At 41.0% G+C, this 144,179-nt stretch overlaps 3 protein-coding genes, 1 long non-coding RNA gene and 1 other non-coding gene across 7 annotated transcripts; 4 read left to right on the forward strand and 1 right to left on the reverse strand.

The window, feature by feature from the left end:
- Positions 1-823: 823 nt before the first annotated feature.
- Positions 824-26,780, forward strand: LOC110882162. Its single transcript, XR_004869407.1, has 2 exons — positions 824-971; positions 26,669-26,780. It is a non-coding gene; the product is annotated as an uncharacterized LOC110882162 (long non-coding RNA).
- Positions 26,781-27,661: 881 nt separating this feature from the next.
- On the forward strand, positions 27,662-37,475 carry LOC110885399 (transcription elongation factor SPT6 homolog). The gene is made up of 16 exons (XM_022133086.2): positions 27,662-28,028; positions 28,141-28,191; positions 28,543-28,639; positions 28,712-28,793; positions 28,861-28,954; positions 29,041-29,131; positions 29,213-29,450; positions 29,538-29,732; positions 30,105-30,221; positions 30,735-31,118; positions 31,199-31,306; positions 31,934-32,692; positions 32,849-32,969; positions 33,225-34,405; positions 34,500-34,709; positions 34,800-37,475. The coding sequence occupies exons 1-16, from the start codon at positions 27,995-27,997 to the stop codon at positions 37,287-37,289; spliced, it is 6,252 nt and encodes a 2,083-aa protein (XP_021988778.1). The 5' UTR covers positions 27,662-27,994; the 3' UTR covers positions 37,290-37,475.
- A 2,446-nt stretch (positions 37,476-39,921) lies between these two features.
- Positions 39,922-43,539, forward strand: LOC110885400 (SNF1-related protein kinase catalytic subunit alpha KIN11). Of its 2 annotated transcripts, none has more exons than XM_022133087.2 (11): positions 39,922-40,134; positions 40,571-40,776; positions 40,882-41,066; positions 41,177-41,359; positions 41,441-41,572; positions 41,656-41,841; positions 42,131-42,220; positions 42,305-42,385; positions 42,646-42,726; positions 43,039-43,290; positions 43,362-43,539. In XM_022133087.2, the coding sequence occupies exons 2-11, from the start codon at positions 40,599-40,601 to the stop codon at positions 43,470-43,472; spliced, it is 1,479 nt and encodes a 492-aa protein (XP_021988779.1). In that variant the 5' UTR covers positions 39,922-40,134; positions 40,571-40,598; the 3' UTR covers positions 43,473-43,539. The 2 variants fall into 2 exon arrangements, with proteins under 2 accessions (XP_021988779.1, XP_035834466.1); XM_035978573.1 differs by having other exon boundaries at positions 39,927-40,134; positions 40,550-40,776; positions 43,362-43,533.
- Positions 43,540-45,793: 2,254 nt separating this feature from the next.
- Positions 45,794-52,848, reverse strand: LOC110885401 (protein kinase and PP2C-like domain-containing protein). 2 transcript variants are annotated; one of them, XR_004869408.1, is made up of 13 exons: positions 52,633-52,848; positions 52,454-52,571; positions 52,134-52,300; positions 51,850-51,917; positions 51,528-51,751; positions 51,070-51,121; positions 49,655-50,180; positions 49,452-49,521; positions 47,074-47,183; positions 46,964-47,006; positions 46,752-46,856; positions 46,563-46,658; positions 45,794-46,176 (listed from the first exon to the last, which is right to left on the reverse strand). XR_004869408.1 is itself a non-coding variant. In XM_022133088.2 (12 exons), exons 1-12 carry the CDS (start codon positions 52,745-52,747, stop codon positions 45,982-45,984), a joined length of 1,956 nt encoding a protein of 651 aa, XP_021988780.1. In that variant the 5' UTR covers positions 52,748-52,848; the 3' UTR covers positions 45,794-45,981. The 2 variants fall into 2 exon arrangements, 1 of the variants encoding a protein (XP_021988780.1); XM_022133088.2 differs by having other exon boundaries at positions 46,964-47,183.
- A 35,453-nt stretch (positions 52,849-88,301) lies between these two features.
- Positions 88,302-88,408, forward strand: LOC118483402. Its single transcript, XR_004870690.1, has one exon. It is a non-coding gene; the product is annotated as a small nucleolar RNA R71 (small nucleolar RNA).
- The last annotated feature ends 55,771 nt before the right edge of the window (positions 88,409-144,179 follow it).

The following is a 144,179-nucleotide window of genomic DNA, read 5'->3' on the forward strand; positions in this document are numbered from 1 at the left end:
TCGGAATGACTGCAAAAAGTTTAGGCCTGATAAAGTAGTGAAGACCTTATATGCTTAACACGACTGTTAGGTTTATGTTTGAGAGACTGATTGCTTTTTGTTTATGTTTTAGACATTGTATGTTTTTATGTTTGACATTGTATGCTTTTCGTTTATGTTTTAGACATTGTATGTTTTTATGTTTGACATTGTATGCTTTTGGTTGATCATTGTATCCTTTGGTTCATGCTTATACTTTTGGTTGTTTATAATTGTTAAAACAAGTTCATAATGGATTATAATAAGAAATTACTTCTCGTTATTCTTATGTACTTGTATGTCCGGTTTTCTTGGAAGAGAGGTTTAAAACGAGTGCGAGACCTCGCGTATGACGGGACATAAATACACGTTAGAGTTATTGATAGGAAATCCCAAACAATGCATTGTTCTTCTACGTATGTCTCGTGAATCATTTGTCCGACTATGTGCACATTTTAGAGTAAATTATTCGTTAGAGGATAGTAAACATGTATCGGTTGAGGAGAAGATGGCTATGTTTTTTATGATAATTGGTCGTAATCAACGATATGTAGTTATCAAGCGTAGATTTCAACACTCAAAGCAAACAATTCATAAATATTTTTATGAAGTGTTGGATAAAATGATGCTTTTTACCAAAGAAATGATAGTACCAACTTCTTTCAATCCTAATCCAAACATACCGGGACATAACAAGAGACTACGACGGGTTTTTAAAGGAGCGGTTGGTGCGCTAGATGGAACTTTAATACATGTTGTTGTCCCTATTAGTAAACAAGATTTATATAGAGGAAGAGGAAAAGGAGATTGTTATCAAAACATATTAGCAATTTGTGACTTCAACATGATTTTTACGTTCGTCGTGGCCGGCTGGGAAGGTGTAGCACATGATGCAAGAATATTATCAGAGGCATTATCAGATACAGATGCACCATTCCCGTTTCCACCACAAGGTATGTTTATGTTCTTTTAGATATTTATCACTTGGTTTACTTTTCTAAAATAATTGTATATCTTTTGTAACACCTCGAAAATTTGCGTTCAATAAATAACGACACGTGTCATGTACGACAAAAGCATTATAAACCCGGATTTAGTTAAAGATGTATGGCAGGATTTTTAAACATGTCGACATGTTAATTTATACCTCTGAACGACTTTATTATAAATCCCAAGACCCTATTATGAATAACAAACATCTAGTATACCTTTAAAACCGGTGATTACTAACAATAATGGATTCCTAAATTGCAAGAATGGATCCTATGAAATAATGCACGATAAACCTTCGTTTATATTTTCCATCATAATGCAAACCAATAATACAATGAGATAGGGTAGACACAACTGATCAAGCATGGGTTAAAGGCCTCCTACTGACAATTCCTAGCCCAAAAACATATTATACAAGTTACCTGTTCAAAGCTTGAAAGGTTAATTTTTTTGCTTTCTGGTAAAGGCTTACGGACCGTAAAGGTCCTGCCTTACGGTCCGTAAGGGGTGCCCAGCGACAGAAAGTTGGTTGTTGGCTGTTATATGTGACAACCCTCACTAAATCAGGTATCCGTACGGTTTAATTAATAATTAATTACTGCTTAATTACTGTGCTTGCTTGAAATTACTGATGAACTGCTACTTGATTTCTGATACTTGTATATTCCTGCATCATACTTTACATACCGTCACTACATTATTTACATACTGAACTCTAGTGACAAACATGATGCACAAAAGCACAGTAGCACTATGAACGGATAACCTATTGAACATGCTGATAAAGCCAGCATCAGGCAGATATTGCCTCTAAGGCCTGTATGAGCCAGAAATATTACACTACACCCATAGTGAGTGTAGGGATACAAGGGTTGTAGAACTGCGTCTCTAGGAATAAGATACAATGACAGGATGTGCCTAGGACATACGCTAAGCACAAAACTCAGCACTTTAATCAACAATTCAGCTTTTAGCTAACTAATAAAGTGCCAAAACATGAGAAAAATATTACTAGACACTTTCCAAAGTGTCGGGAATAAGTTGTGTCACTAAAAATGGTAATAACGACACTTAAAAGCTTTGTTAGGCGCTTTAACGGATTACTATCCAACCGAACAACCGGACTATACCCGGAATATGAAAATATTATCATTAACATTATTTGTCTTTTTCTGAGCCAGTTAGGGTCCCTGAATACCCTAACACCCGCCATAAAGCACGACACACAACTAACCGGGTTAAGCACTTAACTAACTTACTTAACCTAACTAATAACCAACTAATTAGTTAGATTTCAACCAAACTACCCCCCCCCCTTAGAAACCGTCCCCATCTAGGGGACATACTTTGTACAACTTGATTATTTTATTTTGGTGTGTTTAATATCTTTATGACATATAATCCAATGGATCTTAATCTCATATATGTCTATAAGTAATATGGTTTGCACTTAGAATCATTCACATTCCATTTTATCACACAAACTACCCTCTCCTCTCTCTCTCTCAAGGCTTCGGCCGAACACCCCCTTGTGCATCCATCCATTTTCGAGTTTCCTTCATCACATTCCAACATCACACAAGTGTCAAGGATCACGCATAAGGAGTCTTGGTGCACTCGGAGCTCGAAGGACCTCATTCTCTTGCTTTTATCCTCTCATTTTGCGCTTAGATTCTTCCCTAGCCTCGAGCTAGTGGTATGTTGCTTAAATCACCTACTCGAACTATTATGAAGTGGTTAATATGATGTGTAACGGTTAAAACTCGAAATCCTACAAGTTGATGCACTAAAGTCTACTAAAAACACTTAAAATGATGGTTAAAAGCTCATATGATGTGTAAATGTTGTAGTAATTGATTTGTATGGTTAGTTGGACCCGATCTATGTTGTGGTAGCTCGGATCATCATTTAACCCGGTTTGGTCATAATCATGGATCATGACATAAGGTTGTTTTGAATGAAACAAGGGTTAAAGGGTGAAACTCTACCACACACGAACCATGAACTTGTGTAAAAGCGTTTTTACTTGTAAAATAGTGTTTAAAACTAGTAGATCTACGGATCTACAAGTGGTATTTTCAAAGGACCGAGTGTCAAGAAAATCATATTTTCTAAAGATGGATCTTACACTAACAAGAATGATTTTTAACACACAAGTGTGTAAACACTTGTGTAACACAAAGATCCGACAAAATAACTATTTTTGTAAAATTTACAAGAAGATGTAAAGACGGACTTTCTATAAAAACGGGGTTTTTATGAAATCAGATTGATTTGTATAAAGATCCGCTAAAAGTAATGAGATTACTACATAGTTTTGGAAAAACTACAAGTTCATGAAACTTTTGCGAATTATATGTTTCTTAACTAGTTTGTTGATATATTGAATATTGTTTTGATTTAAAAAGGAGATTTTTGGATTGATTTGTAAAAGAAAATGATACGCTTGAAAGCGTGGCCACCTCCAGTTACAGAGGAAACTCTGGCGAAATTTTTCCAAAAACCTAACACTTAGAATTATTTTCACTACAAGTGTTAGAAATACTTTTCGACATGTTTTCAAAATATAAGTTTCGCCACGATTTTATTTACAAAATATCAGAGGTGGGATTTTCACAAAATTAAACATGATAAATATATATTTAGTAAATATATTTTTCACAACGCTACTTGTTAATTATTTTGTGAAGTATATAATATTATTTTTTTAGGGTAAAAATAATATTATCGAACGTTAACGAATCCAAAATAATACGAACGCTTTCACGATAAACATATAAGTTACACCGGTAATTATTATTACCACTTGATCGTTAAAACGTAACAACGCATTTTACGGAAATAATTATGAACGCGAATATTTGACAAAGTATTATTTTGGGAGAATTTTGTGAAGTAAAAATATAATATTTTTGAGAAAAATATTTATATTTTGGAGTTAGAAATAAATATATATTAAGTGAGACTTAATAATATATTTCGTACGCACATGTATTAAATCCCCCATCCTTGGGAAGGAAATAATTACCAAGTATGCACCAAATGTAAACACGAAATAGTTGTCTAACTATTTCCCAAAACCTTAACCCATAAAGCTAAGGCACGGCCGTCCGTCTAATAGAGTTAGAACTTGTAGGTCGTTGCACAGCTGCTTGACTTGGAGTATTACTTGGTAGAGACGCACCACTGTGAGTTCATGTCCCCCTTTTCTCTTAACTGTTTTCAGTTTTCTAAACTGCGGGGGTGAAATACATGTTACAATATTTATGAATACTTTATACATGGTATGGTTAGCGTAAGGAGGGTTACTATTTAGATCATGTGAATGGGTAGGCGGAAACTTGAGGTCATTAATCCTCAGGGTAGGACCGAGGGGCAGGAGCGGTAGATCTATTTGGGTGTAGCGAGCCCAGTCCCAGGCCCAGCATAACGGACCTCGGGATGACTTTGTACCCGGCGCATAAATCTGCTAGGTTTGAGCCTTCCTACTTGCATTTCACACATATCAATGGCCTTGCAAACCATTGGTGATCTCTTTTTCCTTATTTGCTACATACCAGGATTTTGATAAATACAAAGGTTTATTTACTCACTTACACATGAACTCGCTCAACATTATTGTTGATTTTTCAACTTACATGTATTTCAGGGAATTAAAGGATCTGGCATGGTATGGCACGTTTTCCCGCTGCACTAGTACGAGGTCATCCGGGTTTAGGGAATGTGACTCTTTCCTGGACAAGTCACAGTCCTTAAACTGTGTTTGTGTTATGTTGATGTTTATTGAACAATGTTTATGTTGTTAGGGTATGTTCCGTTAAAACAATGTTGTTGTTTTTGGATTTTTAAAACTTAATTGAAGGGATGATCTTGCATGGTTTTTATTCATATAGCTTTGTTATGGTTAAGCTATGGTATTCAGAAGTCACACCAAATTAACCACGCTTCCGCAAAGCCAGGGTGTGACAGCTTGGTATCAGAGCTCTGATCATAGCGAACTAGGATTCCTTCTCGAGTCTAGACTATGATCACTAGGGCTCTCACGTAAACGTTTTTACTGCATACCACTTAAGTCCAGATCCAAAACGTTTTTACAAACAAATGTTGAGCACATTTTATTTATTTATTTTTAGGCTCAGTCTTGGAGGCTGAGGCTCGGTCTTGGAGACCGAGGCTCGATCTAGGAGATCGAGGTAGATGGCTAGTGAGACTAGGAAGAGTAGGCTCAGTCTTGGAGGCTGAGGCTCGGTCTTGGAGGCCGAGGCTCGATCTAAGAGATCGAGGTAGATGGCTAGTGAGACTAGGGAGAATAGGCTCAGTCTTGGAGACTGAGGCTCGGTCTTGGAGGCCGAGGCTCGATCTAGGAGGTCGAGGTAGATGATAGAGCAGTCTTAGAGACTGGGAGGAAATTTGGCTAGTGGGACTAGGAGTGTCAGTCTAGAAGACTAGGAGGCTAGTGGGACTAGGAGAATTATGTGATTTCTTACTTGGTGATTAATGTGTTTATCTGATTATATGACTGATTCTTTGTGCATATTTTTGTTTATGATACAGACATATGGACTCGCCCGGTACAGGCGACTCAGACACCACAGGACCCAGACCTATAGTATCTGATGACCTAGCATCTTCAGAGTACGAGGTGCACACGTCAGACGTTTCTAGCACGGACGAGGACGACTTCCAGCCTTTCGCACTACCTGACGGGGCTGATGAGCTCGCCGATGGCCCTCTTGTTGAGTACCTACCGTTAGTGGAGATTCCTGCTCCCATACCCTTAGCTGTTTACCCTGCCTACGATTTACTTCTTGACGCCGAGGCTGGTGGCGATATTGAGCTGTATGACGATGATCTCCTAGAGGACGATGGGGAGGGCGAGGCCCTCATAGCCGACGGAGGACTATTACTGCTAGCAGATGCTCCAGCTGCGGAGTCACCTGCACACTCACCTGCTCCAGACTCCTTCGAGTCTATGGCCTCCGCACCTTCCTACACTCTGAGCGCACAGCACTTTTCACATGGTTCAGATCCTGACCAGGCATCCTCTGTTGCCCCTATACCTAGCGTTGCTTTCGACCATGAGGATGTGGAGGATTCCGATCCTATCTTTCCCCCGGGATTCGACCCGGATCAGGATATAGAGTTTATACCGATGGATCAGCCTATGGAGGATCCAGTCGACCCAGCTGACCCAGTGGATCCCATCGACCCCGAGTTTGACTTTGAGATGGCTTTTGATGATCCCGAGCCTGCCATCGCCCCTGAGCAGGCAGCCGCTCTAGACCCTGTGCTTGAGCATGACCCCGTTCATGTTGGCATGCCTATTGAGCTTGTGTTTGCTGACCTACCTGTAGATGATCACCCTGTGGATGCTCCATTGTTGGAGGGCGATAATGTCATTGTTGCTGATCATGTTGACCACCCACTTATTGCTGATGCACCCGTTCACCCTTTTGTTGCTCCCCTACCTGATCCCATTCCACTAGAGCCCGAGCATGCACTGTTCGCGACCCACATGGATCCACCAGATGAGCACGCACAGCACGGGTGGATTCCTGCTGATGATGATGTTCCACCTATTCCCCCTCACATCACTGATGCACGACACGTTGATTTCTCTTTTCCATTTCCTCAGTTTACACCTCCAGCGCGACCTGGAGAGGGTTCTTTGGCCCATCCCTTTGGGCATGTGCCGACGTCTGTTCTCTTCATGCCACAGTTTCCACCTGTTTTACCCCCTGTTTCTCCATATCGTGTGGCACCTTTTGATCCAGCCAGGGAGCCGTTTCTCTGGTCATCACCGCCTGTCATGCCACCGACTGACCCCTACCATCCCTTCCATGTGGGGCACACTATTGAGGACGTTTTGATGTCTTTTGTTTTTCAGCACGAGGCACACACACAGCGCATTCAGGAGCTCGAGAGAGCTCAGCCGCCGCCGTGTCAGTGCCAGGGTCAGACCCACTCTCCTTTGCAGCCTTCTCGACCTGTACCCCCAGATTATGCTGCACGCCTCTTTGCACTAGAGCAGCAGGTTGCTTCTTTCATTCGTACTCAGAGAGCCATGGAGGAGGACTGGCTCCAGTTGCGTCGTTTGTTTTACACTCACTTTCCCCCTCCTCCACCGCCATCCGTATAGAGCTCATCAGTACCGTTTGGGTAGACGTTGGTGAGAAGACCGCGATTGCTTTTGACTGCACAGCATTTTTGGAGACTACTTTCTGATTATGACTTTTGTTGATTTTGTACATGGGATGTAGTAACACTGATTTGATATAGTTTTTGGACAGGGGTGATGTAGCCCCTAGTTGATTGATGATTGTATGACACTGTGATGTACTGATACACTTACTATGTGGTCTCGATATATGGCAATCGCAGTATTCTCATCATATTTGATGCTTGATTGATTATTTATGTTTTGATGACATGGGATGTTGTGTGAATGATAATTGTGATAAGAGATGATATGTAAATGATATACTGATAACATGAGATGTTATGTACTATTACTATTATTATATACGTGCGTTTTATTATGGCCTGACCAACGTAAACACATCTTTAGAAGATGCCGCCGAGACGTCAAGAATCGCAAATGCCTACCAATCAGGCAGAACTCCAGCAAATCATCGCTGCTGCCATCGCACAATACGCCGCCTCTCAAGGAGGGATTAGTGGAAGCAATTCTGGCAACACTGGCAACAACAACAACCCACCTCATGGTAACACTAAGTCATTTAGACATACCATGACCTAATTGGATGTCTATAGCAAAGATGCTAATGCCGTTCACATGTTATACTGTACGTGCAGGGTGCACCTACAAGCAGTTTCTAGACTGCAAGCCGGTCAATTTTGATGGCACAGGAGGTGCTGTCGCCTTTGTTCGTTGGGCTGAGAAAACTGAATATGTTCTTCGCATGAGCAAATGCGCACTAGATCAGCAAGTCACCTATATCTCTGGGCTATTCTTGGATGGAGCCCTATCTTGGTGGAATTTGCAAGTACAAACACTTGGTGAAGCTGCTGCCTACGCGCTGACCTGGACAGAACTAAAGGAACTTATGCGCAAAAAGTACTGTTCCCGCGCTGAAATCCAAAGATTGGAGACAGAGTTCTGGCATTTAAAGATGGAAGGTCCAAAGATCGGAGAGTACGTTCAGAGGTTCCACGACTTATCACATGTGGTACCCTACATGGTCACTCCAGAGTTCAAAAGGATTGAACGTTTTATTTTGGGATTAGCTCCTCAAATCATAAGCATGGTGACCTCCTCCAAGCCTGCGACTATTACTGAGGCGATTGATTTGAGCGTGGCTCTCACAGAGGAGGCTATTCGCTGAACAAGTTCGATGATGCTGAGACTAAGAAGAAAGAGACTCATGTGGAGTCATCAGGAGGTAACAAGCGGAAGTTTTCGAACTTCAAGCAAGGCACTAGCGGTGTGGTTAAGAAAGGGGAATCAAGCACGCCAACTCAGGTTACAGCTGGTAGTGGGAAGAAAGGAAAAGGATACATGGGCGCCCAGCCCAAGTGTAATACCTGCCAGCGCCACCATTCTGGCCGTTGTGGTTTGAAAGTTTGTGAAGCTTATGGAAAGACTGGCCACTTGAAGGATTCTTGTTGGGCCATAGCTGGCCAGAGAGGCCAGGGAGGATTCGGAAACAGAAACACCAACCGGGGCGGAAATGGAAATCGCCCACAAGGGAACAATGGAGGTGATGGGAATAGAGTCAACAATGCTAATCAAGCGGGCGCTGTAAATCGTAACCAGAGGAACAATCAAGTTGGAAATGGTGGTGGAAATGGGCAAAGGCCCGGATGCTTCAACTGTGGTGATCTTGGGCATTACAAGAGGAACTGCCCGGAGTTAAACCAAGCCCGTGGTAGAGTGTTTAACATTGAAGCAAGGGAAGCACGCCAGGACCCCAATGTCGTTACTGGTATGTTCCCTGTAAACCAACGCTATGCATCCGTTTTATTTGATACTGGCGCCGATTATAGCTTCGTATCATTAGAGTTTAAGAATATGCTTGGTTTAGCCGCTAGTAAGTTAGATATTCCGTACTCGATCGAATTGGCTAATGGAAAGTTAGTAGAAGCCAATGAAGTTATCAGAGGTTGTGTGATCGAATTGGGAGAGCGTGAGTTTGCTCTGGATCTACTACCAGTCCAGTTGGGAAGCTTCGACGTGGTGGTAGGAATGGATTGGTTATCAGGCAACAAGGCTGAGATAGTTTGTCACGAAAAGGTAGTTCGTATCCCAACTGAAGATGGTGAGACCATTGTGGTTCACGGAGAGAAGCATGATACACCGTTAAGGATTATCAGCTGCCTCAAAGCGAGAAAATGTTTACAGAAGGGATGTGTTGCCTTTCTGGCACACATTGTGGATAAGAAAGCTGAAGAACCGAAGATCGAAGACATCCCTGTCGTGAGGGAATATCCAGAAGTCTTCCCAGAGGACTTGCCTGGATTGCCGCCTTAGAGGCAAGTAGAGTTTCACATCGACTTAGTTCCAGGTGCCGCGCCTGTGGCTAAGGCACCCTATAGACTTGCTCCGTCTGAGATGCAAGAACTGTCAACACAACTTCAGGAGTTGTTAGACAAGGGATTTATCCGACCAAGCTTCTCGCCTTGGGAGCTCCGGTCTTGTTTGTCAAGAAGAAGGACGGTAGTTTTCGTATGTGTATTGACTACCGGGAGTTGAACAAGTTGACGATCAAGAATAGATACCCTCTGCCAAGGATTGATGATCTATTCGACCAACTGCAAGGCTCAAGCTTTTATTCAAAGATCGATCTTCGATCTGGATACCATCAGTTAAGGATACAAGGGGAGAGTATCCCGAAGACAGCCTTCAGAACTCGATATGGACACTACGAGTTTCTAGTCATGCCGTTTGGGTTAACAAACGCACCTGCAGTGTTCATGGATTTGATGAATAGAGTTTGCAAGCCGTACTTGGATAAGTTCGTGATCGTGTTTATCGATGACATCTTGATTTATTCAAAGACGAAGGCTGAGCACGAACAGCATTTAAGAGCCATTTTGGAATTGCTGAAGAAGGAACAGCTGTATGCCAAGTTTTCCAAGTGCGAGTTTTGGCTACGAGAAGTACAATTCCTTGGGCACGTAGTGAATGGAGATGGAATTCATGTTGATCCCACCAAGATCGAAGCGATTAAGAATTGAGAAACGCCAAAGACGCCAACCGAGATTTGGCAATTCTTGGGTTTGGCTGGCTATTATCGAAGATTCATTGAGAATTTTTCAAAAATCGCTCAACCATTGACGCTCCTCACGCAAAAAGATAGGAAGTTTGATTGGGGAATCAAACAGGAAGAAGCGTTCCAGATATTGAATGATAAGCTATGCAATGCGCCAATCTTAGCACTACCGGAAGGTACGGAAGATTTTGTGGTATACTGCGACGCTTCACGTCAAGGATTGGGCTGTGTGTTGATGCAACGCCAAAAAGTTATTGCTTACGCATTGCGTCAATTGAAAGTACATGAGAAGAACTATACCACACATGATTTGGAGCTTGGCGCAGTGGTTTTGCATTAAAGATCTGGAGATACTACCTTTATGGTACGAAGTGCACAATCTTCACAGATCACAAGAGCCTACAGCACATATTCAACCAGAAGGAGTTGAATATGAGACAAAGACGATGGGTAGAGTTGTTGAATGATTACGACTGCGAGATTAAGTATCACTCAGGGAAGGCAAATGTGGTCGCCGATGCCCTAAGTCGAAAAGAGAGGATCAAGCCCATAAGGCTTTAGAAATGATAATTCGGACCGATCTTTCCTTGCGCATTCGTGCCGCGCAGAAAGAAGCTCTCAAGGAAAGAAACCTTGGAGAAGAATATCTCCGTGGGATGGAGAAGTTATTGGTACCAAACAAGGAAGGAACATTATGTTTTGAGAAAAGGATTTGGGTTCCTTTGTTTGGAGGTTTAAAGAAGGTTATTTTCGATGAAGCTCACAAATCGCGGTACTCTATCCACCCTGGAGCGGATAAGATGTACCAGGACCTTAAGGATTATTATTGGTGGCCTAGGATGAAAGGCGATGTGGCTGTTTATGTGAGCCAGTGTTTAACATGTGCTAAAGTGAAAGCGGAATACCAGAAGCCCTCGGGACTTTTGCAACAACCGGAAATTCCCAAGTGGAAGTGGGAACAAATCTCCATGGATTTTATTACGAAGTTGCCAAGAACGCCAAAAGGCCATGACACTATTTGGGTAATAGTGGATCGATTGACGAAGTCAGCACACTTTTTACCTATCAGAGAGAAGGATAATACGAGCAAGTTGGCCGAAATTTACATGAGAGAGATTGTTACACGCCATGGAGTACCTCTCTCAATCATCTCTGATAGAGACGGAAGGTTCGTCTCAAGGATTTGGCAATCCTTCCAAGAAGCTTTTGGCTCGCAATTGAATATGAGCACCGCGTTTCACCCGCAGACCGACGAGCAAAGCGAACGGACAATACAGACCTTGGAAGACATGCTGAGAGCATGTGTTATGGATTTGGGCGGTAGCTGGGATAAGCATTTGCCTTTGGTTGAATTTTCACACAACAACAGCTATCACGCCAGTATTGGTGCTGCACCATTCGAAGCTCTATATGGCCGCAGGTGCAGATCACCGCTTTGTTGGTCTGACGCAGGTGATAGACAGTTGGTTGGTCCTGATGTGGTCCAGGAAACCACAGACAAGATTGCACAGATCCGAGATCGCATCAGTGCGGCTCGTGACCGTCAGAAAGCCTACGCGGATCGAAAAAGGAAACCTCTGGAGTTTGAGGTAGGAGATATGGCTTTGTTGAAGGTATCACCCTGGAAGGGTGTGGCACGCTTCGGGAAGCGTGGGAAGTTGAATCCGCGGTATATTGGTCCGTTCAAAATTTTGGAAAGAATTGGGTTGGTAGCATACAAGCTGGACTTACCTGCCGAACTGAATGGTGTTCACGATACGTTCCACGTATCAAATTTAAGGAAGAGTCCAACGCAAGATACCGTTGTCATTCCTACCGACGAAGTTCATGTTGACGACACGCTCCACTTCGTTGAAGAACCTGTTGAGGTTACGGATTGGAAAGTGAACAAGACCCGCCGGAGCAGTGTCAAGCTCGTCAAGGTTCGTTGGAATGCCAGACATGGTCCTGAATACACCTGGGAACGTGAGGACCGGATGAAAGAGAAATACCCCCACTTATTTCCCAAGAACCCTGCGACTAGAAGCAGAACTTAAAATTTCGGGACGAAATTTTTCTAACGGGGGGAGAATGTGACAATCCTCACTAAGTCAGGTATCCGTACGGTTTAATTAATAATTAATTACTGCTTAATTACTGTGCTTGCTTGAAATTACTGATAAACTGCTACTTGATTTCTGATACTTGTATATTCCTGCATTATACTTTACATACCGTCACTACATTATTTACATACTGAACTCTAGTGACAAACATGATGCACAAAAGCACAGTAGCACTATGAACGGATAACCTATTGAACATGCTGATAAAGCCAGCATCAGGCAGATATTGCCTCTAAGGCCTGTATGAGCCAGAAATATTTCACTACACCCATAGTGAGTGTAGGGATACAAGGGTTGTAGAACTGCGTCTCTAGGAATAAGATACAATGACAGGATGTGCCTAGGACATACGCTAAGCACAAAACTCAGCACTTTAATCAACAATTCAGCTTTTAGCTAACTAATAAAGTGCCAAAACATGAGAAAAATATTACTAGACACTTTCCAAAGTGTCGGGAATAAGTTGTGTCACTAAAAATGGTAATAACGACACTTAAAAGCTTTGTTAAGCGCTTTAACGGATTACTATCCAACCGAACAACCGGACTATACCCGGAATATGAAAATATTGTCATTAACATTATTTGTCTTTTTCTGAGCCAGTTAGGGTCCCTGAATACCCTAACACCCGCCATAAAGCACGACACACAACTAACCGGGTTAAGCACTTAACTAACTTACTTAACCTAACTAATAACCAACTAATTAGTTAGATTTCAACAAAACTACCCCCCCCCCTTAGAAACCGTCCCCATCTAGGGGACATACTTTGTACAACTTGATTATTTTATTTTGGTGTGTTTAATATCTTTATGACATATAATCCAATGGATCTTAATCTCATATATGTCTATAAGTAATATGGTTTGCACTTAGAATCATTCACATTCCATTTTATCACACAAACTACCCTCTCCTCTCTCTCTCTCTCTCAAGGCTTCGGCCGAACACCCCCTTGTGCATCCATCCATTTTCGAGTTTCCTTCATCACATTCCAACATCACACAAGTGTCAAGGATCACGCATAAGGAGTCTTGGTGCACTCGGAGCTCGAAGGACCTCATTCTCTTGCTTTTATCCTCTCATTTTGCGCTTAGATTCTTCCCTAGCCTCGAGCTAGTGGTATGTTGCTTAAATCACCTACTCGAACTATTTTGAAGTGGTTAATATGATGTGTAACGGTTAAAACTCGAAATCCTACAAGTTGATGCACTAAAGTCTACTAAAAACACTTAAAATGATGGTTAAAAGCTCATATGATGTGTAAATGTTGTAGTAATTGATTTGTATGGTTAGTTGGACCCGATCTATGTTGTGGTAGCTCGGATCATCATTTAACCCGGTTTGGTCATAATCATGGATCATGACATAAGGTTGTTTTGAATGAAACAAGGGTTAAAGGGTGAAACTCTACCACACACGAACCATGAACTTGTGTAAAAGCGTTTTTACTTGTAAAATAGTGTTTAAAACTAGTAGATCTACGGATCTACAAGTGGTATTTTCAAAGGACCGAGTGTCAAGAAAATCATCTTTTCTAAAGATGGATCTTACACTAACAAGAATGATTTTTAACACACAAGTGTGTAAACACTTGTGTAACACAAAGATCCGACAAAATAACTATTTTTGTAAAATTTACAAGAAGATGTAAAGACGGACTTTCTATAAAAACGGGGTTTTTACGAAATCAGACCCTAAGCCTTCCTAATCGTGCATAGGATTTCAGTAAGTATGCTTAACCTTTCTTAGTTGAGTTTTTACTTAGTTTTAGCTTAAAAGTCAAACCGTCGTAATTAACGTTTGACTTAGCGATTAATCATTAATGGTCCAGTGATTAGTCGAATCAAAGGTAGTTATAAGTTGGTAATTAGGTGGGAATTAAACCCTTAAAAAGGCACCCTCTGATTCCCACTCTAACTAGATCAAATGTCGGGTCAAAGTTGTTTAGAAAAAGTTAACAGAATGCTAATTTTCGAATTAACGCATAATTAAAAATGTAGAAGGCATGTAACCTATTTTATCATTCATATAACTTGGTAATAAGTATAACAACTGGTCTAAGCTCGTTTGATCCGACAATTTCCTGTTTTGACCCGGTTCGGAACCGAAAGTCGCAAAACTTTGACTTTTGCTTTGACTTCAGTTCTGATCTATTTTATTAGAGTACAGAAATGCCTTAGGACTTTCTTAGGACCAGGTTACATGATAGTATAACCCTCTGTGACTGGTTCATTGATTGTCCGAGTCGTTTGCACATTTCCGTTAAATGCTTAAAAGTTGACCATAATGCCCTTTTGTCCATAAAACGAGAATTTTGAAAATGTGAGAGAGCAAAAATCTTTGTTACTGATTTATAAACATGTCCCTAAAGTTTCATAACAGTTCGAGGTCCAGAATAGGAGTTATGCTAAAGAGCGCAATTAAGGAACTTTTATTAATTAAACGGCGCACTTAGCATAAAGCCTATCTAAAACCCAATTTCGACACCAAACCTTTTACACATTGATGTAGTATAATATTTTGAGATTTTTAAAGATTTTTAATTATTTTTAACCTGCTCATAACCTAAGGTTATGGCATTGATTCGGTAAATACCGATTTTACCCTTTTCGGGCATAAAATGAGTTCTACATAGTATTTTGACACAAATCCAATTGCTACTGATTTTATATAATAAATAAAGTATTTTGAACTATGTAACCTGGTCAGAAAACTCAGATTTCCTGTTTAACCCGGAAATTGCTTAAAATGGCTTTTTATGCGTATTAAACACCTAGTATAGGTTTAAAACCATTTTTGTCATATAAAGACTTATTACCTACTGATGTAACTTGTTAAAGTAAGTGGTTTTACTGATCACTTCAGACCCGGACATCAGAATTATAAATAATCTCCTTTATAATCTTTAAAATGACCAAAATACCCCTTCGGGGCTTATATTAAGGTTAAACTTGTTTTGGGCATAATGGAAGGTATCCTACTGATACCACAACATATTTAGGGCATATTAACTTAGAAAACCTGTAAGTGTCTCTCATGGTTACCCGTTACGCTTTCTGCGCGTTCGGTTCGGTTAATGTAACTAGTTTACATAAATTAGCCGAAACGGGTCAAACCTTATCGTTTTTATCTCAAATTCCAGAAGGTGTTTAGTTTACCCATATTATACAAGTTTTTAAACTTCTCGGGACTAAAACACATTCTATTCCGGTCTTCGCCTAATCGTGCGTTCGAACCGTATCTTTCGTCAAAACTAACCGGTCTAAGTTTAGGCTTAATAAAAGACCCGTTATGATTCTAATAGGTTATTATAAACCGTCGTTCCAGAATAGGAGACCCGGTAAAAGCTATACGCACTTGCTATTTGTGATTGATACTTGCAAAGGTAAATACTTTTAACTTAATTTCCCCTATACGGGCTTGGGGTACGGTATATAAAATACCGCTTGGTCCGGCATTGAATCTTTAATCAAATAGAGATTAAATCATTGATATGCTCTGTTTTGAAATGTTTTGTTTGCTTAAAGCCTTTGGAGGGTTAATGACCATGTCCCGGATATCCTTGGCATCATCTTACGAGATGGCCACGACCTGAGCACGGGGTGTAGGCGTACACCCGTCAGTGCATAAATGAATAAATAATGTGGTGTGTCTATTGATCTTTAACCCGGTCTGCGGATCGGGCTACTGAACGCATAAGAAACATGTAATCCGTTTACAAGTATTATATTCAAATAATTATCCCAAGTTATAAAAGTTTGTGCCACGTGCATTTAAATCAATTTTATTAAACTTTTCAAACTAAGTCGGTTGGATGTATTTACCAGTATAAACTGACGTATTTTCCCAAAAAGGTTAAGTGCAGGTACTACGCGAACTAGGCTGGCTTTTCTCCTAGCGTCCACAATAAGTCTCGCAAGCATGGATGTCAAAACTGTTGAACAATGTTTCCTATTTTATTTTTGATCCCCCTGTGGATTATTTTCAACTGTTGTGATACTTGATGTTACAATTGTATTCGGTTGAAATATATCTATCTTTTGCTTCCGCTGTGCATTTAAATATTGTGTTGTTTGACTGTAATGTTACCAACTACGTCACGATAATCCCCCACCGGGCCCACCGGTGAATCGTGGAAATATCGGGGTGTGACAGGTTGGTATCAGAGCCAATGTTGAGTGAATTAAACACTAGCCTTATGTGTTTAATCTCAATGACACAATTGCACATACTCGAGTCTAGGCAAGAACTTAGGACGAATCCAAATTATTGCTTTAGTTTGTCCTTTATTGTTTGTTATTTATTTCAATTGTTTAATCAGGAAATATGCCATCGAGAATCAGAAGAGGAGGAAGAGGCAAAGGCCCAATCACTACCCACAACGATCACGAGGCCGGGCCTTCTCACCTGCGAACTCCTTCCACTACAATGAGTGCCGAACCTCAGAGAAACAAGAGGATCCTTTTTGAGCCCGCTAGACGGTCTATCTCGCACAGTTCAACACCTTCTTACCGTCACTCTTTTGGGCCGCACTCGGAAAACGAGCCCGATAACCCTCAACCTTCATACATACCTCTCCAGCGTTCCGTTTCGCACCGTTCCTTTGGTGACCCTACCCATGTCTTTCAGGGTCGGTTTAACCCGGCAAACTTTATCCAAGAACCAGTGGGTTTTAACCCATTGGGACCGGAGGACCATTTCTCAGAAGACAATGCAATGGACATGGACGAGGACACGGATGCCGTCGAGCCTGCAAGAGGTACCCCCAACTATCCCATCGAGATCTCTGATGGATCATCCTTCCATGGAACACCCTATCAGGGTCCAGACAGTTACCAAGCAAGGTTCAACCAGTATGAGTGGTACTTTACACCCTCTCACCATTTATCGCCTCATGAGCAGCAACAACAGCAGTAGCAGGATCCCTCCGAGGATTCGCGTTTCGTGCAGTCACGCCACCGCCGCCAGTTCATCAAGCACCTCCAGATCCTCCAAGGTGTAGGAGAACAGGCGCGCGGATATCCGCGCGAATAGGGGATTTTCACTTTAGCAACCCTCGACACTCCAGTGGCAGTTATTATCCGCCACTGCATGAAGACCCACAAAAGGGTGGACCTTCGAACCCAACTGCAGAGGTGAATTCTGCACCAGTTGCACCGCCACCGCCACCATTTGGTTATGATAACCCGATACCTACATACGCCGGTTCCACAACATACAACCCGTTTGAGCTGCCAGCTCACACTCACTGCAACTATATTGATGCCGACCCATACCTAGAAGCGGCGGCAAACTACAACGCCCTTCATCCCGAAGGACCTTATGGAACTCCTTGGGGAATGGGATACTCAACTCATGGGTATCCAGTACCTGCTAGACGTCCGGCTCAGCACCTATCGCAGCCGCCACGTTTTTCCCCACCGGAGCAGGAAGAAATCCTCCACCGTTTAAACAGGGTGGAACGAGATTTTGAAGAAGAGCGTAAGAACAACCGTGGTTTCCTCAAGGGCCTGGCAAGCTTGTTAAAAGGAAAGAAGAAGAGGGGTCATTAATCTCTATATGTATTATTGTAATTCCTATTTCAATCAAGTCCCTGCGTGGACATTTATATGTATATTTAGTCCCTGTGTGGACTTGTCTTTTAGTCCCTGCGTGGACCTATCTTTCAGTCCCTGTGAGGACATCTATCCTAGTATTGGTCCCTGCGTGGACTTGTTTTCTAATTTAACCTCTGTGTGGGTAATTCGTCTATTAAAAGTCCCGTTTAGGGCAATGTGTGAAATCCTTTTATGTTTAATGGAATGTTAAGTTTATAATTTTTCATCTTTGCCATTATATGCATAAATACGTTATATATGAAATAAATAATTCAAAATCATTCCTTTTAAAATAATTTGCCTACCAAATATTAAATAAGAATCTCAAGGGTATAACCTAGCTTACATGTCTTTATAAGACTTGGCCAAGATGGTAAAACCTGTTTAAAAGACTCAGATCCCTGTTAACCTCTGTAAATATGTTAACACTCCTCGCAGACGTGATTTGTTAAAAAAAATCACACACGTCATTCTTATATAAGGATTCTTCGAAAGATTCCTAAACCTAACTTAATGATATATAAATCATGGGTTTAAATCATCAATTAAGATGATCATATGTTAGTAGTATAGTGCCTACGGGCCATGCTCATTGTCACATAAGACAAAAGACAGTAGTAGTCTACGACTCCCTGTCAGAAAAAGGTAAGGAACTATGTTCAAACCTTAATGCTTTGATTCTCTGAAATCATGGCTTATAATTTAAAATGTCCCGGTGACATGGCCTATTGTGCTAATAATACTTTTACTGTTGTGTAATTAAGATATTATAAATAAAAATCCTAAATAAATGTGAGTAATAAATTAACCAAATATGGCTTATGTTTACCATGGTTAATGAATTGCCCAAAAGGGCAATTCCATAATAAACTCCCAAATAAATTTTTTGCCGATATCTTATGTAACAGTTCAAGATACAATGGCTGATTCGGATGAAATAAATAGTCACCCAAAGGAGAATCAGAATGATGCCCAGATTAATATAGCGGGTGCTGAACTGCAAGCGTTAATTGACAATGTTGTTGCAAAAGCCTTGGATAGGCAGTATAGCGAATCGAGCGGTACTCGGAGTAGGACCCTATCCGCACCGCATTCTAAGCCCAAGACTCATTCTGAGGCGCATATCAAGCCTCCCTCCAAGAAGGAAGAACCAAAGAAAGATGATGACGATCGTCACTCTTCAAACCATCATAGTGTCCCATCTCAAGGTATCGTGCTGAAACAAGGACCCCGTGATAAGGGTTGCTCCTACAAATACTTTATTTCATGCAAGCCCCGGGATTTTACTGGGGATAAAAGAGCAATAGACTGCATGACTTGGTTGGACGAGATGGACACCGTGGTTGATATCAGCGGGTGCTCTGAGAAGGATATGGTAAAGTTTGTGTCTCAATCGTTCAAAGGTGAGGCCTTAGCCTGGTGGAGATCATTGATTCAAGCTACGGGGAAAATTCCACTGTACAGTATGTCATGGGAACAATTTGTTGCCCTCATCCGAGAGAACTACTGCCCTCAGGATGAGGTAGAGAAGATTGAGTCGGATTTTCTGTCATTGGTCATGAAGAATCTGGATTGCCAAGCTTACCTTACGAGCTTTAATACAATGTCAAGGTTGGTTCCTTATCTGGTGACCTCGGAACCCAAAAGAATAGCTCGTTTCATCGGGGGTTTAGCCCCAGAGATAAAGGCAAGTGTAAAAGCCTCTCGGCCAGCTACTTTTAGGTCCGTAGCTGATATATCCCTATCTCTCACACTGGACACGGTCAGGCAGAGATCGCTGAGGAACACGGATGCCGAGAAAAGAAAGCATGATGATGACAATTCACGTTGATCAAATAAGAAGCACAGAGGAAACAATGACCACAGGAAGGGATTTAATTCAAAGAAGGATGGGCATCAATCTGGAGATAAGCCCAAGTGTAAGACTTGTCAGAAATACCACTTTGGGAAGTGCAGACTTGACTCAAAATCCCAGTCTCAGTCGAGACCTTGTGGGATTTGCAAATCCACGAAACATAAAACCCTAGAGTGCAAGAAGCTAAAAGACGCAACATGCTACAGTTGCAACGAAAAGGGGCACATCAAGACAAACTGCCCAAAGTTTGCAAAGAAAGCTGATGAAGGAAAAAAGACTAATGCTAGGGTCTTCAGAATGGATGCAAAGGAAGCTGTGTAGGACGATAACGTGATCACAGGTACCTTCCTTATAAATGATGTTTATGCGAGAGTACTATTTGATTCAGGAGCTGATAAATCTTTTGTAGACAATAAGTTTTGCAAATTCCTGAGTTTACCTGTTAAAACCTTAAGTGTGAAGTATGAGGTGGAATTAGCAGATGGCACCTTAGAAACCGCCTCAACCATATTAGATGGATGTTTCTTATCCATTAAGAACCACTCTTTTCCGTTGTCCCTACTTCCTTTGAAGTTAGCCGGTTTCGACATAGTTTTGGGTATGGACTGGTTATCTCATAACCAGGCCCAGATTGTCTGCAATAAGAAGCAAGTGGTGACCAAGACTCGGTCTGGTGAATCACTTACCATTCAGGGAGATACCCAGTATGGACTGCCTGAGCATGTGACTATGCTTAAGGCCTCTAGGTGTTTGAAGAAGGGTTGTGTCATCTACATGGCACAAGTGACTATTGATGAGCCAAAACCCAAGATTGAGGATATCCCCATCATTTATGAATACCCTGAAGTTTTTCCTGAAGAACTACCTGGTTTACCACAAGATAGACAAGTAGAATTCAGAATTGACATTATCCCTGGAGCAGCACCAGTAGCAAGAGCACCTTATAGGTTGGCACCAACAGAGATGAAAGAATTGAGAACACAACTGGATGAATTGCTAGCCAAAGGTTTCATTAGGCCTAGTTCGTCTCCTTGGGGAGCACCAATCTTATTTGTCAAGAAGAAGGATGGATCCATGCGTCTGTGCATCGACTACCGTGAGCTTAACAAGGTCACTATCAAGAATAGGTATCCATTACCCAGGATCGACGATCTGTTCGATCAACTTCAAGGGGCAAGCTACTTCTCTAAGATCGATCTGCGGTCAGGTTATCACCAACTGAAGGTTAGAGATGAAGACGTTCACAAGACTGCATTTAGGACCCGTATTGGTCACTACGAGTTCCTAGTGATGCCTTTCGGGCTCACTAATGCACCAGCGGCATTCATGGATCTCATGAACCGTGTCTGCAAACCATACTTGGACAAATTTGTTATCGTCTTCATTGACGACATTCTGATTTATTCAAAGAATCAGGCTGATCATGAGAAGCATCTTCGATGTATTCTTTCACTACTTCAACAGGAGAAGCTTTACGCCAAATTTTCGAAGTGTGAATTCTGGCTTCGAGAAGTCCAGTTCCTTGGACATATGGTTAGTGAGCGTGGTATCCAAGTGGATCCTGTCATGAATTGGCAAGAGCCTAAAACGCCCACAGAAATTCGCAGCTTCTTGGGATTGGCAGGATATTACAGGCGTTTTATTGAAAATTTTTCAAGGATTGCTGCACCCCTATCTTCTCTGACTAGGAAGAAAATTAAGTTCGACTGGGGACCGAAGCAACAAGAAGCCTTTGATATCCTTAAACAGAAGCTAAGCAATGCACCGGTGTTGACATTGCCTGATGGAATAGAAGAGTTTGTGGTATATTGTGATGCATCACACACCGGGATGGGATGTGTGCTTATGCAGAAAGGCAAGGTTATTGCCTATGCTTCTCAACAGTTAAAGGTGTATGAAAAGAATTACACCACCCACGACTTGGAGTTGGGTGCCGTTGTATTCGCACTGAAGCTATGGAGGCACTATTTATATGGCATCAAGTGTGTGATCTATTCTGATCACAAGAGCCTGCAGCATCTGTTCAACCAGAAGGATTTGAACATGAGGCAGCGACGATGGATGGAAACTCTAAATGATTATGATTGTGAGATAAGATACCATCCTGACAAGGCGAATGTAGTCGCCGATGCCTTAAGTCGAAAGGAAAGGGTGAAGCCTATAAGATTCAATGCCAAGAGCATTGAGATAAAGAATAGTTTGAATGAAAGGTTGTTAGCTGCACAGAAGGAAGCTGTGCTGGAAGCTAACTATCCTAATGAAAAGCTAGGAGTAACTGAAGAACAGCTATCCTATGGGAAGGACAGAATTCTAAGGTTAAATGGACGAATATGGGTTCCAGTTTATGGAGGACTTCGAGATGTTATTCTCTAGGAAGCCCACAGTTCCAAATACTCCGTTCATCCTGGAGCTGACAAGATGTACCAGGATTTGAAGGCAAACTTTTGGTGGATAGGCTTGAAGAATTCTATAGCTACCTATGTAGCCAAATGTTTGACATGTGCGCAAGTCAAAGCTGAACATCAGAAGCCGTCAGGTTTGCTACAACAGCCTGAACTTCCCAAATGGAAGTGGGAAATGGTGACGATAGATTTCATCACCAAGTTGCCAAAGACAAGGAAAGGAAATGATACGATATGGGTGGTAGTTGACAGACTGACTAAGTCAACATATTTCCTACCCATTAAGGAAACCTATAGCTCCGACATGTTAGCCCAATTGTACGTAGATAAGATTGTATCTTTACATGGCGTACCTGTATCTATTATCTCTGACAGAGATACTAGGTACACATCTCATTTTTGGAAAAGCTTCCAACAATCTTTGGGCACACGCTTAAATTTCAGTACAGCTTACCATCCTCAGACGGACGGGCAGAGTGAGCGTACTATCCAAACTTTAGAAGACATGCTTCGAGCATGTGTGATTGATTTAGGTGGTAGCTGGGATAATCACCTGCCATTGATCGAGTTCTCGTATAACAATAGCTACCATACCAGCATTAAAGTTGCGCCTTTTGAGGCCTTGTACGGTAGGAAGTGCAGAACGCCCGTTTGTTGGGCGGAAGTTGGAGATGTCCAACTGACAGGACCGGAAATAGTCTTTGAAACGACGGACAAGATTGTCCAGATTCGGGAACATCTGAAAGCTGCCAGGGATAGGCAGAAAAGCTACGCGGACTTAAAGTGTAAACCCCTGAAATTTGAGGTAGGGGATAAAGTGTTGCCTAAAGTATCACCCTGGAAGGGAGTGATGCGATTTGGAAAGAAAGGTAAGTTAAGCCCGAGATACATAGGACCATTCGAGGTCATCGAATGTGTCGGATCAGTTGCTTATAAGTTAAAGTTACCTGAAGAGCTCAGTGGTATTCACAATGTGTTCCACATCTGCAATCTGAAGAAGTGTTTCACTGATGAATCACTAGTCATACCACACACAGATGTGCACATAGAAGAGAGCTTGAAGTTTGTTGAAAAACCTGTGTCGATCGAGGATCGACAGGTTAAGAAGCTTCGAAGGAAGCATGTGCCTATTGTAAAGGTAAAATGGGATGCCCGTAGAGGTCCCGAGTATACGTGGGAGGTAGAGTCCACAATGAAAGAGAAATACCCTCAGTTGTTTCAGTAAATCTCGAGGTCGAGATTTCTTTTAAGGGGTTAAGAATGTAACACCTCGAAAATTTGCGTTCAATAAATAACGACACGTGTCATGTACGACAAAAGCATTATAAACCCGGATTTAGTTAAAGATGTATGGCAGGATTTTTAAACATGTCGACATGTTAATTTATACCTCTGAACGACTTTATTATAAATCCCAAGACCCTATTATGAATAACAAACATCTAGTATACCTTTAAAACCGGTGATTACTAACAATAATGGATCCTAAATTGCAAGAATGGATCCTATGAAATAATGCACGATAAACCTTCGTTTATATTTTCCATCATAATGCAAACCAATAATACAATGAGATAGGGTAGACACAACTGATCAAGCATGGGTTAAAGGCCTCCTACTGACAATTCCTGGCCCAAAAACATATTATACAAGTTACATGTTCAAAGCTTGAAAGGTTAAAATTTTTGCCATATGGTAAAGGCTTACGGACCGTAAAGGTCCTGCCTTACGGTCCGTAAGGGGTGCCCAGCGACAGAAAGTTGGCTGTTGGCTGTTATAAACATTTTTAACCGACTTAGTTAGTTATTTCACTCCATGGGCGACCCCTAAACAACCCCTAGGCCCTTAGGGACATCTGTGGATGATCCATGGCATTGTTAGGCTTGTGTGTCAATGATCTAGTGAGTTTTGAACACTATATAAAGGCCTCTTTTGCAACCATTTTGATCACACCTCACTTCTGCATTTCTGGAGCTTCCTGGAGCTTAAGAGCAGACCCTAAGCCTTCCTAATCGTGCATAGGACTTCAGTAAGTATGCTTAACCTTTCTTAGTTGAGTTTTTACTTAGTTTTAGCTTAAAAGTCAAACCGTCGTAATTAACGTTTGACTTAGCGATTAATCATTAATGGTCCAGTGATTAGTCGAATCAAAGGTAGTTATAAGTTGGTAATTAGGTGGGCATTAAACCCTTAAAAGGGCACCCTCTGATTCCCACTCTAACTAGATCAAATGTCGGGTCAAAGTTGTTTAGAAAAAGTCAACAGAATGCTAATTTTCGAATTAACGCATAATTAACAATGTAGAAGGCATGTAAGCTATTTTATCACTCATATAACTTGGTAATAAGTATAACAACTGGTCTAAGCTCGTTTGATCCGACAATTTCCTGTTTTGACCCGGTTCGGAACCGAAAGTCGCAAAACTTTGACTTTTGCTTTGACTTCAGTTCTGATCCATTTTATTAGAGTCTAGAAATGCCTTAGGACTTCATTAGGACCAGGTTACATGATAGTATAACTGTGACTCGTTCGTTGATTGTCCGAGTCGTTTGCACATTTCCGTTAAATGCTTAAAAGTTGACCATAATGCCCTTTTGTCCATAAAACGAGAATTTTGGAAATGTGAGAGAGCAAAAATCTTTGTTACTGATTTATAAACATGTCCCTTAAGTTTCATAACAGTTCGAGGTCCAGAATAGGAGTTATGCTAAATAGCGCAATTAAGGAACTTTTGTTAATTAAACGGCGCACTTAGCATAAAGCCTATCTAAAACCCAATTTCGACACCAAACCTTTTACACAATGATGTAGTATAATATTTTGAGATTTTTAAAGATTTTTAATTATTTTTAACCTGCTCATAACCTAAGATTATGGCATTGATTCGGTAAATACCGATTTTACCCTTTTTGGGCATAAAATGAGTTCTACATAGTATTTTGACACAAATCCAGTTGCTACTGATTTTATATAATAAATAAAGTATTTTGAACTATGTAACCTGGTCAGAAAACTTAGATTTTCTATTTAACCCGGAAATCGCTTAAAATGGCTTTTTACGCGTATTAAACACCTAGTATAGGTTTAAAACCATTTTTGTCATATAAAGACTTATTACCTACTGATGTAACTTGTTAAAGTAAGTGGTTTTACTGATCACTTCAGACCCGGACATCAGAATTATAAATAATCTCCTTTATAATCTTTAAAATGACCAAAATACCCCTTCGGGGCTTATATTAAGGTTAAACTCGTTTTGGGCATAATGGAAGGTATCCTACTAATACCACAACATATTTAGGGCATATTAACTTAGGAAACCTGTAAGTGACTCTCATGGTTACCCGTTACGCTTTCTGCGCGTTCGGTTCGGTTAATGTAACTAGTTTACATAAATTAGCCGAACGGGTCAAACCTTATCGTTTTTATCTCAAATTCCAGAAGGTGTTTAGTTTGCCCATATTATACAAGTTTTTAAACTTGTTGGGACTAAAACACATTCTATTCCGGTCTTCGCCTAATCGTGCGTTCGAACCGTATCTTTCGTCAAAACTAACCGGTCTAAGTTTAGGCTTAATAAAAGACCCGTTAGGATTCTAATAGGTTATTATAAACCGTCGTTCCAGAATAGGAGACCCGGTAAAAGCTACACGCACTTGCTATTTGTGATTGATACTTGCAAAGGTAAATACTTTTAACTTAATTTTCCATATACGGGCTTGGGGTACGGTATATAAAATACCGCTTGGTCCGGCATTGAATCTTTAATCAAATAGAGATTAAATCATTGATATGCTCTGTTTTGAAATGTTTTGTTTGCTTAAAGTCTTTGGGGGGTTAATGGCCATGTCCCGGATATCCTTGGCATCATCTTACGAGATGGCCACGACCTGAGCACGGGGTGTAGGCGTACACCCGTCAGTGCATAAATGAATAAATAATGTGGTGTGTCTATTGATCTTTAACCCGGTCTGCGGATCGGGCTACTGAACGCATAAGAAACATGTAATCCGTTTACAAGTATTATATTCAAATAATTATCCCAAGTTATAAAAGTTTGTGCCACGTGCATTCAAATCAATTTTATTAAACTTTTCAAACTGAGTCGATTGGATGTATTTACCAGTGTAAACTGACGTATTTTCCCAAAAAGGTTAAATGCAGGTACTACGCGAACTAGGCTGGCTTTTCTCCTAGCGTCCACAATAAGTCTCGCAAGCATGGATGTCAAAACTGTTGAACAATGTTTCCTATTTTATTTTTGATCCCCCTGTGGATTATTTTCAACTGTTGTGATACTTGATGTTACAATTATATTCGGTTGAAATATATCTATCTTTTGCTTCCGCTGTGCATTTAAATATTGTGTTGTTTGACTGTAATGTTACCAACTACGTCACGATAATCCCCCACCGGGCCCACCGGTGAATCGTGGAAATATCGGGGTGTGACATCTTTACAGACAAGTATTATCTTTGTGATGCCGCGTATGCACACATACGGGGATTTATGGCTCCATATCGTAATGTGAGGTATTGGCTAGGAGATTTTCGCCGAAGACGTGCATTGACTAATAAAGAGAAATTTAACCATGCTCATGCAAAACTTCGGAACGTAATTGAGCATGCTTTTGGTGTCTTGAAAGCAATATTCCCTATTTTGAAGAGGATGGCACTATTTCCATTGGTTATACAAATGAACATTACCATTGCATGTTTCGCGCTACATAATTTTATAAGGAAAGAGGGTTTGTGCGATGAATTGTTTACAGAATACGATCAACCCAATGTTTCGGTGCATAACAGGCAAGTGCACGTTAATGCTGATGAAGACGAGGTTGAAGCACAGTGTACTGCATCGGATCAAGAATATATGAATCAGTTACGAGATGAGATTGCTGAGTAGTTAATGCAAAGCACGGATACAATGCTTTAAAAAAATGTTATTGTCTTTTTTATGAATATTATTTAAGTATTGTATAACTATTATTTAAGTTTGAATGTTGAAAAACTCTTTTAAGTTTAATAAATCAGTTTATTTATATTTCAGTTTATTTCAGCAGTTTGCAGAAGTAAAAAAACAAATAGTCTTCTTCTTACAGACTGCAGACATTTGGTCCAGCACTTCTGCTACAAATGTCTGCAGATGTGGTCCGTAGACTGTAGACGTTTTACCTCAGAAAAAACAAACAGCACCTAAGCAAACAAATCCTACTTTCTGAACCGGAATCATGATGCCATTACCAATAATCAAAACCGTCAATTGATGATACATTTGGTTTAACCCATCAACCAAACACACCCTTTATGAATCCACATGTGATTAAGACAGGGACTAAAATGAAATTTTTTATAGAATCCACATGTGATTTAGACAAGTGCAGGGACTAAAATGAAAATTTGAACGATAGTACGCTAGTACAAGTTCCTTTCAAAACCTTCTCTTTCCATTTACCATGAAATTGCTGATGATGAAGCCACACTCACACTGATGATTTCTAGGGTTTTCGTGGTTTAACAAAGCACATCTCTTTCAAAAATCACCAATTGTTGCTTCAATGCACGATGCATTTCATCTTAACATAGTGTATAGATTAAATTACACTATAAATCACTCGTGATCTTCGTGAAATTGTGATCGCATTCTGTCTCTAGCTCTTCGAATCATCTCCTTTCAGTTCCAGTAGAAACCCTAGCGTTTGCGAGCTTAGGGTTTTTGAAAACCCTAATTTGACCCTACTTTTTAGGGTTTTTGCTTTTGTACGTCTGCTTTGTCACGCAATCGCACGATGGCGAGGAAGAAGAGAATGTCGAAACGAGAAGGTGCGTTTATTCTGATTTTCTTTTCATTTTACTGTAATTTTTAGGGTTTTTTATGTCTCATTTTGCCTCTGGACTTATCTCTATGTGTGTTTTTGTGTTTTGATGGTTGTAGTTGAAGCTGATGAGAGGGTAGAGGCTGAAGATGTTGACGATGAAGATCTCGGTATGTAATTTTTTTTGCATGATTTTGGACATTTGAGGTTTTTCTAGGGTTTAGTTGTTTATTATGTGTATCAGTATGATTTGTTTTAAGTTATGTGGCCTTTTGTTGTATGCATGTTTAATTAAAATATTTTATGCTCTTCATTTTGTTTGATTGTACTTAAGAGTTGCATGTATTGTGTTTTCTGATGCTTGTTACTCATGTGGGTATGGTTTATGGTGATGCTTTGTGTGATTTACTCTGGTTCCTTCATATTTTATGTTTTTGTCGCTATATAATGTAATTATGTTATTTTTGTTTGTTATGTTTTTCTTCAGGTTTTAATATGATTGTGTTTCTTGTTTTGATCAGATGAGTTTGAGGAGGACGGTTTTATAGTGAATGATCTTGATGACGATGAAGATGACACGACAGTCGTCAAGAATGGGAGTCGAAAGAAGAAGAAGAGGTAAGTTCTGTATATATTGTTAGTTACTGTTGCATTATTGCGTTTTAAACATTTGTTCTTCTAATTGTATAGAGGATCAAAGCAGCATTTTGCTCTTGATGAAGATGATTATGATCTACTTGAAGAAAACACTGGCCTTCGTCGCCCGAAACAGGTTAGTCTCTTGCTTCACTTGATTTTTTCTTTAGTTATGTCTGATATTTCGCTTTTGAATCTAATAGGAAAGTGGGAAATTCAATCGGTTGAAGAAAGCAAGGACTAATGCTGACGAAGGACCATCGGTGTTTCTTGACGATTTATTCGGGGTGGATGATGGTAGATCTTGAATACCCAAAACTTCTCATTTAATTGCAGTTAAATATATAACTTTATCATAATTTAAATTCTCCCACAATTTCTAGATCTCTCTTTAGACGAAAGTGACGAAGATGATGAAATGGCTGACTTCATCGTGGATGACGTTGAAGAAGATAAACATGGTGGCTCATCGAGGTAATGGTCTCACTGCTGAATAGTTATCGAAACGTTCTGTTTATTGTTTCACTATTGATGGTTTGGCATGTATTGCTGAAGGCCTAATGATTGCAAGAAAAAATCGAAACAGCCAGCAGAAGCTTCTTCTCGTGACATATTTGGTGATCTTGATGACCTTTGCAACTTGGGACCCACAAAGGTTAGCAAATTTGATGAAACCAGTGAATCAAAGGACGCGAAAGTTGAAGATGAGTTTGAACCAATCATTAATTCAGAGAAATACATGACAAAGAAAGATGATCATATTAAGAAGACAGATGCTCCTGAAAGAATGCAGGTTTCTGTGCTAATAACATACTTTCGCAAACACCCATTATATACATTTGATTTTGTTGATAGTTATTTAACTTATTATTGTACGTAGATATCTGAAGAAATCACTGGACCTCGACCAACAGATGGTATGAGCATAGACAGAGAGAGTAACTGGATTCTTAATCAACTTAAAATGGCCAAAGGAGGTGGTAATACACCTGAAGAAGGAAATGAAGTTGAGTTATCTATACTTAAGGAAGATGTTAAAAGGTTCTTGAAGCTTGTTCACGTTGAAAAATTAGATGTAAGTGTAAATTTGAACTCGAATAACAAACTGGAAGCTTCTATTAGAGGTTGCAATTTTGGCCCATGTACTCATGCGTGGTTCGTTTGGGTTATGTTCTCTAATGGGTCAAACGTTAAAAAAATAAAAGACTAGCTTAAAAGCAAACCGGTGGATCAGGTTTAGAGATGAAACCTTTCAAATCATTTCTGTAATCATATTTGGCACAAAGTATATAATATTTGGACGAAATGTCTTTTGGTTTGACCCCACCAAATCATGTGAAATTATCGGTTTTGACCCATTACTCATCCTGTCTGTTTTGACGTATAATTTCTATGTTTCTTTTTAAAATGAACGTGTGGAATTTGTATTTTATTTCATTTGTTTCAGGTGCCATTTATTGCTATATATAGGAAGGAGGAATGCCATAGCTTGTTTAAGGATCAAGAAACTGATTTGGAGAATCAATATTCTTCCGATGAAAAACCCACACTGAGATGGCATAAGGTATAATCGAAATTAAGTGAATCTGGGAAAGAGTTTAGAGTAAAATGCCATTTTAGTCCCTGTGGTTTGGCCAGTTTTGCGGCTTTCTCCAAAGGTTTGTTTTTCCGCATCTGGATCCAAAAGGTTTGAAATATTATCATTTTCTTCCGGCTCGTTAACTCCATCCATTTTTGTCTGTTAAGTCGGGGCTATTTTCGTCTTTTTTGTTAACTTTACAAGCATATAGCATAATGTACAAGTATTCAGAACCCTTTAAGTTAACGAAAAAAACGGAAATACCCCTGACTTAACGGAGAAAAATGGATGGAGTTAACGAGCTGGATGAAAATGGCAAGATTTTAAACCTTTTGGATCCAGATGCGGAAAAACAAACCTTTAAACGAAAGTCGCAAAACTGGCCAAACCTCAAGGACGAAAATGGCATTTTACTAGTAAGTGTAATTTTGTTGGTAATTTGTAAAAGAATGCACAAAGAAGGTTTGAACTGAGGTGGGATAATTATAATTTATGCAGGTAATTTGGAATATCTTGGATTTGGACAGAAAGTGGTCACTCTTTCAAAAACGGAAAAGTGCTCTACAGTTGTACTACAATAAGCGGTTTGATGAAGACAGAAACATTTACGATGAAACTCGTCTTCATTTGGATCAGAAGTTTTTCGAGTCAATTATCAAATTCTTAAACATGGCTGAAACAGAACGGGAAATCGATGACGTGGATGCTAAATTCAACCTTCATTTTCCGCCTGGTGAAGTTGATGTGGATGAAGGGGAATTCAAGAGGCCAAAGAGAAAATCACAGTATAACATTTGCAGTGAAGCTGGACTACGAGAAGTTGCTATCAAGTTTGGCTATAGCTCTGAGGAATTCGGATTACTGATTTCTCTTGAACAAATGGTTATTCATAAAATTTTCTACATCATTGGCTAATTGAATGATTGAATGTAGTATTGATTCTTATTTACTAATTTATGCAGAGAGATGAACCGCAGAATGCTGATGAAGCCCCTGAAGATGTGGCATCGAGGTTTACATGCCCGATGTTTGATAACCCGCAAGCTGTACTTGCAGGTGCTAGGCACATGGTATGATAGCTTTGAAACTCCTTGCCCCAAGTCCTTAAAGTTTACCCAAAGCGCCTATGTTTAGGCCTGTGAATGAACCGAATGTTCGTGAACTTGTTTGGCTGGGAAGTTCGTTTATTTAACAAACAGACAAACATGAACAAAGTTTTGTGTTCGTTTAGAAAAGACATGAACACGCATTTTGTTTGTTCATTTATGTTCGTGAACGTTCGTTTATATTTGTTCATTTACGTTCGTTTATGTTCATTTAAATTTACATAAGTAGTTATATTTATATAAATATAAACATAAAAGGTGCTTTCTAACTGCTATAATTAAGTTATATAGATGAAGTACTATATGTTCGTTTGTATTCGTTATTGTTTGGTCAAGTATGTTCATTTGTGTTTATTGATGTTTGTTCAAATATGTTCATTTCTGTTCGTTTATGTTTATTAAATTATTTTCGTTTAAGTTTGTTTATTTTCATTTCGTTCATGAACCGTTCGTTTAGGTTTTAAACAAACGAACACGAACATGCCCATTTTCTTATTGAACGAACATGAACAAAAAAATTGTTCAATTATATGTTTGTGTTCGATTATATGGTTTTGAATCTTATGATTGCTTTGTGGTTTCTTATTGTAGGCTTCGGTTGAAATTAGCAGTGAGCCATTGGTCAGAAAGCATGTTCGTGACTTCTTTATGGAAAATGCAACAATTTCAACAAGTCCCACTGCCGAAGGGAAGCTAGCCATTGATTCTCATCATCAATTTGCGGGAATCAGATGGTTAAAGGACAAACCACTGACAAAGTTTGATGACGCACAATGGCTTCTTATTCAAAAAGCCGAGCTTGATAATCTTGTCCAAGTTTCTTTAAAGCTTTCGACAACTTCCCATGATAAGTTAATTAGTGATGCTAATGACTATTACCTCAGTAATGGCACTAGTGAATCTGTTATGTTATGGAATGAACAACGGAAGCAGATTATAAAAGACGCATTTGATGGTTTTCTTCTACCTTGTATGGAGAAAGAAGCAAGATCCTTGTTAACAAGTAGAGCAAAAAGTTGGTTACAAATGGAATACGGAAGATTATTACGTGACAAAGTGTCGGTTGCACCGTACCTGAAGAAGGGTTTTGATTCACCTAGGGTTATGGCATGCTGTTGGGGCCCGGGTAGGCCCGCAACAACTTTTGTGATGTTGGATGCTTTTGGGGAAGTTGTTGATGTGTTGACTGCTGGTTCTTTGAGTATACGTGGTCAAAGTGTTAACGATCAGCAACGCAAGAAAAATGATCAACAACGAATATTGAAATTCATGTCGGATCATAAACCTAATGTTGTGGTTTTAGGAGCTGTGAGTGTGCCTTGTAGCCGGTTGAAGGAAGACATATATGAGGTTAGTTGTGTTTTCTAACATTGTGTTTGGATTAATATTTTTAAAATGATTGTGATATTGAATAATTTAAATCAGATGATCAATTTAGCTTTAAATGAGCAGTGTTTGGATGCCGTTTGAAGTTCTAATTTTATCATTCTTTTATCATTATCACAGATAGTTTGTAAGATGGATGGCAATGACGTGGATGGTCTAAGTGTTGTCTATGGTGACGAGTCTTTGCCCCGCTTGTATGAAAATTCACAAATATCATCCGAGCAGCTTCATTCTCGAACTGGCAAGTACTTCACTTGAAATTTCAATTAGACGTGGCAAAATGTACGGATCGGGCAAAATCTCTATTTGGGTTTGGTTGATTACTTGATTTACATTACTCATCAACAAAGTAATGTGTCAACACATGATTACAAAAATATATTACTTTATACTAGTGCTTTTTTTTACATATAATAATAAGGTGTCGAAATTGCCTACATCTAATGTTAATCTTCGATTGAATGTTATTGTATATCTGATTATATGGCCTTTTCAGGAATCGTCAAGCGGGCTGTTGCTCTTGGACGTTATCTTCAAAACCCGTTAGCAACGGCTGCAACTCTTTGCGGGCCCAGGAAGGAGATATTACTCTGGAAACTTAGTCCTTTACAGAGCTTTCTTACATCTGATGAGAAGTATAACATGGTTGAACAAGTAATGGTAGATATCACGAACCAAGTGGGCCTGGATGTAAATTTGGCTATAAGTCATGAATGGTTATTCGCTCCTCTGCAGTTCATTTCTGGTCTAGGGCCCATAAAAGCTGCTTCTTTACAAAGATCTTTAGTGAGATCCGGCTCTATATATTCGAGAAAGGACTTACTGAACCATAATCTTGGTAGAAAAGTGTTTATAAATGTTGTTGGTTTCTTACGCGTTCGGCGAAGTGGGAATGCTTCTAGTAGTAGTCAGTTGATTGATTTGTTAGATGATACTAGGATCCACCCAGAATCATATTCTATTGCACAAGAGTTAGCTAAAGATATATATCGTGCTGACGTAAACGATGATGTCATAATTGACGATGATGATGATATAACTGATGTGGCTCTGGTTCACTTGAGAGAAAATCCTAGCTTATTAAAGAGTCTGGAGGTTGAAACATATGCCAAGTCTAAGAAACTGGAAAACAAAAAAGACACGATTGCCCTTATAAAGCTGGAATTGATGCACGGTTTCCAAGATTGTCGAAGAGAGTATGTGGAACCGAGTCAAGATGAAGAGTTTTCCATGATCTCTGGGGAGACGGATAATTCACTTTCTGAAGGGAGGATTGTGCGGGTTACGGTTCGTCGGGTGCTACCTCAGAGGGCAATCTGTAGTCTTGAATCGGGGTTGAGCGGGATGTTATATAAAGAAGATTTAAGTGATGACTGTAATGACGACGATGAGCTGACTGAGAAGTTAAAGGAAGGTCAAATTTTGACTTGTAAAATTAAGTCAATTGTGAAAGATAGGTACCAGGTTACTCTTAGCTGCAAGGAAAGTCATATGAAGAGTAACTGGTCTTCCGAGATTGATAAACCCGTGGATCCTTATTACCATGAGGTTCGGGAAACTGTAGGGACTGGAAATGAAAAGCTTATTAAAGTCAAGGAGATATCAAAGAAACTTTTTAAGCCAAGAACTATTGTTCATCCTCACTTCAAGAATGTTACAATTGATGATGCAATAGAGGTGAGTTCATATTCAATCAGTTCTTTTACTCGTGCTGATTTATCTCTTTATAACTTTACTTTTTTGTGCTCATTAATTTTACTTATTTTCACAGTTGCTTTCTGGGAAAGAATCTGGTGCGAGTATCCTCCGTCCTAGTTCTCGTGGACCCTCGTATTTAACGTTGACGCTTAAAGTTTACAATGGAGTGTATGCTCACAAGGACATTCTAGAAGGTGACAAAGATCAGAAGGATATTACAAGTTTGCTTCGTCTTGGGAAGACTTTAAAAATTGGAGATGATGTATTTTCGGATCTTGACGCGGTCAGCTTTTTAACCATAGTTTGATTCTCATGTGTTTATGCAGTTTACATTTAATGATATATTTTTTTTTTTCAATTTTGAAATGCACAGGTGATTACTGGATATGTGAATCCATTGGTGGCTAATCTGAAAAAAATGTTGGGTTACAGAATGTTTAAGCATGGGACAAAAGCCGAAGTTGATGAGAGCTTAAGAAAGGAGAAATCCGAACACCCGATGAGAATTGTTTATTCTTTTGGTGTATCTCATGAACACCCAGGAGCGTTTATCTTAACATACATAAGGACTTCAAATGCACGTCATGAGTATATTGGATTGTATCCGAAAGGGTTCAGATTCCGAAAGCAGATGTTTGAGGAAATCGATAGATTAGTTGCTTATTTCCAGAAACACATCGATGATCCCCGTGAACCGATTCGCCCTGTTTCAACTGGTGGTTGGGGTGGCTCTGATGATCAAGATGGTGGTGGGCGTGGGCGGGGAAGAGGGCGTGGGCGGGGAAGAGGAAGAGGGCGTGGGCGGGGAAGAGGTGATTCTGAAAATGATAATCAGGATTCGGGTTTTGGAGGTGGTGGAGATGCTGGCGGTTGGGGCGGTGGTTCAAGTGGCGGAGGTGGCGGATGGAGTGGTGGTGATAGTGGCGGTTGGAGTGCTGGGGCAAGTAGTGGAGGTGGTAGCAGTTGGGGGCAGAAGAACGACGATGCTTCTGGTTCAGGTGAGGCCAAGGTGGATGCAGATAGTGGTGGGTGGGGTGGCGGAAATAAGAGTACTGAAGCAGGTGGTGGCGGTTGGGGGCAAAAGAAAAATGATGATGCTTCTGATTCGAAGGTGGATGCGGATGGTGGTGGGTGGGGTGGCGGAAAGAAGAGTACTGAAACAGGGGGGAGTGGTGGATGGTCTGGTGGTGGCGGTGGTGGTTGGGGGCAAAAGAATAACAATGATGCTGGTGATACGAAGGTGGATGCAGATAGTAGTGGGTGGGGTAGTGGAAAGAAGAGTACTGAAGCTGGAGGAAGTGGTGGATGGTCTGGCAGTGGCGGTTGGGGGCAAAAGAATAACGATGATGCTTCTGTTTCGAAGGCGGATGGAGATAGTGGTGGGTGGGGCAGTGGAAAGAAGAGTACTGAAGCTGGGGGGAGTGGTGGATGGTCTGGCGGTGGTGGTGGCGGTTGGGGGCAAAAAACTAATGATGATGCATCTGGTTCGAAGGTGGATGTAGATAGTGGTGGGTGGGGTGGTGGAAAGAAGAGTACTGAAGCAGGGGGGAGTGGTGGATGGTCTGGTGGTGGCGGTTGGGGGCAGAAGAATAGTGGTGCTTTCGGTTCAGGTGATGCCAACACGGAAACAGATAATGGTGGGTGGGGCAGCAAGAAGAGTAATGAAGCAGGTGGAAGTGGTGGTTGGGGTGGTTCCGACAATCAAGATGGTGGTGGTCGTGGCCGAGGCAGAGGAAGGGGGAGAGGTAGAGGACGTGGGCGAGGAACTGATTCTGACAATGATAATCAGGGTTCGGGTTACGGAGGCGGTGGTGGCAGTTGGGGTGGTGGCGGTGGATGGAGCAGTGGTGGGGGTGGCGGTGATGGTGGTGGGGGTTGGGGTGGTTCAGACAATCAAGATGGTGGTGGCCGTGGAAGAGGAAGGGGGAGAGGTAGAGGGCGTGGAAGGGGAAACGATTCTGATAATGATAATCAGGGTTCGGGTTACGGAGGTGGTGGTGGTGGTTGGGGTGGCGGCGGCGGTGACAGTGGTGGGGGTAGCCGCGGTGGCGGTTGGAGTGGTGGTGGGGGTTGGGGTGGTTCAGACAATCAAGATGGTGGTGGCCGTGGCCGAGGGAGAGGAAGGGGGCGAGGTAGAGGACGGGCAAATGATTCTGACAATGATAATCAGGATTCAGGTTACGGAGGCGGCAGTGGCGGTTGGAGTGGTGGTGGTGGCGGTTGGAGTAGTGGTGGCAATGGCAGCGATGGTGGTGGCGGTTGGAGCGGTGGTAGGGGTGGCCGCGGTGGCCGTGGTGGCCGTGGTGGAGGTGACCGCAGTGATGGTGGTGGCAGCAGCTGGGGTGGAGGCGGTGGAGGTGGCAGTTGGGGGCAGAAGAATACCGATGCTTCTGGTTCAGGTGATGCTAACATGGATGCAGGTAGTGGGTGGGGCAGCAAGAAAAGTAATGAAGCAGGAGGAAGTGGATGGTCTGGTGGTGGTGGTGCAAGTGGCGGAGGTGGTGGAAGTTGGGGGCAGAAGAATACCAATGCTTCTGGTTCAGGTGATGCTAACATGGATGCAGGTAGCGGGTGGGGCAGCAAGAAAAGTAATGAAGCAGGAGGAAGTGGATGGTCTGGTGGTGGTGCAAGTGGCGGAGGTGGTGGAAGTTGGGGGAAGAATACTGAAGCGGGAGGAAATGAAGGTGGTGGCGGTTGGGGACAGCTGAATAGCGGAACTTCTGGTTCTGGCGGTGCTGACAAAGATGCTGCTAATAGTGGGTGGGGAGGAGGCGGCAGCAGCAGCGGTGGTGGTTGGGGGCAGAAGGACAAGGATGGTAATAGTGGATGGGGTGGCAGCAAGAAAAGCTCTGGTGGTTGGTGATGGTAAATTGGTAATAAAGTAATGATGAAATATCCTTTTATATTTGTTGTTTTGAGCCATCTATGACTTTTAGGATGTATGTTTATTTTGGACCCTGTTTGCATGTCTTCTTCTATGCAAGACTTAACTCTTTAAAATTTTCAACCTAATATTTATCAACAAACAATTATATCAAGAATTTATGTATATTTCTATTTTATGTTTTTTTCAAAGTTTATGATTTTGACAATTTTCTGAGTATAGTTTACTTTGCTTATAGTTTAAAATGCAGTTTAGGCTGCTTACCCAATTGATAACCTTATTCACCAGATAACTAAACAACCATCGTATTAAGAATTTATGATTGATACTCGAAAAGGTAGCATGCAAGTTATGCATCAGATTCTCAATATGTGAGAGCTTCTATGCTATGCGATCAAGTAATACGACCTTTTTTGTGAACATATAGCACAAATTCATTCTTTAAGAATCAAACAAAAAAGTTCAGCTTCTTACACTAAAAGATTACAAGAGTCGTATACTGACATGTTAAACGGGCAGAAATCAACCTTTATGTTATACCCAAACTGCACTTTGTATCTTTCACCATGGAATCCGCAAAAACCAACCTTTATGTTCATGTTCATAGTGAAAGGTATCAAAACTAGTTTGGGTATAACATAAAGGTTGATTTATGCAATTTTGTCTTAAATATATTTTATAAATGCACAAGTAGAAGTATATGCATGTGAGGTATTTCTTAGTTTTATGACGTAGCTACACATATATATCACTTAGAAAAACGAATACATTTTTGAATTTGTCATGCGTCCGTGCCATCATAAACTTAAGACAAATTGGATTTTAATAATCCAAATCATGACTTATTTGTCGATAATAATCTAGTTATTCCGTCCACCCATAACTTTTACTTGTGTCGTCTCAAAACAAGTTACAACATTTTGTTGTATAAAAACCAATCAATTGTTCGTTAGAGTCATACATATATGCTTTTCTACAAGACTGCACTTGGCAACAAAGGTGAATGTTAAAATTGCTATTGGTATGGTCACATTAAAGTATAGATTATTAGACTAATGAGCTAATATATATGATTTAAGTACTTTTTTAAAGGGATTTGTTTTAGCTATTATAATATTAATAATATACACCAATACCATGTTTAATTTTTTAGTAATTTTATTTTTTCTCTAGTAACATTCGTTTGTTTGTTAACTTAAAAAAATTAAATATGGAGCCGTCTTTAATTTTTTTTCAACGTTCCAACATAAACTTCGTTGAAAGCGGAGTTGTATTCAAAACAACGTATATATTTTGTACCATAAACTATATCGAGTGGCAGTATCGTACCGGTACGGTGACGTACCGATAAGAACTGAACGTCAGTACCCATATCAGTATTATCGAAACCCGTATCAGTGTCCTTTTTTTAGGTTTTTCAATCGATGCAAAACAACTACTCTAGTTTTAGCAGGTGATCACTTTTATAGTTTGGATCAAAGTTGGTAGCATAACCCACCTTTATTTAATCTATACATATAATAAAGTAAACCAATATGTGACACGTGTCATTTATTGGAGGCATCTATTTTTTGGTTTTCCCGCCTTTTTTCATATTTATCTTCTAACAATTTATTTTTTAATTTGTAGATAATATTAAATAGAAAAATGTTTTAATAATTGTAAATAATATTAAATAGAAAAATGTTTATCTGATAACTATAACCATTTTATTGAAGTTTTAAAGGGTTTCACGCTTTTTTGCACCTGGTCTTTTATGTTTTAAATTCTAGGATTTGGCTAAAACACACTTTGCCATTAATCACATAATTTTTTTGGATTTATTAAAAATTCATGACTATATTATATATTTATAAGCTTGAATATATATGTCAAACTTAAAAATTATTCTTCAAAAATTCAGTAACATCTATACTCTATATATAGTAACACGTGTCATTTATTGAAGACACATATTTTTTAAGTTTTCCCGCTTTTCTTTCATATATATCTTCTAATAATTGTAAATAATACTAAATAGAAAAATGTTAATTGAATACAAAAAATATAGGATAACATCAAATGTATATCGATTACTTAAATGAGTATACACATGTATGAGATTCTTTTACTATTATTATTAGTTTCATTATTTATCAAATATATATAAGTGTGTCCGTCTTTGATTTGCATTTACAAGAAATATTTATTATATAGGATCGGCTCAACCATTTCAGAGGCCTAAAGTAAGTTTCAAAATCGGGGCCCTTCTTGCCTATTTTTTTTCTTATCCAAAAAGAATAAACGACGGTCGATCGGCCTAACGGAGATTCAAACCCGCCCCCTTAAGGTACACAGATGACATGCGCGCCAACTGGGCTACAATCTTTTAATAACAAGGCTCATACCCATATAGTATATTTTTTTTTAAATCTTGAGGCTCTATACATTTGGTGGCCTGAGGCCCAAGACTCAAAATACTTGGGCTTGGGCTGACCCTGTTATTATATAGTTTAAATTGTTCAACTTGTGTAATACACGGGGAACTAACCTAGTAATTATAATAAAATAAATCTATGGTACAGTATAATATAATATTTGCTTTGTTGAATTTTTATAAAAAAAAAAAATTGAGAAAGTTGGAGAGAGTAGCATGTCTGTGTACGTGTACATGTATGTGTGTGTGCATTCCATTCCATGACGCCCGCCAGTGGCTGATATTCCCATGGAGGTTTTTCATTTTTGATGCCGCTTTTGTCACCATCAACAATTTTTAGGTTATTCTTCCATCAATTCACACGTTTCTTCCTCTGCACGTAGCTTCATCGCCGGCTTCCGATCACCGGTAAAACAACCGCTCTACTCACCAGTAACGTTCACATAACCGTTATTCGTTCAGTAGTTTCAATTTCGTTCTCTTTTAAGTTTTCACAACTCGAATTTAGGAGATTATTTCTTATTAGGAGTTGAATATCTCAAATCGCCATTGCTTATTGTTGCTGTATGATTGATTTTGCTTATCCTAGGGTTAACTGAAAACGTTTACATAATTTTACATGCTTATATTTGCTGCTTTTTTGGAATTAAACTTGAACGATTGCTAATTTATGAAGATTAGTTGCCAATTTCACATGCATATTTGCAGTTGTATGATATGATTTTGCTTAACTAAGGGTAAACTGTATACATATACGTAATTTCACATCGTTATATGCATTTTTTTACAACTAGAGTAGAATGATTTCTAATTCTTTTTGAAGATGAGTTGTTCTGTTATGCAGAATTGTGGAAATAACCTATTTGATTAAAATGGATGAAACTGGTGGTAATGGAAGCTTACCGCCTTTATCGAACTATAGATTGGGGAAAACCCTTGGTTTTGGAGCATTTGGTAAAGTTAAAGTAGCACAGCATGTCTTGACTGGGATTAAAGTTGCCATTAAAATTCTTGATCGACAATCGATCAATGATTCGGATGGAGAAAGAGGTATTCTGATTGGTTTTTGCCCCTTGAGTTTATAATTTGCCTCTTGTTGTTTATGTAAGTGTCTTGATGGTTTGGATTTTTGTTTGTTTGTGATTGTTTTTTTAGTTAGAAGAGAGATTAAAATAATGAGGCTTCTTTCGCATCCGCATATTGTTCGGCTGTATGAAGTTATAGAGACGCAATCAACTATATATGTAGTCATGGAGTATATGAACTCAGGTGAACTGTTTGATTATATAACTGAAAATCGGAGACTTGAGGAGAATCATGCTCGCCATTTCTTTCAACAGGTTAGTAACATATGTTGCGTTATCAAGTATCTTTGATTCTTTATACTATTTATATGAAAGTTAGATCTACTAGATGAACGGTTTTTATATGATGTTGTCACTTTTTGTAGATTATTTCCGGTGTTGAGAGTTGCCACCTACACATGGTGGTTCACCGCGATCTTAAACCAGAAAACCTACTTCTTGACTCGAAAGGGAATGTTAAAGTAGCTGATTTTGGTCTTGCTAATGTTATGCGGGATGGCCATCTTCTAAAAACAAGCTGTGGTAGCCCAAATTATGCTTCTCCAGAGGTAAACCGTTTTAGTCTATGTGGCATAGTTGTACAGCTAGGATGCCACATCAGCCAACTAACACTTGTTTTTTTCATGTAGGTCATCTCAGGACATCTTTATGCTGGTCCTGAAGTTGATGTTTGGAGTTGTGGAGTTATTTTATTTGCTCTTCTCTCTAATGGTCTTCCTTTTGATGATGAGATAATGACTGTCTTACTTGCAAAGATTAAGGTTTGTTTGGTCTAATGGTCTTTGTGTTTTTGATATAGAAATAAAGCTAATATATTGACATGATATTTGTTACTTGGTATTAGAGTGGAATATACACATGTCCTACTTACTTTTCTCGAGGAGCACGCGACTTAATCAGACGGATGCTTACTGTTGATCCGGTCAACCGTATAACTATTCCTGAAATATACAGGCATCCATGGTTTCAAATAAATCTTCCACGATACATTGGAGACCACTCGATTAATACTTCCTGGAGTGCAAGAAAGGTATCAAAATGATCTAACTAACAGTTACCACATTCGGTTTGTCCTTTATCTCGAATGGGTTAAATAAAAAAATTAGTAAAAGTGGAACGGGTTAGATGGGTCGGACTGAGTCAAACTGGTTGAAAGTCACTCAAAGCCTAGTTATGATGTAAAGAACCTTCTAAATCATTTTATACAAAAATTTAGATTAATTAAGTAATATTTGTTCTGTAATAATAAGAATATGCAGAAATTGTTTATAAAAAGTTCAAAAAAGGGCACAAAAATGACTTGTTTTCTGCATTCCAAGGTTGATGTTAGCGTTCTAGAAGAAATGGATGTCTTGGGATTTAATGTTCAAGAAGTGATTGGATCTTTGAATAACTTGTGGCAAAATCAGGTGCTAAAACTTTCTCTCAACTGTTAATTTTAGTAAATATCTGAAGTGTAAGATTTTAAGACCCTCTTTTATTCTTCCTTTCAGGCAACAGTTTCATATTCTATACTATTGCATAGGCGCTTGAATAACCTTAGTTCCCACGAAGACAATCTTCTAGGATCCTTGGTAACTTGGACTCATTTCTTTTGCAAATACGCATTTTGGAACTGAACAATAATTTTTTCATGTTCAGACAGATAGATTTTGCTTCTTATTATTTGATTAAATAAGGGTCAAATGATTAGTTTGGATAGTCAGTTTCATACCAACCGCAACAAAACTTATTATCAAAGGGAAAATCAAACTATTTATTCGTTTCCTAAATAATCAAATTTGTTAGATATTTAAATTTAAACAACTGAATATCTTTATTTCTATTCTTTTAGCCAGTGGAAGGCACCGATCGGCGAGATATCTATGTAAGGCCAGTTTTTCCTGTTCAAGGCAAGTGGGTGCTTGGATTTAAGGTGATTCTCGTATTTATGCATTCTTGTACTTTCAACTAGAGATGGCATAATGGTTGGGTCGGATGTGTTAAAATAGTTGCGGGTCAAAATGGATAAATTATTGTACAGGGTAGAAAGGGTCTGTGGTTCAGTTGAGTTGAGTTGACCTGAATCACTTTTGTCCAAAAAGATTACATATTATGAACAATAAATGTGTCAAATATGATTGCAGAAACTATATATCGTTTCATTGATAATCTGACATGTTTATGGATTTAGCCATTTAAGCCCTTAAGATAAAACTTGTGATTATACATAGTTACGTCAATGCAGTCTTGTTCATCGCCACATGAAACTATGCGAGATGTTTTAACCGTCTTTAAGAGATTAAATGTACAATGGAAGAAGATCGGGCCCTACAACGTGAAATGTCTGTGGAAGCCAGCAGTTCAAAGGTTTTCTCTGCCAATGGGTATGAATGGAATAACTCTAAGAGACGACACCAATGGTGTGAATGCAGCACCACTCAAGACCTCAAAGAATGAATCATTTAGTTTGTGTGATGATGTCAAGTTTGAAATTCAGGTAAGTAGTACCAATGCTGCTATACTGAATATACGTTAGTGAATCTGACTAGTATAATTTGTTTGGATCAGCTTTACAAGGGCAGTGCAGAGACGTATGTTTTGGATTGGCAAAGAGTTTATGGGGCTCCGTTTCTTTTCATTGAAGTTTGTGCTGCATTTCGAGCATGTGTCATTGCATAACTTTGTTGTATAGATTTCTATAACATGTCCTTTCAAATTTTTTAAATAAAGCCTTACATAATTGAAAGTTGGTAGTGCATAATAATAATAATAACAATAACACTAGTAGTAGTAGTAGTGGTGGTGGTGGTAGTGGTAGTGGTAGAGCAGCGGCAGCGATGGCGGCGGCAGCGGGCAGCAGGAGGAGGAGCAGGAGCAGTGCTGCAGCAGCAGGAGCAGGAGCAGCAGCAGCAGTAGTAGCAGTAGCGTCCCAAACTTAATACTAAGTTGGTACCATCAACAGTCTGAACCTTGAGTAAAGTCTTACCAGTTAGGGTAAAAGATTAAAACACATGCAAGATAGGACGGTCGGTCATGTGTCACCAGGTCAGTCTAAACATTGAGTAAAGTCTTACCAGTTAGCCAAATACTAACAACGATACATGACAAGTTAATGTTGGTTGGGCCTAACAGTATTTCGCCCGCCCGCACAAGCAGTCCTTGGACAGTCCATACCATGTAGACCCGTCATTTGATGGCACTTATTACAGATTAGGACAATTGTAAAGACATGTATAATCTAGCTCATTTTGAGTAGTTAAGGCATTCATTTCAATATAACTTAACCATTATAGTCCGGTACTTTGAGTTTTGAGGTATAAAATTATCTTTTGTTTGGTTGTCTCTATGTTTTCCCAACTGGGTCAGTCAAGCCACCTATCCCTACTAAAATCAACATTTATATCTGTTTTATGATTGACTTTTGGTTGCTACATATGATTTTATAAATATGTTGCACATGGTATATATACTATTACCAGCGTTAACTATCCCTACTAAAATCAACATTTATATCTGTTTATGTGAATGAAATATAATTGTTATGCTTTGTTTTAAAGTTATGAAATTCAACATTTATTTATATATATTAACAGAAACTTGCCATGAATAGTGTTGAAAATTTATTATTATTATTATTATTATATTAAGTGATGAACGTTTAATAATTGTTATTAAAATCATAGATGATGAACATTTAGTATATTCAATTAGTAGTTGTAATTAAACTTTTTTTTCTTGGCTTTCTAATATAAGTTTTTTTTTTTTTTTTTTTTTCTAATTTTTTGAAAACGATTTTGTATTCAAATAGAATATTTCTTTCGTGTAGGTATTGTGATGAAGTGAACCAATTATGACCCAACAACATCTGTACATGTATGTGTATTATCGGAATCGGTATCGGTGTTTGGCTTTATGATTTTCGATTTATGTAAAACATGTGATGATATCCTTTTGGTCATTCCACGACTTTATTTTTTTGGTTTTTCTCTTTAGTTTGGTATAACGAGTTATGATACGAGCCGATACAAACTAAATTCGCGCCGCGTAGCGCGGAGGAATCCCACTAGTTAATATTATTGAATTCAGTTTTTTAATTATCATTGTGGGGATGATTTTATTTATTTTCAAGTAAAACAAAATGTCTAAGTGAGAACTATCAAATATGAGTGATTGGAGTAGTGCTTAAGTTGAAAAATAGCAAGATGAGGGACTGAAGATGTTAAGTTAAAAGGATTTGATCATTAGGGAGTTAATTACTGTTTTCGTCCATGTGATTTGTCAAAAATCACTATTTCAATCCATTAGTTTAAAAATTGCGATTTCAGTCCCTGTGGTTTCACTTTCGTAACCATTTCAGTCCCTGTGGTTTCACTTTCGTAACCATTTCAATCCATTATTCTGTTAAGTACAGGGACTGAGATGGTTACGAGGTGGACTGAAATGGTTACGAAAGTGAAACCACAGGGACTGAAATCGCAATTTTTAAACTAATGGACTGAAATAGTGATTTTTGACAAATCACATGGACGGAAACAGTAATTAACTCATCATTAGGTGATTTGTGAATGTAAAACTAAACTGCACCTTCTAAGCTAATGCCTAAATGCCTAATGATGTATGGAGGATTTGATACATTAGATTAATTTGATATATAGTAAAGATTGAAATTGCATGTGTATGATACTTGTCATAAGTGGTCAAAAGTGAGTTAAAATGAATATAACAAGTTTTTTATACAAATAAGAATGTTTCAAACACTAATAATTGGTTAAAACGAATTCTCAAAATATATGGCAAATACACAGTAGTTTTAACATGTTCAAAATACTTCCACAAAATCAAAATTTTGGTGTGGTAACAAATTCATTTGGTGCTTTTTGTAACATACTGGTTGGTTTGGGTTGGGTTGTATAAAATGATGATTTTTACAGAGATGGTGTTTAACATGACCAAACAGATAAACTACGACGAATTATTAGTTAAAGCGATAACTAGTCAAGTGTGGTGAAAGCTGGTCATAAGACCTCAAATTGATTAAAAACCACAACGTCGAGTCCCAACATAAATTTACAAGTAGAAATTGTTTACATGTACAAGCGTGGAGAATGAAAAACAATTCATAATAATTTCCACGCTTATAACAATAGAATAAATGTTTGCACAGTGCAAAAAACATTAAAACTTGGTGTTAGTAAATTCTCTCTGCAGTTGAAACGGGCCGAAGAAACACAACAATTACTGTTATATTATCGTTACTGCCACGCTCAGCAGCCTCCGTTGCCAATCTCTTGGAGCACATTCGTGGCTCTTTCACCGTGTCCTTGATTATGTTAACAACTTCAAGATTGCTTACAACGTCCCATAGTCCATCACTAGCCATCACCTGAGATATCAAAACCGACAGGTTAGGTAATGACTCAAAATGGATAAATTTTATCATGCAGGTGAAACGGGTCAAGTTGACTTGTATGCACCTTTTTACAAAAATATATCATGCTATATATGATTTAAAAATTATATTACTATAATATAATCTTTTTTCCCTTAATGACATTTAAGAAGTTGTATGCATTAACTATACACTTTCGACAACTTTCAATTCATTTGATAGTCTCCCTTTCAACTACTTTTTTTATATACACATCAACCAAACATGTGAAAAATACCAACTGTAACATTTTTCATAATTTTTTATTGGTTTTGGGTAAAACATTAAAATCATAACAGGTTGCAAATAATATAGTGAAAAGAGACTAAAAACCATCATACCAGATACTCATCATCATCCGAAAGTACAGTCTCGGTAACTTCTGGTTCTGCAGTTACCCACGGCTTCAGATCATCATCACCGATAGAACGTGTGACCTGTATGATCAAAAAAACATATCATTTCATTAATAATCTAATATTACTATTAACATGACACGTTTATAAGTAAATAAATGAAAGAAATGTCACCTGTAGGGCAGCAGGACCAACCCTCCACGTATCAAACTGCCATTTGACTTGACCACCAAGACCGGTAACGCGTTCTTTCTCATCAAGACAACTTGCAACATGGTCCTACCAAAGAAAAAAAAAAGAAACTAATAACCACATACACGTCAAGAAATACGTAGACCACTTCTTTTTATGGAATTTCTTATAGTAAATTTGGGTTAAATAACAACCTTACTAAGAGGATACGGGCAACCTGCCCGACATATGATCGCCCTGCAATCGCCAGCATTAGCAACATAAAGCCTATTTTGAACTATAAGAGCGGTAATTGCTGTACAACCAGGATGATAATCTTTCTGGATAAACGCCTTAGATTTACGCTGATTATGTAATTCCTTTCTGAATGCGACGTCTGTGTTGATGAATGCTTCTTTGAGTGCATCTGTGGGACTGTTATATAAATATAGATAAAAGGTCATTATGGTTGGGTTGACCCGCAACATATACTGTCCATTTTTGAAAAACTTGTAAATAATTAATGCATTAATTATGATTAGAAAAATAACATTATGGAACAACAATCCCGGTCTTATACAAAAATGGTTGGGAGGTTGTATGATAAAAATAGATAGGGCTGCAAACGAACCAAACGTTTGGCAGGAAGTTCGTTTGTGTTCGTTCGTTCATGAAACAAACGAACATGAACAAGAAATTTCGTCCTTTTAGTTAAATGAACGAACATGAACAAAGGCCCCATTTGTTCATTTATGTTTGCGAATGTTCCGTAACGTGTTCGATTGTGTTCGATGGTTCATTAGTGTTTTTGGTTTTATATTTTATTTAAATACTTCAAAATTCCGACGAATAAAATATTTAATAAGTGTTATTTTATATATCCTGCTCATGAACGCTTGTTTGTGTTCGTTTGTTTCCATTTGTGTTCATGAACATTAGTTTGTGCTCATTTGTGTTCATCAACGTTCGTTTTCGTTCGTTGCATAAAATTAACCAACGAACACGAACAAGTCCATCACCTTAACAAACGAACACGAACATAAAATCTCGTTCGGTAAGTGTTCATGAACAGTTCGTGAACACATATATTTCTTAACAAACGAACATGAACAAGGTCTTGTTCATGTTCGTTTGCAGCCCAAAAAGTTGATACGTGGTTAAAAACCGGCGTTCGTTATTGCGTAACTTTATGTTTTTACATAAGTTTCAATCTTGAATGGCCTACTTTTAATAAGATTTGTGTTTATGCAGGTTTAACGAAGTTTAAGGAGCTTTTCGGGAGCTTTACGGGTCACCGGGTCAAAAACCGGAGCACCGGGACGCGTTACGGATCAATCGGGAGTGCGAGGAGTGAAAAATGGAGAATTGGTGTTCAAGAGGCCGTCGGCGACGGGGTATAGCCCGTCCCGGACGGGCTCCAGATATCCTCGTGTGCCAGAATCACCCGTAACCAGACACATAGGTCGTCGGCCATAGTTGAGTTTTTGGGAGCCCGTCGGCGACGGGGTCAGACCCCGTCGGCGACGGGTTGGGGATTTCTGAAATGTGAAAAGATGGCTTTTCTTGGTGGAATTCGATTTTCATTGGGGGTTTTTGCATTGAATACGGGAGTTACACAAAAATTGAGTTTGAATGGGGTATCTTGGAGCCTAATTCTGGGATCATTCACCAACCATTCAACCCAACTTCATCTACACAACCCGAATTCATCAAGAATCGTGACTATCATCATCTTTCACAATCATCATCCACCAAACCCTAGTTCATCCAATCATCATTCCTTTCACCATCATCATCCACCAACACCCTAATCCTCATCCTTCTACCATTCCACAAGATTCAAGATGATTCAATTCGCATCCCAATCATTCGGTGATCAAGCTTCTTCAACCATGAGCGGCTAATCATCTCGGTTTCACCCCGGTGTAGGTAGTTGTTAATTTTAGGATTTCGAATTGTTCTTGTTCCAACTTAGTGACAATTTGTGTTTGATTTTTGAAACTTTTGATAATAGTGTTACATTTGTTACGAATTCGTAAATTGTCGAACGATGTTAAAAGTTATGACTTTGCGAGATGGTGATATGTAATTGTGCATTGTCATGGTTAGGATTTACTTGTGTTGATTACAAAGTGTATTTTTGTCCGTTCTTCGGGACGTTGATAGCTATTAGCACCTAAGTCACGGTACACTAAATCCGTTAATCAAATGCATTTGAGTTGAATTTAAAACTTGTAGAAATCCTAAGTTAGCAATTACCGAAACCGGGTGTGATTCCTTTTTCTCATTATTGTTCTAGTAATCAAGTTTTTCGTAATCGTTAATTATTAGTTGTTAATCAATCTAATCAATTCACTTAGTCTAAACTCACATCTTTCAATTAAACGAAAACTAAAAATTATTCTAGCAAGCTTCATAAAATGTGACATGCTTGATAATTCAATTGAATCCACACACAAACCACATACTCTTCGTGGTTCGACCCCTTGCTACCACTAACACATAGTTAAGGGTAATTTGGGCTTATGAATATTATCTTTGACCGGAGCGCGACACTCCGATCAAAAGTAAACCTTGACCTGTTCTCCCTTTTAGCTATCTTTTTTTATTTGATTCACTAGAGAAAAAGCAGAATCCAAATTGACCCGTTAGTAAGCAAGCAAACGGGTCGCCACACCTACTTGTAAACAAAAGCATACAAACCTGCTGGTGCAATCCAGAGTTTGCAATAGTCGTGGTAGAGCTCGAACAGAAAATTCTGCCGCTGCAGCACCTACAGGCACCCCAATGTTAAGGTTAAAATGACTTGTGTGTTAAGGTTAAAATGACTTGTTACACACACACACACACCATATATATAAAACAGTTTCTAATTTAATAGTTGAAACCATATTGTCTGTGTGTACCTCGATGACCGTCAAAGATTCCAAACATATGAATATCATTTTCATTCCACAAACGAGGCATAAGAAAATGTGTATCCTCCATAGTCTCCCTTCTTCCACACGTAGCAAAAGAACCCCAAGATAAAACCGGAACGTACAGTGAAGAATTTTTCAAATAATTACTCCAACTTTTCACATCAAAACCACTTTGACAAACAGTCTTCGATATATTCTCACCCTGAGAAAACCAGTTTACATTCTCTTTAAAGGGTTGAACCATTTTAGTGCTGTCATCGGTTGATTCAACGACGTCATTCTCTTCCAATGTGAAGCTCTTGTTATTTTCAGATATCAGATCAAGCTCTGTGACTATATCGTCAAATGAAGGTCGATTGTCGGTGTTGGCATCCCAGCATCTTTGAATCAGTGACAGTAATCTTGGTGGAGCACCGGATTCGGTTCCGGCAAGAGCAGGTCTGAGTTGTTCAGACACAACGGCTGCCGTAAGTTGCTGCTCAGTATAGTTCATTTCCAGCACGGTGTGAGCCTGCCAGTAGGGGATCTTGTTATTTAAAACGGCAAAGAAAAATGCAACAGTTTGCTAAAAAAGATATTTAAGGAACTTGCAATACCACATATATTTACTATTCTTAACTCTGCATATAATATGCCACTTATTGTTAGGGGTGTGCACGGTTTGGTTTGGTTCGGTTCAGTTTTCGGTTATTGTAAACAGTTCGGTTTTGGTTTTTTCGGTTTTAGCAACGGTTCGGTTTTTGGAACAAAATTACGCAAGATTCAAAAATAAAAAGTATAATCCAAGATTCAAGAATCTTTCTTAGATGTTTACATTTAAGTTATCAAATTTAAACTGTTTAAGTAATATTGTTCACATAAACCAAACCTTCTGATCCATTTTTATGTTTCTCCAAAGTTTTTATTAAGACAGTTTCGTTTACTTTGAAAATCATTTAATTTATATGTTAAATTTTGTTATTTCTTGTAGGCAATGGATAAATCATTTCAAAGATAGATAAACATGTTAATGTTTTTATAACAAACATTAAAAAATGATTTTTAGGTTATTCGGTTCGGTTTTCAAAAAATTGAAAACCTTAAATTTCAGTTCGTTTTTTTTTTTTCGGTTTTGGTTCAATTTTTCGGTTTTCTACTCACCCCTACTTATTCTACTCTTCATTTGAAGAAACACAAAGTCTACACTTGCAAGTTACATTCGACTGCCGATTTAATTCCAAAAAAAAAAAAAAAAAGAAAATCTCTTCTGAATAATAGAAACCACAAAACAGGAAACTGTATTATTTTCACATATGTTTGTTAATTAAAGTAAGCATTGCAATGAAGTGTGACAAGTTCGAAACATAGCAGGAACTGTCACATAAAATTACACAAAATTAGATAAATAGAAGATTACTAACCTGTGCTTCAGTGCGAAGATCGGTATATGGGACAACACCTGTGAAAAGTTCACTGTAATGGGTTAAGATTGAAGTTTCGTGTTTCTATTCATACATGATACATTACTTGATAGCTTCTTTATTTAAAATGGTTAACACACATTTAGTACACTTAGAAGTTTTCCTTTTTAGTACACATTTCCCTTACTACTAGAAAAATTTCTCATGTTACAAAAAAAGTAAACAACATATAATAAAATTAATTTCTAGTAATAAAGAATTCGATTGAAAGTAGAACAATACCGGTGATAAATCTTTCAAAAATAACTGTTTTGATAAATGAATGTTCCGCTAAACAATGGGCGAAGCTATAACTACTACAAAAAAAGACTTTATCTAACTAATTTCCATTATAGGGTTACGCTAATCTGTAAATATCATGCGATAAAAGGCAAGTCATATTGTCATGGGATTCTTACTTGATAGTAATTCCAAAACTGTATACGTCTGATTTTTCAGTATGAATTTCTTTCCTCAATACTTCAGGTGCCATGTAGATAATAGTACCTACCATATTCTTCTTATGAAAACCACCCGTTGGCTTGCCTGATGATCTCCAGTTCTCCAGTGTGACTTTTTGAAGATCGTATTTGTATTCAGACAAACCGAAATCTGCAAGATGTGGCCTCATGCTTTTGTCAAGCTGCATCAAAATGACAAGTTTTTATTTATTGAAAAATAAAATGGCTATTAGTAGAGTAATTATTAACAGTTTGAGATAATACAACTGTAATAACTTACAAGAACGTTGGCTGGCTTCACATCTCTATGCACAATTCCAATGTTATGAAGATACTGCAAAGCATTTGCTGCAAAACAGAGAGCACAAAGGGTGTAAGTGTAACTTAATTTTCATACTCCTACCAAAATGATATAATAATCAGATGCAATTGCCGAAACGCTAGAAAGAGTATATGGGTGACTTGAAATTGTAATAATCAGATAATCAAGCAGAAAACCCCCACCCAAGAAATCAATAACGATAACAAACAAACAAATGGTAAAATCACAAGTGTTAGCTTTACCTAGCTGTTTAGTGATCATAAGTGCTTGATCAACACTTGGACTCCACTGCTCAACATGTAACTTGTGCGAAAGATTTCCAAACTCATAGAACTCGAAAAAAAACATGTAGTTTGGCGGCCTCGCATGTGCCGCCACCAACGTTGCAATTCCTTCATGATCCAACTTGCTACAAGTTCCAAACCACACACACACAAAAAAAAGAAACATTTAATCAAACACTTGGTCTGCAACATGAATTCCCCTTCAAACCAAACTCAACAACATAGTATCAAATCATATTGAATTGTAAGCACATATTTTAATTGAAAAATCATCTAACCATAACAACTGCAATTCTTTATGAAACTTATTGATATCTTCAGAGGTGGATAAAACTGGCTTTTTAACAGCAACCCGTTTGCCGTCCAAAGTTGCATCATAAACAACACTCTCGGCTCCTGCAAATGTGAAATTGTTTGGATGTTGTGATGATTTTAATAAAGAAAAATATGCTGATACCTCTGGCAATTGGGAGCAAGATTGTGTAGGAAGAAGGGGGAAGATGCAGAGGGATTGAATCGCTGGTGCAGCAGCCTCTGATGCAAGTGTTGGGATGAATGATTTGTAACCCCATGATCTTGATTTTTTGGTTTGGGGTTTGTAGACTGAATAATAATAATAATAATAATAATAATGATTGATTGGTGTCTGTGTTTTATGTGCAGCAGGTGTTGGTGGGTGGGAATATCGTATCAGCTTCGTGTTTTTTTATTTACATTTTGGTTGGTGAAAATGTTGTGTTACTTATCATACATTTTTTTTAATTATAACAAACGGGTTTGTGCAAAAGTTCAACTAACAGGAAATAAAATATATAAAATATATGAGAAAGGATCTATACAAGACAAAATCCTAATACGAAGCATACGTGAGAAAGAGGAATTGACAACTTTTATTATTCAAGGGGTATGGTGCTAAATTCTGTGTCGACCAATCAGGTCACGCATGGGACCATACTCTTATCAGACTAATTTGGTAGCTTTCTCAACCTCGCGTCGGCTAATCAGATACAACCTAGGTCACGCGCAAGGTCAGGGCCAACACAGGACCAAATTTGACACTTGGCTCCTTGGATGAAAACCCTTACTGGATCTTGCGCCGGCTACACGGGATATCCCCGATGGTCGCGCGAAGGCAAGAAGCGTAGGTAATCCTAGAACAAGTACCAAAGGTACAAGTGGCAGAGCAGTGGACCAATGAGCGTCCAACAGGCTGTATCCGATCGTGCTCCACAATTAACAACCGTACAAGAGACAAAAAGCATGCGCCGACCAGTGCTCCACGATCTCCACTTAGCCGCTGATGACAAACCAGACAACAAGGACAACGGCCAGGACATGTGGATCCATTCAGCGTGCGCCAGCTACCCTCTCGCCTAGAAGCACCAACGGTCGTGGTAGAGGGGACAAAACAGATATTCCTTGTTGTCGACTGCAGGCCCAAGGCCCATCAGCCCATCTCCTTCCCACACCTCTCCGGCTATAAATAGTGAACCTCATCTACAGGTTTAAGGATCGCTTCCTTGCTTTCTCACTCTTAATCACACACTTTTATCCTCAACGCATATACTTATTCTCACGCCGGATGGTGGTTACGAGGCGAACTCCCCATTCTCCTCCTCGTAACGAGCTTAACGGTGTGCTTAGTGTTTTGTAAGATCATCACATCATAGCTTGGACGAGATAAAGAAGGTTAACCTTATTTGTCGAGGCACAAACCACAAACTAATCACCAGATTAGTTTGTTGTTTCTTCATTGGCGCCTACCGATTTTTTACAATCACTTTCATCTTCTTTTCTGAGCTGTTTTTTCTCTCGATCTATGGCTGATCAGGGAATCCCTTTTCCTCCTATCAGTGCACGCTCTCAATTAGGTACGGTGGAGGACATCTCGCACGTCCAAAACCTACCCAATGACGAGTATACCGAGGGAGAGGGCACAAACGTTGGGGCCATCCGCGCAAGTGGTATCCGTACCACCCGAACGGTGACCCCAACAAGTCACGTTGTTGATCCCTCAGCACCAGCGCTATCAGGAATATCTGCGCTGTTAGGCCTACCAGAGGGAGAAACTCTTGCCTCCTTGTATGCAAAGAGTCAGGCAACTTTGAATCTCATCTACGCGCAACTGAGCGCACAACAGGGGCTGCTTCAAGCTCAGGCGCAACCATCTCCATTGGTGACACCTGCACCAAGACAAGTGAATTACGTGACACCGCCTCAGGAGCGCGTACAAAGACAGCAGCATGAAAGACCCTCATCACCAAGAAGGCAGAGTGCGCTGACACGTGCGACACTTACGGTGAAACTGACAGTTATTATGAAACTCCCTCACATGTGCAACAAAAACGTCCATTGAGTAGCCGGCTCGGGACGCGCAACATCAACGATGAATGGGAGCGAAACACTGATGAGAATGACTCTACATACCAACAGGAGGTAAGCTCATCAGTTTTCGATCGTCTATAGAAGAATCACGAGTCCTACAAGGCAAGGCCGCGCATAACGTACAACGAAGAGGCAGAGCATGACTTCAGCCTTGTCTATAGGCCAGCAGCAGCAGCTGAACAATCCAAGTTCATCCGGAGCATCGCTTTGGCACTTCTGGAAAAAGCCAAACTTCCACAAACTGTGGGTAAGTTTAATGGCCTTATTGATTCGGATGATCATATTCAGCTCTTTACAAGCATAGGTGTAGTGGGTGGATGGACCATGCCCATGTGGTGCCATCTTTTTGTTCAAACACTTACAGAGGCAGCTCGCGCGTGGTTTGACAGCCTCCCCGCAAGTAGAATCAATTCGTGGATCGACTTTCAAGAGAAGTTCCTTGCCCACTTCAACCAACAAAGGCGATATAAGCATGATACTTTCGAGGTCATGAATGTTTGGCGACGCGATAACGAGGGTCTGGAAGATTTTATCACTCGTTTCAACAAAGAGTATTTAGAGATCGGTGGCGTGAGCGAAGACTTGATGCACGCTCACTTTAAAAAGGCAATTCGTTGTGATAGTCTGATCCGGACCATCACAGGCAGATACGGTATGCCCAAGGAGTGGGATAAATTAATGGCAGCAGCCAAGGTGGTTGCGCAAACAGAAGAATCATTGACTGGAGGCAGGTCCGGTCATTATTCTGATAATCACTACTCAAGAATCAACGCGCAAGATTCAAGTAGGCGCAACAAGAAGAACAAAAACCCTGGCTAGAAGTCAAACCAGGCCAGCGATTATGAGAAAAGTCCTAGCTACAAGGAGGATGCGCGCGCCACGATTGACAGAATTGGGTACCGTAAGGCGATAAAAAATGAGAATAGGGAGAAGCACCGGTCTCCGTTGAATAAGACACCTAAAGAGTTTTTTATGATGGAAAACCATGACTTCAAAGCTCCCAAACCCATGTCAAACATAAAAGGACAAGTCCCTAATTTGTACTGTGATTTCCACAAAGACACAGGTCATCTGATAGAGGATTGTATCAGTCTCCGCCAAGAGATAGAAAAGGCCCTCAAGAACGGCAAGCTTGGACACTTGGTGAAAAATCAGCGTAAGGAGACGCGCCAGATACAAAGGAATGATGATGGGGGTTAGAAGAAAATCCACCGTTTAGAGACTCACACGGTCGATGGACCAAGAACAACAAGTGTTTTTCCCGATGGTGCGCGTGGGGCCTCGCGCCACACGCCCTGTCGTCATCACTGGAATCATCGACCACTGTGAGACAGACTATGTCTTTATCGACCCTGGAAGCACAACTGACATCATCTATAAGCAATGTTTTGACCAGTTTGATCCTGAAGACAAGGCGCGCGTAGAACCAGTGGATTACCCGTTGTCCGGTTTCTGTAACGAAACTGTGACAACTCGTACTTTACCGTCTCGTACATTACGTGTAACCATTGAACTAGTGTGATTACGTGATTATATTGATTGATTGAATGTTAGATGTTACGTGATTTATTGTTATTGCATATGTTACTATTTGAGCCGATTAGTAAACCATTACAAAAACAACCCACTCGGTCAACATGGTGGACTCGAGACCCATGTGGGGTTTCGGCCCACACCTACTCTACGTATATATACACATACACATCTTAGGGTTTTAGTTTTACAATCCTTGCAACCACAAAGCAACACACACACAAGCTCTCTCTCTCTTTCAACCGGAACCGGAACCAAGACTTTAGGCAGCCGACTACCTCTCCATTTTCCTTGTCTCGGTTAGCATCAACCTCTTGTTTACGTGTTTATATGTTTTGTTAGTAACCGGATTTACATGATTATTGTTTATAATCGGATATATGAATGTTATGTTTTTATGTTTGCCATGCTAGATGACCCTATCATGTATGAATTAGGGAATTATGCTAGTCATATTGAATGCATAGTAATCGGAATCAAAGGCCACTGTTATCGTTATTGTTTTGATTTGAATACATGTTGATTAACCGGCTGTAATGTTGATAGGGATTCAGATTTAAGTTGCATGATAATGGGTAATTTTATCACATGAATCCGATCGTATAGATGTTCTTGACATGTTATGAACGTACATGAACCTGTTGATTTCTGAATTGATTTCGGTGTTTGATCTGTTTTCCGAAACTGCCTAATTGTTTGCTGATATTACGGAATGTTAGTTGAATTGAAATTGGAAACTGATAATTGATTATAAATGCGTATTTCATGAATTAAGGAAACTGTTACATCCTTGGTTGCGACTCAGATTGCGAGTCGGAACCCACAGTCTCGACTCGAGACCACACAGCAACATCAGCCGAAACCATGGTTGCGAGTCTTGTTGCGACTCGTAACCAGGGCATGACAAGTCGAGACCAAAGGTTGCGAGTCCTGTTACGACTCGTAACCGGACCTTGGCAAGTCGCAATCTCACACAACAGCACGAACCGAAACCACGGTTGCGAGTCCAGTTGCGACTCGAAACCGGACCGGGACAACTCGAGACTGGCCTTGTTGCGACTCGAGAACACCACAGTTACGAGTCCCGCTGCGACTCGGGATCTCCTCGTCGCGACTCGAGACGGACCAACTGATGTTGGACTTTTACTATTACAGGCCCAACTGATTTGGGCCGGGCATTTGGATATTTGTTTACTGTTTGTTTTGGACTGCTATTGGAATACGTGTACATTGCCATGATCAATACGTGTTAGTAACCTACGTGCTTCATACGAACCTGACTTGTATAATAACCATGATAGGACGTGGTTGACCATTTACTTGCTACCTGTGCTCTTTGTGTATCTGCCGAGCAAACCAAGGTGAGTTCACACAGCCAAGGCATGGGATTCCCGGGTTGGGAATTGGGTTGGATATGTTGGATATGGAATGATTACACGTACTTACGCATTCACTAGACTATAGACCATCGTCCTCAGGATAGTCAGGACACGTTACGTAAAGCTTGCGTAACCCAGTATTTGCCATTTGTCTCCCGGGTCGGGAGGACACGTTACGTAAAGCCTACGTAACCCAATACCATCTACTGGCTTCCGGGTCGGAAGGCCACGCTGCGTAAAGCCTACGTAGCCCCCACGCGTACCATGTCCCCGGGGAAGGGCACGTCACGTAAAGCCTACGTGACCCTGTACGTATTCCTGTTCTCGGTAAAGAAGAACACATGGTCGGAAGTTAGTCTAGTAAGTACCACTAATGAGAAACCCTCATTAGTAAGGATAAACGTGGGAAGCCCCCACCAGTAATATAAACACAAGGTTTGGGAAGCCCCCACCTTTAGTACACACTAGTATGGGAAGCCCCCACTAGTTAAACTTATGCACCATGTTATGAACTTACTTTCTGTGAACTCGCTCAACTAGTTTGTTGATTATTTGCTGCATGCCTTGCAGGACCTTAGGTATACTGGGAGCTTGCACAGGGAGGAGCAGGTCGTTGTGGGAATACGGATCGTGGATAAACAATTGAACGTATAACTATTTTTAGTTACATTACTATGTTTCCGCTATTTAAACGATGTTTGGTTTTGAAACATCAATCATGTCATGATGATTTACATTAATTACTTTCATTACTATTAAATGCTATGTTTGATATGATTGATGGCTTGATCCTGGTCATGTCACGCTCCCAAGCGGTGGTACTCCGCGTGTGGGATTTTGGGGGTGTGACAGATTGGTATCAGAGCCATTGGTTATAGAGAACTTGGTTTTAATATGGGAAAACGTTTTATTAAAACCAGACTATAACCAGAACAGTGCTCTCAACGATCCACAACGACGCTTCGCTCCACGTGCAAGACTCGACATCCTAGGTAATAAGGTTTATGTTTATTGCCTGTTTGCTAGAACTGTTTAGAACTTTGCTCGCATTACGCTTAGATACACATGATACCATAGCATGAGAATCCCTACGTGCTTACACTTTTCTGTCATCGCCCTATTCGCGCACCATTCCTACCTATGCTACTTGTTACCATGAAGATCATGTCTGGAAGAATCAACATGACTCAAGCCCAGCTAGAGGCTCTTGTTCAAGCTCAAGTTGCTGCGGCAGTTGCAGCAGCTCAAGCAGGTCAACCAGCGCAGCAAGTTTGCACCTTTAAGAACTTCATGGACTGTCGTCCAAACTCTTTCAGCGGCACAGAGGGGGCAGTGGGACTCCTCCATTGGTTTGAAAAGCTAGAATCAGTGTTCGAAATGTGCGAGTGCCCTGAGGCTCGCAAGGTCAAGTTTGCCACCGGCACTTTGGAAGGAATCGCGCTAACTTGGTGGAACGCCCAAGTTCAGATCTTAGGGTTGGTAGCTGCTAACGCCACCCCATGGAACGATTTTAAGGAACTCATCAAGCGTGAGTATTGTACACGTGAAGATATTCACAAGCTGGAAGACGAGCTGTATAACCTGAAAATGGTTGGGTCAGAGATTGAAACGTATACTAAACGGTCGAATGAGCTGGCCGTATTGTGTCCCACTATGGTGGACCCCCCATACAAGCGCATTGAGATGTATCTCAAGGGATTGGCGCCGGAAATTCAGAGCCACGTGACGTCGGCTAATCTCGACAACATCCAGGAAATTCAGCGCCTCGCTCACCGTATCACAGACCAGGCAGTGGATCAGAATAAACTGCCCAAGCGTGTTAATGCTACTGCTAACGTCACCACCTCAGTTACTCCTGCTACATCTGGTGACAGTAAAAGAAAGTGGGATGGAGATTCCAGCAGAGGCTCAGCATCCGTTCAGTCTCAAGCTCAGCAGCAGAAGATTGACCACTATCAGAGTCCCAGTCAGCAATCCTCTGGTGGTCACAGACAGAGGAGATATCAGGGAAGTCAACCTAAGTGCTACAATTGCCACAGACATCACAATGGCCCGTGTAACAAGGGTCGTTGCCAAAGGTGTCTTAAGATGGGTCACGAGGCCAAAGACTGTAGGAGTCCACGGCCTGCGAATCAGAATCAGCAGCCTCAGCAACCAGCTCCACAGAACCCACAGCAGCAACAGCAGCCACAGCGTGGAAACCGGGGATGTTTCCAATGTGGGGCTGAAGGTCATTTCAAACGCGACTGCCCTCAGTTGAACCAGAATCGCAACAATAATAACCAGGGCAACAGGAATAACAACAACGGCGGGAACAACAACAATAATGGCAACGAGGCTAGGGGACGCGCTTTTGTGCTAGGTCGAGGCGACGCAGTGAACGATCCCAATGTGGTTATGGGTAAGTTTCTTCTCGACAATATTTACGTTACTGTTTTGTTTGATTCGGGTGCGGATACAAGCTACATGTCTGTGAAAATGTGTCAACTGCTAAAACGTGCACCAACACTTTTACCCACCAAACACGTAGTAGAGTTAGCTAACGGTAAAAGTCTAGAAGCCACGCACGTAGTTCAGGGTTGTAATCTTATCCTAGCTGGCCAAGCCTTCTCTATTGATCTCATTCCCATAGTTTTGGGTAGCTTCGACGTTGTGATTGGGATGGATTGGTTATCCCAACACCAGGCAGAAATTTTATGCAGCGAGAAGATTATTCGCATTCCTCGTTCGGGTCAGGAACCTCTAGAAGTTCAAGGCGACAAGAGTGGTGCAGTGGTTGGCATCATCTCTTTCTTGAAGGCTCAGAAATGTTTACGAAAGGGGCACACTGCCATTCTGGCACTCGTTACAGACGCATCAACAAAGGAAAGGAAATTGGAGGATATACCAGTCGTACGTGACTTTCCTCAGGTGTTTCCTGAAGACTTACCTGGCTTACCGCCTCATCGTCAGGTCGAATTTCAGATCGAGCTCGCTCCAGGAGCAGCACCCATAGCTCGCGCACCGTATCGTTTAGCTCCATCGGAATTAGAGGAACTGTCAAAGCAGCTACAAGAACTCTTGGAAAAGGGTTTCATTCGTCCAAGCTTTTCGCCTTGGGGAGCTCCAGTACTTTTTGTGAAAAAGAAAGACGGTACGTTCAGGATGTGTATCGACTACCGTGAACTCAACAAGGTGACGGTGAAGAACCGTTATCCTCTTCCGCGCATCGACGACTTATTCGACCAGTTGCAAGGGTCGTGCTACTATTCGAAGATAGACTTGAGGTCAGGTTACCATCAGCTGAGAGTCCGGGATGAGGACGTCTCCAAGACTGCGTTCAGAACTCGTTATGGACACTACGAGTTTCTTGTCATGCCGTTTGGGTTAACGAACGCGCCTGCTGTATTTATGGATCTTATGAACAGGGTGTGCAAACCCTATCTTGACAAGTTCGTCATTGTTTTCATCGACGACATTCTGATTTACTCCAAGAGTCAGGAGGAACACGAGCAGCATCTTCGCCTTATTTTGGAACTTCTTCGGAAGGAACAGCTGTACGCCAAGCTTTCTAAATGCGACTTCTGGCTTCGTGAAGTCCACTTCTTAGGCCATGTGGTAAACAGGGATGGGATCCATGTCGATCCATCCAAGGTAGATTCGATCAGAAACTGGCCTGCACCGCGTACGCCGACAGAAATACGCCAATTCTTGGGTCTGGCAGGTTACTACAGACGGTTTATTAGAGACTTTTCGAAGATTGCTCAGCCGCTTACGCTACTGACACAGAAGGGTGTTACCTATCGCTGGGGAGAGCCCCAGGAGACTGCTTTTCAGCACCTAAAGGATAGACTTTACAGTGCACCTATCCTCTCTTTGCCAGAGGGCACAGATGACTTCGTGGTATATTGTGATGCATCCATTCGGGGACTTGGATGTGTATTAATGCAACGCGACAAGGTTATCGCTTACGCCTCTCGTCAACTCAAGGTTCATGAACGCAACTACACGACGCACGATTTAGAGCTGGGAGCTGTGGTTTTCGCACTTAAGATATGGCGACACTACCTGTACGGTACCAGGTGCACGATTTACACCGATCACAGAAGTCTCGAGCATATTCTTAAGCAGAAGGATTTGAACATGCGTCAACGAAGATGGGTTGAACTACTAAACGATTATGAATGCGCTATCAAGTACCATCCAGGCAAAGCCAATGTTGTGGCTGTCGAAAGGACACTCTACCACGGCGCGTGCGAGCGCTACAGCTTACGATTCAGTCTAGCCTTCCTGCACAGATACGAGATGCTCAGGCAGAAGCATTGAAGCCCGAAAACATCAAGGCTGAAGCCTTACGCGGCTCAAGGCAACGAATGGAACTAAAGGAAGACGGCGCCTACTATGTAACGGGGCGTATTTGGGTCCCACTTTATGGCGGTCTACGCGAACTTGTAATGGACGAAGCTCACAAGTCTCGCTACTCGGTACATCCAGGGTCGGATAAAATGTACCACGACATCAGCACTACTTATTGGTGGCCTAGTATGAAGGCCCACATCGCTACGTACGTTGGAAAATGCTTGACCTGTGCGAGAGTCAAGGTCGAATACCAGAAACCAGCTGGCCTACTTCAGCAGCCTAAGATACCGCAATGGAAATGGGAAGAAATTTCCATGGATTTCGTTACAGGCCTACCCAGATCCCAGCGTGGGAACGACACTATATGGGTGATCGTGGATCGACTCACCAAGTCTGCACACTTCCTACCTATAAAGGAAACGGATAAGTTCACCACTCTCGCAGACGTCTATCTTAAAGAAGTTGTTTCGAGGCACGGGGTGCCCACGTCCATCATTTCGGATCGCGATGCACGATTCACGTCAGAGCTATGGCAAACGATGCATAAATCCTTCGGCTCACGGTTAGACATGAGCACAGCATATCATCCTCAGACGGATGGGCAGTCTGAGCGTACGATCCAAACTCTAGAAGACATGCTTAGGGCATGCGTTATCGATTTCGGCAATGGCTGGGAAAAGCACCTCCCTTTGGTGGAGTTCTCGTATAATAATAGTTATCACACCAGCATTCAAGCCGCTCCATTCGAGGCATTGTACGGACGTAAATGCCGGTCACCTCTCTGTTGGGCAGAGGTGGGGGATAGTCAGATCACGGGTCCAGAGATTGTAGTGGACGCCACAGAAAAGATAGCACAGATACGACAACGCATGGCGGCAGCACGCGACCGTCAGAAAGCCTACGCGGACAAGCGTAGAAAGCCCTTGGAATTTCAGGTCGGGGACCGGGTTTTATTGAAAGTCTCACCCTGGAAGGGTGTGGTACGTTTTGGCAAACGGGGCAAACTAAATCCGCGGTACGTCGGACCATTCGAAATCATAGAAAAGATTGGCAAAGTAGCATACAAGTTAAACCTACCAGCTGAACTCGGGGCAGTTCACAATGTCTTTCATGTATCGAACTTAAAGAAGTGCCTATCAGATGAAAACCTCATCATTCCTTTTAAGGAACTCACTATCGACGAGCGGTTGCAGTTCGTCGAGGAACCAGTTGAAATCACGGACCGGGATGTGAAGGTCCTCAAAAGCAAGAGAATCCCTCTTGTTCGAGTTCGTTGGAACTCCAAACGTGGCCCAGAGTACACCTGGGAACGCGAAGACAGGATGACAGAAAAGTACCCCCAATTGTTCGAAACCAATGCTACCACCACTGAGGCTGAAGCTACTACTTCGGAATTTCGGGACGAAATTCCAGATCAACGGGGGGAGGATGTGACACCCCAGGAAAATCAGTGAACAATACAGTTTACCTAGCTTCCTCAGTGAGTGCATACCAAATTTCGGGACGAAATTTCCAATTAGTTGGGGATAATGTGACAACTCGTACTTTACCGTCTCGTACATTACGTGTAACCATTGAACTAGTGTGATTACGTGATTATATTGATTGATTGAATGTTAGATGTTACGTGATTTATTGTTATTGCATATGTTACTATTTGAGCCGATTAGTAAACCATTACAAAAACAACCCACTCGGTCAACATGGTGGACTCGAGACCCATGTGGGGTTTCGGCCCACACCTACTCTACGTATATATACACATACACATCTTAGGGTTTTAGTTTTACAATCCTTGCAACCACAAAGCAACACACACACAAGCTCTCTCTCTCTTTCAACCGGAACCGGAACCAAGACTTTAGGCAGCCGACTACCTCTCCATTTTCCTTGTCTCGGTTAGCATCAACCTCTTGTTTACGTGTTTATATGTTTTGTTAGTAACCGGATTTACATGATTATTGTTTATAATCGGATATATGAATGTTATGTTTTTATGTTTGCCATGCTAGATGACCCTATCATGTATGAATTAGGGAATTATGCTAGTCATATTGAATGCATAGTAATCGGAATCAAAGGCCACTGTTATCGTTATTGTTTTGATTTGAATACATGTTGATTAACCGGCTGTAATGTTGATAGGGATTCAGATTTAAGTTGCATGATAATGGGTAATTTTATCACATGAATCCGATCGTATAGATGTTCTTGACATGTTATGAACGTACATGAACCTGTTGATTTCTGAATTGATTTCGGTGTTTGATCTGTTTTCCGAAACTGCCTAATTGTTTGCTGATATTACGGAATGTTAGTTGAATTGAAATTGGAAACTGATAATTGATTATAAATGCGTATTTCATGAATTAAGGAAACTGTTACATCCTTGGTTGCGACTCAGATTGCGAGTCGGAACCCACAGTCTCGACTCGAGACCACACAGCAACATCAGCCGAAACCATGGTTGCGAGTCTTGTTGCGACTCGTAACCAGCGCATGACAAGTCGAGACCAAAGGTTGCGAGTCCTGTTACGACTCGTAACCGGACCTTGCCAAGTCGCAATCTCACACAACAGCACGAACCGAAACCACGGTTGCGAGTCCAGTTGCGACTCGAAACCGGACCGGGACAACTCGAGACTGGCCTTGTTGCGACTCGAGAACACCACAGTTACGAGTCCCGTTGCGACTCGGGATCTCCTCGTCGCGACTCGAGACGGACCAACTGATGTTGGACTTTTACTATTACAGGCCCAACTGATTTGGGCCGGGCATTTGGATATTTGTTTACTGTTTGTTTTGGACTGCTATTGGAATACGTGTACATTGCCATGATCAATACGTGTTAGTAACCTACGTGCTTCATACGAACCTGACTTGTATAATAACCATGATAGGACGTGGTTGACCATTTACTTGCTACCTGTGCTCTTTGTGTATCTGCCGAGCAAACCAAGGTGAGTTCACACAGCCAAGGCATGGGATTCCCGGGTTGGGAATTGGGTTGGATATGTTGGATATGGAATGATTACACGTACTTACGCATTCACTAGACTATAGACCATCGTCCTCAGGATAGTCAGGACACGTTACGTAAAGCCTGCGTAACCCAGTATTTGCCATTTGTCTCCCGGGTCGGGAGGACACGTTACGTAAAGCCTACGTAACCCAATACCATCTACTGGCTTCCGGGTCGGAAGGCCACGCTGCGTAAAGCCTACGTAGCCCCCACGCGTACCATGTCCTCGGGGAAGGGCACGTCACGTAAAGCCTACGTGACCCTGTACGTATTCCTGTTCTCGGTAAAGAAGAACACATGGTCGGAAGTTAGTCTAGTAAGTACCACTAATGAGAAACCCTCATTAGTAAGGATAAACGTGGGAAGCCCCCACCAGTAATATAAACACAAGGTTTGGGAAGCCCCCACCTTTAGTACACACTAGTATGGGAAGCCCCCACTAGTTAAACTTATGCACCATGTTATGAACTTACTTTCTGTGAACTCGCTCAACTAGTTTGTTGATTATTTGCTGCATGCCTTGCAGGACCTTAGGTATACTGGGAGCTTGCACAGGGAGGAGCAGGTCGTTGTGGGAATACGGATCGTGGATAAACAATTGAACGTATAACTATTTTTAGTTACATTACTATGCTTCCGCTATTTAAACGATGTTTGGTTTTGAAACATCAATCATGTCATGATGATTTACATTAATTACTTTCATTACTATTAAATGCTATGTTTGATATGATTGATGGCTTGATCCTGGTCATGTCACGCTCCCAAGCGGTGGTACTCCGCGTGTGGGATTTTGGGGGTGTGACAGAAACGGTATTCCCTCTAGGCCAAGTCAGCTTCCCAGTCAAGTTGTCCAATGCGAAGCATTCAAGAACAATTGATGTTAACTTCATGGTCATGTCGGTCAAGTCAAGACACGACGTCTTGATCGGTAGAGAAACTCAGGGTCAGATGAGCATGGTAACGTCCACCCCACACTCAGCAATTGGTTTCCTGATAGAAACAGGGGTGGCGATTATCTACTCGAAGAAAGAGGTTATGGCAGCTATTGAAGTTCGGCTGGGGAAGTGGATCTTGAACCGCAAGTACCCCGATCAAACCGTGACAATAGGTCCTGCGATATGAGAAACAATCCGATCGTTCTTAAAGCATGTGATCTTTCAAAATATGGATATTTTCGCCTGGACGCCATCAGACATGACTGGCGTCCCGCGCGAAATTATAGAGCACTGCTTGAATACCTTCCCGTCAGTTGAACCAAAAGGTGTAGAGAAAGCGCAGCCTTGGGTCTGAGAAGACCAAGGCAATGAACGAGCAAGTCTGCGAGTTGCTAAAAGCCAGTATCCTACGCTCGGTACGTTACTAAACCTGGGTCGCAAACCCGGTGATGGTCGAGAAGTCTACATGAGGGTGGCGCATGTGTGTTGATTATAAAGACCTTAACAAAGCCTGCCCAAAAGATTGCTATTCTCTTTCAGAGATAGACAAGAAGATAGATTCTCTCACACCATTCTGCTGGAAATGCTGGATTGTTATAAGGGCTACCACCAAGTCCAAATGGCCCTTAAAGACGAAGATAATACTGCCTTTCACATGGAGATAGGTATCTTTTGCTACACCAAGATGCCTTTCGGGCTCCGCAACGCTGGCGCAACTTACTAGCGCCTGATGGACAAAACCTTTGGAGACGACATCTGAAAGCACATCGAGGTATATATCGATGACTTAGTGATCAAAAGCCCGAAAGAAGATCAGATGCTGAAATATATTGAAAAGACTTTCAACTCCCTACGAAGTGTCAACATGAAGTCAACCCGAGCAAATGTTCATTTAGGATGGAGGAAGGCAAGTTCTTGGGGTTCATGGTCACCAAGGGGGGATTCAAGGTGAATCCAGAAAAAGTACAAGCGATAGAAAGGATGTCATCTCCGCACAACATCAATGAGATGCAATGATACACGTTAAATTATACATGTTTTAATCCCCCAAAATACTTCCGTTTTAAGCGTTTTTGACCGAAATTGTGATGTTTAGGTACCAAATCTGGTACTTTTACAATTTCAGGTCTTAAACGAAGTACAAAAGACAAATCTGATGAAAACGGGGAATTTCTTATGCAAATCTGATAAAAATAACAAAAGTCTGATGACTGCCAGATCACGCACTACCGTGCGGATCACATGCACTACCGTGCCAGATCTCCGACCCCGGAAGCACTGCCAGTCCGAGTGATGGTGTCGCTGTCGACCTCGGAATGCACTACCGTGCGATCAACCGCATGACCGTGCACCACCTGGACCATATTTTCTGATCACATTTCTGATGACCTCGCACTACTGTGCGATTAACCGCATGACCGTGCCAATCTGGTGACCGAGACAACTTGTCCACTAGTCCACTTGTCTGATCCCGAGATGGGGAAATGACATCACCCGACAAGTGCCAGTGCATGACCGTGCGAGCCAACTGCACGGCCGTGCGGATCGGAATTTTCCCTATAAATAGAACCATTCGCTACTAGTTACAATGTTGGGTTTTTCTCCATGTTTCTGGGCGATTTCTGGGTTCTGAAGCAGTCCTGATCAGACCAATTTGAAGCCTCAAGACCGAATGGAAGCATAACCAATCCAACCCATCAATTCCTTGCTTGTTTATGGTTCGATTCCTTGTTCTTATACATGTATTCTGATCATTATTCAAGTATTAAGCTGATATTTGTTTATGTTTAATGTAGTATTGTGTAATAGTAGTAATGAACTTGTTTCTTGAATAATCTTTATGTTGTAATCTTGTTTGTATGAATATGTAGTACTTTTTCATGTTTAAATCTTCATGATTATATAATGAATGTTTCATTGATGTTGAGTTCTTGATTATGTTTTATTGTCTTGGATAATGAATCCGTGGTTAGTGGGATGGTAACTATTTCTTGATTAATCACTTGTTTGTAAACTTGTTTACACCATGAGACTCGAGAGGGGTATTGGTTTTATCTAAGATATATCGGATTTTGATTGAGAATGCTTTCTTGCATGTAAGGGTATTAACGAATTATATGGTGTTGTTACATGTTCTTGACGCGGTTTATGATCTTTATTTAGTAGTTTTGGTCTGAAAGTGCTAACATGGTAGATTTTTGATCAAGACTTGTAAGATGAAATACTTTGTTATATAATCTACTTAAATGCTTATCCTCGTGCCTGTATTGTGACCATTGATGTGCGTAGTGTGTTATATGTTTTTATTAATATTTTAAGCCCTTTTTAACACTTTAGCCAAGTTTTAAATTTATAAAACACGATATTCTACTAACACTAAACACACATATGGGTAAGTGCACCCATCGTGTGCATAGTATAGCGTTGGTAAGATACCGAGGTCGTCCAAGGACACAAGAGCTTTTAGTACCAGTTTATCCTCAACATCTAATCAAATCAAAAATTTAGAAAAAGTTTTTAAATAAGAACTAAAAATGCTGAAAAATAAAATAAAATAAAAACAGATAGACAAGATGAATCACTTGGATCCGACTCGCCTTGAGTGTAACCTTTGACGATTTCCGCACTTTTGCACTTTTTAAGAGATTATCTTAGTTATAGTAGTAGGCCCCTCTTTTGAAGGTGACGTTACCCTCAACCCAGTAGTTTGAGTCAGCAAGGATACTGTAACACCCCGTGTTACCGAATGTCAAAGTCAAAGTCAAAGTCCAAGTCAAGTTTGACTTCTTTGACTAAAAATAGTCTATTCTATGTTTTATGTTTTGTATTATGTGGAGTAAGTGTTATTAATCAAAGTAATCGAACGAATCGAACACTTAATCGACGCGAAACGCTTTACGACTGTGAATAGTAGGAAGTAACAATGCGATAAAGTCAATCAATCAATAATCAAGCTAATCGAATCGTCAATCGAACTCGAAACTCGAACCATGCAAATTTGGTGTTATATTATGTGTATGTGTGCCTTACGTGTTACCTGTGCGTGTTTACTTTATGTTATGTGTGGTGATCAATCGAATCGCAACTCAAAACTCAATCGAACTCAATCGAAATCGAATTATGATGAATGGTAGCGAGAGGATAGTGTGAAATATAGATGCTTGTATGTAGATATAGTGGTTGGGACTAAAAGTAATTTGAATAGGAAACTCTATCGTATTCGTATCGTCTTCAATCGAAATTGAAATATCAGAAATCGTCGTACCGAACACTCAAAGCAGGCTGTGGATCGATCAGGCTCCTAGCCGATCGAACAGCCCAGCCGATCGGACGGACTGTCCAATCGAGCAGGCTGTCCGATCGGCCAACTCTTTCCTCTTTGGGAAGCCTATAAATAGGCCTGTCATTGTCATTCTTTCCACTTTTGGAAACCTCTGACCGACCAGCTCGTGTTCTTCACTATTTCTCAGATTTCTCTCAATCCCGGTAAGATTTCATCCTAAATCTTGTACGTTTTTTATCTATGCACACTCCTACACCTTTCTATCTTTCAAATCTTGATTTCTAACCGTGAAATCATCAAGATTTAAGTGTTCTAGGATGACGTCATCATGGTGTTCTTCAAGAACTTCATATTTTGGCCTCAATCCACCAAGAATCACTTGGATCTAGCCGATTTCCACATAAACAAACTAAGATCTATCACAGATCTGAACATTTACATGGTGTGAAGGATTGAAAGAAGGATTTCCAACTTTCTTTCAACTCTTTACACTCAATGCCTTCAAACCAGTAGAAACGGAGCTTGAACCAACTCACTAAACATTCTAATGGTTGGGTGGTTCAAGATTCGGATTCTATCTACGAGGTTCACCGACTTCGGGTTAAACGTTAAACTACCGTTCCAAAACGTTCACCGGCTGGACTTGGGTGATTCCTGTCCGAGCAGGGGAAACAAGTAAGAACGAAGGTACCATGGTTCAGCTCGTTGTCAAAATACCTCGATATAACGTCAAACAATCAGAACAGCCAAGTGTTAGACGAACAGGCCAACCAGGTCAGGATGCTGACCGATCGAACAAGCTGTTTGAACGAACAGCCCAACCGATCGGACAGGTCAGCCGATCGACCAGGCCAGCCGATCGGCTAGCACATGGCCCCATACTGCAACAATTTCATGAAGTCTAGTATTGAACAAAGTGTTGTTCGATCGAACTACGGTTTGGGTTGAATCACTCTTCGGATCATGAGATACTATGCTTCAACACGTAATCGATTTTACAACTCGATCGACGTATTGGAGTGCCACCCGATCGAACATGCTGTCCGATCAGGTGACATCCTGCTGAGGACTCACTACTGAAGTGTCTAACCGATCGGTTTGGCCTGCCAATCGAACAGACCGTTCGATCGAACAGACCATTCGATCGATCGACCTGAAAGGTAAGAATACTTCAATGTTCTCGAATACTACAACGAAAACTTCAAAAGGACAAGCCATCATAAACAAACACATCCTACTCAAAGGAAGAAACAATCCACTCGAACAGTCCAACCGATCGAGCCTACCGGCCTATCGAACAGGTTGCCCGAACGGACTGTCCAACCGATCGAGCCTACCAGCCGATCGAACAGGCTGTCCGAACGGATTGTCCAACCGAACGAACAACCCGTTCGATCGAACCTACAGTTCGATCGACCAGGCTGTTCGACCCATCATCACTTGTTTCCATTTAGCGTGTTACTCATCGTTATGCTATCGAACTATTCAGACTAACCCTACTCTCAAGCACTCCCTTCAATCCATCAATCAATCGCTGTGAGTATACTCGAACCCTTTTTGGCTTTAGCACTTTTGGGTGTTACATACGTTACTTATCTAAATCACAATTGAACACACTACACAATTATTTAAACGCTAACCGTTCTGCATGTATTACGTGACTAAATGAATGCTTGTTGTTATGTTTACACGTGGAATGCTATCTACCTGCCTTAACGACGTAGTACTATAGTTTGGACTCAGCACCCGTTCACACGGGGGTTTTTAAGGACAATTACTTGCATGGATTACGGTGGTAATCATGTATTGCGAACTGTCTCGGACAGTCAACCCGCAGTCATTGGTATCGATAGATCCATGTCGATAATTAACATGCTTCGTTTTCCTCTGTGTATGTGCTGGTTATGCGTAAACTATTTCGAACTCTATATGCTATTATCAAACTTGTATGCTCACCTTTACATTTTATGTATTGACATTATTTTAACGTATGTGGCAGGCAATTAGGATGCTTATCTGCTAGGAAGGCGAGCTTAGAATAAGCGTCTAGAGCATAGTTGTCTGTAGATCTTGCAGATCGAGTCTCTAGAAGCATTTAAACAATATTTATATTTGAATCTGAGTTGTCGGAACAGAATATTTGACTAGTTGTTATCTGTAATAATTTGTTTTATTATTTGGGATACGGTATGGGACGTATTAATTAAACTAAATAGTAATGATAATTGTTGTGGAAACGTCTGGACAATCTGTTTCGCTCAGTGCCATGCCCGATGATTCCGCCATCGGTTGGGGTGTGACAGATTGGTATCAGAGCCATAACTATAGGGAATTAGGCTAGACACGACCTAGTCTGGGTCGCTGTCTTAGAGACCTAGACTATAGTTAGGAACCAACAGACCAAACTTATGTGCTATATCCTGCATCTCTTCGCTATCACTGCACTCGAATTTTCAAATAGAATCAAGCGATTTAGTCAGGATTAGGTGTGAAAACCGCAAACTCACGACTAAATTGCTTGGTCAATGCTGATTTTATCAATTCATCAATGATTTCTCCATTAATTTTTCAATAACAAACGAGGATAATTATACCAAATCAGGAGTGAAATCCATATTTTGATGAATAATCTCCTCAAATTTTACTAAAACAAGGAAGAAGTTGCTAAAGCTAGGGGTGAGACCCTAACCTTGACAAACTTGTTCCGGATTTTATTTTTCTCACCAAAGCCTCGACGGACTCCAACGACCTGAACTCACAAGTATGACCTAGGGAATACGTGTTGAATGCCCAAGAATCGAGGCAGCAATGCGAACCCGAAAATCGGAAAGTGATGCCAAGTCCACTGCGAATAGTCGAATCGCCTTGGGTGGTCGATGTCTAGTAGCCGCAGACACTCTATCCCTCGATTTTATGTGTTTCGATTATGAGCCCGCAATTGCCTACTCTGATGATTCGTCGATTTTATGTGTTTTATATGTAATTACCTGTTTATGTGTTTAAGTTGTTAGCGTCTTGAGATACTATGGGTTTTGATCTAACGTATTCTGCTCCCACGAATCACACAACACACTACACATCGCTAACAAGTCGCTGCGATTTTAGACAATATTATGCTATGATTATGCTATACTACTCGACACGCTGTACGACTATACTATACTACTCGATATGCTATTCGCGATCACTATAATTGAACGACACTCGAACTTGGAAGGATAGGTTTCTGTATTCTGACTGCATCTGTGAATAAATGCATAGGTGTTTATGTGCTACTGTGCTTCTGTGCTCTATGTGTTTCTGTGCTTCTGTGATTACGTGAATCTGTGACTATGTGCTATGTGTATTTCTGTGATACGTGATTCGACGTGTTCCTAAGCCTTAGTAAGAAGTAGACGTGTGAGGTGAGATTCGATTTGTTGTGTCTGAGACCTACGACAATGTCCGTTGCAGACCATGTCGTCATCTGGACACCGAACCCCTCTTACTCGCCAAGAAAAGAGAGACAAGCGTCTCGCTGCTATCATCGCCAAGCAAGTGGCAAAGGCTGTAAGCGAGGTGTATGAAAACGTCAGCAAATCGTCTGAGGAGTCGCGAACCAATGTTCCTAAAGATGCTAACAAGGCCGTTTTCAGTTTCAAACAGTTTAAGGCATGCGGACCAAAAGAGTTTACCGGAGAAGATGGCCCTACCGCCATGTTTCAATGGTTTGATTCGGTTGAAGTCACTCTGCGCCAAAGCGGCTGTCCTGAAAATCTCCGTACCCTAAATGCAACCGGCGTCTTCCAGTCCCGAGCTCTAGACTGGTGGACGGCTGAACGAAACAAACGCGGGAACGATGCAGCTTATGAGCTGACTTGGGAAGAGCTGAAGGCCATTATGATGGACGAATTCTGCCCTCCCCATGAACGCCAAAAGCTGGAGGACGAGTTTTGGAACATCAAGCAGAAGAACGGAGACAACGCTGCTTTAACTGCTCGCTTCAAGCAGCTTAGCATCATCTGCCCTGATCAAGTCAAGACGCCAGACATGGCCATCAAGAAGTATATTCGAGCTCTACCTAATTGTGTTGCCGACTTTGTTCACGCCACCAAGACATCATCAATCGAGGAGACTTACTTGCTTGCGCAGAGATCAATGACAAGCGGGTAAAGTCTGGTTTTTGGGATAAGCCATCCAAGTCTCTGCATCAAGCTACTACTGCACCAACCACCGACTCCACTGCTCAGCCATCCAAGTCATCACCTCGAAAGAAGAAGCACAACAACAGCAGCTCCAGCAACAAGAACTGTGCCGTCACAACAACTGCTGCCCCTCTGCAAGCCGTACCGGCTCAGCAGCAGTCTCATCACCGACCAGCTCTAGTGACCAATGCACCGCCAGCAAAGTGTGCTTACACAGGTCCCCACCCGCTTTGCCCGACATGCTCATACCATCATCCGGTGGGAATCGCCTGTTGTTTCTACGCTCACTGCAACCTCTACGGTCATTTCACTGCGAACTGCCGCTATGATCCCCGTAACACCGCAGCTCCTGCCGCCGCTCATCAAGCTCTACTCCCAGCCCCTCAAGGCCAACCCGCAGCTCAAGCACCCGCGGTCAATGCTCGAGTCTGCTTTGCATGTGGTGATCCTAACCATTTTGCAAACATGTGCCCAAACAGGGTGGTGAAACAAGAGCCCCAACAGTAGCAGCAGCCTCAACAGCAGCAACAAGCAACCCGTGCCAGAACCTTCAATATCAATGCTCGTCAAGCCCAGGCTGACAACAACGTGGTTAATGGTATGTTCCTTGTGAATGGTATTTATGCATCATGTTTGTTTGATACTGGAGCCGATAACTGCTTTGCGTCGTTTAAATTCGAGAAGCTCCTTAGTCGTAAGCGCTGTTATCTCCCCTCGTCATTCGAAGTCGAAGTCGCTACTGGAAGAACTATCGCCGTTAATTCTGTTCTCTGTGATTGTACCCTTGAGCTCAACAATCATATATTCCCTATCGACCTTATTCCCATGCAACTCGGAAGCTTCGATGTCATAGTAGGCATGGATTTTCTTCGCGAAAACCATGCTGAAGTTGTGTGCTTTGATAAAATGATTCGATTCTCGCTCGCGAATGGTGATCTATTATGTGTGTACGGTGAAACAGCTACGAAAGGTCTCAAGCTCATGTTATGCATCCAAGCTAGCAAGTATCTCCGCAAGGAATATAGAGCTTTCTTGGCCAACATTGTAGTAGCGGAGAAGGAAAAGAAAAGGAAGGCCGAAGTCAAGGACGTTCCAGTGGTCCGAGAATTTCCTCAGGTATTCCCTGATGATCTTCCTGGACTACCGCCAAGTCGTGATATCGACTTTCGTATCGACCTTATTCCTGGAGCTCACCCGGTAGCCAAAGCCCCTTATCGTCTCGCACCATCCGAAATGAGGGAACTTTAGAACCAACTCCAGGAGTTCTCGAAAAAGGCTTTATTTACCCGAGCACCTCTCCTTGGGGCGCACCAGTCCTTTTCGTTAAAAAGAAGGATGGGTCGTTCAGGATGTGCATCGATTATCGGGAGTTGAATAAGTTAACCATCAAGAACCGTTACCCTTTGCCTCGAATCGATGACTTACTTGATCAGCTGCAAGGTGCCAAGTGTTTCTCGAAGATCGATCTACGTTCAGGCTATCATCAATTGCGTATTCAAGAGGAAGACATCCCTAAAACCGCTTTTCGAACTCGATACGGCCATTATGAATTCGTTGATGCCTTTTTGTTTAACCAACGCACCCGCGGTTTTCATGGATCTGATGAATCGCGTGTGTAAGCCATTTCTAGACCGTTTCGTCATCGTGTTCATCGACGATGTCTTGATCTATTCCAAGTCGAAAGCCGAACACGCGCAACATCTACGTTTGGTTCTCGAACTACTCCAGGGGAACCAACTCTATGCCAAGTTCTCCAAGTGCGAATTCTGGCTAGAGGAGGTTCAATTTCTGGGTCACATCGTTAATAGTCAAGGTATTCATGTCGATCCCGCAAAGATTGAAGTCGTTAAGAGCTGGATTACGCCTAAGAACCCGTCTGAAGTTCGTTCTTTTCTCGGACTAGCGGGCTATTATCGATGATTTATCGAAGGATTCTCTAAGATAGCTGTGCCGCTTACCGCCCTTACTCATAAAGACAAGCCTTTTGTTTGGGGAACTGAACAAGAGTCTGCTTTTCAAGCCCTCAAGCATATGCTTTGCAATGCTCCTGTTCTCACATTGCCCAACGGAAACATCAATTTCGTTGTCTATTGTGATGCTTCCAACCTTGGTCTTGGTTGTGTTCTCATGCAACGGGACAAGGTTATAGCTTACGCATCTCGTCAGCTCAAAATCTACGAGAAGAACTATACAACCCATGATCTCGAGCTAGGCGCAGTTGTTTTCGCATTGAAGATTTGGCGACACTACCTGTATGGTACCAAGTGTACGATCTTCACCGATCACAGGAGTTTACAACACATCTTCAACCAGAAAGAACTTAACATGCGTCAACGTCGATGGGTAGAACTTCTTAACGATTACGACTGTGAGATTCGTTACCACCCAGGCAAAGCAAATGTTGTGGCCGACGCGCTCAGCAGACGGAGTTATTTGCTCAGTATTCGCAATACCCAAGCCCAGCATGATCTCGAAACCCTCATCCGCGAGGCCCAGCATGCTTGTTTTAATGAACGCACTTTGAAGAAAGAGAGTATCTATCACGATGGAGCTCAGCTTGTAAGCAAAGCAAATGGGATTTTCTATTATCTGGACCGAATTTGGATCCCTAAGTGGACCAATTTGCGAAAGATTATAATGGACGAAGCCCACAAATCCCGGTATTCTATTCATCCCGATGCCGATAAAATGTACCAGGATCTTCGCTACAAGTACTGGTGGCCGGGCATGAAACATGATATTGCTCTTTATGTTGGAAGTTGCCTGACTTGTGCGAGAGTTAAGGCTGAACATCAACGACCTTCTGGCTTACTCGAACAACCTCCAATCCCCATATGGAAGTGGGAGAGTATAGCTATGGATTTCAAAACCAAACTTCCGCCCACGCCATCAGGTCACGACATCATTTGGGTGATAGTTGATCGTCTGACCAAATCCGCCCACTTTTTGCCAATACGGGAAGACTACAAGGTAGAACGACTAGCCCGAATCTACACCGACGAGATCATTTGTAATCATGGTACGCCTCGTGACATCATTTCAGATCGTGATGCTCGGTTTACTTCACGATTGTGGGAAACGTTTCAAGCAGCTCTTGGTACGATGCTTAACTTGAGTACCGCATTCCATCCTCAAACCGACGGACAGACTGAAAGAACGATCCGTACTCTTGAAGACATGATCCATGCGTGTGACATAGACTTCGGTGGTAGTTGGAACAAATACCTACCGTTAGTCGAATTCTCGAACAACAACGGCTATCATGCCAGCATACAAATGGCACCATTCGAGGCCTTATATGGAAGAAGATGTCGTTCGCCTATCATGTGGCACGAGATCGGTCATTCGCAACTAACCGGTCCCGAGTTACTACAAGAGATGACTGACAAAATCCTCCAGATTCGAGACAACTTTTCGAAGGCCAGGTATAGACAGAAAAGTTACGCCGATAGAAGACGCAAGCCCCTTGAAATTGACGTTGGCGACAACGTACTCCTAAAGGTATCACCTTGGAAGGGTGTGGTCAGATTCGGCAAGAAAGGGAAACTAGCGCCTCGATATGTTGGACCTTTTAAGATTCTGGAAAGGATCGGAAAAGTCACCTACAGACTCGAACTACCGGAGGAACTTAGTAACGTCCACTCGACTTTCCATGTGTCAAACCTTCGAAAATGCCTAGCTGATCATGATCTGATTGTACCTCTCGATGACCTTCAAGTCAACGAAATGCTGCATTTCGTGGAAAAGCCTGTCGAAATCATGGATCGCCAAACCAAGAAACTCAGACACTCACGCATCCCTATCGTGAAAGTCCGATGGGAAGGCAAACGAGGCGCGGAGTTTACTTGGGAACTCGAAAGCGACATGAAGGCTAAGTACCCGCATTTGTTTAAATGAAGATCTGAAGCGAGAAATAGGTAAAATCATTCACGGTGCTGTGCAGCTTTCAGCCTAATTTCGGGACGAAATTCCCTAAACAAGGGGAGGCTGTAACACCCCGTGTTACCGAATGTCAAATTCAAAGTCAAAGTCAAAGTCCAAGTCAAGTTTGACTTCTTTGACTAAAAATAGTCTATTCTATGTTTTATGTTTTGTATTATGTGGAGTAAGTGTTATTAATCAAAGTAATCGAACGAATCAAATGTTTAATCGACGCGAAACGCTTTACGACTGTGAATAGTAGGAAGTAACAATGCGATAAAGTCAATCAATCAATAATCAAGCTAATCGAATCGTCAATCGAACTCGAAACTCGAACCATGCGAATTTGGTGTTATATTACGTGTATGTGTGCCTTACGTGTTACCTATGCGTGTTTACTTTATGTTATGTGTGGTGATCAATCGAATCGAAACTCAAAACTCAATCGAACTCAATCGAAATCGAATTATGATGAATGGTAGCGAGAGGATAGTGTGAAATATAGATGCTTGTACGTAGATATAGTGGTTGGGACTAAAAGTAATTTGAATAGGAAACTCTATCGTATTCGTATCGTCTCTAATCGAAATATCAGAAATCGTCGCACCGAACACTCAAAGCAGGCTGTGGATCAATCAGGCTCCTAGCCGATCGAACAGCCCAGCCGATCGGACGGACTGTCCGATCAAGCAGGCTGTCCGATCAGGATACCTGGCCGATCGGCCAACTCTTTCCTCTTTGGGAAGCCTATAAATAGGCCTGTCACTGTCATTCTTTCCACTTTTGGAAACCTCTGACCGACCAGCTCGTGTTCTTCACTATTTCTCAGATTTCTCTCAATCCTGGTAAGATTTCATCCTAAATCTTGTACGTTTTTTATCTATGCACACTCCTACACCTTTCTATCTTTCAAATCTTGATTTCTAACCGTGAAATCATCAAGATTTAAGTGTTCTAGGATGACGTCATCATGGTGTTCTTCAAGAACTTCATGTTTTGGCCTCAATCCACCAAGAATCACTTGGATCTAGCCGATTTCCACATAAACAAACTAAGATCTATCACAGATCTGAACATTTACATGGTGTGAAGGGTTGAAAGAAGGATTTCCAACTTTCTTTCAACTCCTTTACACTCAATGCCTTCAAACTAGTAGAAACGGAGCTTGAACCAACTCACTAAACATTCTAATGGTTGGGTGGTTCAAGATTCGGATTCTATCTACGAGGTTCACCGAATTCGGGTTAAACGTTAAACTACTGTTCCAAAACGTTCACCGGCCGGACTTGGGTGATTCCTGTCCGAGCAGGGGAAACAAGTAAGAACGAAGGTACCATGGTTCAGCTCGTTGTCAAAATACCTCGATATAACGTCAAACAATCAGAACAGCCTAGTGTTAGACGAACAGGCCGACCAGGTCAGGATGCTGACCGATCGAACAGGCTGTTCGAACGAACAGCCCAACCGATCGGACAGGTCAGCCGATCGACCAGGCCAGCCGATCGGCTAGCACATGGCCCCACACTGCAACAATTTCATGAAGTCTAGTATTGAACGAAGTGTTGTTCGATCAAACTACGATTTGGGTTGATCGAACAGACCGTTCGATCGATCGGTTAGGCCGGCCGATCGAACAGACCGTTCGATCGATCGACCTGAAAGGTAAGAATACTTCAATGTTCTCGAATACTACAACGAAAACTTCAAAAGGACAAGCCATCATACACAAACACATCCTACTCAAAGGAAGAAACAATCCACTCGAACAGTCCAACCGATCGAGCCTACCGGCCGATCGAACAGGTTGCCCGAACAGAGTGTCCAACCGATCGAGCCTACCAGCCGATCGAACAGGCTGTCCGAACGGATTGTCCAACCGAACGAACAACCCGTTCGATCGAACGTACAGTTCGATCGACCAGGCTGTTCGACCCATCATCACTTGTTTCCATTTAGCGTGTTACTCATCGTTATGCTATCGAACTATTCAGGCTAACCCTACTCTCAAGCGCTCCCTTCAATCCATCAATCAATCGCTGTGAGTATACTCGAACCCTTTTTGGCTTTAGCACTTTTGGGTGTTACATACGTTACTTATCTAAATCACAATTGAACACACTACACAATTATTTAAACGCTAACCGTTCTGCATGTATTACGTGACTAAATGAATGCTTGTTGTTATGTTTACACGTGGAATGCTATCTACCTGCCTTAACGACGTAGTACTATAGTTTGGACTCAGCACCCGTTCACATGGGGGTTGTTAAGGACAATTACTTGCATGGATTACGGTGGTAATCATGTATTGTGAACTGTCTCGGACAGTCAACCCGCAATCATTGGTATCGATAGATCCATGTCGATAATTAACATGCTTCGTTTTCCTCTGTGTACGTGCTGGTTATGCGTAAACTATTTCGAACTCTATATGCTATTATCAAACTTGTATGCTCACCTTTACATTTTATGTATTGACATTATTTTAACGTATGTGGCAGGCAATTAGGATGCTTATCTGCTAGGAAGGCGAGCTTAGAATAAGCGTCTAGAGCATAGTTGTCTGTAGATCTTGCAGATCGAGTCTCTAGAAGCATTTAAACAATATTTATATTTGAATCTGAGTTGTTGGAACAGAATATTTGACTAGTTGTTATCTATAATAATTTGTTTTATTATTTGGGATACGGTATGGGACGTATTAATTAAACTAAATAGTAATGATAATTGTTGTGGAAATGTCTGGACAATCTGTTTCGCTCAGTGCCATGCCCCGATGATTCCGCCATCGGTTGGGGTGTGACAGATACAATCCTAAAGGGTTGGAATATTGAAAGATAATTAATTAAGTTATTAATGAGTAATCTGGTAGGCCCCTCTGTTGAATGTGACTTTACCCTCGGCTGATTGGTTTGAGTCAGCAGGGATACAATCCCAAGTAGTCGGGTTAATGTATTAATAGTAGTTTACATATGAGGGGATCAAGCCATTCACACCCCCGTCATCCAATACCAGTGGGTATTGAAGGAGGTCCTAGTAAGCTTGACCCAGGTCCTTGCAGGATCTATACACTGAACAAGGCAAGAACCTTACCAAACCATTCCCTTAACGCCCGACCAGGTAGCCCACATATCTCTATATAGACCGTAGAGATGTGAATGGTGAAAATCTTTTATTTTATATAGACAGTAAAATAATGCCAAGACACCACGGACAAATGATAAGGAAGTTTCACCTTCAACATAAGAAACTAGTTATTAAAGTCATTAATACAAAACCAAATAAAAAGTGCGAAAAGATTAAACATCAAAAGTATTACACTAAATGCTTGTCTTCACCAAGTGATGTAAGAGACTTAGGCAAACATGGCCTTTGATTGTCAAGAACTCTTACTATCAATCTTGGATCCCGAGACTACTACACACACTCTATGATGGATGATGGATGATGGTGGTGGATGTGTGTTATAGTGGTGGTGGAGTGCGGGTGAAGTGGGAGAGAGGTGGTTTGCCAAGGGATGCTTTTGAAGTGAACCAAGCACCTCTATTTATAGCCTGCACAGAAGCCCGGACACGGCCCTGTGTCCATTCTTATTCTCTTTCTTCATTAATTGTGTTTTGTCTACATTAGCTCCACACGCCCCGTGTCCGCTGGGCACGGCCCCGTGTGCAGAAGCGTATCTGTACTATCAAGATTTGCTTGGATTCTGCGAATCTTAGCGTTGACCACAACCCGTGTTGAGCTGGGCACGCCCCCGTGTCGGGAATAGAAGCTTCTATAGCTTTGTCCTTTCTGCAGACAACTGGCCACGCCCCCGTGTCCGCTGGGCACGGGGCCATGGTCAGCCTTATGTTCTCTTGTTTTTGCTTGGGAAGATGCTGTCTAGGGGTCGGGCATGCCACGTTTATTCCTTTTCTTGTATTTTTGTTAGATTTGGCCGCATATTTGTTCCTTTTGTTCAATTAAGCTCATTTGGTCCTGAAAATATAAAAGGAAGACAAAAGCACACTTTTTCCAACATTAGTACTAAAAAAAGAGTTAGTTTTATGCCTCAATTGATGTAATTTATATGTTGCCTTTTACACACATCAAATACCCCCACACTTGAATCTTTGCTTGTCCTCAAGCAAAACTCTTTATAATGTGGCTCACACACCCAAATGGAATGGGTAGAAGAGAAGTTTTTTGGGCTTGTCTTGAGTGTCGGGAATCCAAGATCTTTATTAGGTTTTATTTTTATGCTATTTACAATCCTATTCGTTATGATTTATTTAGAACGTTTCATAAGAGAAATTACTTATTTGGGCATAACATGCCTCTTTAAAATTCCATTTATATACAAGTTCACATACCTCACGGTAGATCACTCAACACTCGGCCGAAGATGTATTTTTGTGAAACACTCGAGACCGACATGGAACTTACTTCTACCATATGCTTGCCAAGCAATCAATCCTCCTCCTTTTTAACTATAAACCTTTGAAATATCAAGAGGACTTGGGAAGGGTTAGGCTTGGGTTAAAAGTAGGTGGTTTTGGGTTAGTGGTTAGTAGAAAGGGCTAAAAGCGTAAAAAACGTCGGTCGTCATAAAACTTTTTGTTTTTGTGACTTTTATTCAAACAAAACATTTTCAAACAAAGTCTCTTTGAGGAACTTGTTTGTTTATTGCTAGACTTCATCATTTTTTTAAGGAATGTCACATGAAGACCGAGCTTTTTACAATAAAGGGTTTAAAAATAAAAAGGTTTTGGTGGGTAAAGGGTGTTTATTTTGTGGGTTTAGAAACGAAAAGGTTTAGGCTCAAAGGGGTTAACTAGGGGGATTTTGGGTAGGTGATAAAAATGAAAAATAATGGTGTTGAAAAGAAAAAGGGTTAGTCCTAATGCCTCCATCATTTACTTACTTAGGTTTAAGTAGGTAAGGACCGGGAATGTATCGTCATGGCAAGTTCTAGAGTTGTAAGAAAACAAGCGCCTATTCATATAAGAAATGAAAAATGAGCATTTAATTTAAAGATGTATATTTGTGTGCTCAATAAAGGCTCAAAACTCACTTTTTGTGGGAATGGGTTTATAATGTGATCAAGTATATATAATCAAATTTTAACTAGATTTGTCATGTCGTTTCATAATTTTCCTATGTTGGTTCTTTTTATCACTACGCTATCGGTTGTAAATTTGTAAAAATATAACCTTTTTAGAACTTGTTATTCCCAAATTAAACCAAGACAAGTAAAAAAAATGAAAAGTTTTTGAAAAAATTTGGGGTGATTGGCGGTTCCAATAGAGTTTTGTGTAAGGCTTGTTATTAGGACTTGCAAGATTCAAGGTTTTAGCATCCCCCCACACTTAAATTACACATTGTCCTCAATGTGTACCAAAAAGAAATTTTTAGGTTGATTGAATATGTAAAAAGGTGTTTAAAAACAAAAATTTATGTTACTGGGCGTCTGGACACGGGCCCGTGTTGATCCGGGCACGGCCCCGTGTTCAGATTGCAAGTATCATAGTTTACAGAAGGCTGGGCACGGTGGCGTGTTCAGTGAACACGCCCCGTGTTTAGTTACGTGATCTGGACATTTTCTGCAGAACCTTGAGCACAGGGCGTGTTGGGCTGAGCACGACCCCGTGCTGAACTTGTTGTAATGAAGAAAAATTGTCGGGTGGCTCTGTTTTTATGCATGGGGTGTGGGTTCAAGTTTCCCTCAGTAACCTCCACCATTCCGAGTGTGTTTTATTTCTGAAAATTAAAACTAAACTAGAAAGCATAAAAGTTAATTTAAACTAAAACTAAGGATAGTTTCGCGGAATGCCTCCGTGGTGCGCAACGTTTATAAGGGTCCTTAGCTAGAGCCAAAGTCAGTCATATGATACCCAAGTGGGATGTTTTTCATCCCATGTTGCACCGTCAGAGAGCATCATCCAAACTTGAGTCTATGACTTTCATGTAGTTGACCGGGTCATCGTCTTCTACTCTTTTCCCAACCCCAAACTCCATCTCCTTGTCCCCAACCCTCAATGTTAATGTCCCACCATTCATGTCGACCATTGCGTGGGCGGTGTCTAGGAATGGTCTTCCTAGAATGAGTGGTACTTCGGTATCCTCCTCCATGTCTAGTATGACAAAGTCGGCCGGGAAGACAAAGTCTCCGACTTTCACCAATAGATTTTCGGCGACACCTTGTGGATATTTGATAGACCTATCGACAAGTTGTATGCTCATCTTTGTGGGGCTTGTTTTACCTAGTCCGAGTCGGTCAAACATTGATGCAGGCATAAGATTAATGCTAGCCCCAAGATCGGCTAGCGCATTGCGGATGGGTAATCCCCCAATGGAACAAGGGATGGTGAAACTTCCAGGGTCAATTTTCTTTTGTGGGAGTTTGTTAAGTAGTACGGTGGAGCATTCTTCACTTAGATTAACTAGTTGCAGTGTTTCAATTTTCCTTTTGTGAGTGAGGAAGTCTCTCATAAATTTTGAATATTTAGGCATTTGAGTGAGGACTTCCACAAATGGAAGATTGATGTGCAATTGTTTTAGTAAATTTATGAATTTTGTGAATTGCTCATCGTTCTTTTGGCGATGTAACCGACCGGGGTAAGGTACCAGAGTATTCTTGGTAGGCACTTGATTGGGTGGAGGAGTCGTCTCTTTTTTGGGCACCGGTGAAATTGGGGTTTGGGTAGACAGACTTTTCTCAGTTGGAGGTAGCGGGGTGTCACACCCCGATATTTCCACGTATTACTGGTGGGGAGTATCGTGACGTAGTTGATATCATCATAGACAATTTATCACAGTTTAATACACAGCGGAAGTCGAAAGATAAAAACATTCCAACCCGAATGAAAGTAATATCAATTATTACAAAAACGGTTGTAAAGGATCCACTGGCGGATCAGAAGTATAAAAAGGAACATTGTTCAACAGATTTGTAAACATCTAAGCTTGCAAGACTCTTTATTAATGCTAGGAGTAGCCAGCCTATTCCGTCTAGTACCTACACTTAGCCTTTTTGGAAAATACGTCAGTTTACACTGGTAAATACAATTAACTGACTCATTTTGAAAATGTTTAAGAAAATTGGTTTAGATGCACAAGGCACAAAATATCTTTTATAACTTGGGACAATTATTTTAAAATAATCTTATATACAGATTTATATGTTTGCCGTCTGTCAGGGCCGGTTAGAAGAGCCGGACAAGATTAATTGACACGCCACAGGTATAATGCCCACAAGGAGAATTCCTTATTGTGGATTACCATTCTATACATACGCAACTGTCAGGTGTATGCCTACACCCCGTGCTTAAGTCGTGGCCATTTCAATGAATGAGCCGAGGATATCCAGGAAATGGTCATTAACCCCCTAAAAGCCATATACCAAACAATACAGATTAAAATGAGTTATGCAATTATATTAATCACAATCCGATTTAAACAATTACATACCCGACCAAGCGGTATTATTATAATACCGTATCCCAAGCCCATATAACGGAAAATAAGTTAAATGTATTTACCTGAGCAAATTATACAATTTTTCCCAGCCGTATACAATTTAGCAAGTGCAAGTATCTTTTACTGGTCTCCTAAATCTGGAACGAAGGTTTTAATAACCTATTAGATTCCTAACGGGTCTTAATTTAGCCTAAACTTAGGCCGGTTAGTTTTAAAGGAACATATACGGTTCAAAACGCACGATTAAGTGAAGACCGGATTAGAATGTGGTTTAGACCCGACAAGTTTGTAGACTTGTATAATATGGGTAAACTAAACACATTCTGGATTTTGAGATAAAAACGATAAGGTTTGACCCGTTTCGGCGAATTTATGCAAACTAGTTACATAAACCGCACCGAACGCGAAAAATGCGTAACGGGTAAACAAATGAGTCATGAACAGGTTTCCTAAGTTAATATGCCTTAAATATGTTGTGATTTCAGTAGGATACCTTCCATTATGCCCAAAATAAATTTAAACTCAATTTAAGCCCCGTAGGGGTATTTTGGTCATTTTAAAGGTTATAAAAGAGGTTAAACATTAATCTGAGATTCTGGACTGAAAAGATCAGTAAAAATACTTAATTTAATATGTCATATCAGTAGGGTATTGCCTATATGTGAAATTCATCATTTATAACCAAACTATGCACCGTAGGGGCATTTTGGTAATTTCACATAAGCCTTAAAGGTCAAATTTGGAAATCTGAGTTTAAAACTTTTGCCTACTGTTTAATTATAAAAAATTACTTAAAACATCAGTAGGTATTAAGTTTTATATGCCAAAAATAGTTTTAACCCATACTATGCGTTTAAAACGCGTAAAAGTCGGTTTTAAGCGATTTTTGGGTTATAACAGGAAATCTAAGTTTTTTGATCAGTTTATAAAGTTCAAAATATTTTATTTATCATATAAAATCATTAGCAAAAAGTTTGGTATCAAAATATTATGTAAAACTGATTTTATTAGCAAAAAGGGTATAACCGACAATTACCGAATTAAAGCAAGAACCCTATGTTATGCTCAACTTAAAAATAAATAAAAATCTTCAAAAATCCCAAAATATTATATTACATTAGTGGGTAAAAAGTTTGGTGTCAAAATTTGGGTTTAGATAGGCTTTATGCTAATAATGCCGTTTAATTAATAAAAAGCTTTCTAATTACGATATTGAGCATAACTATTAATCTAGACCTCAAACTGATGTCAAATTTTTAGGACATGTTTATAAATCAGTAGTAAAGGTTTTTGTCCTCTCATATTTTCAAAAATCTCGTTTTAAGGTCAAAAGGGCATAATGGTCAACACTTAGGCATATAACGGAAACATGCAAATGAATCGGATAAATTAGGATCCAAGTTGTATAATCTCAGAGGGTTATACTAATATGAAACATGGACCTAATGGAAGCCTAAGGAATCTATAAAATAATCTAAAACAGGTCAGAACTGAAAGTCAAAGCAAAAGTCTACTTTTGCGACTTTCAGTTCCGAACCGAGCCTAAACTCAAAAATTGTCGGGTTGAACATGCCTAGACATATTCTTACATTAATTACCAAGTTATACAAGTGATAAAACAGGTTTCATGGCTTCGACATTGTTAATTAATTATGTGTTTATGCGAAAATTAGCTTTCTGTTGACTTTTTATAATTAAGTTCGACCCGACAATTGACCTAGCTAGAGTAGGAATCAGAGGGTGCCCTTTTAAGGGTTTATTACCCACATAATTACCAACTCATAGCCACTTTCAATTCGAAAAATGAGTGGACCATTAGTGATTAATCACTAAGTCAAACCTTAATTACGATAAGTTTGACTTTTGGTCATTAAACTAATTAAAACTGAAGTTAGGAGGTTAAGGACACTTACAATGGTCCTAAGCACGATTTTTGAACTTAAGGAAACTTGCTTGAAGATCAGAAAGCTCCAGAGAATTATTTGAAGTGATTTTGAAATGAGCAAGAACCATTGTTGCAACCAAGAGCTCCTTATATATGAATTTTGATCTCACAAGATCATTACAACAAGGTCTATGGGTGATTCCTGATCATCACAGGTGTCCCCTATGCATGAAAATCTGTTGGCCAAGCTCCTGAATTCGAATACCATGCTCATAAGTCGGTTAACCTGCTGTAACAGGCAACTACCAGTTCTGCTGAAAAACAGCCTCCGTCGCGCCACGCGCTAGGGAAAGGGGACCCCAGCGCGCCACGCGAGGCAACCATTCTTAAAGTTGTTTTGTTTTATTGCATGTTTAGTCCCTGCACTCTTGTCACTTGATAATCCGACATTTTCAGCATGCATGGTCAATGCAAACAGGTCAGTGGTGTCCTAGGGAGTGTAGCCGTGCATTTGAAAGTCTTGGACACATTGAAATTGGCTCCCGAATGAAGAATTTTGATATTTACACTTTTAACCCCTATTCTTGGAAACTTTAATTTACATCATTAATTTTGAATCGGATCTTTATGAAACTTTTATCAGAAGTTCTTGAGGGTGTAATAATGTATTACAAAACTTTTGGGAACGTAAAAAGGCCCCTCAGAGGTAAAATTAACATGTTGACACTTTTAACCCCTGTGTTTTGTAACTTTTGATTTATAAGCGCAACGGCTTCTAGTGCTTGATAATTTATTCAATAATGAATATGGACATTATACAGAGTCATTCAGAGGCACAAGTTTGGCATGATAACGCATTTGGTCCTTCTAGTTACATCTTTGCACTGGTTGACAGTTTTAGTCCCTCAAGAAATCTTTAATCACAATCAGGGTTTATGACACGTGTCATCATGAATTGGACGTGATTTTACGAGGTGTTACACGGGGCCTCCTCGGGACCTACGGTACGGTTTCTCAATGTGATGAGATGTACTTACGCCTTTGGGTTTGTTTCGGTATTGCTGGGTAACGCGCCTTGTGGTCTCTCGGAGAAATTTTGAGCTAGTTGATTTAATTGTTTTTCAATGTTTTGAATACTCGTTTGTTGATTTCTAAAGTTCGATTCCATTTGTTGAAATCGATCCGAGTTTTTCTTTTCGGTGTCGGAGATGAGGCGTGAGACAGTGTCTTCAAGCCTTTCTCGTCCCCCTTGTTGTTGTTGAGAGAAATTTTGTGACTCATTTCTTGGTCGTTGAAAGTTTGTTCGTTGGTTTTGATTTTGTTGGTTACTACTATTGTCGGGTTCTCTCCAACCAAGGTTAGGGTGGTTACGCCATCCTTGGTTGTAGGTACCCGTTGGAGGACCTGACGGTCTAGGCCTATTATCAATGTAGTTTACTATTTCTGTTTGATCATCCATTTCTTTCATACAACTCCAATTTTCACGTGGTCCACCACACCCTTCACAAGCCATAACCGAAGCTGTTTTTGCCGTTTCTAACTTTTTTGATTTTCGAAGAGAGGGCCTCGATTTGGGCTTGTAAAGAAGTGATTTCGTTAACCTTATGGGCGCCCGGGGCAATAGATTTTGTGCCTCGGGGAGTGTGCCACTGAAAATTGTTTTGAGCAATTTCCTCAATTTGATTAGAAATTTCATTTGGGCGACGATTACCTAGAAGTCCCCCGGAGCTAGAGTCAAGTGTTTGTCTTGTGTGTGGCAACAACCCATTATAGAAAGCAGATACTTGTTGCCATACCATAAGACCATGATGAGGACACTTTCTTAGTAGCTCCTTGAACCTTTCCCAAGTTTCATATAAGGATTCCCCGTCCTCTTGTGAGTATGTATTAATTTCAGTCATTAATTTAGCCATTTTAGAAGGAGGGAAATACTTATACAAAAACTTTTGGGCTAGTTCATCTCAGGTGTTTACCGATCCAATTAGGAGGGTGTTAAGCCAAGCCTTAGCTAGGTCTTTTAGAGAAAATTGGAATATTCGGAGGCGAATGGCGTCGTTTGATGCTCCGTTGATCCGAAAAGTATCACATATTTCCAAAAAGTTGGTAACATGTAAATGGGGATCTTCGTCCGCAAGCCCATGGAAAGTTGCGAAGTTTTGGAGCATTTGGATCAAATGCGGCCGAAGTTCGAAGTTGTTGGCATCGTCATTCGGTGCATTGATAGCGGCGCCGAGATTACCTACTGTGGGCCGTAGGTAATCCATTAGGGTACGTTGATCTGCCATTGGAAGTGGGTCCCCCGAAACTTTCTCTTGGCTTTTAGCTTTAAGTCTTTTTCTTAGAAAGTGTTCGGGTTCGTCTATAGGTTCTTTTATGTCTTTACTGGAACTGGAGCTCATGCACTGCGCAGGAAGTTCAGGTGCGGCACCTGGGTTCCAAGTCCTGCGATAAAAACAAAAAGATTGTTGGTCAGAAGTTTCACCACGGCCCCGTGCTCAGCTGAACATGGCCCCGTGGTCGGAGTTACAGTGATTGTTTTCCGGATCCCTATCACTGGAGAGTTTAACACGGCCCCGTGCTGCACCAACACGGCCCCGTGCTCAGCTCTCTGTAACTCAGAAAATAAAAACTGCCAGTAACGATGCTGGGCACGGCCCGTGTCCGACCAGGCACGGCCCTGTGCTGCAGTCTGCAAAAGCTGAAAGATCAAGAAAAATCCTAAAAAAACAGAAAAAAAAAATAAAAATAAAAAACGATTTGGCCGTTGATTCCTAACTTTCTTAAAATCCTTTTGTACTCAGCAACGGCGCCAAAAACTTGATGTGCGTGTAGCATAATATATTTTTAGTTATATTTTAAGCCCTTTTTAACACTTTAGTCAAGTTTTAATTTTATAAAACACAATATTATACTAACACTAAACACACATATGGGCAATTGCACCCATCGTGAACGTAGTATAGCGTTGGTAAGATACCGAGGTCGTCCAAGGATACAAGAGCTTTTAGTACCGGTTTATCCTCAACGTCTAACCAAATCAAAAATTTAGAAAAAAGGTTTTAAATAAAAACTAAAAATAAAATAAAAACAAATAGACAAGATGAATCACTTGGATCCGACTCGCCTTGAGTGTAACCTTAATGATTTCCGCACTTTTGCACTTTTTAAGAGCTTATCTTAGTTATAGTGGTAGGCCCCTCTTTTGAAGGTGACGTTACCCTCAACCCAGTAGTTTGAGTCAGCAAGGATACAATCCTAAAGGATTAGAATATTGAAAGATAATTAATTAAGTTATTAATGCGTAATGTAACGACTCGCACCAAAATGTCTTAAAACGATCCGTAAGTGAAAACCCGAACCCATAAAACCTTAATTTTTATGAAAAACCAAGAAAATCAAAATTTGGTGCTCGCTCGCGGGCCGCGAAGGGCTAAGAAAGAGTCTTCGCGGGGCGCGACAGCTCTGCAAGTTTCCGGATAAGCTTGAGGGATACGTGTCGTCCACATGTCAAGACCATACCATGACTCAGCAACCTTCGCTCCGACCAGACTCCCTCGCGGGCCGTGAAGGAGAAGCTGATGAGCTTCGCGGGCCGCGACGCTGTTAGTGCATGCATCTGTCGACTTCGTCTTGTATCGAGTCTTAGACTAGATATGATAGATCAGGGCACGTTGTACGAGAAAATAGCAGTTTTAGGTGTTATATGATTTGATTTTGCTTGAATGGACTTATTCCGCTTGAAATGACATAGGTCAGTTTCAAGGGGAATCAACGACAATGGTATTCTACTCCAATCATTTCCGGACCGTTTCAAGCGGAATCCTAATCCTATATATAGTTGTTCAAGCGAGATCATTTGAATCAGTTGTGAACTTGGATACCGAGGTGCTGCCGGTTTTCCTTTTGCGTGTAATCTGTTATATATCAATCAGAAGTGTGTTTAAAGTGAATTGCTAGCTGTTTCTAATTCAGTTTCTTAGTTTTCCGCCTCTGAAACTGATCAAAACTCCTCTGAATGACTCGTTCAGGTCATTACACAATCCTACAAGTGGTATCAGAGCTCAGGAGGAGGAGTTCTGCAGATTACAACCTGTTTTCATTGTGTTTTCTTGCTTCTACACCTTCTTTCTTCATTTGAACAAGATTTCTCGGTTAAAATCAGTTGAATTTTTCACAGTTTGTGTAAAAGTGCATATTAACAAACCCTTGAAAGATTCAGAGCAGTTACCCTAATGTCATGTAACCAGGAGGAGCATTGAGGGCAGTGCTCCCGGCGATCGGAAATTGGGCACCCCAGTCGGTGGGAAATTTAAAGAACCGACATATCTGGTGAAATTCATTTTCTTTCCAATTGATAATCGCACGATCAGGCCCCATGGGGTCCTTAGGTTTCGATTTCTTTCCTTTCTTCGAACCACTCGGTTTCGCAGAAGTTGACATTTTTTGCAAGATTGGGAAAAAAGCAGATGAATGATCGGAAAGAAAAAAGGAAGATAGAGGAGAACGAAAATTGCCAAAGATGTAACACCTCGCAAAATCATGTCCAATATAATAATGACACGTGTCATGAACTTTAAACGTGTAATGAATTGATTCCGAGGGACTAAAAGTGACAAACAATGTAAATATGTATGTAAAAGGATCCAAAGTGTCAACATGCCTAACTTGTGCCTCTGATTGACCTTACACGATGTTCGTGTTCCTTAATGAATAAATTGTCAGACATAGAAAGTCGTTTGTGCTTAAAACATAAAATTTACAAAACACAGGGGTTAAACGTGTCAACATGTTAAATGTTACCTCTGAGTGACCTTTTAACGATCCCGAAGCATTTTAATATTTTATTATATTCTCACGAATGTCGAATATTGATTCCATGAAGTTTCGATGCACATAAATGAATAAAGTGGTAATTCCAAGAAATAAGGATCAAATGCGTCAACGTTGCAATTAAAGACCTTTCGGGTGACCTCGTAACTAACCTGAAGCTTAACGATGTTTGTTTGATGACTCAAGACCCTTAAAAGTTAAACTTGGGGGCTAAAAGTGCAATAAATAAAAGGTAAATCAAGTTATAAAGGACCAGGAAAGGTAAATCAAGTTATAAAGGACCAGGGGCTGAAAGTGCAATTTATGAAAGTTTGTAACCGGATTGGGGGGAACCTCGCAGGGCGCGTAGACCTTCTTTAAAGTCTATGCGGGCCGCGATTGAGGCACCGGTGAACAAAAAATGGCAGCTGCAGGTTGCATCCTGTTCCACCTCCATTGCATGTTTGTTTTTTATACCAGGGACTGTGCAACTGGTTTTTACTGCCCTAGGGACACTTGTGAACATCTGGTGACCTCCTAGGTACAACTGCAATGATCCAAGAGCATCCAATTTCCTATATAAGAGCCTTGGTTTTCATTTGTTCATGCACACTTAGAAACTTTCACTTCAAAACTCACTCTCTGAAGCATCCTGGTGTTCTAGGAAGCTTTGTCCAGTTGAATTTTTGTGCTAAGGACTATTGTAAGTGTTATTAGCTTCTATAGTTAAGGTTTCATTAGCTTAATGGTCGCCGAAAGTCAAAGATAGCGTAATTACGCTTTGACTTTGTGATTAATCACTAACGGTCCAGCCATTATTCGAATTGAAAGTGGCTATGTGTTGGTAATTATATAGGTAATAAACCCTTAAAAGGGCACCTCCTAATTATCACGTTATCTCAGGCAATTGTCGGGTCAAAGTTATGAACAAAAAGTCAAACGAGTCAGTTTTTACAAAAAAATTCAAAACTAATAATGCAGAAGTTTTGGAGCATGTTGTAACACTTAAATAACTTGGTAAATAATATAAGAACATGTTTAGGCATGTTTAACCCGACAATTCTGAGTTTAGGCTCGGTTCACAACCGAAAGTCGCAAAAGTAGACTTTTACTTTGACTTTCAGTTCTGACCCGATTGCTTAGTTTAGTTATGCCTTAGGGTTCCTTTGGGACCATATTATATGTTAGTATAACTCTCTGAAGTTATACTACATGGTTCCTTAGAAATCATAGATTACATGCATGTTCCGTTATTTGCTTAAAATTGACCATTTTGCCCTTTTATCATTAAAACAAGATTTTTTAAAATGTGAGAGGACAAAAATCTTTATTACTGAATTATAAGTATGTCCTCAAAGTTTGACATCAGTTTCTGGTCTAAAATAAAAGTTATGCAAGATATCGTAAAACAAAAGCTTTTTGTTAATTAAATGGCATTTTTGGCATAAATCATATTTAAACCCAATTTTTGGCACCAAACTTGCTGACCATAGCATAGAGTTCTAGCATAAGTTCGGTAAATGACGATAATGCCCTTTTTGTTAATAAAATGAGTTTTACATATCATTTTGATACCAAACCTTTTCCTACTGATTTTATATATTAAATAAAATATTTTAGGCAGTTAAGACTGATCAAATTCTCAGATTTCATTAAACATATCAAATATCGACTTTTATGCGATTTTGGCGCGTATGGTTTAAAACCATATTTAGCACCTGATACTTGTTACCTACTGATTTTAAAAATAAATTTTTATACTTTAACAGTAAGTTTAAGTCTTGAACTCAGATTTCCAAATTTGACCCTTAAAGCAAATGTGAAATGACCAAAAATGCCCCTATGGTGCATAGTTTGGTCATAAATGATAAATTTCACATATATATGATATCTTACTGATGTAACTTGTTAAAATAAATATTTTTGCTGATTATTTTAGACCAGAACCTCAGATTGCTATTTATCCTTTTTTATAAACTTTAAAATGACCAAAATACCCCTATAGGGCTTAAATTGATTTTAAATTCATTTTGGGCATAATGGAAGATATCCTACTGATATCACAACATAATTTAAGCATAATAACTTATGGAACTTGTACATGACTCATTCGGTTACCCGTTATGCATATACGCGTTCAGTATGGGTTATGTAACTAGTTTGCATAAATTAACCGAAACGGGTCAAACCTTATCATTTTTACTTCAAAATCCAGAATGTATTTAGTTTACCCATTTATACAAGTCTTCATACTTGTTGGGTCTAAAACACATTCTAATCCGGTCTTCGCTTAATCTTGCGTTTTGAACCGTAACCATTTCATTAAAACTAACCGGTCTAAGTTTAAACTTAAATAAGACCCGTTAGGAATCTAATAGGTTATTAAAACCTTCGTTCCAGATTAGGAGCCCAGTAAAAGCTTCTTGTACTTGCTGGTTTGAAATTACGACTGAGAATAAAATACTTTTAGCTCAGATAAATACTTTTAACTTATTTTCCGTTATACGGGCTTGGGATACGGTATTATAATAATACTGCTTGGTCAGGTATGAAATCATTTAATCGGATTGTGATTAATAAATTTACATAACCCGTTTTAATCTGTTTTTTTTATACAAAGCCTTTTGGGGGGGGGGGGTAATGACCGTGTCGTGGATATCCTCGGCTCATTCATTAGAAACGACCACGACTTAAGCACGGGGTGTAGGCATACACCTGACAGTTGTGTATGTAAAACGGTATCTCACTCATGAGGAAACTTCTTGTGGGCCTATACTAGTGGTGTGTCTATTAATCTTGTCCCGGCTCTTCTAACCGGGCCCTGAACGGACGACAAACATATAAATTTGTATACAAGATTATTTTAAATAATTGTCCCAAGTTATAAAAGATTTTGTGCTTCGTGCATCCAAACCAATTTTATAAATACTTTTCAAAAGAGTCAGTTAATTGTATTTACCAGTGTAAACTGGCGTATTTTTCAAAAAGATTAAGTGCAGGTACTACGCGTAATGGGCTGGAAACTCCTGAGTATTAAATAAAGAGTCTTGCAAGCTTTTAATACTTAAAGTCTGTTGAACAGTATTTTACTTTATGTTTTAGATCCGCCTGTGGATCCACATACAACCGTTGTGTAATATTTCATTATACTTTCAATTCGGTTTGTATTATTACTTTAGACTTCCGTTGTGCATTGAACTGTGATTATTTGACTATGATGATATCAACTACGTCACGATACTCCCCACCGGGCCCACCGGTAATACGTGTAAATATCGGGGTGTGACAAAAGAGAAGTTGGAAAGATAGAGAGACGGACCAATGATCTCCGAATATTCATACCCATCGCATTTAATGCGATGGGGAATCGAACCGGCAAGTGGAGAAGCCCCACCAATGGAGAGGTGACACGTCAGGCGGCAAAAACTGAAACGCTGCACATCAAGGGCGTATGGCTGCCACCTGCCTGACACCGCCAAAAAAAGCAGCTGTTGCACCTGACGTTTCCCTGCAAAAAGCAACTGCTCCACTTCTTGACGCGACAACCACCTCAGACGGCAGAGCAATAGTGACAGATGTCAGACGTCAATCCCACTAACCACACAACTCGACGAAGGAAACTTCTCCTTGAAAAAACCCTACCAAATATTTAACGCGCCCCCTGGGCCCACCTTTGTACGCCAAAATTCACGAGCCTTTTAGGCTCACTTTTGTACGCCAAAATTCATGTGCCTTTTTGGCTCACTTTTGTACGCCAAAATCCATGCGCCTTTTTGGCTCACTTCTATACGCCAAAATTCACGCGCCTTTTTGGCTCACTTCTGGACGCCAAAATTCATGCGCTTCTTTAGCTCAATTCCGTACGACAAAATTCATGCACATTTTTGGCTCACTGATGACTACTCCTACGCAATCAAAATTATTTTGAGTCCAGAATCTCTCCCAACCGATAAACTCACCTGGAAGCCACACTGGACTTGGGGAACTTGAAGAGTTATGAACCCAAATCACAAGTAAAAACATGTCAAAGGGACCACACCATTCCAAGCTGGCGTCCCCATCACAAAAGGGCATCTAGAAGGTTCTAGAAGCTTCTAGAAGAAGACACCTGGTGATAAGAAGATGCTCCTGCAGACAGAAAGGATGGCATGTGGCACCAATAGCGAGACGCCAGCAGTGGTTGCAAGATCCTGGGAAGACAAGACGACATTCAGTACAAGCGAATGCCTAGCTGGAGAGAATAACCGCACGCCATGCCACCTTAGAGACTGACAACGTCAGAGGGGACATAAAGGGTATTTCTCCTGGTCGGACAGCTGGCGAACGCTGGCTAGCTGGCAGGTCTCCTCCTTCACTATTCTCTGGCTATAAATAGAAGACTCTACCTCCAGGTTTAAGGATTTGATTTCTCACTCTCTTACTTTATACACGTACTTATCCTCGAAACGATTACTTATTCTCATGCCGGAGGGTGGTCACAAGGAGAACCCACATCTTCTCCTTCTTGTGGCGAGTCACCGATGTTGTTCGTTTTGCAGGACATCTTTGTAGGATCAGCTATTCGACGAGTGAAGGATAGAGATTGAACCATAGAACATGAGACGACCAGCTGTGATAGTCATGTATTATCTAGTGTTTCATCAAGAACTGAAATATTAGGTATTCCATAATATTATGTATTACATGTTTTTGTTTTTATGTAATCATTTAGTGTTGTTTCACATAATATATTATAATTAAATCACGTAATCATGAAATGGGTATTCAAAATTACATAGTCACGTCATAATACATAGTCAACTATTGTTATATAATTATGTACTCACTTAGTGTGTTTCACATGCTATAATGAAATCACGTAATGGGTATTCAAAATCACATAGTCATGTGCTGGATATTCAAAATCACGTTATCACGTAATGAGTATTCAAAATCACGTTATCACGTAATGGGTATTCAAAATCATGTAAATTCTATAAAGAAAACTATAGCAATAGGCTTCTTGAATTAAAGAGAATGAAATGCTCATGAATACAGTGTAATTTTAAAAAAATATTAACGTATGAAAAAGTTATAGCCATTTAAAATCAAGAGGGGAGGAGTTCAGATGAGAAATGATCAGAATACCCTTTATCTATTTGTTTCTTCAATTGTTTGAACCTCATAATTACGCCGCTTAGTTTTGAGTCAGTGATAATAGTCGTAAATTATAACTGCTGGATAGAGTTAGTTACTGTTTTCGTCCATGTGGTTTGTCAACAATCACTATTTCAGTCCATTAGTTTAAAAATTGCGATTTCAGTCCTTGTGGTTTCACTTTCATAACCATTTCAGTCTACCTCGTAACCATTTCAGTCCCTGTACTTAACATAATAACGGATTGACATGGTTACGAAAGTGAAACCACAGGGACTGAAATGGTTACGAAAGTAAAACCATAGGGACTAAAATCGCAATTTTTAAACTAATGGACTGAAATAGTGATTTTTGACAAACCACAGGGACGAAAACAGTAATTAACTCCTGCTGGATATTATTAGTTGAAAATAACTTAGAAGATTTATAAGATATATAAAGAGCATTTAATATTTATTTATGATATAATATTTGATAAAGATAATACTTTAAATTGTAGTTCATTCAGATTTTATATAATTATTCATAAAAATTAGTTAGTCATCAAGTAATTTCATAATTAATTATGATTAAAAGATATATAGCAATTTAAGAAAATGACGACCAGTTTACCACAAAATCAGTGGGGTAGTAAATAAACCAAGAATCTAGAAAAGCTAATTTGTTTCTCCGTTATTGCTTGTTATAACAAAAAAAAAAATATCTAAAAAAATTTCTCAACAACTTAGCACCTAATTATAGAAAAAAGAAAACAACACTTAGGCTATAGGGTGTGAGGGGTATGATTGAGTCATGTAAAACTATTAATGGATTGCTACATTACCCTCTTGTGTTATCCACCATGATTCACATGGATTAAATTATGACAACCATGCTCCTTCTTTCCTTATTTAATATTTCATTTCCTTTTCATAAAAATAAATTAAAATAAGATAATAGTGGTTTGAGTCAGGACCACACCCTTAGGGTAGTGGTTCTGGATGATGGATTAGAAGTAGGTTACATGGCGCTGATGTGAAGGGTTATGGTGATCATGAGGGTCATGACCACACCTTATAGCCTTAGTCTAAAGGGTGTGGGATCATGAATAGAATGCTACACCACCCCCTTGTCTATCCATCATGGTTCCCATGGATTAAACTATGTCAACCATGGTCCTAGTTTCCATTTTTCAAGATTTCATTTCCTCTTTCTTTAGATAAAAATAAATTAAAATAAATAAGTGGATAGTGGTTTGGGTTATGACCACACCCTTAGGGTAGTAGTTTTAGATGGTGGATTAGAGGTGAGTGACATGTCGCTGACATGGAGGGTTATGGTGGTTATAAAGATCATAACCACACCTATAGCCTTAGAATAGAAAGAAATATACACATAAACGTTTTAAATCGCTACCCTCATTCGCATCAGCTCGTTGAATCTTAATGGAACGCTCGCTAATCTAAACGTTTTAAATCGCTACCCTCATTCGCATCAGCTCCTACAACCCTACTGGTGGATTAATTTCGGGACGAAATTTCCTAAAGCAGGGGAGACTATAACAACCCGCACTTTCGTGCGTTGTTACTACTCGTTATACTCGTTACGCCTAGCACCAGAGATTCGTGTGGAAATCATCACGATGGCTGGAGACATGGCACTCACCCGATAGTCTTTGTTAGCGTTGATTGTTTACGTTTTGTCACCTCACGGTTATCGAGGGGGTAGAATAAGCCCTTACTCAACATCATCGTGAGTGTTATTATTTATGAAAATAGCTTTGTAAACAATCATGAGGTGACAAAACGTAAACAATCAACGCTAACAAAGACTATCGGGTGAGTACCATTTCTCGTGATTCTTGTAAGTTTTCACTCAAATCTTGTACTTCCTTGATCTATATGCATTCCTTCACCTTTCTATCTTTCAATTTTCGACTTTTAACTGTGAAATCAATGGATTTGAGGTGTTCTAGGGTGATGTCATCATGGAGTTCTTATGAATTTCAAGTGTTGGCCTCATTCCACCAAGAACAACTCAGATCTAAGGGATTTCCACACGAATAAACAAGGTTTTCACATCAGATCTATACTTAATCACGAATAAAAGGATTGAAGGATGGTTTCCAAACTTTCTTTCAACTCTTTTACTCTCAAGGTATTCAAAAACGGTAGAATCAGGGCTTATACCGACCTTCTGCTTATTTTTTTAGTGTCGTGTTGGTCAAAGATCTGATTCCTAGCGATGAAACAACCAAATTCGGGTTAAACAAAGGAAAACCGCCAAGAACGGCAAGTCCTGATGGAACGGGGTGATTCCCGGCCGTTAGAGCAAGTCGGAATTGATGGAATTTCAGTTGTTCAACACGTCACAGCAAAACGTCTCGACCAAAACCACAGAAAACATGTAAAATTGTCGAAAACAGCTGGCCGGACCAGCCGATCGAACAACCCAACCGATCGGACAAGCTAGCCGATCGGACAGGCTGGCCGATCGGGCGGCCCAACCGATCGGACAGGCTAGCCGATCGGACAGGCTGGCCGATCGGACAGCCCAACCGATCGGGCTGCCCATCCGATCGGACAGGCTAGGCCAATTTCTAAGACATCGACCCGGACTAGTTCGAGTCTTGCGTAATTCCCTATAGTTATGGCTCTGATACCAATCTGTCACACCCCAACCGATGGCGGAATCATCGGGGCGCGGCACTAGGCGAATCAGATTGCTCAAGAGAATCCATAACAACTATATTGCGATAATATTTATTACATTCGTTATCCCATACTAACAAATGATACAATCACATAGATTGGTCGCTCGTTGAATCTTAATCGAACGCTCGCTAATCTAAACGTTTTAAATCGCTACCCTCATTCGCATCAGCTCCTACAACCCTACTGGTGGATTAATTTCGGGACGAAATTTCCTAAAGCAGGGGAGACTATAACAACCCGCACTTTCGTGCGTTGTTACTACTCGTTACACTCGTTACGCCTAGCACCAGAGATTCGTGTGGAAATCGTCACGATGGCTGGAGACATTGTACTCACCCGATAGTCTTTGTTAGCGTTGATTGTTTACGTTTTGTCACCTCACGGTTATCGAGGGGGTAGATTAAGCCCTTACTCAACATCATCGTGAGTGTTATTATTTATGAAAATAGCTTTGTAAACAATCATGAGGTGACAAAACGTAAACAATCAACGCTAACAAAGACTATCGGGTGAGTACCATTTCTCGTGATTCTTGTAAGTTTTCCACTCAAATCTTGTACTTCCTTGATCTATATGCATTCCTTCACCTTTCTATCTTTCAATTTTCGACTTTTAGCCGTGAAATCAATGGATTTGAGGTGTTCTAGGGTGATGTCATCATGGAGTTCTTATGAATTTCTAGTGTTGGCCTCATTCCACCAAGAACAACTCAGATCTAAGGGATTTCCACACGAATAAACAAGGTTTTCACATCAGATCTATACATAATCACGAATAAAAGGATTGAAGGATGGTTTCCAAACTTTCTTTCAACTCTTTTACTCTCAAGGTATTCAAAAACGGTAGAATCAGGGCTTATACCGACCTTCTGCTTATTTTTTTAGTGTCGTGTTGGTCAAAGATCTGATTCCTAGCGATGAAACAACCAAATTCGGGTTAAACAAAGGAAAACCGCCAAGAACGGCAAGTCCTGATGGAACGGGGTGATTCCCGGCCGTTAGAGCAAGTCGGAATTGATGGAATTTCAGTTGTTCAACACGTCACAGCAAAACGTCTCGACCAAAACCACAGAAAACATGTAAAATTGTCGAAAACAGCTGGCCGGACCAGCCGATCGAACAGCCCAACCGATCGGACAAGCTAGCCGATCGGACAGGCTGGCCGATCGGACAGGCTGGCCGATCGGACAGGCTGGCCGATCGGACAGCCCAACCGATCGGGCTGCCCATCCGATCGGACAGGCTAGGCCAATTTCTAAGACATCGACCCGGACTAGGTCGAGTCTTGCGTAATTCCCTATAGTTATGGCTCTGATACCAATCTGTCACACCCCAACCGATGGCGGAATCATCGGGGCGCGGCACTAGGCGAATCAGATTGCTCAAGAGAATCCATAACAACTATATTGTGATAATATTTATTACATTCATTATCCCATACTAACAAATAATACAATCACATAGATTGGTCGCTCGTCGAATCTTAATCGAACGCTCGCTAATCTAAACGTTTTAAATCGCTACCCTCATTCGCATCAGCTCCTACAACCCTACTGGTGGATTAATTTCGGGACGAAATTTCCTAAAGCAGGGGAGACTATAATAACCCGCACTTTCGTGCGTTGTTACTACTCGTTACACTCGTTACGCCTAGCACCATAGATTCGTGTGGAAATCGTCACGATGGCTGGAGACATGGTACTCACCCGATAGTCTTTGTTAGCATTGATTGTTTACGTTTTGTCACCTCACGGTTATCGAGGGGGTAGATTAAGCCCTTACTCAACATCATCGTGAGTGTTATTATTTATGAAAATAGCTTTGTAAACAATCATGAGGTGACAAAACGTAAACAATCAACGCTAACAAAGACTATCGGGTGAGTACCATTTCTCGTGATTCTTGTAAGTTTTCCACTCAAATCTTGTACTTCCTTGATCTATATGCATTCCTTCACCTTTCTATCTTTCAATTTTCGACTTTTAACCGTGAAATCAATGGATTTGAGGTGTTCTAGGGTGATGTCATCATGGAGTTCTTATGAATTTCAAGTGTTGGCCTCATTCCACCAAGAACAACTCAGATCTAAGGGATTTCCACACGAATAAACAAGGTTTTCACATCAGATCTATACATAATCACGAATAAAAGGATTGAAGGATGGTTTCCAAACTTTCTTTCAACTCTTTTACTCTCAAGGTATTCAAAAACGGTAGAATCAGGGCTTATACCGACCTTCTGCTTATTTTTTTAGTGTCGTGTTGGTCAAAGATCTGATTCCTAGCGATGAAACAACCAAATTCGGGTTAAACAAAGGAAAACCGCCAAGAACGGCAAGTCCTGATGGAACGGGGTGATTCCCGGCCGTTAGAGCAAGTCGGAATTGATGGAATTTCAGTTGTTCAACACGTCACAGCAAAACGTCTCGACCAAAACCACAGAAAACATGTAAAATTGTCGAAAACAGCTGGCCGGACCAGCCGATCGAACAGCCCAACCGATCGGACAAGCTAGCCGATCGGACAGGCTGGCCGATCGGGCGGCCCAACCGATCGGACAGGCTAGCCGATCGGACAGGCTGGCCGATCGGACAGCCCAACCGATCAGGCTGCCCATCCGATCGGACAGGCTAGGCCAATTTCTAAGACATCGACCCGGACTAGGTCGAGTCTTGCGTAATTCCCTATAGTTATGGCTCTGATACCAATCTGTCACACCCCAACCGATGGCGGAATCATCGGGGCGCGGCACTAGGCGAATCAGATTGCTCAAGAGAATCCATAACAACTATATTGCGATAATATTTATTACATTCGTTATCCCATACTAACAAATGATACAATCACATAGATTGGTCGCTCGTTGAATCTTAATCGAACGCTCGCTAATCTAAACGTTTTAAATCGCTACCCTCATTCGCATCAGCTCCTACAACCCTACTGGTGGATTAATTTCGGGACGAAATTTCCTAAAGCAGGGGAGACTATAACAACCCGCACTTTCGTGCGTTGTTACTACTCGTTACACTCGTTACGCCTAGCACCAGAGATTCGTGTGGAAATCGTCACGATGGCTGGAGACATTGTACTCACCCGATAGTCTTTGTTAGCGTTGATTGTTTACGTTTTGTCACCTCACGGTTATCGAGGGGGTAGATTAAGCCCTTACTCAACATCATCGTGAGTGTTATTATTTATGAAAATAGCTTTGTAAACAATCATGAGGTGACAAAACGTAAACAATCAACGCTAACAAAGACTATCGGGTGAGTACCATTTCTCGTGATTCTTGTAAGTTTTCCACTCAAATCTTGTACTTCCTTGATCTATATGCATTCCTTCACCTTTCTATCTTTCAATTTTGGACTTTTAGCCGTGAAATCAATGGATTTGAGGTGTTCTAGGGTGATGTCATCATGGAGTTCTTATGAATTTCAAGTGTTGGCCTCATTCCACCAAGAACAACTCAGATCTAAGGGATTTCCACACGAATAAACAAGGTTTTCACATCAGATCTATACATAATCACGAATAAAAGGATTGAAGGATGGTTTCCAAACTTTCTTTCAACTCTTTTACTCTCAAGGTATTCAAAAACGGTAGAATCAGGGCTTATACCGACCTTCTGCTTATTTTTTTAGTGTCGTGTTGGTCAAAGATCTGATTCCTAGCGATGAAACAACCAAATTCGGGTTAAACAAAGGAAAACCGCCAAGAACGGCAAGTCCTGATGGAACGGGGTGATTCCCGGCCGTTAGAGCAAGTCGGAATTGATGGAATTTCAGTTGTTCAACACGTCACAGCAAAACGTCTCGACCAAAACCACAGAAAACATGTAAAATTGTCGAAAACAGCTGGCCGGACCAGCCGATCGAACAGCCCAACCGATCGGACAAGCTAGCCGATCGGACAGGCTGGCCGATCGGGCGGCCCAACCGATCGGACAGGCTAGCCGATCGGACAGGCTGGCCGATCGGACAGCCCAACCGATCGGGCTGCCTATCCGATCGGACAGGCTAGGCCAATTTCTAAGACATCGACCCGGACTAGGTCGAGTCTTGCGTAATTCCCTATAGTTATGGCTCTGATACCAATCTGTCACACCCCAACCGATGGCGGAATCATCGGGGCGCGGCACTAGGCGAATCAGATTGCTCAAGAAAATCCATAACAACTATATTGCGATAATATTTATTACATTCGTTATCCCATACTAACAAATGATACAATCACATAGATTGGTCGCTCGTTGAATCTTAATCGAATGCTCGCTAATCTAAACGTTTTAAATCGCTACCCTCATTCGCATCAGCTCCTACAACCCTACTAGTGGATTAATTTCGGGACGAAATTTCCTAAAGCAGGGGAGACTATAACAACCCGCACTTTCGTGCGTTGTTACTACTCGTTACACTCGTTACGCCTAGCAGCAGAGATTCGTGTGGAAATCGTCACGATGGCTGGAGACATTGTACTCACCCGATAGTCTTTGTTAGCGTTGATTGTTTACGTTTTGTCACCTCACGGTTATCGAGGGGGTAGATTAAGCCCTTACTCAACATCATCGTGAGTGTTATTATTTATGAAAATAGCTTTGTAAACAATCATGAGGTGACAAAACGTAAACAATCAACGCTAACAAAGACTATCGGGTGAGTACCATTTCTCGTGATTCTTGTAAGTTTTCCACTCAAATCTTGTACTTCCTTGATCTATATGCATTCCTTCACCTTTCTATCTTTCAATTTTCGACTTTTAGCCGTGAAATCAATGGATTTGAGGTGTTCTAGGGTGATGTCATCATGGAGTTCTTATGAATTTCAAGTGTTGGCCTCATTCCACCAAGAACAACTCAGATCTAAGGGATTTCCACACGAATAAACAAGGTTTTCACATCAGATCTATACATAATCACGAATAAAAGGATTGAAGGATGGTTTCCAAACTTTCTTTCAACTCTTTTACTCTCAAGGTATTCAAAAACGGTAGAATCAGGGCTTATACCGACCTTCTGCTTATTTTTTTAGTGTCGTGTTGGTCAAAGATCTGATTCCTAGCGATGAAACAACCAAATTCGGGTTAAACAAAGGAAAACCGCCAAGAACGGCAAGTCCTGATGGAACGGGGTGATTCCCGGCCGTTAGAGCAAGTCGGAATTGATGGAATTTCAGTTGTTCAACACGTCACAGCAAAACGTCTCGACCAAAACCACAGAAAACATGTAAAATTGTCGAAAACAGCTGGCCGGACCAGCCGATCGAACAGCCCAACCGATCGGACAAGCTAGCCGATCGGACAGGCTGGCCGATCGGGCGGCCCAACCGATCGGACAGGCTAGCCGATCGGACAGGCTGGCCGATCGGACAGCCCAACCGATCGGGCTGCCCATCCGATCGGACAGGCTAGGCCAATTTCTAAGACATCGACCCGGACTAGGTCGAGTCTTGCGTAATTCCCTATAGTTATGGCTCTGATACCAATCTGTCACACCCCAACCGATGGCGGAATCATCGGGGCGCGACACTAGGCGAATCAGATTGCTCAAGAGAATCCATAACAACTATATTGCAATAATATTTATTACATTCGTTATCCCATACTAACAAATGATACAATCACATAGATTGGTCGCTCGTTGAATCTTAATCGAACGCTCGCTAATCTAAACGTTTTAAATCGCTACCCTCATTCGCATCAGCTCCTACAACCCTACTGGTGGATTAATTTCGGGACGAAATTTCCTAAAGCAGGGGAGACTATAACAACCCGCACTTTCGTGCGTTGTTACTACTCGTTACACTCGTTACGCCTAGCACCAGAGATTCGTGTGGAAATCGTCACGATGGCTGGAGACATTGTACTCACCCGATAGTCTTTGTTAGCGTTGATTGTTTACGTTTTGTCACCTCACGGTTATCGAGGGGGTAGATTAAGCCCTTACTCAACATCATCGTGAGTGTTATTATTTATGAAAATAGCTTTGTAAACAATCATGAGGTGACAAAACGTAAACAATCAACGCTAACAAAGACTATCGGGTGAGTACCATTTCTCGTGATTCTTGTAAGTTTTCCACTCAAATCTTGTACTTCCTTGATCTATATGCATTCCTTCACCTTTCTATCTTTCAATTTTCGACTTTTAGCCGTGAAATCAATGGATTTGAGGTGTTCTAGGGTGATGTCATCATGGAGTTCTTATGAATTTCAAGTGTTGGCCTCATTCCACCAAGAACAACTCAGATCTAAGGGATTTCCACACGAATAAACAAGGTTTTCACATCAGATCTATACATAATCACGAATAAAAGGATTGAAGGATGGTTTCCAAACTTTCTTTCAACTCTTTTACTCTCAAGGTATTCAAAAACGGTAGAATCAGGGCTTATACCGACCTTCTGCTTATTTTTTTAGTGTCGTGTTGGTCAAAGATCTGATTCCTAGCGATGAAACAACCAAATTCGGGTTAAACAAAGGAAAACCGCCAAGAACGGCAAGTCCTGATGGAACGGGGTGATTCCCGGCCGTTAGAGCAAGTCGGAATTGATGGAATTTCAGTTGTTCAACACGTCACAGCAAAACGTCTCGACCAAAACCACAGAAAACATGTAAAATTGTCGAAAACAGCTGGCCGGACCAGCCGATCGAACAGCCCAACCAATCGGACAAGCTAGCCGATCGGACAGGCTAGCCGATCGGGCGGCCCAACCGATCGGACAGGCTAGCCGATCGGACAGGCTGGCCGATCGGACAGCCCAACCGATCGGGCTGCCCATCCGATCGGACAGGCTAGGCCAATTTCTAAGACATCGACCCGGACTAGGTCGAGTCTTGCGTAATTCCCTATAGTTATGGCTCTGATACCAATCTGTCACACCCCAACCGATGGCGGAATCATCGGGGCACGGCACTAGGCGAATCAGATTGCTCAAGAGAATCCATAACAACTATATTGCGATAATATTTATTACATTCGTTATCCCATACTAACAAATAATACAATCACATAGATTGGTCGCTCGTTGAATCTTAATCGAACGCTCGCTAATCTAAACGTTTTAAATCGCTACCCTTATTCGCATCAGCTCCTACAACCCTACTGGTGGATTAATTTCGAGATGAAATTTCCTAAAGCAGGGGAGACTATAACCACCCGCACTTTCGTGCGTTGTTACTACTCGTTACACTCGTTACGCCTAGCACCAGAGATTCGTGTGGAAATCGTCACGATGGCTGGAGACATGGTACTCACCCGATAGTCTTTGTTAGCGTTGATTGTTTACGTTTTGTCACCTCACGGTTATCGAGGGGGTAGATTAAGCCCTTACTCAACATCATCGTGAGTGTTATTATTTATGAAAATAGCTTTGTAAACAATCATGAGGTGACAAAACGTAAACAATCAACGCTAACAAAGACTATCGGGTGAGTACCATTTCTCGTGATTCTTGTAAGTTTTCCACTCAAATCTTGTACTTCCTTGATCTATATGCATTCCTTCACCTTTCTATCTTTCAATTTTCGACTTTTAACCGTGAAATCAATGGATTTGAGGTGTTCTAGGGTGATGTCATCATGGAGTTCTTATGAATTTCAAGTGTTGGCCTCATTCCACCAAGAACAACTCAGATCTAAGGGATTTCCACACGAATAAACAAGGTTTTCACATCAGATCTATACATAATCACGAATAAAAGGATTGAAGGATGGTTTCCAAACTTTCTTTCAACTCTTTTACTCTCAAGGTATTCAAAAACGGTAGAATCAGGGCTTATACCGACCTTCTGCTTATTTTTTTAGTGTCGTGTTGGTCAAAGATCTGATTCCTAGCGATGAAACAACCAAATTCGGGTTAAACAAAGGAAAACCGCCAAGAACGGCAAGTCCTGATGGAACGGGGTGATTCCCGGCCGTTAGAGCAAGTCGGAATTGATGGAATTTCAGTTGTTCAACACGTCACAGCAAAACGTCTCGACCAAAACCACAGAAAACATGTAAAATTGTCGAAAACAGCTGGCCGGACCAGCCGATCGAACAGCCCAACCGATCGGACAAGCTAGCCGATCGGACAGGCTGGCCGATCGGGCGGCCCAACCGATCGGACAGGCTAGCCGATCGGACAGGCTGGCCGATCGGACAGCCCAACCGATCGGGCTGCCCATCCGATCGGACAGGCTAGGCCAATTTCTAAGACATCGACCCGGACTAGGTCGAGTCTTGCGTAATTCCCTATAGTTATGGCTCTGATACCAATCTGTCACACCCCAACCGATGGCGGAATCATCGGGGCGCGGCACTAGGCGAATCAGATTGCTCAAGAGAATCCATAACAACTATATTGCGATAATATTTATTACATTCGTTATCCCATACTAACAAATAATACAATCACATAAGTCATCACAGATTTCTTCTCCTCTCGAACAATTCAAATCCGACAACCTAGAATTTAGGTGAGTTTCTAGACTTCCTAGCTTGATTTGATGAAGACTTCAACTAAACTTGCAACATACGTTAAAATATTGTCAATACAAAAGTATTGGCGAGTACACAGGTTTGATATGTAGTAATATAATAGATTGAAAGTGCTGCGAATTTCCACATGCATAGATGTAATACACGACATATATACTCACAAAACTGATACTACCAGCTAAGTCCTCGATGCTCGATTCTTTGATGGCATAACTAGACCTAGTCGGGCGCAATAGTACTATACTAGTCGTGGTGGGACGTCACGAGTATAAGTCCTAGCACATATGTAACTAGCATCACGTATATCTATGCAAACAGTTATTCGCAAGTGATAAATTGACTGATTAAATGATTCATTGATGAGTTCGATTTATAAGGATCGTATGTTACACCCAAAATTCGATAAAAAAGGGGGGGGGTTAAGTATACTCACAGTGCGTATTTGGTTGGATTGACGGGATAATGCATGAGAATGCCCTGATTTCAGACTGATTATATGAGTATTGGATTACGCGTTAAATGGTATCGGAATACACGGAATTGGACGAAAATTAGATCGAAGGTTGGCCCGTTCGGATGGGCTATCCGATCGAATAGACTGTTCGATCGGATGGGCAGCCCGATCGGTTAGGCTGTCCGATCGGCTAGATTGTCCGATCGGCTAGCCTGTCCGATCGGTTGGGCCGTCCGATCGGCCAGCCTGTCCGATCGGCTAGCTTGTCCGATCGGTTGGGCTGTTCGATCGGCTGGCCCGTCCAGCTGTTTTCGACAATTTTACATGTTTTCTGTGGTTTTGGTCGAGACGTTTTGCTGTGATGTGTTGAACAACTAAAATTCCATCAATTCCAACTTGCTCTAACGGCCGGGAATCACCCCGTTCCATCAGAACTTGCTGTTCTTGGCGGTTTTCCTTTGTTTAACCCGAATTTGGTTGTTTCATCGCTAGGAATCAGATCTTTGACCAACAAGACAATAAAAAAATGAGCAGAAGGTCGGTATAAGCCCTGATTCTACCGTTTTTGAATACCTTGAGAGTAAAAGAGTTGAAAGAAAGTTTGGAAACCATCCTTCAATTCTTTTATTCGTGATTATGTATAGATCTGATGTGAAAACCTTGTTTATTTGTGTGGAAATCCCTTAGATCTGAGTTGTTCTTGGTGGAATGAGGCCAACACTTGAAATTCATAAGAACTCCATGATGACATCACCCTAGAACACCTCAAATCCATTGATTTCACGGTTAAAAGTCGAAAATTGAAAGATAGAAAGGTGAAGGAATGCATATAGATCAAGGAAGTACAAGATTTGAGTGGAAAACTTACAAGAATCACGAGAAATCGAGAGATAAAGGGGTTGGGACGTCTGGTCGAGCAGCAACAGTGATAACAAGTGTTTTGGGGGTGAATGAGGGGTATTTATAGGCAAGGAGGGAGGAAAGGAGGGCAAAGTGGCCTGGATCGGACGGCCCGTTCGATCGGCCGGCCCAGCCGTCCGGCTGGCCTGTCCGATCGGCCGGCCCAGCCGTTCGGCTGGCCCGTCCGATCGGTCGGCCCGGCCGTTCGGTTGGCCCGTTCGATTGACTGGCCCAGCCGTTTGGCTGGCCCGTCCGTACGGAGGCCTTTCGATCCTCGTTTTTGGTGCGTTGCGATAGTTTGGGCCATATTTTCATATATTTATATTATTATTTATTTATTTATTATAATTAATCACAAAAGGGTCGTATATACGTATCTATATATTCAATATTCGGTGCGATAATCGAGTCACGCGTGCCTTCGAGTGCGTTCTTCGATGTGATGTGCCACATTGATTATCGGGGTACTACTTGCTCGTATTGCCGTCATCGTCATGATGGTTGGAGACATGGTACTCACCCGATAGTCTTTGTTAGCGTTGATTGTTTACGTTTTGTCAGCTCATGGTTATCGAGGGGGTAGATTAAGCCCTTACTCAACATCATCGTGAGTGTTATTATTTATGAAAATAGCTTTGTAGTAGCGATTGAATATGCGTAATTATTCGATTATACTTCGATATAGCGATGTATTTGATATTGCTACATTATGATCCGAATCTCTGGTGCTAGGCGTAACGAGTGTAACGAGTAGTAACAACGCACGAAAGTGCGGGTTGTTACAAAGTCGTTTTGTGTTTGATCTAAAAACTGTTTAGTTAAAAAAAGAGTAAAATGCCATTTTCGTCCCTGAGGTTTGGCCAAATTTGTGACTTTCGTCCGAAGGTTTGTTTTCCGCATCTTGATCCAAAAGGTTCGAAATCACAAGACTAAATCAACAGATCTGGTAATATATCATCACAAATTCTAACACAAACATAAACCACAAATAATTAGGGTTTTTTTGTAGAAACGTAGGATTTTAAGATTAAAAGCACTGAAAATTGTAAGGACCGTTTCGTTCTTCGAATGCTCCGGCCGATCATATATTCACCATATCATGTGCGGAATCCATGTATGATGATGACAGATACACGAATATACTGATTGAACCTTGTTTCTATTGATAAATTTCAAGTACAAAGCCAGGAAACAATTTTGGCAGAGTCTCCCTTAAAAAATGCCGGAAGTTATAAATGAGATAACCCAAGTCCCATATTTATAGGCACATCCCTGTCGCATGAACCCTTGGGACGACTGGGACTCCTCCCGCGCACGAAAGGAAATGGAGTTGGCTCCTTTCGCACAAAACGCTCTTTCGTGCGAAAGGGCTTTAACACATACGTTTCCGTCCTTTCGATAAGCTATTCTAAATAAACTATACAATACAATCTAGACACGACACGTGGACATAGGCTGCAGACATATGTACTCACAGACTCCCCCTTGGATGTAGCCGCATTCACCTTCGATCTTCAACATACTCTACCTCTTACGTTTCTTCTCTCTTTGCTTCTCACGTTTCTCTCTTCTTTCGAATCTACCATTAGACAACCACCATTCTCTTCTGTTCAAAGCTGGCATCAAAGAACTTTGTGAGTCTAATTGTCTTCTTCTCTTCGCTTGGAATCAGAGTTTGATCAGTCTCGAACGGTTGATTTTGCAGATTCAATCTTCACAAAGCAGCTGTTTTTTGTGAGCGTTCTTCAATCCGTTCTAATCTTTTCTGCTCTTTGACAAACTCTATTCTTTCCAGATCTCTCCAGCTTGTCTTCCAGTAGTGCCCAGAATGGACGTCTTTTTTGTAGCAGACGTTGATAATCTTCTGTTATTGCATTGCTTGGAGTTTATCTTCTTCCAAGTACCAGATCTTTGTGAAAAACAAACATTCAACGTCTTTCTTCGAAAGATTTACTAGCCACATCAAGTCTAGTACTCGAATACCACGAAAGAGATTAGTCTCCATTGACCTCAAACTAATCATCGCTTCAGCTGTCTCTCGATCATAATACCATCCTTTAAAATCATCATAGAAATCTTGTTGCATCTTTCTTAGCGGCATGTTTCTCATAACACGTGGTCTCTTCACATGGAGAGTAATATCTTTCTCACCCGTAACTTTATCAATCTTTACTATCTTCTTGGGGTAATGGGGCTTCCAATATGGAAAGTTATTCTTCGTCTCGTGCTTGATTAAAGCCAATAATATTTGCTTTGTGAAATCTTACCCCATAGTATAATATATTCGTTTGGCATAACTCTTCCACGTCCCACCATGGTAGAGTTTTTATATCAATCAAGTGCTTGAAATATTGTTTTCATAGCATTGGATGTAAGCTTTGTGCGTCAACTGATTGCTGTCGATAATTATTCAATCATCAGAAGCTCAATTTAGTCGTCTGATCTCTGTTGTAGTTCTTCATTTGAAGTTTTTTGGTTATTAGTTGTACGCAACTGGAAAAATTCAACTGCAGACATAAATACTTCATCTGTCAGCTTCATACTGAGTTTAGTTAGACTTGTTGTCACACCCTCAATTTCCACTTGCAGAGTATTACCGCGAGGCGTGCGACTGGCCAGAATCATGCCACCAATCATATTGAATAGTTTAAAATAAGATAATCAAAGTAATCCATAATCACTAATATGATTAGTGACAAAACACTCAAAGTTTAAAACATAGTTTAAGTTGCTAGCGGAAGCATAAGGTCTATGGTCTCAACAATAGTTTAAAAACGATTCATTTAAGTAAGAACCCAACAACGGTTCTAGATAGCCACTACACTCCTCCATGCAAACTCCAGCGCAACACCTAAGGACCTGCAAAGCATGCAGTAGTATGTCAACATAAAGTTAGCGAGTTCACGGTTTTAAAATGTTTTACACGTTTTATCCCAAAAACATAAGTTATTAAATTACCGGTTAATAAAACATGTCATGGGGAGCTATCCCATCGTTAAGCTACTAAACTGTGTGGTACCGATGCTGTGACAATGGAGTTGTTTTGCCCTAGATCAATGTCTATCATCATTGATCAGTGCCAAGGCATAAAAGTTCACGCCCGTCCTTTAAGGCCCGGTGTGAGGTTTGTCAAACTAATAGCGCTATCAACTAATATCCCGCTCGCCCGGCCCGACGATTACTCGGTATTATCGTATGGGGACTTTATGATAGATTTCGTTTAGTCCGCTAAAGACATGATTTGTGATTATCCATTAATATTATTTCGTTCCCTCGGAATATTAGGTTCCCAATCCGCCGGGAATACATGCTTTTAGTGATAGTGTGAACTCACCTTAGATTAGCTTGGCAGATTATGTTATGCGAGCTAGTATGGTCAACCACGTCCTATTATGATTACCAAGAACATTAGGGGTTGTGTATGTAATTCACGCAAATCTTACACGCATCTAACAATTAACATGCAAGCAAGTTGTCACAACTATGTTACCGAGTAGTTTTTAAGCACATGTTCGTAACATGCATTACGACGTGCAATACACCATTTATACAATCATTTAGCATGTACGAGTACCAAGAATAGCATATTCGACACTTTATAAACTTACAAGCATGCACAATTCATTTCACTGAAAATAGGCTGTTTTGGGTGTCCGTTTACCGCCCTTATGAGATTGCAAAAATTACGATATTTTTATGTGACATGCCCCTCGGAGTGGTTTGTCTTGTGTTAATTTTTAAGAGTTTAACTCTTAACCAAAAATTTATAAAAAATCATTTACTAAGTTGCAATCAGATTCGTCACTTCTAACTGCAACTCACGGAAAAATTCATTTAAAAATCCTCGGTTATCCGATTAATGAAATTCAAGTTGGAGGTTTGCATGAATAATTAAGATTATCTACATTATAAATTTCATGGTCTACTCTAAGTATTAATCAAGTTATGACTCAAAACATAACACGTAGAGTCTGTAGAAAAATGCAGCTTTAATTGCTTAAACGAAACAATTTATTTAAAATAGCAAACAACGTCCAAAAATCATGATTCTAGCTCCCTTAGAAGCATATTTCGAAATAGCACCTGATAGACTCAAGAAAATCTAATTTTTGTTAAGTTATGACCCGGTTACAGCCGATTAAAGTCGGCTGTAACTGTCGGACAGAACCTGTTTTCGTTACCTGATCTTCCCAACGGAACAACTAACATACCCGTGATACGTAATCATTATTCACAGCAGGTTGTACGTTATATATATATATATATATATATATTAGATTCAACACGTTCAAACATCAAAACCATCAAGCATCTCAACACAAAACAAGATATCTCTATCCATACATGCCTAAAACTATTACTTAGCAAAACACTTGATCTTTTTATGAACCCTAACACTATAATTTATCATCATAGCATCAATCATCATCGCACATCAAAAAAAAAAAAAAAAAACACAGCCAAGTTAACATGATTTTTGCAACCGATGAACATGTATAATTATCTAATACTATAAACGAATAGCCAAACGTCAAGAATACTAACCGAGAGACAAAAGGGATGCGAAAGAGAGTGTGTTCGGCTGGAACGGAGATCGCGAGAGGGGGAGGGTGTCACACCCCGATTTCCACGTGTTTCACCGGTGGGCCCGGTAGGGGATTACCGTGACGTAGTTGGCAACAATATAGTCAAACCACACAATATTTAAATGCACAGCGGAAGCATAAAGATAGTTTATATTTCAACCATCAAATGTAATATCCAAGTATCACAAGTAGTTGAAATGAATCCACAGGGGATCAAAATAAAATAGAAAAATATTGTTCAACAGATAACGGCATCCCAAGCTTGCGAGACTCTAACAATGCTAAGGAGTGGCCAGCCTATTACGTGTAGAACCTGCATTTAATCTTTTGGGGGAAAATACGTCAGTTTACACTGGTAAATACATTCAACCGACACTGTTGTAAAATGTTTAATAAAAATTGATTTGAATGCACAAGGCACAAACTCTTTATAACTTGGGATAATTTATCAATTAAATCTTTTACTGGTCTCCTATTCTGGAACGAAGGTTTAAAACAACCTATTAGAATCCTAACGGGTCTTTAATTTAGCCTTAGCTTAGACCGGTCAGTTTCGAAGGATAATTACGTTTTAATCGCGTGAAAGGAGAAAACCGGGAATGGAATGTGATTTGGAGCCAACAAGTTTGAAGACTTGTTTTATGTGGGTAATATAATCACATTCTGGATTTTGAAGTATAAACGATAAGGTTTGACCCGTTTCGGCTAGTTTATGTAAACAAGTTACATAAACCGAACCGTACGCGTAAAAGGCGTAACGGGTAACCGTAAGAGTCCTACACAGGTTTCCTAAGTCAATATGCTTTAAAGAGGTTGTGGTATCAGTAGGATACCTTCCATAATGCCCGAAATGAGTTAATTCCGATATATGCCCCGTAGGGGTATTTCGATCATTTTAAAGATTATAAAAGAGCCAACTTTCTGTCGCTGGGCGTTGCTGAAAATATCTTACTAAGTCGGTTAAACTGTTATAACAGCCAACAGCCAACTTTCTGTCGCTGGGCGTTCCTTACGAACCGTAAGGCAGGACCCTTGCGGTCCGTAAGCCTTTGACAGAAAGAAAAAAATTAACCTTTCGCACCTTACGGACCGTAAGGCAGGACCCTTGCGGTCCGTAAGCCCTTGTCAGAAGCAAAAAAATATAACCTTTCATGCATTGAACAGACAACCTGTATTGCATGATTCTTGGTCATGAATTTTCAGTACAATGCCTTTAACCCATGCTTGGACAGTTATCTACCCTATCATGAAGAATCATTGGTTTGCACAAAGATGGGATTTATGAACGAAGGTTTAAATTGCATTATTTTCTTAGGATCCATACTTAGTAAACTTGGACCTCTATTATTATTTGTCCCGGTAGCCAACATACCTCCATATAGACCGTGGAGATATGAATGGTGAAAATCTTTTATTTTATATAGACAGTAAAATAATGCCAAGACACCACAGACAAACGATAAGGAAAGATCACCTTCAACATAAGCAACTAGTTATTAAAGTCATTAATACAAAACCTAATAAAAAGTGCAAAAGATTAAAAATAAAAAGTATTATACTAAACACTTGTCTTCACCAAGTGATGTAAGAGACTTAGGCAAACATGGCCTTAATTGTCAAGAACTCTTACGATCAATCTTGGATCCCGAGACGACTCACACACTCTATGATGGACAATGGATGATGGTGGTGGATGATGGTGTTATGGTGGTGGATGAAGTGTGAGAGTGAGAGAGGTGGTGTGCCAAGGGATGAGTTGCAATGAAACCAAACACTCCTATTTATAGGCTGAACAGAAGGCTGGGCACGGCCCCGTGTCCGCTGGACACGACCCCGTGCCTTTCTGACACTCTCTCTCTTCATTAATTGTAATTCGCAATTACAATTAATGCGCCTGCTGTACTTTCGCCACGCCCCCGTGTTCACTAGGCACGGCCCCGTGGTGGGCAATAGAAGCTTCTATAGGTTTGTCTTTTCTGCTGCTTCTTGGGCACGGCCCCGTGCTGGCTGAGCACGGGGCGTGTTCAGTCTTCTGCCTTCTCTATTTTGCTTGGGAGGATGCTGTTGAGGGGTTGGGCAATCCACTTATGTTCCTTTTCTTGTATTTATGTTAGATTTAGCTGTCTTTTTGCTTCTTTTGTGAATTTGAGCTCATTTAATCCTGAAAATACAAAAGGAAGACAAAAACACTCTTTTTCCAACATTAGTACTTAAAAAGGGTTAGTTTTATGTCTCATTTGATGTAATTTATATGTTGCATTTTACACACATCAAATACCCCCACACTTGAAGTTTTGCTTGTCCTCAAGCAAAACTCTTTAATACGTGGCTTACACTCCCAAATGGAATGGGTAGAAGAGAAGGTTTTAGCTTGTCATAGAGTGTCGTGAATCCAAGATCTTTTTGGTTTTATTTTTATTTATTTACAATCCTATTCATTATGATTTATTTAGAACGTTTCATAGTATAAATTACTTATTTGGGCATAGCATGCCTTTTTAAAATTCCATTTATATACAAGTTCACATACCTCACGGGAGAAATCACTCACACTCGGCCGAAGGTGTATTTTTAGTGAATCACTCGAGAGCGGCGTGGAACTTATTCCTACCATAGGCTTGCCAAGCAATCAATCCTCCTCCTTTTTAACTTGTTACCTTTGTAAATATCAAGAGGACTTTTTGGGTAAAGGCTTGGGCTAAAGGTGGGTAGTTGGGTTAGTGGTTAGTAGAAAAGGGCAAAAAGCGTAAAAAACGTCGGTTTTCGTAAAACATTTTGTTTTAGTGATTTTTTATTTTTAATGAAGTATTTCTTCAAACAAGCTTTTTCTTTTAAGAGCTTTGTTTGTTTATTTCTAACTTCATCATTTTTTTTTTGTCACACGAAAACCGAGCTTGTTACTAAAATAAAGGGTAAAAATAAAAAGGGTTTTGGTGGGTAAAAGGGTTTTAGGGTAAAGAAATGAAAGGTTTAGGCTCAAAAGGGGTTAGCTAGGGGGAGTTTTTGGGTAGGTGAAAAGAAAAATAAAAATAATGGTTTTGAAAGAAAAAGGGTTAGTCCTAATGCCTCCATCATTTACTTACTTGGGTTTAAGTTGGTAAGGACCGGGAATGAATCGTCGTGGCAAGTTCTAGAGTCGTAAGAACCAAGCGGCTATTCACACAAGAAACGAAAAATGAGCATTTAGTCTAAAGATGTGTATGTGTATGCTTAATAAAGGCTCAAAACTCACTTTTTGTGGGAATGGGTTTTTCTATGTGATCAAGTATATATAATCGAATTTTAACTAAGCTTGTCATGCCGTTTCATAATTTTTCTTATGTTAGTTCTTTTTATCACGACGCTATCGGTTGTAAACTTGTAAAAATATAACCTTATTAATCTTAGAATTCCCAACTTAAACTTTAGACAAGTAAAAAAATGAAAATTTTGAAAAAAAATTGGGGTGATTAGCTGTTCCAATAGAGTTTTGTGTAAGGCTTGTTATTAGGACTTGCAAAATTTCAAGGTTTTAGCATCCCCCCCACACTTAAATTACACATTGTCCTCAACGTGTCCCAAAAATAAATTTTTAGGTTGATTGAATGTGTAACATGGTGTTTAAAAGCAAAAATTTATGTTACTGGCAGTCTGGACACGACCCCGTGTTCAGGTGCCAGTAACGATAATTAAGAAAAAGAAACAGAAGCCTGGACACGGGGGCGTGTCTGGTGAACACGGCCCGTGTCCAGTTACCTGAACTGGGCATTTTTCTGCAGGGGGTTCAGCACGGGGCCGTGTTGGCTGGGCACGACCCGTGTTGAACCTACTGTAACGGAGAAATCGTCGACGTGTGGCCTTGTTCTTGTGCATGGGGCCATGTTTCTCATTTCCCTTATCATCCTTTACCACCATGAGTGTGTTTTATTTATTATGAACCATCCAATCCTTAAAACCATCATTCCATTAAAACCATAGAGAGATCTTACATAGTCCTAAATTTATATTAAGCTAGATAAGAAAACAAAGAAGCATTAAACCATGGAGTTCTAGCCTACACGTTATTTTAATTAGCAAAATTTCCAAGAAGCTAGTAATCTTGGTTAGATATGGCCTTATAGAACGCCTTCTTCCGGGTGTGGTTTTCCTCATATGTCGGCGAGCCACTCCTCCACCTCCCTTGGAAGGAGAAAAGAGGGCTCATTAGCGTCAGTTTGAGGAGTTGCGATTTCCACCGCGATCTCTTGTTGGTGCTCCATGGGAGGTTCTGCCGGAAAGTCGTCCCACCCGGTAGGGTTGTTAACTCCGAGTGCCAGGTTCCAATCCTGTTGAGGGAGGACGGGTTCCATTGGGGGTGTCACAAGAATATTTAACCTCTGGTGCAAGAGGTTAATCTCTTGGAAGCTACTCCCGAGTCCCACCGTAAGATCGTTAATACGGTCGATTAAGACCTCCTCTACTGACGTCATTTCGTCGAGAGCCTCCCTTAATGCTATTACATAATGCACAAGTGTAGCTTCAATGGAGGGCCTCCTTCCTCTTCGGTTGTCTGATGAATGCACGGAAGATGTTTCGCTGTTTTCACTTGACATTCTACGAAAAACAAACTAAAGATAGTTTATTTGTTGAAACAGTAGACCCGACACGGCCCCGTGCTCAATGAGCACGGCCCCGTGTTCATCTTTCTGCAGAGTTTTGGAGCAGGGAAACTTGAAGTTTTAAGTTATTTTCTGAACTTGTGGGGTCTTTTTAAACATTAGTAACTTAAAACAATGTTATACAACATATTTTTACTAAGATTCCCTGATCAAAACTCATCAATCCCTACCACAAAGCTTGAAAAATTCAAACTTTAATGGAGGTTTTTGGAGAAAGATGAAGAAGAAGGAAATGGTTAAGAGAGGAAAGGACAAGATGGGTTATTGGAACCTTCTTTTAGAACTTACCTAGGATAGTTGAGAGAAGATTCCTTCAAATCTCTGTCCCAAGTTGGTCCAAATGTGCGGAATTCTTGGCTGCATTTATAGAAAACGACAGCATCATGGACATGGCCCCGTGTTCAGTGGGCACGGCCCCGTGTGCAGATGGAATTCTGACACAGTTTGTCCGTATTCTGACGTAAGGATCAGAAGGGAATCTTTTGGTGGGCACGGGGGCGTGTTGGCTGGACACGACCCCGTGTCGAGAGACTGTTTTATGAAGTTTGTCTAATTTTTAAGGAACTTAATAGTATCGGGTGGCTCCTGACTGGTTGGAACAACCCCAAAGTGCCTAAGCAATCTTAATTGTCCTAGACTAAGGCGAGAACGCAAGAGGTTGTCGGTGATGGTAATTCCTATTTTCATTCTAGGTGGACAAGTCCAACCCTTTCCCGGGCTTTCGTTAAAGAAGGTGTATGCCGAATCGCTCAGGTCTATGTATGCACCGAACGAAGTCGATGGAGAGTCCTTCACGGCACAATCGGCACAGGGACGACTATCGTCCAAGTCTTCGCTAGGTATGAAGGTATTTTTGGGAGCAACGAGGTTGTCGGAATGCGATCCCAACATTCCTTCATGGTCATCGTCTTGGGGTGGATCAATAAAATCCTTCCTAAGCTCTTTTAACCAATTTAAAATTAGCTCTTCTAGTTGAAATAACTCGTCAAGGAGCATTTCTCCTAGAATATCTGGCTGGGCGCATTCGAGGGAGAGGTAGTAATTATTTTTACTTTCGCCCCTCTTAAGGTTATAAGGAATCGGTGGGTCTATGTAGTGGGGCCTATAATTTAGAAAGTAACATTTTAATTCTTTATCGCCTCCACATAATTGACACCACGTACCATAAGAGTGCCGAAAGTAAAAAGAATTACTATCACTCATGTTTATGTCAGAAATTACCAACCGCCGGGATCTAACGGTTCTGTTTTCGGTAAGTGAATCTTGGGCACGGGGGCATGTTGAGTGAGCACGGCCCCGTGTTCAGCTTACTGTCTGACTTAAAACAGGATTGCCAGTTCCAATTATTGAGCACGGGGGTGTTGTGGTGGTGGTGGGTGGTGGATGAAGTGTGAGAGAGGTGGTGTGCCAAGGGATGAGTTGCAATGAAACCAAACACTCCTATTTATAGGCTGAACAGAAGGCTGGGCACGGCCCCGTGTCCGCTGGACACGGCCCCGTGCCTGTCTGACACTCTCTCTCTTCATTAATTGTAATTCGCAATTACAATTAATGCACCTGCTGTACTTTCGCCACGCCCCCGTGTTCACTGGGCACGGCCCCGTGGTGGGCAATAGAAGCTTCTATAGGTTTGTCTTTTCTGCTGCTTCTTGGGCACGGCCCCGTGCTGGCTGAGCACAGGGCGTGTTCAGTCTTCTGCCTTCTCTATTTTGCTTGGGAGGATGCTGTTGTGGGGTTGGGCAATCCACTTATGTTCCTTTTCTTGTATTTATGTTAGATTTAGCTGTCTTTTTGCTTCTTTTGTGAATTTGAGCTCATTTAATCCTGAAAATACAAAAGGAAGACAAAAACACTCTTTTTCCAACATTAGTACTTAAAAAGGGTTAGTTTTATGCCTCATTTGGTGTAATTTATATGTTGCATTTTACACATATCAGCAACCGATCCGACACGTTCGATTACTTCAAATGGTCCAATATATCTCGGGCTTAACTTGCCTTTCTTACCGAATCGCATCACCCCCTTCCAGGGTGATACCTTAAGCAAAACCTTGTCGCCTACTTCGAAATTGAAAGGCTTACGCTTCAAATCTGCGTAGCTCTTCTGCCTGTCTCGGGCAGCTTTCAATCGATCGCGAATTTGGGCGATCTTGTCCGTCGTTTCAAATATTATATCAGGTTCTGTCATCTGGACATTCCCAACTTTTGCCCAACAAACAGGCGTTCTACACTTTCTACCATATAGGGCTTCAAAAGGTGCAGCCTTAATGCTCGTATGTTAGCTGTTGTTATAGGAGAATTCGACTAAGGGTAGGTGGTTATCCCAACTACCACCTAAGTCGATCGCACATGCGCGAAGCATGTCTTCTAACGTTTGGATTGTACGCTCACTCTGTCCATCTGTCTGAGGGTGGTAAGCCGTACTGAAATTCAAACGTGTGCCCAAGGATTGTTGGAAACTTTTCCAAAAGTGTGACGTGTATCTGGTATCTCTATCAGAGATGATGGATACAGGCACGCCATGAAGGGCTACAATCTTATCTACAAACAACTGGGCTAGTATATCGGAGCTATGAGTCTCCTTTATGGGTAGGAAATGTGCTGACTTAGTCAGTCTATCAACTATTACCCATATTGTATCGTTTCCCTTCTTTGTCTTTGGCAACTTGGTGATGATATCCATCGTCACCATTTCCCATTTCCACTCGGGGAGTTTAGGCTGTTGTAGCAAGCCTGACGACTTTTGATGTTCAGCTTTCACTTGCGCACAAGTCAAGCATTTTGCTACGTAGGTGGCTATAGACTTCTTCAAGCCTATCCACCAAAAGTTTGCCTTCAAGTCCTGATACATTTTATCAGCTCCAGGATGGACGGAATATCGGGAACTGTGGGCTTCCTGAAGGATAACGTCACGAAGACCTCCATAAACAGGAACCCATATCCTTCCATTCAGTCTCAGAATTCCGTCTTTTCCATAGGATAACTGCTCTTCAGTTACTCCTAGCTTCTCGGTTGGATAGTTAGCTTCTAACACATCTTCCCTCTGTGCAGCTAACAATCTCTCATTCAGACTGTTCTTGATTTCAATGCTCTTGGCATTGATCCTAATTGGTTTCATTCTTTCTTTTCTGCTCAATGCATCTGCGACTACGTTGGCCTTGCCTGGATGGTATCTTATTTCACAGTCATAGTCGTTCAGAGTTTCCATCAACGTCGCTGCCTCATATTCAGATCTTTCTGATTGAATAGATGCTGAAGGCTTTTGTGATCAGAATAGATCACAAATTTAATGCCATACATGTAATGCCTCCAAAGTTTTAGTGCAAATACAACGGCACCCAACTCCAAGTCATGGGTGGTGTAATTCCTTTCATGCACCTTTAATTGTCGTGAAGCATAGGCAATCACCTTGCCCTTTTGCATAAGCACACAACCCATCCCGGTGTGTGATGCGTCACAATACACAACAAATTCTTCCATTCCTTCCGGCAATATCAACACAGGAGCATTGCTTAGCTTTTGTTTGAGGATATCAAAAGCTTCTTGCTGCTTAGGGCCCCAATTAAACTTTATACTCTTCCTAGTTAAAGACGTTAGGGGTGCAGCAATCCTTGAGAAATTCTCAATGAAGCGTCTGTAGTAACCTGCTAGACCTAGGAAACTGCGAATTTCCGTAGGCGTCTTCGGCTCCTGCCAATTCATGACGGCTTCAACTTTGGCGAGATCCACTTGGATACCACGCTCACTGACTACATGTCCAAGGAATTGGACTTCTCGTTGCCAAAATTCACATTTAGAGAATTTGGCATAAAGCTTTTCTTGATGAAGCAGTTTAAGAATACATCGAAGATGTTTCTCGTGGTCAGTTTGACTTTTGGAGTAAATGAGGATGTCATCGATGAAGACAATGGCGAATTTATCCAAATAAGGCTTACAAACGCGATTCATGAGATCCATGAATGCGGCAGGTGCATTAGTGAGCCCAAAAGGCATCACTAGGAACTCAAAATGACCATAACGAGTCCTAAATGCAGTTTTATGCAAATCTTCGTCCTTGACCTTCAATTGATGGTAGCCTGACCTTAGGTCAATTTTGGAAAAATAGCTCGCTCCTTGCAACTGATCGAACAGATCGTCGATCCTGGGCAAAGGATACCTATTCTTGATTGTAACTTTATTTAGCTCACGGTAATCGATGCATAGACACATCGAACCATCTTTATTTTTGACGAACAGGATTGGTGCTCCCCATGGAGACGAACTGGGTCTAACAAAACCTTTGGCTAGTAGATCGTCTAGCTGCGTTCTCAATTCTTTCATTTCCGTGGGTGCCAATCTATAAGGTGCTCTCGCGATAGGCGCTGCTCCTGGAATGATGTCGATACTGAATTCCACTTGCCTATCTGGTGGCAAACCAGGTAGCTCTTCCGGGAAAACTTCAGGATAGTCAGAGATGACTGGGATGTCTTCAATCTTGGGTTCCTCACCGATAGTCACCTGTGCCATGTAAATGACACATCCTTTCTTCAAACATCTGGATGCCTTTAGCATAGACACTTGCGCGGGCAATCCATGTCGAGTATCTCCCTGGATGGTAAGTGGTTCTCCAGACGAAGTCTTGATTACCACTTGTTTCTTGTTGCACACAATTTGGGCTTGGTTATGCGATAACCAATCCATACCCAACACTACGTCAAAACCAGCGAGTTTAAAGGGTAACAGGGATAAAGGAAATGAGTGATTCCTAATGGATATAACACATCCATCTAAAACAGTTGAGACTGTTCCCATAGTCCCATCAGCTAGTTCTACTTCATATTTCACCTTCAAGGTTTTAACAGGCAATTTTAACAACTCGCAGAACTTATCATCCACAAAGGATTCATCTGCTCCAGAATCAAACAATACTCTTGCGAATACATCATTAATGAGAAACGTACCGGTTATGACGTTGTCGTTCTCGATAGCCTCTTGAACATTCATCTGCAAGACCCTCGCATTGGTCTTTTTCCCTTCTTCAGCCTTCTTCACTATCTTCGGGCAGTTAGTCTTAATGTGCCCTTTTTCGTTGCAACTATAACAAGTTGCATCCTTGAGTTTCTTGCACTCAAGAGTCCTATGCTCAGAGGACTTGCATATCCCACATGCCTTCGGCTGGGATTTCTTTTCATACCTGCACCTTCCGAAATGGTGCTTCTGACAAACCTTGCACATGGGCTTGTCGCCCGACTGTCGGTCATTCTTCTTGTTTTCTGATCCCTTCTTGTGGTAACGATTCCCCCGGTGCTTCTTGTTAGACCTACGTGAATCATCATCTTCACGTTTCCTCTTCTCACTATCAGCATTTCTCAATGATCTCTGCCTCACTGCATCCAGTGTGAGTGACAGAGATATATCTGCCACGGATCTGAAGGTAGCAGGCCTAGAAGCCTTCACGCTAGCTTTTATCTCTGGGGCCAAACCCCCAATGAAACGCGCGATCCGTTTGGGTTCCGGTGTTACAAGGTACGGAACCAATCTCGACAGAGTGTTGAAACTTGTGAGGTATGCCTGGCAATCCAGGTTCTTCATGACCAGCGATAGGAAATCAGACTCTATCTTCTCAACCTCGTGCTGAGGGCAGTAATTTTCTTTAATAAGAGCGATAAATTCCTCCCATGACATGCTATACAAAACAGCCTTCCCAGAGGCTTGAACCAATGATCTCCACCATGCTAGGGCTTCACCCTTGAACGACTGTGATACAAACTTCACCACATCTCTCCCAGCACAACCACTGATGTCCACGACAATGTCCATTTCGTCTAACCAGGTCATACAATCCACCGCGCCTTTTTCCCCTGTAAAATCTCGGGGTTTGCAGGAAACAAAGTACATATACGTGCAACCCTTGGCGCGATGTGCATCAGTGAACACTAATTTCTTGGGACGGACACTATTCTCATTTGATGAGTGTCGATCGTCATCCTTCTTAGGCTTAGACGGGGTCGAGGGTGGTTTGCTGTGAGATTTAGAATGGGTTCTTGGCTTCGAGTGTGGTGTAGATAAGGTCCTGCTTCGAGACTCGCTGTATTCTTCATATTGCCGATCTAAGGCCGTCTTCACAGCGTTGTCTACCAAAGCTTTCAATTCAGCGCCCGTTATATTAATTTGGGCGTTATCGTTGTCATCCTCCTTTGAATGACTATTAACTTCATTTGGGTCAGCCATTGAGATCTTGATCTGCTACAAAGAATATGACAGAATTTTATTTAGGAGTTTATTATGGAATTGTCTTTTATGGCAATTCATTAACCATGGTAAACATAGACCATATCTGGTTAATTTGTTACTCACCTTCATTTAGGATTTGAATATAACTTATCCTAATTACAAAAAATATTGTTAGTGGCACAAAAGCCTAGTCACAAGGACATGTTATTTTATCAGCCAGGATTTCAGAGAATCAAAGCATGAAGGTTTGAACCATAGTTCTTTTACCTTTTTTGACAGGGAGTCATAGACTACAACTGTCTTTTGTCTTATATGACAATAAGTATGGCCCGTAGGCACTACATCACTAATGGATGTCTGATAAGTGATCATCTTAATTGATGATTTAAACATGATTCATAAGTCATTAATTTAGGTCTGGAATCCTTTGAAGGATTCTTATATAAGAATGACGCGTGTGATTTTAACGAATCACATCTGCCAAGAATGTTAACATGTTTACAGAGGTTAACAGGAATCTGAATCTTTTACTCAGGTCTCACCATCTTGGCCGGGTCATAATATGACACCAGGCTAGGTCTCACCATTTAAGATTCTTTATTTAGGCAGACTTATTTAAAAGGAATATTTTTTTTTAATTTATTTCATATAATAATGTATTAAAATGACAAAAATGAAATTTATAAACTTAACATTCCATTAATCATAATAATGATTATACACTGCCCTAAACGGGACTTTCAATATACGAATACCTACGCAGAGGTTTACAGAAAACAAGTCCACGCAGGGATCAAGTACATGGATAGATGTCCGCACAGGGACAAAAAGATAAGTCCACGCAGGGACTGAAAGGCAATTGTCCACGCAGGGACTAAACACAATAAACGTCCACGCAGGGACTAAAACAAATAAATGTCCACACAGGGACTTGATTAAAATAGGAAATATAATAGAACATATAAAGACTAATGATCTCGCTTCTTCTTCCCTTTTAGTAGGTTTGCTAGACCTTTAAGGAATCCACGATTGTTCTTATGTTCTTGCTCAAAGTCTCGTTCTACCCTATTTAAACGGTGAAGGATTTCTTCCTGCTCCGGTGGGGAAAAACGTGGCTGCTGCGACGCTTGTTGAACCGGAGGTCTAGTAGGTGCTGGATACCCATGAGCTGCATATCCTAATCCCCAAGGATTCCCATAAGGTCCTTCAGGATGGAGGGCGTTGTAATTGGCCGCTACCAAATATGGGTCGGCGTCAGCATAACTATAGTGAGTGTGAGTCGGCAACTCAAACGGGTTGTACGTGGTGGAACCGGCGTATGCTGGTATCGGGTTATCATAGCCGAATGGTGGAAGAGGTGGTGCAACTGGTGCAGAATTCATCTCTGCAGGGTGGCTCGAAGGTTCACCCATTTGTGGTTCTTCAGGCAATGGCGGAAAATGACTTGCACTCGAGTGGCGAGGGGTGCTAAAGTGAAATTCCCCTCCTCGGGTGGACATCTGCGCGCCTGATCTCCTACGCCTTGGCGGATCTGGAGGTGCTTGATGAACTGGTGGTGGTGGAGGCGGTGGCGTAACTGCCACAAAACGCGAATCCTCGGAAGGATCCTGTTGCTGTTGCTGCTGGTGAGGTGATGAATGGTGAGAGGGTGTAAAGTACCACTCGCACTGGTTAAACCTCGTCTGGTAACTGTTGGGACCCTGATAGGGTGTTCCATGAAAGGATGACCCATCAGAGATCTCGATGGGATGGTTGGGAGTACCTCTTGCGGGTTCGAGGGATCCGTGTCCTCGTCCATATCCATCGTGTTATCTTCGGAAAAGTGATCTTCTGGTCCTAAAGGGTTATAACCTATTGGTTCTTGGACGTAATCAGCCGGGTTGAACTGGCCTTGGAAGAAAGGAGTGGGATCGCCATAGGAACGGTGCGAAACAGACGCTGGAGAGGTATAAACGAAGGTTGAGGGTTACTGGGCTCGTTCTCCGAATTTGGTCCAAAAGAGTGACGGTATGAAGACGTCGAACTGTGTGAGGTAGACCGTCTTGTGGGCTCAAAGAGGTTCCTCCTACGCCTCTAAGGTTCTTCGCTCCGTGTACTGGAAGGAGCTCGCATATGTGATGGTCCGGCCTCGTGATCATTGTGAGTAGTGATCGGCCCTTTGCCTCTTCCTCCTCTTCTAATTGCTGGTGGTATATTTCCTGCTTAACAAATTTTTAAATCACAATAAACAATAAAAGACAAACTGGAATAACAATTCGAATTTGTCCTATGTTCTTGTCTAGACTCGAGTATGTGCAATTGTGTCATTGAGATCAAACACATAAGGATATTGTTTAATTCACTCAACGTTGGCTCTCATACCAACCTGTCACACCCCGATTTCCACGTGTTTCACCGGTGGGCCCGGTGGGGGATTACCGTGACGTAGTTGGCAACAATATAGTCAAACCACACAATATTTAAATGCACAGCGGAAGCATAAAGATAGTTTATATTTCAACCATCAAATGTAATATCCAAGTATCACAAGTAGTTGAAATGAATCCACAGGGGATCAAAATAAAATAGAAAAATATTGTTCAACAGATAACGGCATCCCAAGCTTGCGAGACTCTAACGATGCTAAGGAGTGGCCAGCCTATTACGTGTAGAACCTGCGAGACTCTAACGATGCTAAGGAGTGGCCAGCCTATTACACTGGTAAATACATTCAACCGACACTTTTGTAAAATGTTTAATAAAAATTGCTTTGAATGCACAAGGCACAAACTCTTTATAACTTGGGATAATTTATCAATTAAATCTTGTAAAAGAATTACATGTTCACTATGCGTTCGGTCGCCCGGGTCGTGCCGGGTTTAAGGTTAATTGACACACCACATAGCATAAAACCGTGGCGGGAAAACCAACGGTCATACCTTTATAATTATGGACACATTGTCGGGTGTACGCCTACACCCGCGTGTCAAGGTGTGACACTCTAGGTTTTTCCGAACGAACGCCTTGTAATTTTTTTGTGTATATTTATGTTATTAAATGAAAACGTGATCTTTGTGCATGATATGTGTTGTATGTATGTATTATATATATATATGTATGTGAGTCGAGACCATGACTCGCAACCACTCGGTTGCGAGTGGGCCACTCGGTCTCGAGTGGGCCTCTTGGGCCGTAACCGGTTTGGGCCGAAACCCCTTAGCCTACTTCGAAACCTTGCATATAAATCCCCAACATTTCCCCACTTTCCTTCATTTTACACAACACACAAACACACTCCTTAATCTCTCTCACTAGAAACCCCAAACAACAACCCATTCTCTTCTTCTTCTTTCGGTTCAAGCTTGGATCTCGGTCAAGAAAACTCGGACAAGTTCATCACCACTAACTCGGACACTTCATCTTCTCGGCTTCTTCCTTTTATTCGGTGCCTTTTTCACAAACCGGTTAGTGTTACATATGTGTAATAGATGCCTTGTATGTTTGAGGAATGAAATGTTTATGAACTAGAAAGTGCTTGGTTAGAAATATTATGCATGATTTTAGGATGATTTGTGAAGTTTGACCATATGTGTAACCATGATATAATGCTTGATAAAATGTGCAAAGTGACTAGTTGAATGTGTAAACTAAATGGTAGTTTAAGAGTATTCATGGTCAACCAAACTATGTTTTCTTGTTTTTGCATAATGATCTTGGTAAAATATGTGATTTTGGTCCAAAATGTGTGGTTATGTTTGACATGAAAACCCTAAAAATGATGAACATAGGATGAACTTGTTGAATATGGTTTGAAGATTTCAAAAAGGGCAATGTTTGATCTACTTTTATTAATGGTCTGATTAGGAAAACTGTTAGTTGAAACCTTATTGGCTATTACTTGATTTGGGCCTGATTACATAGTACAACTTGGACTGATGTACCTGAATCAACACGTGAACATGAAAGGGACAGCATTACGACTCGCAACCACACAGTTGCGACTCGCAACCACAGCGTGATAACTCGAGATCACACGGTTGCGACTCGCAACCATAGCGTGACAACTCGAAACCACACGATTGCGACTCGAGACTACGACGGTTGCGACTCGTAATCACAGCGTGACAACTCGAGACTACGACGGTTGCGACTCGCAACCACAGCGTGACAAACCGAGACCTCCTGGTTGCGACTCGAGATCACCTGGTTGCGACTGGGCTGTCCATTTTGGTTATTGGGCCATTATGTGTAATATGGGCTACCTGGTAACTGGACTATGTGTTCTGTTTGCTTGTGAGAATGCTAGGGCCGGCCCAATAACCCACTGTCTAATTTCATGCATGCAACGTGTTAGTTATGTGTAGATGTTACGTGATTGCTTGTACACTAAACCTGACCTATACCGGTAACCATGTTAGGACGTGGTGACCAACGTGTTTGACAAGTAACCTAATCTGCCGAGCAACCCAAGGTGAGTTCACACACTAAAAGCATGCGTCCCGCGGAGGGACACGAACAAACTACCAACTTTGGGAAAAACACTTTTGACCCATTACTCCAGGGGAAAACAGAATGGGTAATTACTATCTCCGGGGGAGATACGCTTGGATATTATTTATAAATCACAACTAGCCATGCTAAACGAAACTCTATCACTCTAAGTCCTTGCTTACAATACCGATTAATCGCCGGGGGCGAACGGGTTATTAGTTGATAGCGCTATTAGGTTTGACAACCTCACACCGTGACCGGGGGAGATCGGGCGTGAACTAGTAGACCTTGCAACATGGTCAATGACGATAGACATTGACTCGGGGCACAATAACATTCCGTCAACAGTTTCGGTATCTACAGTTTAGTGAGCTTACAGATGGGGTAGCTCCCCACAACGTGATTATAAATGCTTTATCTAAACAACTTAAGTTTTTGGGAAACTAAAACTGGACAACTAGTGAACTCACTCAGCATTATTGTTGACCCCTTACTGCATGCTTTGCAGGTAACCAGTGACTCAGGAGCTGCTGCTTGGGGATGTGTAGTGTTCGTCAAACCCGTGTGTTGGGTTTAATTATTTTGAACTAAGAACTATCTTTAAAACTATTTTGGTATTTTGGTTTATGCTTCCGCTGTTTTGTTAACTAATTATCGAACTCAAACCACGATGTTGCTACTACTTTGATAGCAAATATTTCTACTATTAATCAATGCTCAGTATAATTGGTGGCTGGATCCTGGTCAGTCACGCCCTCAAAGCGGGTGTTATCCGCAGGTGGATTTTGGGGGTGTGACAGATTGGTATCAGAGCCATTGGTTATAGTGAACTTGGTTTTAAAAAGGGGAAAATCTTTTTGAGAAAAACCAGACTATAACCTGTGACTCGCGACGACACTACACTCCAAGTGCAAGGCTCAACACATTGACCTCATAGCTCGGACTAGTGTTTACTTGTTTGCTTACTTTATGTTTCCTGTTCTACTATACGTACTAGTGTGCCTAAATTAGATAGATACACCTCTCTCTTCTATCTCATTCTCGCTACGTTACAACATCACACTCATACTGTGTTTTCTGGTTATGAAGATAATGAGTGGACGCGAAAGAGGAAACATCAACATGACTCAGGCTCAATTCACTAACCTGCTTAACACGGTGGCTGCAGCTTTCGCAGCTCACCCTGGAGGTAAACTCGTTACCCTAGGATGTTTAGATCCTACCGCCACATCGCCTTTTATCCCTAAACCTATACACTTCGCTTCTCACGAACAGGTCAGCATGCACCTGCGCAACCACCCGTGTGTACCTTCAAAACTTTCATGGATTGCAAGCCTCTCCCTTTCAACGGCACTGAGGGTGCCATAGGTCTTCTGCATTGGATTGAGAAAGTTGAAGCTGTCTTTGCTGTCTGTGAGTGTCCCCCTGCGAATTGGGTGAAATTTGCTACTGCTACGCTTGAAGGAAACGCGCTTTCTTGGTGGAAGGCGCAAATTCAGATGTTTGGATTGGAAACTATTAATGCTACTGCGTGGGAGGATTTCAAGGACATGATTAAGGAGGAGTACTGTCACCGGGATGACATCCATAAACTTGAGAACGAGTACTATGCGCTTAAGATGGTTGGGTCAGAGATTGAAACCTACACCAAGCTGTCCAATGACTATGCTGCTCTTTGCCCAAACATGTCCCGACCCATGTATCGAAGAATCGAGTTGTACGTCAAGGGTTTGGCTCCAGAAATTCGAAGCCATGTAACTTCAGCCAACCTCACTGCCATTCAGCCGATCGTTCGACTTGCTCACAAACTCACTGATCAGGCCGTAGAAGAGGGCAGGTTGCCCAAAAGGATCAGTGCTACTGTCGGAACTTCTAGTGACAACAAGGGTAAGTGGGAAGGAAATCAAAGCAAGGATGCTAACCCCACTCAGGCCCCGGCACAGCAAAGGAAAACTGAAAACAACAAGGGCACCCAACAACAGAGTGGCTATCGCGGTAACCACCCCAAGTGCAACAAGTGCAATCGACATCACAGTGGGCCTTGTGGGAAAAGCCAGTGTCAGCGATGTAACAAGATGGGGCACGAGGCCAAAGACTGTAGGAGTCCACGTCCCGTGGGGCAGAACCAGCAGCAACAACATCACGGGAACGCTAAGGGTTGTTTCCAGTGTGGAGCTGAGGGGCACTACAAGAAGAATTGCCCTGAACTAAACCAGAACCGCAACAACAATCAGGGAGCTGGAAACAACGATCAGAACAACAATGCTGGGAATGGTGCTAGAGGAAGGGCTTTTGTGATTGGAGCTGGAGAAGCAAGGAATGACCCCAATGTCGTGGCGGGTAAGTTCCTACTCGATGATCGTTATGTTTCTGTATTATTTGATTCAGGAGCCGATGCTAGTTATGTGTCCCTACGTATTAGTAAGAAGCTTAAGCGTCCGCTTTCGTTACTAAGTTCTTCTCATATCGTCGAGTTAGCTAATGGTAGAAACATCGAGGCCTCACATGTTATCAAAGGCTGCAAACTAGAATTGTCTGGTCAGACATTTAGTATCGATCTTTTCCCTGTTACTCTTGGAAGTTTCGACGTCGTCATTGGTATGGATTGGTTATCCAAACATCGCGCTGAGATCCTCTGTCAAGAGAAAGCAGTTCGTATTCCCCGCCGTTCTGGCAAACCTCTTATTGTACAAGGTGGCAAAGGCGGAGAAATCTCCGGCGTTATCTCGTTCTTGAAGGCCCAGAAGTGTTTACGAAAAGGGCACACCGCTATCTTAGCACTTGTCACCAACACGCAGGAAAAGGAAAAGAGGATTGAAGACTTTCCAGTAGTGCGTGACTACCCCGAGGTATTTCCTGAAGAATTACCTGGACTCCCTCCCCACCGTCAGGTCGAATTCCAAATCGAACTAGCTCCCGGAGCAGCGCCTATAGCTCATGCGCCTTATCGACTAGCCCCCGCAGAATTGAAAGAACTCTCTACTCAACTACAGGAACTATTGGACAAAGGGTTTATCCGCCCTAGTTCATCACCCTGGGGAGCACCGGTACTCTTTGTTAAGAAGAAGGATGGCACGTTCCGAATGTGCATTGACTGTCGTGAGTTGAACAAGGTTACCATCAAGAACCGTTACCCTCTCCCGCGAATCGACGACCTATTCGATCAGTTGCAAGGATCGAGCTACTATTCTAAGATTGACCTGCGATCAGGCTATCATCAGCTAAGGGTCCGTAATGAAGACATCTCCAAAACTGCATTCAGAACTCGTTATGGTCATTATGAATTCCTCGTTATGCCCTTTGGAATGACCAACGCGCCCGCGGTATTCATGGATCTCATGAACCGAGTGTGCAAACCTTACCTCGACAAGTTTGTGATCGTGTTTATAGACGACATCCTGATCTACTCGAAAAGTCAAGAAGAGCATGAACAGCACCTACGCCTTATCCTCGAACTCCTTCGCAAAGAGCAACTGTATGCCAAGTTCTCGAAATGCGACTTCTGGCTTCGAGAAGTCCATTTCCTTGGGCACGTGGTTAATAAGAACGGAATTCACGTCGACCCTGCAAAGATCGACTCTATAAAGAATTGGCCTACCCCTAAGACTCCGACCGAAGTCCGCCAATTCTTGGGACTAGCAGGGTACTACCGAAGATTTATCATGGGATTTTCAAAGATCGCTCAGCCTCTCACGGCTCTTACTCAGAAGGGTATGGTTTATAAATGGGGTGAAGCTCAGGAAACCGCATTTCAGAGACTAAAGGATAACCTTTGTAGTGCTCCTATCCTCTCGTTGCCTGAAGGCACTGACGACTTTGTGGTTTACTGCGATGCATCCATCCATGGGCTCGGTTGTGTGTTAATGCAACGCGACAAAGTTATTGCTTACGCCTCTCGACAACTTAAGACGCACGAAAGGAACTACACTACGCACGACTTGGAACTAGGAGCAGTGATCTTTGCGCTTAAGATATGGAGACATTACCTGTACGGTACCAAGTGCACCATTTACACCGATCACAGGAGTCTCGAGCATATCTTCAAGCAAAAGGAATTAAACATGCGACAACGTCGATGGGTCGAACTCTTGAATGATTATGAATGCGCCATCAAGTACCATCCGGGCAAGGCCAATGTCGTGGCAGATGCCCTCAGCCGAAAAGACACTATGCCCAAGCGCGTGCGAGCGTTACAACTTACCATCCAGTCTAATCTCCCTACCCAGATTCGAAATGCTCAGACGGAAGCTCTGAAACCGGAAAACGTCAGGGCTGAGTCCCTGCGAGGATCGAGACAACGACTAGAGCAAAAAGAAGACGGCGCCTACTATGTGGCAGGGCGCATTTGGGTCCCACTCTACGGAGATCTACGAGAGCTTGTGATGGACGAAGCCCATAAGTCCCGTTATTCAGTACATCCTGGTTCAGATAAGATGTACCACGACTTAAGGACCACTTACTGGTGGCCTGGCATGAAAGCCCACATAGCAGCATACGTTGGCAAATGTTTGACCTGCGCAAGAGTCAAGACTGAGTATCAGAAACCAGCAGGCCTACTCCAGCAACCAGAAATCCCGAAATGGAAATGGGAACAAATTTCCATGGATTTTGTTACAAGGCTACCTAGATCCCAACGCGGGAATGACACTATTTGGGTAATAGTAGATCGATTGACTAAGTCTGCACACTTTCTGGCCATTAAGGAAACGGACAAGTTTTCTACCTTGGCAGAAATCTATTTAAAGGAAGTAGTCTCGAGGCACGGGGTGCCAACTTCTATTATTTCCGACCGAGACGCTCGTTTTACTTCCGAGTTGTGGCAAGCTATGCACAAATCCTTTGGCTCACGTTTGGACATGAGCACCGCTTATCACCCACAAACGGATGGGCAGTCTGAACGCACCATCCAAACCCTGTAGGACATGCTTAGAGCATGTGTGATCGATTTTGGCAAGAACTGGGAGAAGCATCTACCGCTAGTAGAATTCTCCTACAACAACAGCTACCACACTAGTATTCAGGCGGCACCTTTTGAGGCATTGTACGGTCGTAAATGCCGATCACCTCTTTGCTGGGCGGAAGTCGGTGACAGTCAACTCACAGGCCCAGAACTGGTGGTAGACACAACGGAAAAGATTGCCCAGATCAGGCAACGCATGGCGGCAGCTCGTGACCGTCAGAAAAGCTACGCGGATAAGCGTAGGAAACCGTTAGAATTCCAGGTCGGGGACCGGGTTCTACTTAAAGTCTCACCCTGGAAGGGTGTGGTTCGTTTCGGTAAACGGGGCAAGCTGAACCCGCGATATGTTGGACCATTCGAAATTACCGAGAAAATCGGTAAGGTTGCTTATAGATTAAACCTGCCTGCAGAGCTGAGTGCAGTGCACAATGTTTTTCACGTGTCTAATCTGAAGAAGTGTCTGTCAGATGAAACACTCATAATTCCCTTTAAGGAACTCACTATTGATGAACAGCTACACTTTACTGAGGAACCGATTGAGATCACGGATCGAGAGATCAAAACCCTCAAACGTAGCCAGATACCTCTTGTGCGAGTTCGTTGGAACTCACGACGTGGCCCAGAGTTTACCTGGGAGCGGGAAGACCAGATGAAGTCCAAGTATCCCCAGTTGTTCCCAAACGAAACCCCCAGCACTGAAGCTACAACTGAATTTCGGGACGAAATTCCAAACTAACGGGGGGATGATGTGACACCCCGTTGAAACACGCTAGCTTGGCAGTGGCTGCCTTAACTTTCGGGACGAAAGTTCTTAAAACTTGGGGATAATGTGACACTCTAGGTTTTTCCGAACGAACGCCTTGTAATTTTTTTGTGTATATTTATGTTATTAAATGAAAACGTGATCTTTGTGCATGATATGTGTTGTATGTATGTATTATATATATATATATGTATGTGAGTCGAGACCATGACTCGCAACCACTCGGTTGCGAGTGGGCCACTCGGTCTCGAGTGGGCCTCTTGGGCCGTAACCGGTTTGGGCCGAAACCCCTTAGCCTACTTCGAAACCTTGCATATAAATCCCCAACATTTCCCCACTTTCCTTCATTTTACACAACACACAAACACACTCCTTAATCTCTCTCACTAGAAACCCCAAACAACAACCCATTCTCTTCTTCTTCTTTCGGTTCAAGCTTGGATCTCGGTCAAGAAAACTCGGACAAGTTCATCACCACTAACTCGGACACTTCATCTTCTCGGCTTCTTCCTTTTATTCGGTGCCTTTTTCACAAACCGGTTAGTGTTACATATGTGTAATAGATGCCTTGTATGTTTGAGGAATGAAATGTTTATGAACTAGAAAGTGCTTGGTTAGAAATATTATGCATGATTTTAGGATGATTTGTGAAGTTTGACCATATGTGTAACCATGATATAATGCTTGATAAAATGTGCAAAGTGACTAGTTGAATGTGTAAACTAAATGGTAGTTTAAGAGTATTCATGGTCAACCAAACTATGTTTTCTTGTTTTTGCATAATGATCTTGGTAAAATATGTGATTTTGGTCCAAAATGTGTGGTTATGTTTGACATGAAAACCCTAAAAATGATGAACATAGGATGAACTTGTTGAATATGGTTTGAAGATTTCAAAAAGGGCAATGTTTGATCTACTTTTATTAATGGTCTGATTAGGAAAACTGTTAGTTGAAACCTTATTGGCTATTACTTGATTTGGGCCTGATTACATAGTACAACTTGGACTGATGTACCTGAATCAACACGTGAACATGAAAGGGACAGCATTACGACTCGCAACCACACAGTTGCGACTCGCAACCACAGCGTGATAACTCGAGATCACACGGTTGCGACTCGCAACCATAGCGTGACAACTCGAAACCACACGATTGCGACTCGAGACTACGACGGTTGCGACTCGTAATCACAGCGTGACAACTCGAGACTACGACGGTTGCGACTCGCAACCACAGCGTGACAAACCGAGACCTCCTGGTTGCGACTCAAGATCACCTGGTTGCGACTGGGCTGTCCATTTTGGTTATTGGGCCATTATGTGTAATATGGGCTACCTGTTAACTGGACTATGTGTTCTGTTTGCTTGTGAGAATGCTAGGGCCGGCCCAATAACCCACTGTCTAATTTCATGCATGCAACGTGTTAGTTATGTGTAGATGTTACGTGATTGCTTGTACACTAAACCTGACCTATACCGGTAACCATGTTAGGACGTGGTGACCAACGTGTTTGACAAGTAACCTAATCTGCCGAGCAACCCAAGGTGAGTTCACACACTAAAAGCATGCGTCCCGCGGAGGGACACGAACAAACTACCAACTTTGGGAAAAACACTTTTGACCCATTACTCCGGGGGAAAACAGAATGGGTAATTACTATCTCCGGGGGAGATACGCTTGGATATTATTTATAAATCACAACTAGCCATGCTAAACGAAACTCTATCACTCTAAGTCCCTGCTTACAATACCGATTAATCGCCGGGGGCGAACGGGTTATTAGTTGATAGCGCTATTAGGTTTGACAACCTCACACCGTGACCGGGGGAGATCGGGCGTGAACTAGTAGACCTTGCAACATGGTCAATGACGATAGACACTGACTCAGGGCATAATAACATTCCGTCAACAGTTTCGGTATCTACAGTTTAGTGAGCTTACAGATGGGGTAGCTCCCCACAACGTGATTATAAATGCTTTATCTAAACAACTTAAGTTTTTGGGAAACTAAAACTGGACAACTAGTGAACTCACTCAGCATTATTGTTGACCCCTTACTGCATGCTTTGCAGGTAACCAGTGACTCAGGAGCTGCTGCTTGGGGATGTGTAGTGTTCGTCAAACCCGTGTGTTGGGTTTAATTATTTTGAACTAAGAACTATCTTTAAAACTATTTTGGTATTTTGGTTTATGCTTCCGCTGTTTTGTTAACTAATTATCGAACTCAAACCACGATGTTGCTACTACTTTGATAGCAAATATTTCTACTATTAATCAATGCTCAGTATAATTGGTGGCTGGATCCTGGTCAGTCACGCCCTCAAAGCGGGTGTTATCCGCAGGTGGATTTTGGGGGTGTGACACAAGGTCGTGGCCATTTCGTAAAATGCTGCCAAGGATATCCTGGACATGGTCATTAAGCTCCCAAAGGCGTAAAGCCAACAAAACAAATTTTTAAACGGGTCACATTGATAATACCCAACTACTAATGAGTTGGGGTCAATTGCCCGACCAAGCGGTATTTTTATATACCGTAACCCAAGCCCGTATAACGGAAAATAAGTTAAAAGTATTTACCTGAGCAAGTAATAACCTCAATAAACGAATGCCTGACGAACAGTGGTAGGTTTACTACCAGTAACTATGTCTTGCACAGAGTCAGGTAGACCATCGATGTATCTTTCGATAGCCTTATCAAGTGGGGTAACCATCGTTGGGCATAACAAACTCAACTCTTAGTACCTATCAGTATACGCCCGGTGCTCACCACTTACTTGTTTCAGATCATCGAACTCCCTTTCCAATGCTCGCAGTTCATGACAAGGACAAAACTCACTCATCATGAGAGTCCTCAACTCAGCCCATGTCTGTGCTAAAGCAATTTCAGCACCACGATCCCTCATGACCCCGTTCCACCATGTCAACGCCCTCTTCTGAAAAACACTAGAAGCAAACTCGACCTTGCGATTATCAGGACACTGAACATGACGAAAAGTATTCTCAATGCTCTCAAACCATTGAAGGAGCCCAGTTGCCCCCTCAGTACCACTGAACTTGAGTGGTTTAGCCGAATTGAAGCTCTTGAAGTTACAAGGAGCATTCTGATTGATGTTGGCTTGGTTAAACTGAGCAATAAGATTCGGGAACGCAGCAGCCATATGTTGTGCGATGATTTCTGCCAGTTCGGCATTCGGTAGCTGATTTTCGCGTCGAGGAGGCATGCTAAAAAGAGGAAAACACGAGAGGAAACGAGTGAGATGATTAGATGAAAAGAACGAGATGAAACAAAATCAACAAAGCAAGGATGGTGGTCGTTCGTCCGTATCACAAAGCAAACAAATGACACACAGTGACTAATCAAAGTAAATGGGTCCATAAATAATGCTTAGCGAAGACATGCTCGCCTATAAGTGAACCTCACCCCAAGAGTTCCCAGGTAAGAGTGACTGGTCCGATTATGTGGATTTGTACGAACACTCTAGCCTTAGACAGAAAACCCAGGGTACAGGCATTCACTCTTCCAGTTTGCACGTGTTCACACTATTTAGAACCCAAAACTTTGACGAGATTTTGAAAACTTGGAAGGCACAAGGCCAAAAATCAAACTGGAAGGGTTCAAAATCATATAATAAATCATTTGAAAACAGAGGATTGTTTTTCAAAAATCGTTTTAGAAAACTGGGTTCTTGTTTTGGTGATCACCTAAGGATAGGTGAAATGCATGTTTTAAAATCTAAACACAAGACAACTTGTGTTGGGGTCCTAGAAAGGTTATAGTCTAGGTCAAAGCATTACTAATAACCTAATTCCCTATAACCATTGGCTCTGATACCAACTCTTCTGTCACACCCCGACCACGTAAAACATCAAATCGTGGCGGAAACGTCGGGGAGTGTTGTAACAGAATTATTGTTCCACAACCAAGGTAATCAAAATAATATTTTATTCATAACCAAAGGGTGGAATACATTGTTTGAAACAAGAACCAACACGTTACATTGTCTTAAAAAGAAAACAAAAGTACATCACATAGCTAATCTAAGTCTAGATCTGTTTTATGTCACTAAGGCCTGAGTCCACCCTAGCGTGTCACGATCAACATCCTAAGCAACAGCTCCTGAAAACACATGTGAAAATAGGTACGTCAGCATAAAAATGCCTGTGAGATACATAGGTTTTGTGAAAATAGGATTCATGACTTAGGTTTAAGAAAATGTTTAATGAAAACTTGTCATGAATCCAGTTTAAGTGTTTGCTTATAAAATGTTTGAAAAGCGATAACAAATCAGTTAATATGTATGTATAAAAGAATGTTGTATGGTTAAAAGAATAACCAAGTAAAAATAAGTTGTATGAAATAAATTGTTTTGTAAAACAAAGTCTTGTGAAAAAGATATTATTTGTGTAAAATGTATAAGTCCAAAATTGAATGATTTAAATAACGGTATGTCATGTAATACAATACAAGCACTTATATATAGGAAGTACCAGCGGCGTATCCACCATGCTTGTAGCATACTACACACATATCGTTACTTAAGTCACTAAATCAAACCACCAAAGTATATAGTTCATGTTCAAACCAATCATCAAATGTTCTTGTTTAAACCATTGTCATATGATTAAAACCCAAAATGTAGTCATGCAGTTAAGTGTAAACAAAAGTTATGTATGGTAAGTAACAAAATTAGAATACTTGACCATAAGTAAAAAGGAACAAAACAAAGTATTTTGAATAACTCAAAAAGTTATGTTTTGCCAAGTAAAAGCTCGTTTTATTGATACAAACATTTATGTGGTAAGTTAACGCATTACATTCAAGCCTTGAGACAGCAGGATAACCTTAGAGTAAAGGTTATCAAAGTAAAAATGTTCACGGATTCAGTCATTCCTTACATCCAAACCAACCCAGGATGTCAGGAACGGGATTTGTCAAGTCCTATGGTACCATTACTTACTACCGAGCGGCGTAGCTAATGTTAATGAATGTAGTAAAGAACCGTTTATGCAAACCAAATGTCATACCAAATGTAAACAAGTTATGTGAAAACAATGTACTAAGTATGCTAAGTAAACATACAAAGCAGAAAAGTCATGTAAATCAATGTGCTAGTATGCTCAGTCAACATACATAGCAGAATATGTAATGTAAAACAATGTGCTAATATGCCAAGTAAATATATGTAGCAAAGCAATGTAATGTAAATCAATGTGCTAGCATGCTAAGTAAACATACATAGCAAAACATAATGAAATTATGTACTAATAGCGTACTCAAGAACATAGCAAGTATATGATGTGAAAACAAGAAAGCACGAAAGTAACAAGTAGGCACATGTGTTTCACCCCAAAATGTTTGGAAAACAGTAAAAGAGGGGTCTATGTACTCACTTGAGATTGCTTAGAAGTCGTAGGATAACCACCAAGCAATGCTAGAAGATCACGGAATCAAACGGCACCTATATAGGTATCTACATTAATAAACGGACCTATCGGAGGATCGGGTAGCACGAGGGTTCGTAAACCAAATAAGTAGGGAAACTTATGTAACATGGTTTAACAAAGCCTACGTACTAAAACGAAACCTATCCTAAGTGCTTTTGACCCGTTACGACCCGCTTAGGTAGCTTATGCTACTTTAACGCGTCGTTCGCGTAAAACGCGTTGGGAATGCTTAACTAGTCCTAAGACAAGCAAGTTATGCCTTATCATGCTTAATATTGTTGCTAAATCAGTTTATATGTCAAAAATTATGTTACATAGGCTTAAAATGAATTTTGGCGCAAAAAGGGCATTTTGGTAATTTACCTAAGGCATAAGAACTACTTATCATACAACTACTTAAACGTCGTGACCATAAGGTATAACCTCGGAAGGTTATTCCCTATACAATTATGGTCACCTAAAATGTTTGGTTGGATCCAAATGATCGACCAAATGGGTCGGGTTCGTAAGCATAAGCGATTGATTAGATCGCTTACCTTTACGACCCTAAACAAGCACAAATCTAAAAGCGACGAGCTAAACATGCTAGAACATGTTTAGTAATGTTAGAAAACAGGTTTGGTATTAAAACAAACGGTTTTAATACCCTAGAGTAGTTTGGTTACAAAATACGTGAGAAAACGCATTTTGGCCGAAACTACGACTCGTCACTGAGCCTAGATAACGTGGTAATCAGTAGGTGTAGTCGCTAGGGACTATAACCATCGTGATTACGCTCATGTTATGAAGTTCAAACGAACTTCGCATTGACCATAAACTGGTCAATGCAGAAAGTTAAACAAAGTTTGACTTTCGAACTCGAAAAGTAATAAAAGAACGAAGGAATACTTACAAAGGGTCCCCGCAAGATTGAACTTCCGAGTATTCTCAGGTATGAAGTGCTAAAACACCCCAACTTAGAGAACAAACTCAGAATTCAAGTGTGGGAAATGAGTGAAAAGAGTGGGGGTATATATAGGTGAAGCACTACCGTTAGGATCGTTTCTTGGAGAAGAGGGCATGATCTAGGACGTACATTTGTCAAATCCTGATTTGGTACCTTGATGGGCACACAAACCAGCCCATAGGAACCCCAAAACCATGTGCACAAGTGGGTAAAAGCTGGATCTAGCTGGAAAACACTTTCTGCTATTCTGGGGGTTGCTTACGGACCGTAAGCATGTCCATAAGGTCCGTAAGGACCCTGCAGACCAGCTAACTTTCAGTTTTGGCAGATTTGACCCCTGTGCGCGTATGGACGTGTTTTGGCACTTCTAAAACCCGTCAAACCCATTTTTAAGCTCTAAAATGAAGTTAAAGTATAGGGGACTTGAAATATGCTCAAAAATATGTCGGATGTTAGTTCGTTTGGCCGTACGATTGCGTTGTTCGGTTAATTACGACGGAAGTCGTAATGGACGCAAAAACGGTCCAAATTGCGCGACGAATGGATTTTTGACAAGCCAAACACTAAAACATAATATTTTAATGCTTACATAAATTTTTGGATGTCCGGATGTATTCAGAACGTAAGTTATGCGCGAAAATGCAAACTTATGCACTTTTTGACGCTTTTAGTCCCTGAATGACCCAAAAGTTTATTTTAGCACACCGAACCCCTCAAAGCCTATTTCTAAGCTATGTAAAGGATATTTAAGGTGTGTTTAACTTATGATCATGTTCCGGAATGTTCGATACAGTTCAAATCGGCATACTTTCGCAGTTTGTCAATTTTAGTCCCTGTAAGCGAATTAACTGGATTTTGCCATACCAAAGCCTTCAAAACTTATTTCTAAGTTATGTAAAGGTTATTTAAGGTATGTTAAGCATAAATTGATGTTCCGGAGTATTTGTCATGTTAAACTGACTACGTTTACGCACCAGTTTGTGTATAATTCTCCAGAAAGCGATATAGAGTTTGAAATTGGATAAAAGTCAAAACATGAAAAACATAAAACACAAATAAACAAACATAGGGATCAAATAACTTTATTTCATTGATAACTGAACTGTTTACAATGATTACAAGCACAGATGTCACAGCGAAAACCGGGAATGGAATGTGATTTGGACCCAACAAGTTTGAAGACTTGTTTTATGTGGGTAATATAATCACATTCTGGATTTTGAAGTATAAACGATAAGGTTTGACCCGTTTCGGCTAGTTTATGTAAACTAGTTACATAAACCGAACCGTGCGCGTAAAAGGCGTAACGGGTAACCGTAAGAGTTCTACACAGGTTTCCTAAGTCAATATGCTTTAAAGAGGTTGTGGTATCAGTAGGATACCTTCCATAATGCCCGAAATGAGTTTAATTCCGATATATGCCCCGTAGGGGTATTTCGGTCATTTTAAAGATTATAAAAGAGGATTCCGAGTTCTACAGGCAATCTGAGTTTTTCGAACAGTTTATAAAGTCCAAAATACTCTATTTATTATTTAAAATCAGTAGCAACTGGAATCGGGTCAAAATACCATGTAAAACTCAAGTTATGTCCGAAAAGGGTATATTCGGTAATTACCGAATTGATGCCATAACCGCAGGTTATGAGCAGGTTAAAAATAATTAAAAATCTCAAAATATTATTTTAGTTCGGTGTGTAAAAGGTTTGGTGTCGGAATTTGGGTTTAGATAGGCTTTATGCTAATTGCGCCGTTTAATTACTAAGGTTTCCGTAATTGCGCTATTTAGCATAACTCCTATTCTAGACCTCGGATTGACGTGAAATTTTAGGGACACGCTTAGAAATCAGTAACTGATGTTATTGTCCTTTTGCATATCCAAAATTCTCGTTTTAAAGTAAAAAGGGCGTTATGGTCAACTTTTAAGCTTTTAACGGAAATGTGCGAAAGACCCGGACAACAACGAACCGGTCATAGAGGGTTATACTATCATGTGACTTGGTCCTAAGAGAGTCCTAAGGCATATCTAAATCATACCATAACGGGTCAGAACTGAAGTCAAAGCATAAGTCAAAGTTTTGCGACTTTCGGTTCCGAACCGGGTCAAAACAGTAAATGGTCGGATCAAACAAGCTTAGGCCCTTTGTAATACTTATTATCATGCTGTATGAGTGTTAAAACAGGTTACACGCCATCTACATTACCGATTATCCATAAAATCGAAAGTTAGCATTCTGTTGACTTTTTCTAAGCAAGTTTGACTCAACATTTAGACTAGTTAGAGTGGGAATCAGAGGGTGCCCTTTTGGGGGTTTAATGCCCACATAATTACCAACATACAACTACCTTTGATTCGGTAAACCACTGGACCATTTGTGATTTATCGTTAAATCAATCGTTAATTACGACAGATTGACTTTTAGGCTATATCTAAGCAAAACTTAACCAAGAAAGGGTGAAGCATACTTACAAGAGTCCTATGCACGACTTGTGAAGCTTAGAGAGAATGCTTGAGCCTCAGAAATGATCAGAAAGCAGAATGAAGGTGTGAAGAACTTGGTTGCAACTCATTGGCCTTTTATAGTGTTCTAAATCCTCCAAGATGGTGACAACTAAGTCTATGGGGTGATCCAGATCATTTACAAGTGTTTCCTAGTGTCTAGGAAACGTTAGGGGTCGCCCATGTTGCTGAAAATATCTTACTAAGTCGGTTAAACTGTTATAACAGCCAACAACCAACTTTCTGTCGCTGGGCGTTCCTTACGGACCGTAAGGCAGGACCCTTGCGGTCCGTAAGCCTTTGACAGAAAGAAAAAAATTAACCTTTCGCACCTTACGGACCGTAAGGCAGGACCCTTGCGGTCCGTAAGGCCTTGTCAGAAGCAAAAAAAATATAACCTTTCATGCATTGAACAGATAACCTGTATTGCATGATTCTTGGTCATGAATTTTCAGTACAATGCCTTTAACCCATGCTTGGACAGTTATCTACCCTATCATGAAGAATCATTGGTTTGCACAAAGATGGGATTTATGAACGAAGGTTTAAATTGCATTATTTTCTTAGGATCCATACTTAGTAAACTTGGACCTCTATTATTATTTGTAATCACCAGATTAAAGGTATAATAGATGTTTGTTAATCATGTTAGGGTCTTGGGATTTATAATGAAGTCGTTCAGTGGTATAAATTAAC

The sequence above is a fragment of the Helianthus annuus genome, chromosome 10, assembly GCF_002127325.2.
Source record: "Helianthus annuus cultivar XRQ/B chromosome 10, HanXRQr2.0-SUNRISE, whole genome shotgun sequence".
Lineage (NCBI taxonomy): Eukaryota > Viridiplantae > Streptophyta > Magnoliopsida > Asterales > Asteraceae > Helianthus > Helianthus annuus.

Bases quoted from the DNA above. Each gene is read 5' to 3' on its own strand.
- LOC110885399 (XM_022133086.2), top strand. From the start codon at position 27,995: ATGGCGAGGAAGAAGAGAATGTCGAAACGAGAAG. The intron at 29,132-29,212 runs GTAATGGTCTCA...GTATTGCTGAAG, and splicing joins AAACATGGTGGCTCATCGAG to GCCTAATGATTGCAAGAAAA. The intron at 34,406-34,499 runs GTGAGTTCATAT...TTATTTTCACAG, and splicing joins CAATTGATGATGCAATAGAG to TTGCTTTCTGGGAAAGAATC.
- LOC110885400 (XM_022133087.2), top strand. From the start codon at position 40,599: ATGGATGAAACTGGTGGTAATGGAAGCTTACCGCCTTTATCGAACTAT. The intron at 41,842-42,130 runs GTATCAAAATGA...CTGCATTCCAAG, and splicing joins CTTCCTGGAGTGCAAGAAAG to GTTGATGTTAGCGTTCTAGA. The intron at 42,727-43,038 runs GTGATTCTCGTA...ACGTCAATGCAG, and splicing joins AGTGGGTGCTTGGATTTAAG to TCTTGTTCATCGCCACATGA.
- LOC110885401 (XM_022133088.2), bottom strand. From the start codon at position 52,747: ATGGGGTTACAAATCATTCATCCCAACACTTGCATCAGAGGCTGCTGC. The intron at 52,301-52,453 runs GTTAGATGATTT...TGGAACTTGTAG, and splicing joins AAAGAATTGCAGTTGTTATG to CAAGTTGGATCATGAAGGAA. The intron at 46,659-46,751 runs GTGACATTTCTT...TTGATCATACAG, and splicing joins TTGGTCCTGCTGCCCTACAG to GTCACACGTTCTATCGGTGA.